Here is a 144,179-nt window from a genome sequence, read left to right as displayed (position 1 = left end):
GAAAGTTGTGTTTTTGTTTAGACGCGCGCTCGCACACACACACACACACACACACATACACACACACATATACAGGATACCTGTATATAACTGGGTGTGTGTGTGTGTGTTTGCGTGCGTATATAATACAGGTGTGTTTGTTAACAAATTTGGCAAACAACATCGATTGAAATGGACGTGATAGCTAAGAGAAAGTGAAAACGATTATCAAGATTTTACCCAGTGATTATCTTTATCATTTTATTCATTCGTGTCCATCCCCTTTTCTTTTTCTCCTTTCTCTGCGATTCTTATTTCACCACGCGCAACGTAGCTTGGAAGAGAAGAACAAGAAAGCCATTGGGGTGCATATCGCTCTTGAAATGGGCGGGAAGAGAGACCGGTGTTTTACCGCCAGAAGCCAAACCACTTTGGCTAATATTGCGCATCCACCGAGGACACAGAACTAAAAATAAAAAGAAAAAAAATAGAGAAAAAGACGAGCTCACCCTGATGCAAAACAACATATTCACCGTGGACATAATACACTGACATTACACCCCCTTTTCTGCCACATAAACATGCAATTTTTTTTTTTGGTCATTTCGGAATGGACGAAAACATAAAATCATGTTGCCATTTGCAGTTGTTTTGCATGTTTTCCTACAGGATCAACGTCACTAGTTTTTCACCGAATGTCCAAAGCCTCGTCATCATCGGATTCCTTTCCATAATGTACTGATAGTATCATTACCCTTAACAATGATTTTCTTTTATCACACAGTTGGTTCACCTCAACGAACTAATGTCAACTAGCCCTATATCTGATATTATCTCTAACACTCATAACATAATTATTTTCCATCACATGGTTTTAGTCTAGTTTCATAACTTTTTTATCCCTCACACAAGGGATGAAACGCTTTCCTTTCAAAGATAACTCATCAAAACCTGAGAAGATTTCACAGATAATAAAAGCAGATCAGCCTTAAACATTTCACAGAATATAAAAGAAGATCAGCCTTCAAGATTTCACAGAGATGAAAAAATGACCAAATGAAAAACGGGCTTTTCTTTTTCCACTGCAAGCCAGGATTACGTGCCTGATCGACACTGTATTATCCCTCACACTTACATGAATGAACTCTATCACCTTCCTAGGATCAAACCACAGTATTAAGAAACCGGAAGGACTTTCGAAAGGAGCGTTTATCTAATCCCGTAAACCAGTTTTATGGCTTAGTGCTTTGTCTTTTATGCACTGATTCTTACTATTCGTTGATAGCTTTTTACAAAGAAGAATAAAAAAAAAAACCACTATTTGACCCATTTGTTGCCAATCGGGCCAACACAATGTTATTGTTTTACTTACAGGATGTTCAAAGGGAAAGATTGCTAAATATATCACTTATTTTTATTTTGAATGCCAATCCACACTCAAATCACACAAAGGTTTAAAGCTTTTCTTTTGAGATCAGTTTCTGTAGATTTAGATCAGACAAACCAATTCTCCTTCGGTAAGGCTGAAATGTTTTTTTTTTTTTTTGCTTCTATGGCATCTCTGCCTAAGATTTACAGTTTGTATCTTCTTTTTCGCCATGACCCATGATAATGGTCAAGCAATTCATCTAGGTCATGATGCTAAACGGGTTGACTGCATTCTTTCCTGAATCGTTACTCTATCATCGAAAACTTCAAAAAAGAATAGAAAAGATAGATAATCAAACAACAAACAGTTTTGCAGAATGCATTCGAAAGAATATGAAAGGATAATGACAAGCATACATGAGCTCAGGACACTCTGCACACCACTTTGTACTATCAACTCTCAAATCCCAGTTATGAACGGCCGCTGCATTGCGTCTCATGACACCCTTCGTGTATCTATAGCAGTGCCCTTTTCTGCCAATAAATAAGGAGAAGAATCAACCGGATAAACCTTTGATGGATAATGTTACGAAAGCGAGAATGCGACTGGGCGAATAACAATGATGTTAATGATGAATGGTTTATGCATGGGAGGAAAATTAAATCGATTAAGCCGTAAGCTCTCCCATCCCCCACCCCCTTCCCAATATCATGATCATTCGGCTTTGGGTTGTGGTTCTGCAGAATAATACATGGTGTAAGGTTGATCGAACAGGTGATATTAGAGCACGCGCCAATGGACACCAAGGAAACATGATTAGAGCAAAAAGAGGAGTAAAATGTTTACTTGTTTCACCCATCGATACACATGCCACTTTCTAACAATGAACGCCATTTGAAGACTCAATCGCTCTCATCCTCTTGACGCAGCAGTGACGCAATAATGTGTGAGAAGGAAGCTGAAGTCGGCTGTATAAGATGAAGATGCGTCACCGCATTGAGAAATCCTTCCTTTTCCCTTGATGTTGATGTTGAGAATCAGTACAGTGTTTGAGATGGCGATTTTGATGTAATTACGAACTGAATGTTTCAGATCTGATGTAAACTATGAAAAAAGCAATCTTTACCAAAGTATTTTCCTCGGACTTTAAAGAGTGTTTTTTTTTCTGATACACAAAGTGTTCAGCGCCTGTCGGCTTCCATCACTCTGGCGCAGTCTTGATAATCTCACCATTCACGTTTTAATACACCTTACCATACTTACTGCAAGGAAACATAATGCAATAATAATCATAAACTAAGTCACATATTACAGAGGAGTCTCTTCGTTTCTAAAAACGGAACAAAAACAAATCAATAAAAGTTGAAACAAAGAAGAATGCCTAGAAATTAAAAGAAAATTTTAAAATCCTTAAAACAACGACATCGACCACGACAACAACAACAACAACAATAATAACAACATCAACAACAACAACAACAACGACGACAACAACAACACCAACAACAACGCAACAACACAAACAACACAAACAACCTAACACAAACAACACAAACAACCTAACAAAGCAACCAGACCACTAAGCGGTGTTTCAACTTGTTAGGGCGCAATGTCGCCAAACTTTGCTGAGCATCGGTTATCACTTAAAACCTTCTCACATCTCGACGATGGGGGCTCATCATTCGCATCTTCATGGCTAGGGAGTCACCAAGGGACTCAATTAAGTGCGTCCTTGTCTCTACAGGCCGCTGTTACTGCCTCTAATCGCTTCTGCCAGCCGGCGGACGGTGTCGATGATTGCCACGCTTAATTTAGCCCCACGAGGATGCAAACAGCGGACGATTTCGTCATATAGAAAAAAAAATGACGTTCTGTCCCTCGTTCCTGTATGTTTTGTAAATATTTTTAAGGGATGAATACGTCCATGGCAGAGAGAAAGAAAAGGGGCGCAATTATACCTTTTGAGAGATGCACCTATCAACGCGTGGGCCTAATGTCACGCATTGTCAAATTGTTTCAAGTGGACTCAATTAAAGCACAACCACCGGGATTATCGGCACACTTAACTCGCGGGAACCTGCGAACTCGCCGACACTGCGGGAAGCTCGTTACGACGCATTTCGTCAAATTGTCTTAAAGATTGTTCTCAGAACTCCCTTCATAAAAGACCTCCACAATCTTAATTCGGCAATTAATGAGGTGTTATCGCCTTCATCCGATCGTCAAGTATCGGAACTGTATTCCCAGTCTTTTACATATACTCCTTTAATTTTTTCAACCTTCCCTGCATATTCCCGTTCAATTATAAAGGACCATCTGCCGATCAATCCCCCTTAATCCCAGTCGTATTAGAGTGTGTGAGTAAGTCATCCAGCACATGGAACATTGAGCAGTTTTAACGCATTGCTGAAAATCTGCTTGTTGAAGCTCAGCACGTGGTAGCCTTGTTTGACTGAAAGAAAACACTTTCTTCTTCCTGTTAAAAAATACAAGCACACTTTTCTGTGCAGTAACTCTGTTCAAATAAACAAATCTATCAAATACATAAAATCGCTGATCGGCTTACTGAAGTCTATGTAACATTCATATGTAAAACTTTAGTTTCGATGTTCTCATATCATATCAAACAATGCCTTTAAATATCTTTATCTCTCATCTTTAGTGTACGATATTAGTAATAAGTTAGAAAAAATTAGCTTTTCTCGATAAGATCAGAAGACATCGAATCTTTACTTTGATTAAGAGCATTTTCAGGATTTTGTTCATATAATCACATTGATGTCGTTGTCATGTGCTCATAGAATCTTTGTAAGAATACAGCGTAATTTTGAATTTAAAAACTGATATAGTATTGAATATCTATGTAAGATTGCGTGAAATCGTGTATGTTTTCTGTATACTTTTGCTGTTTACTATCATAACTACCCTTTTTGATACTCCACCTTAGTAACTTTACGCTATTTTCCTAAAAAGGCAAAAAAACACAATCGCACAAAAACTTTAATGCGTGTACTTTTGCGGTGTAGTTAAACAATTAGATCGAGAGAAAACACACACACTCACACACATGCAAAGCAAAGAGAAAAGCGGGAAAAAGTGAGAGAGGAGCGAATGGCGAAATATTTAACCAGTATACTTATGATAGGCATATCTACTGTAAAATAGCACAATCCACGTTGTATGTACATTAATATTTTATTTCTTATTTTCACCTCATGCACTGTTTGTTGATACCGTGATAAACTGGAGATAGATGAACGTATTTTTTGTGTTTTAACCAGAAATCGAGATTTGTTGTTTGTTATGAAGCTAGATTTTATCTTTGATTTAAGATTTTTGTTTTCATTTTTATTCATCACTCCTTCTATATCTATCAATTATGTTTCTATTCTTTCTCTCTTTCTCACTTCTCTCTCTTCTCTATTCCTCTCACTCTTCCATTCTCTATTTATTTACTCTCCCTTCATCGTTCTCATTTTGTTTGATTTTTATTTGTTACACAACTAATGCAGAGTAGGAAGTATCAGTTAATGACACTTTCTTTTTAATTTTTTGGTCCATATCATAATGGGAATAAATATTTTTTTTGCTGTTGTTATACTTCAAAATGAAGTTAGAAACCAGACTCATTTTTCATTTTTATGTAAATCTTTATATTTTCACATACCAATTGATTTTTTTATAGTTTTTACATACTGTTCAGTTCATATTTACCAAGTGCTGTATATTTTAGTACCTCAGAGTTTTCAGTGTGTAATTCAGTGTAATTTTGAATCATTGTAAAGTATAAATAGCAATTCAGCCTGCTGGTCGCTATGTTTTACTGTATATTATGTTATATGCATGTTATGTTATATGTATATGTATTATATATATATATATATATATATATATATATATATATATATCAATTAAACACTTCTATTCCATTAAAAGATTAGTCCTTGGCAATATGATCACGTATCAAGCAAGTACTAATGCACAGCTCTTGTCTCTACGAAGCTCCACATTTTTTTTTCGGTACAACGTTTTGCCCTTGTCCTTACCTCGGTTTTTTATGTCTATTTACTACGATACTGCACATAATGGAATGTCATAATACTCATTTGTATTTAGGGCACACTCGTCACAATTTTTGTACTTCTAGAAATGTGCCCCCAGAATTTTCAAATTGATTGCCTGTTTTGTACTTGTATATATCAGTGGCGGATCTACAGGGGGGGGGTTTAGGGGGTTTAAACCCCCCTCTTGGGCTGCCAAGTAAAAAAAAAAATAAGAACATACAAACAAACAACAACTAATTAGTCAATTATTTGAAGACCAAAATCAACAATAAAGGCACTTTTCTTGCGTAAAAGCTGTCAATTTTAAAACTGAATATGCAAAATTTTCGCCCCTAACGGGGCGAAAATTATAATACACTATCAATATACATTATCATATCTTTATACACTAATATTTACTTTATGAGTAAATTTAGTGTATAGATGGTAGCCTCGCGTCCTCGAGTGTGCCCCGTGGAACATACCTTTAGTAAAGCCTACTTTTTTTCTTTTCTTCTATGCTTTCTTGTAATACAAGAATAATTTTTATTGCTCAAACAATGCGATTACGTTTTAGCTTTTAATGAATACATTTCAGACGAATGGCAAAGTGAGAGTGGCTCGCTCGCTCTGTCCATACTTATAATAGAATGAATAGTTTGCATAATTTATGATCATAATCCTTCGCGGGGATTTTTTTTAACTGTGTTTAGTTCCCTAGGAATTTGATTTAAATGCCCTAGAAACGCGACTTTTATACTCTGTTTTTACAAAAAGTCCCTATGCGTGGGACATGGGAAGAGGTATATCCCCCTCCCACACCCTCCCCCGCTCTGTCGCTTCGCTCTCGCCGCGGATCTCACACCGTCTCATGAAATAATGTTATACCCCCGTATAATCATAGTCATTTGCAAATGATTCTATCCACTTTTTAATTTCCTAGAAATTTGCTTTTAAATGCTCTATAAACGCGACTTTTGTACTCCCCCTCCCCCCGCTCGGTCGCTTCGCTCCCTCGCCGAGGATCTCAAACCATCACGTCAATGTGCCCATCCCCGTCGAAATTTTGCCCCCCCCCCAAACCAGACATGTTCCACCGCGCTTGGGGCGCGGGTGGGGCTGCACCAACCCCCCCCCCAAAAAAAAGAATATATATATATATATATATATATATAATATATACATTTATGTTTGGCAAAAAAAGAGAGAGAGAGAAAATAGAGCATGCGAAGTAATTAATATGCTTAAAATTGCAAGCTGGCAATCCTAAAAATTGAAAATCTCCCTACTGTGGGAGGGGGGATACCCCCCTCCCACACCCTCCCCCCCCCCACTCGTTTTGCTCTCACTCACTTTGCAATACCCAGCTCAACCCTTAAACCCCCTCCTTGGAAAAAAGCTAGATCCGCCCCTGTATATTCATATTTGCTGGAAATGAATGTCATTGAAACTGAAACCAGAAATCTGAAAAAGAAAACACAAAGACAAGAACATGAACATGGTGATGTTAACACTAATTTGTAGGCCTACTATCAACACACATGCACCTACCTGTTTCTTTCTGAAGTTAGATCGACGTACTGTCTTAATATATGAGATACCTTTTTCACTTTCTTCTTGACATCTTAAACCGGATAGTTGATGTGTATTGAGTCTGAGATACCGTAGAATAGACATCATAACATCTTATTAGGTTACTATTTACTACCTCACTGCTACTACTGCTATTACAGCTATTTCTAGTAAAGTTATCTTAATATTTTTAACGGGGGTGGGGGGGGGGGGCAAGGAAATTAATGTAGAACGAGAAATAGACAAAGCCGAACACGTAAGCAAAAATGTGGTCCTAATCACCAAGGCATAGTATGAATGATCTGATTTTCACGCGCTCTAATCTTAAATTTGATTTTAGTTGAATATTATTATCAAACCAATTCAAATGACTCTGTAAGAAGAGAAAATATTCCTTCAAAATATCTGCATCCAATAAAGTAATTCTTCAGTCTTCCAGTGACGTAAACGTTTAATGTGTGTACTGTGAGGTTCATGTTACTATAGTGTGGTAAGGCTTGCATGTTGGAAATAACTAGTGGCATGAGTAGCGGTTTACAAGTGAAATTAACCGGTGCTCCAGACAGTTGTGTTGTTCTGAAAAGAAATCTACCACTTTTGAAGAGGGGGAATGAACTAACAATTACTAGAATCAGCCGTTGAATGTCCTTTCCCTTTCATACCTGAGCAGAGAATCGGACATAGAATGGACGAGTGGGATCGGGGGCTTGAGGGGGCAGGACGGAGCGGCAGGGGGTGCCTAACGAGGTGTTTAACCCTCAATTGCATAACTAGAATCCTTTTCATGTCCGTTTCACACATTCGTCGACGATTCACAAATGAGTGACATTAAGATGTCAGCTTATTAGATTTGTCATTCTCGAGGGCTAGAATATGGTATGGTGTGTGTGTGTGGGGTGGGGGGGGTGGGTGACAGAGGAAATAACGGCACAAATAAAAGGATGGTTGGAGAGGGTCGAGAGACTTTTGAGGAAAGAAAAAAATTAACTAAACAGCTAGAGACAAAAGAAACTGCGAGAATGAGGACGAAGAGCAAAGAAAAGAGTATTCAGAAAAAAAAGAGAAAAAACCAAAGATACCAGAGAAAAGAAGAGAAACAGTAAAATTTATGTGTTGAAAATTAGTTTTGAAATGACTGAGATATTCACAACACAATAAAATAAAGCAATCCTAATAAAAGGGTGGCTCTACCTTTTATTGGGATCGCTTTGTTTTGGCTATCTCAGCCATTTCAAAACTAACTTTGTCAAACAAATCTTCATTTCTTCTTAGAATTACATGGTCTTAAATATTTTATAAAAGGCTTTCCATTATCTCATAAAAATCATCATTAAAACACGTTGGAAACGTGAAGCCCCATTTTAAGTGAAACCGTACCATCCCTTAAAGCGGTAGGTGTGGGGTAAATTGCTTTCAGCTTATCAAGTTTTTCATATCACTGGTAATGGATTGTTTGTCTAGTGAAGGCTTCTAGTGTGTGTGTATGTTTGTGTGTGTGTGCGTGTGTGTGTGTGTGTGTGTGTTTGTCATTCTTAATTCAATATAAAATGTGTATATATATATATATATATATATATACATATACATTCATAAACTACTTTGTTTGGCTCACAAGAATTGAAAACCCCAGTCATCTTAACATAGAGATCCTTGTTTTTGTGCCATTTCGTTTCTTCCTTGTAGACTGTTTGAGTGACATCCCGAATTATGCGTAAGACATCACGGGAACTTCATTCCCATTGTATGTCTTGACAATCAAATTAAAGAATTCTTCAGCGATCTTAATCCGTTAGGTCTGTATTGTGTGCGTCTTTAATTCTACTTCACTATATTCTGTCGTTTCCCCCTCTTTTTCTATTTCATTTATCCGGGCCAGACGCAACATCATCGTTTTCGCTGAATAGACTTCTAATAACCAAGCTGCACCTAATGTGTGAACAGTGTTGGGTTTATTAGCTAGTGCATTGAGTATCTAGCCGATCAAAATTGGGCTATAAGCAATATTGACAGACGAGCTCTCGTACCCCTGAAGCGTCAATCGTTTTTACCAGACCACTGCCATTGTTAACCTTACCTCTCAACCACACAGTCCCACAGGCAGTGAACTGTGCGGGATTGTCTCACTATTGTTTTCCTTCGGATCATTTAATGCCGCTAAGTCGAGCCGTAACAAAACCTAATTGCTCCCTTGTTATCACCGGATTCACCCCTGCCATTTCAGCTCTTCTGAGGTACTGACAAGAGAGTTCGCTTTCTAGGTGTTATGGCATTGTTCACCTGTGGAGCTCTCCTGACGAGTGAGTTGAATTCCGCCTTTCAAATGACGAGCATGAAAGAGAAAAGAGAGCTCTCATTCAAACTGGACATTCCTGTCGGCGATTCATGCGCCCACTTAAAAGGGGTCGACGTACCTTTGCTGCTAAACTGTTCTTGGGCATCTTTCGCCCCCCGTCTTTGTTCGATCGAAGACAGATCTTTTCACCTGTGAATCAGAACATCATTTAGCATGAGCAATTGTCAAATGTGGCGCACCTGGCTCTCACAACTGACCGCCCGACTGACCCACGTAATTGTTGCCATTGTCACACATTTTGTCAGTTTACGTTCTACTTTTTTCCGAGACATGTTTTGAATATGCATAATCATCGATTTGATAGAATGCTCTGACAAAAAAAAAAAATATCCCACATCCACAACTGATAGGCATAAGCTGGAATAAGTCCACAACAGACGGTGATGCATTCATTATTAAACAGAATAAATGTGCAATAACAAAATTATTCAGTAAAAGTAAAGAGCCAATTCTTGAGCAATACTTTTTCAATTAAAACAAATAAAATATGTATATATGTATATTACATATATGTATATATAATGCTTCGATTTCACCAAAATCACAACCAAAATTTGGAATTCGGAATTTTGAAACTCTTTAAGACGACAAATCTACTTGGCAATGGCGATCTCGTGATCGTAGGCATTATTCTACCTCTAGCTAAAGCAAATATTTTATCTCTGATGTTGCTAAAAAGACCGAAAGTTGAAAGAACAACATGTGTCATGTACATCGAAGTATGATGAATATTTGATAATTAGGGAGTTCTGATTAAATTAAGTATTTGAAATTACAGTTGCAAAGTTGCAATGATTAAACTGTATTTCTGAAAGCGAATTTGGAGAGAATTTTCAAATTTATGATTTGATTCATTTAGGTTATTAGGCATTCACTTGAGAGCAAAGAGAGAAATTCACATTTTCCCGTCATATTAAAAACACTCGTTTTTTAGGTTAAAATGAGAACTGTCATCATTGCAAGGTCATGTTGACGAATTTTCCATTTCTGAATATCTACCAATGAGTATAAATCAATATTGAGCGTATGCCTGTTTACGTCAAGTCAAAACCTAACTTCCCAAATGAAGAAGAGGAAGAGGAAAAAGAAGAGGAAGAAGAAGAAGAAGAAGAAGAAGAGAAGAAGAAGAAACAAAATTCGTCAAAGTTTGGTGAAAAAAACCCAAATTTGATGACAGTCAAATTGTTTGATGTGGGGTCACGGAGCAATCCCAAATTGCAAACAACGCAGAGCAAAGTGCTAGGCCATAAAAAATAAACAAACAAACAATGTCTTGTTAAAATGTATTAGTATGGCGATTGCTCGTCGTAACGTCAGCTTTTGGACATTTCGACGAATAACGTAATATTTTGGGCTGCCTCTCTCTATCCCTCTCTTTCTTACGTCTATTGTGCCACAAGAGATTAAAGTGCTGTGATGATAGTACAATTAATTTTGACCTTACTTTGTTAAGAGTTTTGTAGTTATCTCGTTGTAACGAAGTCAATGAGACCGCCAATTTTCTTTCGTTATATAGAAATTTTCTGATGGCTAAAAAAAAGAAATTACTTCGTTGTGCAAGAATTTCATTATTACCGTGTTCGTTATAATGGGAGTGCACAGTAACAATGTATGTAAGTTACATGAAAGAAAGGGAGAGAGAGAGAGAGAGAGAGAGAGAGGAGATGGCAGTAAAATAAAAGGCGCGCTCTAAATCTGGTAACATCGTTCTATTTCATATGATTACAGTTACATATAAGTGTTATTGCTGAAATTGATTTTTAGATGGGTATGCTGGTGATTTCTATGAGGATGTTTCACATTTGGTATTTTAGTAACCATTAAAGGGAGCTGGGTAGGCCATTTAGGTTGGATGTATCTCAAATAACAACAACAAAAAAGTAATTCGTGAAACTTGGTTTCAGTCCTTGTATTGCCTCTGCAAATTTTAGACGAAAGAGCTTGCGCTATATATCTTTCTGCATTTCCTCTCTTTTCAATGGACAGCGATGATTGGTTGAATGTGGGGCGCATTGATTTGCATACCATCTACGAGACATGCTCTCTCTTTCGCCTCGACGCGTGTACGCCCGCCCAGCTGCCGATCCGCCACGGACACAGCATCCGTCCCGCTCAATCTTCCTTGCATCAACCTCCAATCTACCTTCCCGGATATCCTCTGGAATGGGAAGTCCGTGGCGATTTCTTGCCGGAAAGGCTTTTATATAAAAGGAGCAGCTGAAATGGCCAATAGCCACTTGATGCGAGAATCCTCGTCGATCATCAATCGCAAAGATAACTTGTACATCATCTTCACGAAAGTAGAGGAGCAACAAGAACAATTTATTATCATTTGGTGGCAAATTTGCTGTTTTGAAACTGAGCGCAAATGCATGGCAGATGAGTGATTTTTCTTTCGTCCATCCCAGCCAAATCAGGAGCAAAGATCCGGAGAGTGACGGGGAGGCAGGCACTCTGCAACAGCTACTGATCTGATGCGCTCTTTGAGACGTGCGTGAGATAGCAACTACTTTAGACACAACAGGTAATATTCACTCTTTTAATCATACTCATGCGTAATTACTTGCTTGACTTCATCAGTTGTAATATTCTCCTATTCCACACAGAGTAGTAAGTCTAATAATTCTATTCTAATTACCTGTTTGCTCAGTTCATCACGAGGCCTCCCATCTCGTTGCATGTTTTAACGTTTTTTGTTTTTCTTTTTCTTTGGAATTTGAAGTGCAATCTCTACTTATTATCACTATACGTGTTCGTGTTACTACTGTGTTGTTACTTCTGTATGTTTACATAAACGATATTTTCCATTTTTTTTCTGTATATACTTGAGATCGCCTGGTTGTAATGTCAGATCTGAAAATTTCAAAGTAGCTGGTCGTATCATTTAGTGATACTTTGTATCACTTCATAATACGATCAACTTGTTTAAGACCTATAAAACATCGAATGTCCAATTTCATGAAACACGACAACTCGTCTGTCTCTTCCGGACATGATTTTTCTTTTTGATCAGTACTGTTGTTGGTCAACAAGAATAGATTTACAACTCGAGACATTTGTCTTTTAAAATAATATTTATTCATTCAGCCATTTTCCCATTCTTTCATCCATTTTTGTTTTCATTTCTAAACGCTAAACATGCATATTTCATTTTCCTTTTGCGGAATAGATGTTTCAGTGAGATATAATTTGATTTACCTTCATGAGAGCAGCTGTCTTGCAAATTAAGTATTCGATGGATTGATAAAAAAAGATTATAGGAAACCGTGAATTTCATTCTGATAGGAATTCCGTCAAACAAACAAACAAACAAACAAACAAGATTCCTGGCAACGTGAGACAGGCAGTTACCCTCTTGAATGCACAATTTTACACATTTATGTTCAGCATCTCAAAAACAAAACAACAACACATCTTTATTAACATGAGAAACATGGACATTCTGGTTAATGCATAAGATTTTAAAATGAAAGTAGTATTTGTAGCAATATTCTCCCTTCTATGTCATTGTTATGTGGCTTCTTCACTTTACTATGTGCTCACTGTACTGCGGTACATCAACTTGATTATGCAATATGTTTATCAAAAACGAAAGGATGGGCAAAATGATTTTTCATTTTTTATTTCATATTTTGATGAAACATCGAAGAATTAAACCGAAAAAGAAAATGGTAATTTGTAATGTTGTCACAAGGAATAATTTTAGATGAATGGAAATATTTACCAGATGCTATGAAACTCCATGCTTTGATATCAATTGATTCCCGTTCTTTGATGTTTATTAATAGCAAAAAAGGCAACGTAACTTATATGTCAAGAATCATGACTCCCTGACGAATAAACAGTTTGTCACTGCAGAACAAAAGTTAGAAATATGTCTATAACATTGATATCACTAATTGCAGGAAACCAGAGAACAAGGGTTGACTTTTAGATCTCGGTCTTTCACGTGCTGACAAACCCGAAAGAGAGGACGAGGACACCACATTTCAGAAATAAAAGGGTGTTCTCTAAACATGCACTATTCCTGTCCACAAACAGCAGACAAACAACTTTCTGTTTAGGCCTACCTGCTTACCTTTGAAAGAAAGCAATGTTTGTTGCCATCTTCAATTTGTATAAACTCGCTGTTTGTACCTGTCATTCGCTCTGAGAAAAAAAGCCTGTTCACTGGAGGTCGCTCTATGGGAGTCACTAACCTGTAGGCATTTTTGGAATCAGACGGAACAAATTTTAGCCCTTAATCTAGGAACAAAAACGCACGCACTACCATACCATCAGAGTACCTGTCTTATCTTATGTCAATCAAACTCGTGACAGGACGAGCCCCAATCAAGGCAAGAATAGAAGACAAGTATAGTGAGATGATAATTTGTCGCAACAGACATTCATTGAATCCCGCAAATTGCCGGAAATGCGCTCTCTCCTTCTTTCTTTCATTTTACTCTGCCCCTCAAAAACCTCAAAGGACGGTAAGAAGCTGGTTTGGTTAGCGATGACCCGCTATGCTTTTGTCCGTCGCGGAATCCACCGCTCACTCACGCTAACCCCTTTCTTTGCGTTGAACTTGCACCGCAGGAGCGGAGGATCGGGATGTATGAGGAGGCGGCGTGAATCTACACTGTATCACGGCTGATTCGGCAGCCACGGACGCCCGACGTGCTCCCGTAGGATAGCGCCAGTCACCGACGCCAGGCATCCTCGCTAAGCTCCCTGAAAAAATCCATCTCGGGGTCCTGAAAAGACGATCATTTTGGAAATGTGGAGAAGACATTAATGAGTGACGAATCTAATAACAGGTGTATTTACAACAAAATATAACATCACTGACAGGTAGAGAAGGCCAAACACCTCACGTTTTATCATTAAAGTTTAGAATTTACTAGTTGACACTAACAGGCAAGAAGCGGCGAGTGGCAAACCTTATTCTCAACATCTGTCTTCATATCTGTTCTGTATAGGCCGTGAACGATATAAAATAATAAAATGTCTGGTGGCACCATTATGCAAAATCGTACGACAGCTGTTGGCTCATCGCACTTGAAGTTTTCAATTGACAGCATACTGGGAGTTCAAAAGATCAGAAATGCAAAGACAATAGCTGTCAAAGAAAACGATCAAAAAATCCCTAGGAGATGTGAGAAAAATCGCAACCAGCCATGTAGCCAAAAGCAGCCAACGACAGCCCCAACTATCGGCGATGGTGGGTCGGCATCCCCCAACGGTGCCCTTGGTCAGTATGTTTGCGGTCCGTTCTTCCCCAGCAACTCGTCGAACTTTTATGAGCTGCAAGCTGGATACTACGCCCTGGAGTCTCTTCACAGAGTGGTGTACGCCCGAGAGCCATATTTCGGCATCGGCAGGAACCTCTGCTCTGGATGGCCCAATGTATTTCAGTTCGCGGACAGGCAGTATGGGATAGATGAGAAGGACAGTGCTCTCTTGAAATATTTCAAGGTACACAAAGCCAAGCAGGCAGATAAAGTTTTCACATTTGAAAAGACAGACAAAGAGAAACATGCCTCATTGTCATCATTCCCATTAGTGTCCTGTTCGACCTCGTCATCATCATCGCCACTGTCAAAATACCATCCCTTCCCGATGGACGTATGGTCTCCTCCTCTGAAGCTGAAAGCTAGGAAAGCACCTGCAATGTCGGAACTCCTGATTCCGTCCGCCTTTAAACCGGCACATCGGGGTGACGATGCAGTTAAGTTTGCAGTTGGTAACACTGCTCGCGGGAACAAGTCAACCCGGGGAGATGCCTCGTCAAATCGTCTTCGAACTAAGGTAAAGCAGCCGTTTGATTCTGCTCTCTCGAGTCCAACCTTGCCTCGCGAAGCGCGGAACGCGTCGGCGACGCTCACTCGCAGCACTCCGCCTCAAATTCCTCGTCGTCAGGAGGTAGCGAAGCCGAAGACTTTCGTGTGCCCAGAATGCGGGAAAGTGTTCAATGCACATTACAACCTAACCAGGCATATGCCAGTTCACACGGGAGCTCGTCCCTTCGTCTGTAAAGTATGTGGTAAAGGTTTCCGTCAGGCGAGCACTCTCTGCCGGCATAAGATCATACACACGGACGAAAAGCCCCATCGCTGCCATGAGTGCGGTAAGTGTTTCAACCGTAGCTCTACCCTGAACACACATCTCCGCATCCACGCCAATTTCAAACCGTTTGTCTGTGAGTTTTGCGGAAAGGGATTCCACCAGAAAGGTAACTACAAGAATCATCGCTTGACGCACAGCTCCGAGAAAGCATTCAAGTGCCATATCTGCCACAAGGCTTTCCATCAGGTTTACAATCTCACCTTTCATATGCACACACATCGCGAGCAGAAACCTTTCACTTGTAACATATGTGGGAAGGGTTTTTGTAGAAACTTTGATTTGAAGAAGCACACAAGAAAACTGCATGAAAATGCGTCATCCGAGCAGTCTAAAAGAGGAAATCAAAAGCTCACGAAGAAAGCAACACAGGTAATATTATCTCCCACACAGATATAGATCCCAAGTTGAATCAAAGCAAATGTTGTTTTCACAAACTCACCTGAGAGATGACAAGCAGGCATTGTTGTAAATTTTCTCCAACATGTTATGGAAATGTTGCCAAAGGTACAGGGGAAAATGCGATTTTGATGTTAGAATTAAACTTTCCCATTGTTTGTAGAATCAGCTTGGTATCTCCCAAGCCATGTCAAGAATCAAATTTCATATTCACAACTAAACTATGTATTGATTAATCAACTCTTCAAATATACATGCCATACAAGAAACAGGTATAGTTTTATCAGTATATGAGATATCAAAAAAAAAAGTAAAACAAGCTGGTTCTAGTACAAAGTGGGACTCACCTTTAATTAGGATCTCTTGGCATCTGGATATCTCAGCCCAAAACCAATTTTCAAAAAAAAACCCTAAAACAACAACAACAACAACTTTAAGTTCCTCTTGGAATTGTATGCTCTTTAATATGTCATATAAGAAGTTTCTAATTACCTCGTGCAAAGTTAAAACCTGAAAGCCCATGTAGGCTAAAACTACATCATTCCTTTAAACTTTATCTGTTAGAATCTGCTTTCATCATAAGAATTGAGCACCTGATGTGGGATGTTAATCTGAAGATGCTGATTAAAAATCGTACTTGATTTCGTTCATTAGTCTAAAGCTTTGCACTCTGGGAAAAACGGTGTATTTGAGTGTCTCAAACGAGTACCCCCCTTTTTTTTTTTAAGATTTGTAGCAAGACGTTGTTTCACTTATCTTATATACTGATGAAAATATGCATGCTTCTTCTATAAGGCAAGACATTCAATCGATCCAAATTATAAATGATTTTCTCCCTCCCTACTTTCCATCTTGACACAAACATATCTCCTTGTGATGAGATAACACATATTCTTCTGTCGGTTTCGATTTTAAAGGTAAAATAGATGTACCTCTCAGAAAAATGAAACTGTGGTACTGTCTGCAGCTCACAAGAGTGCATTTGATCGTGGTGTTTGTATGATTGGTTTACTGGTATGTCACCTGATACGTTTGATGTGCTCCATGTAATGTGATAGTTCTGCACTGGTTACCACAGTGAGAAAAAAAAACCACACCAAACAACACGCCAGCCTGAAGATGCTAAATTTCTCCTCACGTTTTGTTAATGAACTTATTTTCAATATGATTGTTTATTCATTGATTAATTTATCAATTATTCATTCATTTATCTACTTTACGTCTTTATTATTATTATCTTTATTATTATTCATTTATTTATCATTAATTGTTTTATTCATTTATTGCCTGATGTATCACGTGTTTACATCGTTTTTGTTTAAGGGTATATCTTTCCGTCATGAAACAAGGCTAACGATTTTCTGTGAGAGTTAATTTTTAGATAAGATAAATTTCACGTTGCGAGGTAAAGCTCTATTTAAGTCAAAGAGGTAATATTGGAGGAAGGAATTCTCCACCGCTATCTATAAAATCATTTCAGCGATGGCGGATTATATTGTAAATGGCGTGACAGTAACGTAGTCAAGGAGTCCGTTGAAATGGCAAACAGTAACATGGGCCAAATTCAGTTCACAGCACAAGTAAGCGTTCCTGGACTTACATAAAGTTATCTTGAGTCAAAAGGGCCAGAATTATCGATTTTAACGGAACAGAATCTTCGTCAGCTGGTCAGAGGCAAAATGACAAACATGTAAGGTAAGGCAAGGTTACCTTTCCAAAAGCAAGAACTAGACGTAGCGGGAAATATGTTCTTCGTCAGACTGAAGTGAAGTTTTAAGCGAAAAATATAAAAAGGTGTGCATGTATATAGATGATTATAGGTATAATTTTCTATTATGACTCCTCCAATTTGTATATGCTTGAGCACATGGTCTCTTTCGGTCTTTAAGTGTGAAACTTGAAAATTTCACAATTTTCTTACCCAAATCCTAATTTGGATGAAACCTCTGTTTATTTGATAAACAAAGTCAACTTCATTGAACGTGATGTGGAATTGTACTTTATAATGTAAAAGGAATATTTTCTGAACGCTCTTGAATTATTACATCCAAAGAATGAACAATTTTCCACTACTTTTAACGACAAAGAATGTTATTACAAAGCTTCTCATGTATACAAATTTAGGGTTCTCATGTCAAGGCATTGATCACTAACTACAAATTCCAAATCAGCTCAAAAAAGAACAAAATCATGATAACAGTACATGTTGCCATTTCTATCCGCATTTCTTATTTCGAGTGTGTCATAGTCATTTGAAAGATGTATGTCAAATGCTGTATAAAGTGTTCGATCGAGGCGGGAGCTCGCACGTATTGTCTACCGGTGTGGTATCGCCAAACATTGCATTGTATATGCGGCAATGCGAGCCCTGGCGGGCTTCTCTCGCACGCTGGTCACCGTGAAATGGGAGGAGGCGCCACGGGAGTTTCCTCGCGACCCAAATCGCTCTCGAGGGCTATTGATTTTTTTTCTCCCCTCCGATTTCCCTATGGCAGCGAGAAACAAACCATGGTTTAGCTCATCACACATTAGAGAGAGCTCAGCCTGTTTGAAGTGGTCCTTCAGTTCGCTGTAGATGCTTGTCTGTTAACTCCGCGAGAACAAATAAATGGTCATATAGCAGGCGGGGCATTGATTGCATGTGGTCATTGTTTTGTTCGTCCTCGTGTCTATGTCTATATCTATATTGGGATCCCTGCATGTATATTTCAGATTGCTTAAGTATTATGATAATATGTAAAGTGGTATGTGTTGACAAAGTCAGTATATTGCTTAATTGCAAGAAATTGAATATTACTTGATATGAATTTTAATAGTGGTGAAAGTATACCACACTGTATTTGTGACACTTTTCTCTCTCATCAGAAATGAATTAAGATATCCCACATGATGTTGGCTTACAAAAAAAGACAATTTGTGTAAACAATATATACATATCTATTTGTATACACACATATATCATATATATATATATATATATATATATATTTGTGTAAACAATATATACATATCTATTTGTATACACACATATATCATTTATATATATATATATATATATATATATATATATATATATTTTTTTTTAAACAAGGAAGGAAAAACTGACCAGAAACAATTGTAATAATAGATAGCGAAAACTTTGAGCAAAGAAAATGGGTTTTCATCGGGATTCGAACCCGAGACCTCCGGATTAAGGGTTTGGGACGAACACCGATCTAGGGCTTTCAATAGCTCAGTCGGTAGAGCACCGGTCTAGTGATCCGGAGGTCTCGGGTTCGAATCCCGATGAAAACCCATTTTCTTTGCTCAAAGTTTTCGCTATAGGCCTATATATATATATATATATATATATATATATATTCGCTATGCGTATGTGTGTGTGTGTGTGTGTGTGTGTGTGTGCGTGTGTGTGTGCATGTGAACGGATGTGTATATGTTTTCTTCGAGCCTGTGCTGTGTGTGATCTTTGGTAATGGTCTTCAAAATACAATATATGCTTGTGATGATATTATGGCATGTATACGCTGAACAAACTGAAAAGGAAATAGTCCCTGTAGTCATTTGTCATGACAAGTCACGCACACACAGACAAACAAACACACACACATACACACACACATACACACATGCACACATACAGTACATTATTAATATATACACACATTCATATAAATATATACTCAGTACATAATGTATACGTGTTGCCTGTTATCCAGGGCTCTCTTCACGTTAGAGAGCACATTAACAGCCTGCATTTTGGATGCATTAACAGCACCAATCACAGAAGCAATACATTGTACAAAGAAATGCATAATACCACACTTCAAAGTGACTTGAAAATCAAGCTTACATCTCAATAAAATCTAAGTCTGTTGCTGAAGACAAGACAAGATTGAATACAGAACCGAGAATTGCTCATCATCATCATCATTATCATCATCATCATCATCATTATCATTATTATCATCATTATCATCATCATTACCATCATCAATGTGCATAGTGTATCAATAACAATAAAGTGTGCACTCTCACATACTTGTATCATGTTCACTATTTCTGACGTCGATGCTCTCAAATAATAGGAAGATATTGCTATCTCGTTAATGACGGGGGGGGGGGGAGGGGAACAGAAAGAATGCAAAATGAAAACACACTATAACTTTGAAAAGACAAATAATAAGAACGCACACTTTACTTAGTTCTGAAGAGTCAATCAAAGTTCTTACTTATCAGTGATATGACAAAATTGTTAAATGTACGATATCAGAACAAGTGAGTAATTTTACTTTGAAATGACTTGCAAATACCATGGAGAGGTGGAGTTTAGAAATATCTACAATATATGATGGCGGATAAGTTAAAGGGGAAATGCCTTTTAGTTTTAGAGAACTCGTGTAAGCACAAGTGTTGCACACTTTACCATTCAAGCTCGAAGGCTCAATACATGTAATATAGAATTCCTAGGTAATAATTCTTTTTGGTATACGATGAGAAGATATCTCAAATCCTCCAGCACTCTTAATATCTTTTCTCCCTTCTTTCGAATTCAGGCATCTCCTTCTCTGTCCAACTTATTCGTCTCGTTATAGCTCTCTATTTTATGTATTTAACGTAATGTATTCTTTCCACTGCACAAGCAAAATTATAGGTTGAAGTGATTTTTTTTAGGGTCGTTCCTCCTTGAGTTCCAATTAGAACATTTTCTAATTAGAACTTTGATTTTTCTTATGCATTATGTAACTCGAGAACGTCGTCAAAGCCAAGTACACTGCTTATTGATCACTGTCCTCTCCAATTTGTACCTCGAAATATATTAACACGTATGTCATTTCCTTTTCTGTCTATATTATGTTACGAGTATATTAACATAAGATCACGAAGTCTCTGATCTTGTCATTTCATTGTGTGGAACTCTGTGTGTATTTATGTAGGGCCTATATGTATACAAGTGAATGAATAAAGTCAAACTGAAACTGAAACCTGAAACAAGAACAACGATGACGACGACGACCACGACCACGTAATACTCGTCATAAGTTACATAACCACATTATTCGCAATTAGGAGTCATTACTGTCCTTGAGGTCAGCCTGTAATAGAAAAGCGCAAACTGTGCCTTGCGTATCTCTCACAGCACACACTGGACATTATCATGTAGGGCAGCAATGATGTGATCACAGTTTACCACGGGAAAGAAGAAGGCAGGGCCCTGCAATATGTGCTCTGCAAATTAACCTCTGCCTGAAGGGGTTTTGGATGCTCCACAGTACTGTCTGACCATTGGGTTGACCACAGGATGACGATTTGTATGTTTTTTTAATGCTGTAGAGTTAGTTCGTGAGCTATTTCAGAAGGGAAATATCCTTAGGACTTTTCGAAGTCTTACTCAAGGACCATTGGGTAGCACAGTTTGCTGCTATGTGAGGTATCTGACAGTGTCAGAGGTCATGACTGCCCATGTGTTTGTCGCATGCTCTGACCACTGCCTGCTTCATGACTTCCCCATTTGCTTAATGAGAATGACGACTTCGGCTTCATGAACGTGCGAAAAACAGATCACCTGTTTCTTTTGTCTGTTTACGTTTCTTGATTGTCTGCAGCGAGTAATATTTTCTTGTGAGACTAAAATGGAATCTTTGAAGATTTCCGTAGACCGTCTATAGATCTCGACAACCCACTCCCGACGTATCGCCAAGCATGTTCTTATCATTTTCTTGCCGTTCTTACCGTTTTCTCTCGAAAACGACAAAAATATGCTTACCAAAAATGGGTTGGTCCTTTTCAGGGCCACATACATAGGCAAGAAAGAGATTCATACGTGGTGCACCGTGAAGTCTTGTATTACTCAACGGAAGCCTTCAAAGATTTCATTGTAGTCTTATAAGGAAATATATTATTACTCATGAACACAGATTAGCCGTGCGTTCTGCGTAGTCTCTCAAAGCTACTTCCTATAAGTGAATGCTCATTTAAGGTACAGTTGACCTTTGGGAGCAGTGATTTAAAAAATGTTCAAGTTACCACATTTGATGCATATTTGTTGGTCAGTTGTATCACAAAACATCCTATCGTATAAAAAATTGCAATAAAGCCTAAAATATACGGCGATACATCACTGTTTTTCTCACTAAACCATAACTGTCCGGTAGACGGCTTAGTCTAGAAGCAATTTTATTATAACTATTGTTCACATTTTGCGTATTCAACAATACTTAACATTGGTTATCCTGATTAGTTTTCTTTTTTTAACAATGGTTGTAAAGCACTAAAGGTGGATTTTTTTTTCATCTGCAAACGGTAAATAATGTCTTTAAACGTCCTCATTTTGTCTCCCTCTCTTTCTTTTTCTTTCTCTCTCCCTCTCTCTCTCACACTTTGCTTCACTGTATAGGCCTAACCAACAAATACTGTGGTATGGAGTTATTGCTGTGTTGTGCCTTTGAAGTTCCTTTAGTTATTGTCTTTCCTTCCGACGTTTCTTCCCATTCTTTTTTTTTTAATATCTTTTTCTTACTATATCTTCGCTGATATTTTTTGTCCGTCATTCAATACTTTATTTGGTAAGTTTGCGTACTTTAAACAACTTGTCAAGGAAAAGAGTCTGTCCACTCTCTTAGTACAGATTTCCATTACTCTAATATTTTATTGTTGCCTTTTGTCGAGCTTTTTGTCGTTCTCTCATATGTTCTCTCTTCTCTCTTTTGCTTCGTTCCTTTCCTATCATATCTCTTATTTTCTTTGTTATTTTGTGTAATGTTGTCGGATTATTACACACTTGTTTTAGACAAATTTTGCTTCCCTAAGTGTGTCGGGAAATCTTGTGTGTGTGTGTGTGTGTGTGTGTGTGTGACATCAGGCTTGCTTAGAACACCTCGTCCCCTCGGGGGGTTTAGTCTTGTGTCGGAGATCAATACACGAAGATCTGTCGAACACTCATCGCCCAAATCTCCCTCTTAGGGAAGACCAACGCTGACGAAACCCATCTTTCAAGTGGCACTCTCGTCGACTAAAAGAGCTGCTCCTGACGCCTTTTTGCGTCCTCCTTGAGATGGACAGACTGCAATCCCATGCCATGAAGTGATACAACTCAATCTAAGCCTAATTGACCATTCCACTCTTTACGTTGAGGAAGGTTGGGACGAGTAGATTGATATTTCTACCGCAATTACTATCATTACATGTTCTGAAAGAAAGGCAGAGGCTGGGACGCAAGAAGGTCGCGGGCATTCACGAATACTTACGTGAATGTTTATTTTGAAATTTCCATTACAATTCAAGTGCCACTGCAAGTAATGGAGAAACAGACGCTCAGTGCAGCTGGCCGACGGCGATGGGCGTGTCCTGCAACCAACGTCAGATAATAATGACTTCTTACAAGACGAGATCAAGAATTATCTGCTTCTTTACAAATCATTACAAGTCTTCACTTTACGGACGTTACGATGCTCTTGAAAGGAGACACGATGTGAAATTTTAGACAATAAAATATTGTTTCGAAACATTCAAAGTACTGTCTTTCGCCCTCAGGTGACATTTTGAGAGCAAATAGACTCTCATAAGGATGATTATTTCTCTTAAGCACTGTCAAGTGTGCAACTAATCACGGCAGCAACGACTCCACAAGATTCTTTGCCATTACACATTTTTATGTTGGCGTCATAAAGACGTCATTTCCTTCTTATATACAACTTGATATCACCTTCTGCAAGTAGTTATTGTCCTACGCCCTTTTCAAATATGTTCTCCTTTATGATACTGACGTTACTGAGGCCATTAGGAAAGAAACAATTTGTTTTAATATAGATATTATGGTTACAGATCAGTTATTTAATTCATGCATTAGATAAAATCTTCAACACCCATATTCTCGAGCTCGTGGACAAATTTTTAGGTAACGGGTCAGATGGGGTAATGCCTCGCCCTAAGTTTTGTTTATTCAAAATTACAGCAAAGAAACAACACACGTAGCCAAAGATTGCATGGTTAGCGGTTTAGTATTTCTTGTGCATTCATGAGAAATTGATGTGATACAGGACAAATGTGATTAACGAAAAAAAAAACCCTGTTTAATCGATGCTATGTTTAATTAATAATTAAAAACTATCACCAATGTATCAAATATAATGCGATCACAGACATCACTTGACATCTATAGCAATCTGGAGAAAAACCAAGATGCCGCCGATGTCACGAGGAGAAGATCGAAGCAGAGAGTTGCCCGACCCGACCCGGATGTCGTCAAAGGCATTGATGTGGGCGCCTCCGCCGGTAGCCAGGGGGAAAAGTTGAGCCACACATCGTTGTCCGTAGAGGACTCGATTAGCTGAGTGTAGACAAATACGAATAGAATAAAAGAACAAAGAAACAACTGATCAATTGATAAACAAAAGAATACATATACATAATAGGAGAAGTCAACATGCGTACATGCATGCATACGTATACATACACACATAGCACCTACTAATAATCAGACACACATTGACATCACACAAACACACATGCATATACCTACATGATATATAATTGACCTCCCTAATTCAAAAGGCATATCAATTCAAGACGGTGAAGGCGATCGAATGACTATGAATTGTGCCTTCTTTTTTTTTTTTTAACTGAAATGAAGGTATTCTTTTGTGTTTCATTTTCTTTTTGATTTTCGATCCAAGCTTTAGGCATGTTTTAAGCAACTGAAGTCAACAAATGAAAACGACACATCTCGTGATATTTCTACAAAAAAAAATCCTCAATAAAATTTAGGGAAACTCCACCCCATGATTATGTTCATTTCTTCATAGAAGCACGGAGTCAAACAGGACGAATAATTGTGCAACATGCACACTACATGCGCTACTATAATAGTGACAGTGAATGCCTAAGTTCCAGCTTGTCTGAAATTGAGGCAATTTGCTAGAGCTTTAACAGCCGACCTCGTATTTGATTCATCCAATTTGTAGTCTTGATACGCCAAATATTATAGGCTAAACAATGCTAAAGCCAATAAAAGCTGTTTGAATTTGTACTTAGGCTTTCTCTTTTAACTAGGCATATCAAATTTTCTTCAACATACGAGAAAATATCGAAATAGTCGGAACCTTCATTGTGATGCTGAACAGGGCAACAAGCAAGAGTCATTTTATTTGTAATAATTGTTCTCATAAGTCCTTATTTTCATCAAGATGTTGCATCTTCCTTCTTTAAAAAATCTATTTAGGAATCCATTTATTTCGTGTAGTTAGTATTGATATCTATGTTTGACAATGTACCATAGTAAAGATCACAAATGCAATTTTGTGGGCAATGTAGGACATAAGAATTGCCATTGCCATCAGTGGCAAATGGCTATGGCAAATGGCAAAAAAAAAATGGCTATTGCATGCAACAAAGGAATTACTACTAACTGATTTTTGTTTTTGCTCAATGCTCAACTCTTCCACCTCTAGTGGTAGACCTATATGAACAATATCCTTTGTATTACTTCGATGAGTACCTCTAACAATAAATTGAATCACCATACATTTTAGATATTTCTACATACTACAAAGCGGTATTTATCATAACAGTTTACCATTCATAATCTGGACTGAAATAAGTTTTAGCTTACGTGAAAATCGATTGTAATGTTTTACACAATATTTGGTGTTCTTTTTTTTCAATTCAATTCAATTCAATTCAGTTCATTTATTTTCATATGCAACTTTCATGCAACGACATTGGTTCTTCGTTTAAACTCTTCGTGACTTTATACAATATCAAAGGAATTTCCTTCTCTATGATCTTTTGAAAAAAAAAACATGACATGAAATGAAATTGACCTCATGTGACTTCGAATCCATCTACCTTCTGCTGCCGATAGCCATTATGGGGAACGCTGAAGGAGTAGCCCTCGGGACAGACGTTCTCAGTGGTCGTATAGGGGCCCGTCAAGTCGCTCATCCGCCAGTCCTCGGGGTCCACGTCGTTCTGGCAGCTGTAACGTCGGATCGTGGCGCAGTCTGAGGCAGCGTACCACCGATGGTCGACCCCACTATTAGACATTCACATAAAAATGGGGATGAAGATAAATCATGGTACAGTGCCCTCATGCAGTATACACACAAGATTTATTTGTCCCTAATGGCGCGAGTATATCCTTATCAGTTCATTTTCTATAAGTGAACAAAATCTATATATCTGCTCAGTCTGCAACAACGAGTCAGTCTATGAGAGCAGCATAATTCTGTTTTTACTAGAAGCAGGGGACCATGGTATGATATAATACATCACATTTTTATTTGAATAGGGTTGTCACTGCTGTAGGAAACGTGCTGTAGGAAAAGCACAAGGAAAGTTTTGAACATTTCACATATCCTGAACCATTTTGTTATGCAAGAACATGATCAAAAAATCTTATTCTGCGATGAAGTAAGATTATAGGAATACTTCAAACAGTACGTGCGTACAGACAGTGTTCATTTGACATGATTCAGAAACTTTCTAACTGTTCTTAACGTTACATTACCTCAACATTATGCAGGAATCATATGCCAGTTCTCCTTCCGGTTGACCTTCGGCCCATGTAAAGACCCCTGTCTTGAGGAGTTCCGGGTTAATCATATCCATGGTGGGATACTGGATTCGACACTGGACGTACTCGCTGAGGTTCTTTATTGATCCCACGGTCTCCTCTCCCTTGTAGTATCTGATCGAATAAAATGCACGCCAATTCTAATGATTTACTGAATTTTCTAGGTCTTTTATCTTTCAATAAGTAATAGTTGGTATCATGTAAGCTACTGATTATCGTATTTATGACTATATATACAGAAAGTACTTGAACTGGGCCATACTAGTATACACACATACACACACGCACACACAAATCTCTGACAGCAGTCATGGCAGTCTATGTTTCTACTTCCATGAATTTGTGGAAATCAGTCGCTACCCTGACATTTTTCCCTTGTGGATGATTCAAATGTATTCTATAATATCCAAACTTCCTTGTACAAATACCACATCAAAAAGAAAAAAATACTTCTGCCCATTAGAGAAAACATGTAACCAATATTGATTAACTAGAAATGTCAGGCATTTTTTAATGTATACTTTGATAACTTTACCGCCCACTGACATTGATATTAATCTTTAGATCATACCCAACCGGAAAGTATTTCAATATTGACCGTCACAGTTTATACGTCCATTTTGTCGAAATTCTATTCGTAATTGGAAAATTAACTTATGTCATCTTCTCTATCACTATCAGCATTCCACTGTTATGAAATTGGAACTTCACAAAAAAGAAGAAGAAGAATATGGTACGAAATAATTGTAATCTCAAAGGAAGATACTTGGTATTGGGTGAGATGCCTCAACACCTTCCAGTAGTGGTACAGAATGATCCCTCATACTTGTTTCAGTAAGAACAAGTAAATTACAATCACAAGCGCATCGAAATTTATCATCATTTTTGCCACCCCTTCCCCCCCAAAAAAGAACACACACACACACACACGCACACACACTCACACACATGAAACTTATCTCAACTATATTTTGCCCAACACTGTCTATGAATAATTACACGTTATGTACCGAATAGATAGTTGCAAAAGTAATAATGTGAACTCACTGAGCAACATAATATTCGTTGGAAGTTTTGAATCATATTGATATCTTACTATTAGTGCTCATAGTAGGCCCGGTGTCTAAACATAACGTTCATGTTAAACTGCCAGGAGTTTGATCACTATGCCTCGTTATTCAGATTTTTGCTTCTTCCTGTTACTTTCGTTTTTCGAATATTATTGTTTCAAATGCACTATTGCAATAAAGTTATTTTGCATCATGACCCAATCGTAAAATATATTTCAAGACAGGGCTTCAATCTATTTTGTTTTTTCATTCATATTGTAACATGACACTTTCCTTCTTTTTTTTATATCTGCTCTATTTTTTCCGAATTATTGTCACATTATCGTTGTAAGCAAGGACGCTACGCTTTCCTCAACTTCCCACTATGGTTACAAGATTTATTAAGAAAGTATTACTCCTCATGTCAGCATTTTCTAAGAATTGCTTTGAAACTGGCAAAATTACATTCTTAAGAGCAAACACTGGATTTGATATATCCCTCTACACTGTAAGTCTAAAAGTGAACAACAAAATCAATAAGTTCTAGGCTTACCCACTCGTTACTAGAGGAAATTGCAGACTGTCGCTGTAGACGCGCACAATGTTGGAGTTATTTCGTCCGCTGCACTCGGGATAGGATGTAAACTGGCAGGAATATTATTGGATTACATCAATTATATTTGTTCTTGCGAATCAAGAGATATTCACCTTCCTTTTATTTAATTATCGTCAAATACAGATTTCTCTGTGTCGGAATTAATGAAATACGATTGGCAATACTCGAAAAAGTCGGACCGTGAAGTAAACAGGTGACAGTAGGGGGCGCCAATGCGAAAGTATCTGAAAGCTCGCTTGCACAGACTACGGTATGAATTTAAATTGAAAGTTCTCCATCTAAAGTAGCTGGAAGAACATTGTGCGTGTTGCTCTTTGGGATCTCAAAGAGATCTTAATCAAACCATTCTCCAAATTCAATGGGATGATGAAGTAAACATATTAGCATTAAATATCATTGTAATAGCCATAAGCCCTGCAGATGTTAACATATCAAGTATGAGTGCAGTACATTACTTTAATTGTATTACACAGTACAATGACCCCTCAGAATATTTTCGAGACTTTGAACCCTCAAAAATATGCATTACTGGCTTGTTGTTGTTGTTGTTGTTGTTGTTGCTGCTGTTTTGTTCCCAGCTCACGAGCAATTAAATCTCGAAACCACATAATTATTACATGTACATTCATGGATACAGACAAAACACGAAAATCGTTTGGCGCCATCTTGTGATAGGATTTGGTGTAGCTTTCTAAAGCACGGCTGACAAAACGGTGGGGGCCTACCAGATTTGTCCTTAGGTCGGCGTCGAAGTACAGCGGGTGAATGTACACGTCCCCGTGGGTGAAGAACCCGTCTGTGCCCCCAGCTGCGAGTATTACGTTTTTCCCATCCTATATTAGGAGAATTGCCAAAAAAAATGAAATTATAAATTATTAGTTTATGAATATCATAAATTAATATAAATTATATATGTAGCTTAATCCTCTGATAATAAACAAATGCAACATTTGTAATGGAACGACATCTCATTTGGAATTTTACAACAGATCCTTCTAATTTTGACCGTTATAGAAAGAAAAGTCCTTCACTCTGTTTTTATATTAGATTTAAAAAAAGGTATTAATTTCCCACATACTAAAGAATGAGTACTAATATTTGTTGCATTTCACTTTAACAAAATATCGACGTTTCATCCGTCCAGTACCTCTCTCATCTGCTTAATGGTGGGCCAGTGTCCGCCGTACGTCCCCGAGAGGTCTGCAGGAGTAAGGACCCGGCTCCCAAACGCTGCCTGAATGATCGAATTCATCTCATCGTCGTGCTGCTGATCTTGCTTTTCCTGATGGATGTTTTACGTGAGGAAAGGAAACAGAGACCAGATTTCAGCCGATGTTTGAATTGACACTAAGACATCTCCATGACTGCAAAGTATTCGTCTGTGTGTTTATTTACCATGTTTGGTATATTTATATTAGCTCATCCTGCGTTGGGCATTCAGGTCAATCGTTTTCCATTTGGCCAAATTATGTAATCCATTTTTGATGAGAAATTGCAGTGCTACATATTAATATCATGACATCAAAAATAACACAGAACAAAACATTACAAAGCAGAGAAAAAATCAAAACAGCATGAACAATAAACATGCTGTGATAAAGTATAATATTTTCTAATAGGAAAGTTAGCATTGAATTGCACGATAAAAGTATTACTGTATCAATCAAAACTGCTTTGTTTAGGATCAAATAAATATGCACGTCATATATAGTAAATTGAAAATACCATTCAGCATGTTCAATGACACGAACTGCATAAAGATACAAAAATATTACGTTCCAACTATAATCTATAGTTTCAGGTGTGAGAGAGTGTATTCGAACTTGATCGTTAAGAAGCAATACAGTACGAAGAGTGAATAGAACAAAGCTCACGTTGAGATAGATACGAATGATTTCGTTCTGGTTCTCCGGTTGGTTTAGCCATGTCCCTATGTCATTGATGACGTCAGAGTATAACATGTGGTCCGCCTCGCAGTCCCCCAGGTATTCGTGTGTACCGAGATGGCAGAGACGAAACTGAAAGTAACAACAAACCAGTAACACGGATATGTGTTTAACAATTATGCGATCCCATTTAATGCATATTTTTTATTTAAGGGATGGTATACAGTTTCGTTTGAGATGGGGTTTCAGGTTTCCGACGTTTTTGATGAGAATTCTTTTTTTAAGATAATGAGAAACCTCTTATGAAATATGAATGAGCATTTAATGCTAAGACGAATTCAAAATTTATTTGATGAAAATGGATTTTGAAATGACAATGAATGACGGATATCCAAAACAAAGCGATCCTAAGAAAAATGTGGGAACCACGTAAATTTAATTAGGATTGCTTTGTTTTACCTTGCTTTTCTATTTTTCTATCTCAGCCATTTCAAAACCGATTCTCATTAAATAAACTTTGAATTCCTCTTAGAATATGCTCTTTAACATTTCATAAAGTGGTTTCTAAGTATCTCGAAGAAAAAGTTAAAAGTTGAATCGTCACCTCAACCAATAGTTTACCATCCCTTTAATTTCCTTTGGAGCTTGCATTAGTGCTCACCGCATTGTAACACCACCACACATCCATTTCGATTCCTCGGATCCCCATGTTGAGCTGGTCGAGTATCGTAAATTCATGGTTTCCGATGCTCGTGCAGTTCTCGGGGTACGGGGGCGGCCACACGCAGGTATCGTTCGCTGCAAACATGAAAGGCAAGAAAAAAAAAATGTGATTCGCAAGGCTGCCAGTATAGAGAGAATAATTTGAGGGACTTTGAGAACCTATGCCACGCTAAACACATAACCTTATAATGAAAGTCAGTGCATAAAATGATTTACAAATTTGAACTGCAAATTATTTTGTAGGTGCATGAAGATAAACAATGCCCTTCTTATAATAAAAAGAGATGATGACTGCGATAATGATGTCACAAAATACGTAAAACACCGAACAGGAATGTTATCTAAACAACATTATGTACAAAGAATTTAGCTTTATAAAGACTTGTTAACGTGTAGCTATAACAAAAGTGACATTTTTTTTCAAATCTCTGAAAGTTTCTGTGTGTGTGTGTGTTTTATATTGAAGTCACAAATATGTTGCACTTTTGAATTGCTGCTATTTTACGCCAGTCCAATTTATATCGGCAAAAGAATGTAACAACCACTTACCTCCGTATCTAAGTCCATATGCTCTGGCTTGAAAACTGTTGTGAGACTACACAAATTAGATGAGAGTAACAGAGACAAATATTATATCAGAACAGTGTTATACATTTCAATGTTTTCCGATTATGTTACAGGATATGACATTTGTGGACAAGTAAACCTAATAAACAAATCATAAAACTGATCTTAAACACTGGTACAATGGACATTAGTTTGAGATGTGGTGTTTATGTGGCAAAATGTTAGAATAATTAATCGAAACTAAAATCACAGACATACAGTTGCCGCACACTCGTGTTTGCAACGTGGAAAGAAAGAAAGAAAGAGACACACAGACAAATAAACAGACGGACATCCTTATTACTTCATGGTCTGTATCAAAACGACACATTTAACAAAATCAATTATAATTGTGTGATGATAAGATCCAGGCTAGGTGAATATCCTCATATTGTATAATTCTTATACAATCATATTGATAATTTGTAGTATTTGTAGTATATAAATAATCACTCTAATTTCATACTCCTCCTTGACTTACGTCAAGCACGATGAATTGGTCAAAGGTGAAGTCAATCTGTATATGAAGAAAGAGAGGGAGAGAGAGAGAGATCGGGTGAATGAGGGAAGACACGTTGACACTCGGTTTGCTTTTGAACACTGGTATCTCTCTGTATGTATACATCGGTAGGACTATCTTCGAGTGGAGTCGAATACGTCATGTTTACACAAGACGATACGTTATGTTTTTTTGTGGCCGATTGCATATCTTCCTTTCAGTTCAATTTTCCTGGCACACCTGGCCCCATAGTGTCTGTGCCACAAATGTGATATGTTGTATAGTTTATACGTTTGCATCCTAAAATCCTAGTAAGTATTGTTCATAGTATCAACATCATTATATCAATGAGTAAAATGTACAATAGTATGTAGAAGAATTTAAAATGAATATGTCTTATTGGTATAACAAATTGGTGCTGTTGTTGTTTTGTTCCAGTGTTCCACGTTTTACAAGCGTGGCTTTTTTAGTGGAACACTGTTTTCCATCATTGTGATTATTTACTATTTTTGTTGCCATGACAAAGTGCATTGTTTCTTTTTTACGACATCATTCGTGTATAATTTATATTGTATTGAAAAAAAAATCCTTTATCGGACGAGTGTAAGAGAAATGAAAAAAAAAATTGTATCACTTTGGATTATGTCAACTTTTTCTTTTCTTTTCTTTGTGATGATGGAAATGAATAAACTATTGAACTATTGAACTAAAGAACTCGTGGCATCTCCGTTGTATGTTCGTGCATCATTGAAATGGAAATAATCATAGTTGCAGAAATTGAAAAATTCAAACAATGAAAAATTCAAACAATTTTCAGTCAAAGATGTTACTGCTAACTATTATACGACAAACATTATGGTTCAGTGTGAGTAATACAAACGTTAACTCAATCTTTCCTATACGTATTCCCTACACTTCGATGTATGGTTTAACGCGGAAACGACAAGGGGTTCATTAATCCAAACATGTGTGAATTGATTCCACAGGCTCTTATCCTAAATTGAAATAAGGTTCAAAGGTGCGCCCAAAACAAACTTTTGGAATTACGAACTGTACAACGAACCTTTCATTGTTGGATTAAAGAACCTTAGAAATGACTAACTGTAGCCCAAAATAAACGTCAATTAAAAAAAAAATCAGAACACGTCGTAACGAAAATCATGCTGTATCCTTGACCAATGAACGCGTAAATGGCTTGGGTGGGATCCAACAGTTTTAATCCGTCCAATACGAGATACTGAAAGCATTGCCCAGCCCCCACCAGCTTTCCACAGGCAAAGGGTTAAGATAAGAATGCAGTATAGGCTACCTGTAGCTCCCGCTGTGTCTTCAGGGCGAATGTTAACCAGTCATCTACCGGTACGGATCCCTGCACGCACTGGCCCCATTCCGTGCACTGGCAAGATAACGAGAGAAATACTCCTATACAGAGCTTGATATAATTTGCTACACTTATGCCCATTTCTGCTGAGTTCATGTCCTTCCAAACTGCATTATTTTCCATCGTAAAATTTAGTACGATAAACACGATTATTGCCAACATGATAAATGATGAAAACAAATAATTATGAACACGACAATGATTTATACAAAAAACAAGTGAAAAAGGTGAAATGAAAGAATGAAATAAAGCATTGTTACAAAAATATCGTTTCTTCCATAAGGCAGAATAAGAATAGTATTTACTCAGTACCCCTGTGGAAACTTTTGTGATGTAGCAATTCTTTCGATGCTCACATTCAAAAAATTCACAGTTATATTTTCTAGCAACATTGCCATTCAGGTCAGTCAAAATTAAGGACAAAATTTTGTTTTGAACTTGATTATAAGAAACGATACTGTAGAGTCATTTGGAATTTTTAAGCTTGACTTAAAAAGCTTGACTTAAAAACAAAGACAAGGCACCACGAGCACCGAAAGGTGGACATGTGTGCGTTGTACAAAAAGCCACTATTATCGTTAATTATTACAAAGCCGAATCACATTCGGTTTGATGAACGAGGGGACCCAATAACACAAAGCTTAAGGTAAAACTACACTTCACAATCAAGCATTATAGAGTCTTTAAGAATGCTGAAAACAAAACAAAACAAAAATCAAATCAGGCAGGAGTGACAATAACATCAAACATAATTCAGAAAGTAATTGAATTTCAAATTGATATTAATCACAATCACATAAATTAAATGCAATGATGTGACAGCCTCACTAGCAGCCAACTGATATAAGCAAATATTTGTTTTGGATAAAATGAGCAAATTAAGACATGTTATTTATCATTAGATTATAATTTTGATCATCACCGGTGATTTGCAAGAGCACCTTTAGTTCCTGTAGTTTGGAGGAGACTGTGCTATTATAGTGCGATATATTTGTCTCGTAGAAATGTTTGGACTAGTTTTAGAAAGACAAATGCATTGTTTCGATTTTAAGTTGAATTAAAAAAAAGGAAAAAAAAACCAAAATCAAATAAACCCAACCTAAAAGTGTGGTTAGGAAGTTTTGTAGAGAAGAGGGAATTGTTCATTCATATTATCATTATTATTATCATTATCGTGATCATAACTAGGAATTCCATTATGATTTCAAAGCCACTGGAAGAGGTTCACAATGGTATTCTGATTTTCCAATTCATTCAATATAATTCATCATTTCTATAGCCTGCCGTAATGACAACATGTGAGGCATTGCGCTTTTTCTTTAACCGCCTTATTGTTGTGTGACCTTTTGTAATCATTCCTTTTCATTTCTGATTGGGTTATTTTATTCTTTTTACCCAAACCAACATGAACATACACAGAGTGGCATCTAACTCCGTCGTGCGTTGGACATGCGAACTGGTGAACTAAATGTTTCGCAATGTTCTTACCTCATCACATTCCACTTCAACACTCAGTTTAGACGTGCACTCATTGTCAGCATACACGGACATGGATACCTTGGAGCACAAAGAAAAACCGATGACCAGTGTATCACAAACTAGAATTTTAATTGTGAGGCTTATGTTTATCAAATCAGTCTTCACAAAATAAAATATGTTGTGTATGAAATGTTTTGACAGGTTTTATTGAGACTTCAACACTCTGTTTGATTGTACTCTTTGGGAGATAAAGTGGACATGCATGCATGGAAATGTGTTTTTTAGATGTACGATTGATTTGTTCTTCTGCAGGTACCAGTGGATCTTTTAGAGCCCTAAGCCTGCTCAGACAGCGAAATGTCGGTTATGAAATGGCTCCCTTCTTTAACGAAGACCTCTTGATTTTGATTGTCGGCAGCATTCTGTTTGTGCGTTATATACGAACAGTCGCTATCAATCTCAGGAAGAACTAACAACTCATCGTGTAATCATTCCTCAAAAGATTTAAAAGAGATTGAAGGAACAGACAAAACAATTTTGGTGAAATCACTAGTCTAATATATTGACTTACCAGGAGGAAAACTAGCGAAACGACGAGAAGTATTGACAAGATTGTGTTGTGGGCTGCCATTTTCGACTACTTCCTCAGCAGACTTGAGCCTCTTGTAACAATTAACATTTTGTTCAACCTGTTACTATTTAACTAATTCCCTTGCGCAAGCAATGTTTGGACTAGACTTTGTTTACATGTGACTGCTACATGATGATAGTATTGTGTAACACAAAAAAGAGGGCATTGAGAAGTTCACATAGGATAATCTACCAAACTTTGCACTCCATTGGAATAGTCAGAATATTTATGTCAAATATAGAGTTCTGTGTCCTTATTTAAAGTACATTATTTAAAGGTAAAATTGTAAAAAAGAAAATGCATAAAATGCTTCTGCATTTGGAAATGAGTTTTACTACGCGAATTAATGTTTACACCAGTACAAGCAGTTTTTTGTATCAAATATCAATGCGCGTTTTGGTAAACAATATATATACATACACACACACACACACACACACACACACATATATATATATATATATATATGGGCCTATAGGTTACAGATCCTTCAGTCAGGTAGTTCGACATTTTGTAATAATAGGTCACATAATAACTTTTCATTTCGATCGGAATATTAATCGGATTTTCACAAAAAAATGAATCCTTTGTGATATCCACACATATTTCCTTTCTCCATTGTGTGAGTGTTTGTATGTGCGAGTGTGTGTGCGTGTACGTATTTGTGTGTATGTGTGTGATATGGGGCACAAACAGCATCTATGTGAGCTGATAATGAATATAATAATGTTTTTTCCCTTATTCCACTGCTCACATCACACAATGAATAAAAGTTCAATCATTAATGTGATTACATTCTAATGGCAGTATTTTTTTTAGGCATAACAACATCGTCCATTAGCGCAAAATAAACAATTTATATTTTCTCACGTAATCTCGGGAAAATTGAATATTTTTCCCTTGGAGCTGGAACTACGCGATGCAAGCAGCTATACGCCTTTTGGTAGGTTACTCCATAAAAATCGGTTATCAAATTCTGAACAATTTCTTTCCGTTTACATCTACTTCATCGAAACGTGCCTTCCAAAAGGATCCATTTACATACGCGGGTGCCTCCTTTACAATTTCAACGGTACCATGAACTTCCGGCGAAGAAAAAACAAATACCCGTATCATTTGAAACACGTGATCTTCTTGAATTACCATTATAATTATTTACATGCGCCAGGCTTACACGTGCCTAGGTAATATGTGTTATGTTTTGCATATCAGAAATTACAAGAAAAATTATGGAACCAGCCTAAAAATATATAATATTCCATTATCAACATTTCGTCTTTGAAAACAGCAGCAGCAGCAACAACAACAATAGGAAAACGGGGGGGGGGGGAGGGGAGGGGGGGATGGGGTTAGACCCTGCCATCACCCCTACCCATCTATCTTGCGAGCGTTACCTTCGCATCGCCCATGTGAAGACCCACAACATTCAAGCTGTGTAACTATATAGCGCAATATCGTATTGACTCGGCGTTCTTATCTCTGCTCAATATTTGCCGACAATCCAACGATTTGTAAATAAGCCGAGTCCGTACTTTGTGACCTAATAAACCTTTCATCAATCCGATATTAGGCGTAGATTTCCTCAAAACACCAAACGCTGAAAAAAAAAAAGCCGAACCTTGCAAACAGGCTGTTTGAGGGAAGTCAGTTAAATTTAGAGAGTATGATGATTATAATTTTCTCTCACTCGAAAACATATTAATCATTTTGCGGTGTCATTCACTATTAGTATTTCATTTGTCGCTCCTGCTTCATCATCTTCAAAATTCCATATAGCTTAACCTTTGTGAGTTTTTGTGTTTTGAACAGATGGTAAAATGTCCAGGGACCGCAGAACTGCGTTTATGGTGGTGGGATGGAAAATCGTCTGTCATATGTCCTATGTTTTTTTTTTTTTTTTTGGGGGGGGGGGGGGGGGGGTGGGGGTGGGTGGGTAGGGGAGGGGTAGCTTAGTGTGTGTGCATATGTGTGTGTGTGTGTGTGTGTGGAGGGGGGGGGGTAAGCATACAGCCCCTGTCCCCTTTATAGACAAATGACTTTTGCCCAGCATTATCTGTTCAGTCAGCGACAAACTTCTTTGTTAAATTTAATTTATTTTAATCTATAGTTAAAAAACAAACAATAATTTACTTTTTCAAATTCATGAAATTCTTCCGTCGAGTTGTTTTCATTGCAACTGATTGACAAATTGCCCTACATCGACATATTTTAACACTGAATTGATCAGTGTTTTAGTAGTAGCCATGATAACAAATCACGGGCGTACATATTCGAGCAGAATTCGAACCTACGACCTCCTGATCACCGGACAGGCGTCATCTCCACTAGACCACCGAGCTCTCGCTCGACAGCAAGTGTTGGTTCTAAACCTTATAACATGCAGCGGATACTGCTGTATTATTCAAATTCATGAAATTCTTCCGTCGATAATTTCCTTTTATCAAGCTATGCAGGAGTGATCATTCAAACGACAGTGCCTCACTACAATTGTATTAATTACTTTCTGTCTTTCAAAAACAAATGTAATTGTAAAAAATTAATTATGGGAAAACATACTTAAATTGGAAGCTTATGGCATGACAATAATAATTCTGTAGTACATGTATTGTGAAAAAAAAATATTTTCACAGATACAAAACAACCTCTGCGACAGTTGGCTTATGAATTGATGATATTCCTTATCACACAGTGGAACTTCAACATACTGACGTAATCACTTTATTCTCCCTTTTCCTTTATTTGTGAACAAAAACCATCAAACTCCTACGTGATCAGAAATCATTCACAAACTTTAACAAATTTACAAGTACTCAAAGCCATGTATGTCCGAATGGTATATGAAGGTTAGACATGACATTGTACGTGACATTTATATACCTATACGTTCAATTTCAAAATGTAAAATATACATGAGTAACCAGTTATGTTTATAAACAGATAATCTGGAGAATACGTTCGAAACAACCTACTTGCTATGCAAAGATAACATGATTGTGCTTCATATGACACACATACACACACATACGTACCCTACATGCACACACACATACACGCACCCACACAATGGAGAAAGGAAATATGTGTGGATATCACAACAGATTCTTTCTCCACGGTGAATATCTGATTAATTCTGATCGGAATGAAAAGTTATTATGTGACCTGTTATTACAAAAAATCGATCTACTTGACTGAAGGATCATTAACTTTTAGACTCATGTATATGTATATGTATATGTATGTATATATATATATATATATATATATATATATATATATAAATAGTCTCGAAATATGAGGCGATGAAGAGGTTGAGACAAGACACACCGTTCAAGTTGACGTCATTTGGGAATCTTGATGTGATTTATCGGAACGTTAATTACAATATTCTATGTATTGTGCATCCTATGTTTATAGCTCGATATCATAATATATAATTTAATTTTGTTAAGAATTGAATTTCAATGAAAAAACTGAAATGGAGTTGAATTTGACGGCTATTAGAATGCAAAACTATGTCGGAAAGGAAGTCTTAAATTGGCATCATAACAGATCAGTTCAAATCGGCCAATCTGTAAATTCACCCTTAAAATGTGAACTAAATAGAATAATAATTATGCAACTTCACATGCTTTCTCGATCTGGATTTTGCCCTCTGTATCGATTCACACACACACACACACACACACACACACACACACACACTCGGATAGGACATAAAATGGAGGTCCCGTGTGTGAGAGAGTCACAGCTCATGAACGTAAAAGATCCCGCTTCATTCATTCATCGCAAAGAGCAGGGTGTCTAACCCGCTGAAGTGGTCGTACCCCACATCCAACTGGACCCCATGGAAGACCAGCTTAGTGTAGCTGAATATGGGCTATTCAGCCATCTTCATTCTTCACAGATGGAAAATGAACAACAACAACAACAACAACACACACACACACACACACACATGACTCTTCAGTGTTGTACTTTCCGTAAACCAGGAAAGGAGAGACTATATGTTATGACTATATGTCTAGAATAAAATGAAACAGAGCAAAGAGTCACGTTTTGTAAAGTACATACTTGGATTTTACTTTCTACTCAGCTACATCCCTTGACATCATAATTATGTAGAACCACGTTGCATCAATAACAGCGTGGTCTCTCTCAATTAACATTTACATTCTACTACTGTATTATAAGAATGATATATTCTTGCAACCGTTTGAAATATTAGAATGTTCAAATCTAAAACACAGTGGTTAAAGATAGTCATTCATTAAGACCAAACGACTTGGAATAGAAAAAACAATAACAAGACACGGTCTGCCTGTGTTCTGCATGTGAAAGATCATCGGTGCCGTTTTGTCTAATCAAGCACTTTCTACATCATCATCACAAGCGACACAAGGTATATAAGAACTCCTACTTAAAACTGCAGCCACCAAGCATATAAGAATTTGAGCAATGATTAACTACACGGTTACGATATAAGATGAATCTACCGGAACAGTCCATTTCTGGGACATCAACAAGAAGATTGATACACACTACACTAAGCACCAAGCACAAAATTACTATACAAACTCGACCTTTTTTTTTTCAAAAGTTTGATTTTTTTTTGTGTGTGTGAAATCCAACGTTTCATTTCAGTAATATACATAACGACTACGTCAATATTTTGCAACTCTCACGAGATCAGCGAACTCTGAATATACATTATACTGTGATGCAATGTACTATAACATTATTGTCGAGAAAACAATATTCATTTCCATGAACATACCAATAATACGTGGTAGCTCTGACTGTCTGCATAACCCATGTAGATATAGGCCAACGCAGAAAAATGCAAAGATAGAAAGGTATTTACCGTACTTTCTGCAGCTGGAGAGGAAGAACATGGTGTCACATCCTGCAGTTGTTGGTGCATACTATAGTTACACTTCTGTAATTTACAACAAACTCAATAACACCAATTGACGACTACCTCGAATCCTAGGTGAATTCAAATTTACAGCTCATTGATATAATTATCATATATCTTATCCATCCAGTAATATACGATAAAGAAATTACGAAGACCAAATGAAAGCATGGTCTAGTCACATCATGATTATACATATATATAGTTGCAAGACATTAGACTTAACGGAGAAAAAAAAAAATCGAAAATCGCAAGAAAACAAATGTTGAGCACCTATACCAGTATTGTGCATGCAAACAATTGGCACCTGGCTTTTTTTCTATTTCCAAAGCAAGTAAACCAACTGTTTACGTAGATTTCTAATTTCTTATGTTATTTCAATTATCCGATAATACATAATTACACGGGCCCACATTTCACTCATTGTTTTACAAAAAGGAATGACGTAGACGATGAATTTTAAGAAGAGTACGCAATATCAAATATGATAGCCGCATCATCAAAGTAAATAATACTTAATGTACGAAATTAATTCAAGCTTTTAGTGAGAGAATTTGTTTTTTACTATGATCTTCTACATGGCACATGATAATCAAATGGGGAAAGGCATGGGGATGAAAAAACAACCCAAACAAACACAAAAACCAAAAAACAAACACAGGGGTACAACAATGTATCGTCAACGCCTCGTAAAAAAGTTAAGGAAGCGAAGAACGCTCAAGTCATAATGTCGCCAGTACATACTGATAGTTGCTAATAGCATAACAGAAATGTTACAACCGCGTGAAGCCTGATTAGCAGATGATACAAATTATCAGTTTGATGACAACAAACACACAATCATGCAGATTTTGGGAGGTATCAAAGAAATGAACTCTCTCCTAAATATTTGCTTTAATCACTGTCCTCGCTCGATTTTATCCAGTAAAATCGCATACAGTAATATTACGCATTGCTTCATACTGTCATATAGTGACGATAACAAACCTATCATTGCGGTGGTCATAAATGACTATAATACGTGGCACTTGCGGAAAGGCGAGACAGATAGTTCAAACATACAAAAGAGTAGGAGAGAGAAAAACTGAAAACGCTTTGTGCAGAGTGAACATGGTGAAAGGGAAGGAGAGAGACACAGTCTGTTATAAGCATTACTTACACTACACCTAATATCAAACACATTATACAACCAAATGATATCTGTTGGAATTCGGACTTAGTGATAATTGAGTGATAATAACACGAATTCCATATCAACATATCCTTCAAAATCATGTTACTCTACAATATCAGACAACAAGCAACACACGATTGATTCTTTCATTATCATTCACACCAAATATAGTAGTAATGTATATAACATGAATGTGAACTGTTCACCCAGTAGTTTCTTTTTACATCGTATATATATGCAACTACTAAATTGCTGTAAGGCAAATAACACTTACACTGCACTTCCTGTCAAGCACATGATACATGTTATAGAACCAAGTGAAGTGTGTAACGATGAAATTCGAATTTACAATTGAATGTTAATTGTATGATATCCATCATGGGAAAATACCATTAAAAATATATTTCGCTGCCGACAAAAGAGAAAGACAATGGATTTATCAATTACGCTTTGTACAACGTGCAAGGGTATAGGACAGCTACATTCCAAATCATTACATAATACTAAAATGCACATATATTTCACTTACATTTACATCGACCAAACTGTACAACCGCATAGAGTTTGTTGTTACAGAGGAATGACAATTTACTACTGCCAAACTTAGGAGACTTGTGAGACGTTTTTCTTGACAAAACTTTGATCCGTACGAAAGAAACGCATGAAAAACTTTATTTACGCTATTCATTTACAAGGCATTTTGCGTTTCTTCAAGTTCAAGTTCAAGTTCAACTTTATTTTCATTTCCATTAAATAAACAGGAGAAATTATATTCAATGCATAAACAAAACAAATTTGTAGTAATTTCGATAAACGTACATCAACAAGATACATGTGATGATGAGTAACGACATATAATTGCATTTATAAGGTATATACATATGCATATTACACGAATGGTAATGGAAATGGAGGGTCCCACTAAAAAGCCAAGCTTGTACGATATGGGACCCTCAGAAATACATAAAAAGCCAATAATGGCTTTATGAAACTACAAAAAAAATATATGAAACAAAATCAAAGAAACCAATGTCAACTGACAAGAAATGAAATAACAGGAAAGAACGAAAAAAAAAAACCAAAATGGGGAAAAAATGAAACTGCAACACACGCCATCGTGGACACAAGCAAACATATTTCCAGGACGTATAGGAGTAGTAATACGCACCCTTGAATGATATTGTGAATATAAGGATTGGGTACATATACCAGAAAAACTACAAAAGCGCGGACATATTAAAAGCAAAGAATAGACACAATGATGCATTGTTCGATGACTGTCATATTTGAGGAGAACTTATATTCGACAGATTATTTTACTCTCATGATAGAAAATAATTGATGTGTAATGATTAATGCATAATAATAAGTGATAACTTAATTGAGTTAATGAAACAAAGCTAGTTCGGTAATATGTTATAAGATTTCAATAAAAATAATTTCAATTTATTCTTGAAAGAATTCAAAGTTCGTACTGTTACAATATCATTAGGAAGTGAGTTCCAAAACTTTGGCCCATCATAAATAAAGGTGTTCTGAGCCAGAAGAGTTCTGAAAAAGGGCAAATGAAACTCATTCGAACGCCTTGTTGGGTAATTGTGGACGGACTGATTTCTTGGAAACATTGTTTCAAATATATTTGGAAGGTTTTTTTTTATCATAATTAAACATAAATTGTCCTAGGTTATACAGATACAAATCCTTGATTTTCAATATTTTGTTTTCAAAAAATAACGGGTCAGTATGAGACAGAAATGCAGTATGACATATAATACGGAGTGACTTCTTTTGTAATAAAAGTAATTTATCTAAGAATGTTTGATATGTGTTTCCCCAAGCAAGAATACCATAATTTAAGTATGGCAATATGAGAGATGAATATAATGTAATAAGGGACGACAAAGGAAGACAAAATTTAACCTTGTTGATTATACCAATATTTCGTGAAATAATTTTACATATACTATCAATATGGAATTTCCATGAAAGCTTATTATCAACTGTTATTCCCAGGAATTTAATATGGGAAACAATTTCCAGTGGAGTTCCATCAAAAACAATGTCAACAGGTGGTTTCTCTATACAGTTGCTAAAAAACATATATTTTGTTTTTTGAAGATTGAGAGATAATTTATTTGCCTTTATCCATTCGGCGACATTTTCTAATTCAGAGTTTATTGTATTTACAAGAGTAAGAGGATTATTGTGCGAAAAAAATAAATTTGAGTCATCCGCAAAGAGAATAAAGGAAAGAACATCTGATGACCTACAAAAATCATTTATATAAACAAGAAACAAAAGCGGACCTAATAAACTTCCCTGTGGGACCCCACATTTGATATTCAACATTTGTGAATTATACCCATTCAAAGAGACATATTGCTTCCTGTTCATGAGGTAGCTCCTGAACCACTCCAAGGCCTTCCCACGCACTCCATAATGATGTAATTTATCAAGTAAAATATCATGATTAATGGTGTCGAAGGCCTTGGAAAAGTCCAGGAACAAACCTATTGGATGCGAAGATCTGTCAATAGCGTGTGCCACTTTTTCTACAAAAGTTAATAATGCATGTGTTGTGCTGTGTTTTTCTCTAAATCCGAACTGAGAATTTGAAAGTATATGATTGAATTTAAAAAAAGTAATAGTTCTTTTATGAACGATTTTTTCAAGAATTTTGGACAATGTACATAGCAAAGAAATCGGTCGGTAATTATTAACATCTAATTTGTCGCCTTTTTTAAACAAAGGAATAACTTTTGCTATTTTCATGCTCTCAGGGACAATGCCATTGGAAAGAGATAAATTGAATATGTGAGCTAAAGGATCCGCAATTGAAGATATTACCCCCTTCAAAAGAAAATTACTGATGTCATCATGTCCAGCACTTTTTTTAGAACTAAAATCTGAAACAATATTGATTATCTCCTGCTTATATGTTGGACTAAGAAACATTGAACTAGAATTTGGTGGACCTAAAAATTCTGTAAAATGTTTCGTTGAATGGGGTATATTGCTTGCAAGGTTTTCCCCGATTAAAGAAAAATGATTATTCAAAATATTACAAATCTGATGAGAATCTTCAATGATTTCATCTTCAAACCTAATTTTAGTAATATTACATTTGTCATTTGATATATTCATTGCTTGCTTTAAAACCTTCCATGTGTTTTGCATATCATGCCTATACAAATATAACTGCTTGGTATAATATTTTCTCTTTTCTATACGTATAATTTTCGTCAACGTATTTTTATAACTAGTATATTTAAGTTTCAATTGCTCAGTAGGTTTCATTTTAAATTTATAATATAAACTAGAGATTGTAATTTGTCATCACTGACAAATTAAGGTGATCCGATTTTTTTTTTTTATCAATGATTCGAGTCCTGATTGCAATAGGCATGACCATACAAGTTCCATCTGTGTTTAGAGACATTGGCCGTGTGATATTTGCATTCTCATTTAGCAAAGGGAGTCATATCTGCCATGTTTGGTACCAAATTCTGCATACACTATAACAAAGAAACAGCAACAAGTACATATGACTTTTGACCCACCTTTGCACTCCCAAGATTGCATCTGATGAAATAGTGGTTATTTTGTGAAATGATTCTCGCGACATCGTCTATACGTGTGAAAAATATGGGAAAGATATAAGGACAGGTATTCACCGAGATACAAGATGAAACATTTATGACCTTTGACCCTAATTTACATATCCAAGATGTCCGATCTAGTAGTTGTTATCTCATTAAATAATGTACGTGACATGAACTAAACATGTGGGGTGATAGGGCGTGTTTTTCTTGAGTTATTGCAAAGGAAGTTGCAGAAAGAAAGAAATATCTCAATACATAGAAGATAAGCTTTAATTTCGACCAAGTTTTTTTATCGTGATGCCGACAACGTATGAAAAAACGAAGGGCACAGTTATGGTAGCGTAAAGTCTCAGCTACAACATATTAAAATCTGGGAGAAATTCACCGAAGGGTAAGTGAGCTAGTGCTCGATAAAGACAATCATGTCAATTTTCACATTAAAAAAATTCCCTCCCATAGAGATAACACGTCATAACGAAGATACAAAAAGAAGTACATATGACCTTTGACCTCAATTTGCACAGACAAGATGGCATCTGAGTAAAAAGTAGTTATTTTGTGAAATGATCCTTGTAACATGGTCTTTGCGTGTGCAAAATATGGGAAAGATAGTACAGGTATTCACTAAGATACAGGATGAAACACTTATGACCTTTGACCCTAATTTACATACCCAAGATGGTGTCTGATCAAGTAGTTGTTTTTTTATGAAATAATTTACGTGACATGAACTTAACATGTGCAAAATATGGAAGTGATAGAGGCCGTTTTTCTTGAGTTATTGCAAAGAAAGTTGCAGAAAGAAAGAAATATCTCAATACATCGAAGATAAGCTTGAATTTCAACCAAAATCTTTGACGTGATCCCGACAGCGTATGAAAAAATGAAGGGCACATTCACGGTAGCGTAAAGTCTCAGCTACAACATATTAAAATCTGGGAGAAATTTACCGAAGGGTAAGTGAGCTAGTGCTCGATAAAGATAGTCATGTCAATTTTCATTTCCAGAAAAACTGCACTCCCGTAGAGATAACACGTAAACTGGTCAAATTTGACAAGATTACTTTCAATCCATTTTTACGAGGTGATACCGTTATCCAATCAAAACTTTGTAATTTTTTGTTTGTAAGAACATTAAATAAGCTACAATATACTGAAATCTGGGTGAAAATTGACAAAGGACTAGTGAGATATGCTCGAATAAACTTGAAATTTGATGACGTCATTTTGAAAATTCACTTTTTTTACTTTATTAAGAAATTTGATATCTTTTGATCATTTTGTCAGCATTACCACCCCATGAAATGACATGTACAACTCATCAGCTTTCAAAATATGTAAAGAAAATGGGGGGTCACCGTCCATCCTGACGAGTAAAATCGGATTTAAAATTGGCGGTTTTTTGGCATAGTTGCACTGTATATCGCCATTGACGCGCGCGCGGAATTTAAACTTTGATTGGCCCGTATGACGTCATATTGAGTCGGATCGACTTGAAACTTGGTAGAAATATTCCTTGACATTTCAGACATTCGATCCGTGCGATAAAACGGGAAATTTCTATTGCATATGAGCTGTGCGTGCGTATATGCGCGCGCGCGTACGCGTCCGTCGATTTTTTTTTTTGAAATGCTGTAAATGATCTAAAACGTGTGCAAAACAATTTTGAGGTTGATTAGAGCATGTTTAAATTTCAACGCGCGCGTACGCGCTAGTTTACTATGAACGTGACCAAATTTTATGAAATATATCAATAGACCTTGACTTGAACTATTTGATATCTTAATTTCATTCAAAAATTCCGTTCCATTAATGAGATATTGATGTAAACGTGATTTCAGATAATGACGTCATAATGACGTCACGGTCAACTGATCACATTGATACACTAGATCTGTCGTCCTTAGGACATGATACATACATGGTATAAGTTTGAAAGTGATAGGTGGGGGACTTTTTGAGTTAACCGCTGCACAAGATTTGAGGAGAAAGAAATGAAGAAGAAGAAAGAATCCGTACAGATACAATAGGTGATCCGAGAGGATACTCGGATCACCTAATTATTCTTTCTGTTTATTGAACGTAAAAGTGATTTAGAGATCCACGGGAGCCTAGGTATTTTTTTATAATCAGATTGTTTTTGTCTACGTTTTGGAATATGGATATCCAAGAGTCGAAGAAACTTCTGCATAAAATATTCAAAAGACAAATTTACATCATTTGTATCAAAGATACAAGACCAGTCTGTCATGTCTAAACTAGCACCTAGACTGGCTATGTTTTCATGAGTGATTCTTCGTCTCCATAAACAACCATATTTATTATCAATACTATCATTTAAAGAGAAACTAGTAGAGATGGGGAAATGGTCTGTTATGTCTGAAAGTAGTATAAGGGAATCGGGAGGAGGAAGAATATTACAAAAAAATATTATCAATAAGGGTGGCAGATTCATTAACTATTCGTGTGGGCTTAGATATCAAAGGCAAAAAAGAAGCAGATAAAAATATTTCCAAAAAATCTTGTGACATATTATTTTGTTTTATAAGTCTATATTAAAATCTCCCATTATGAAGCATTTTTTGTGAATAAAAATTGGGTTCTTCACCAAATCCGAAAAATAATCTAAAAATGATTTAGTGTTTGTATTAGGAGGTCTATATACTACACCTATGATAATATTCTTACTGCCAGGAACAGATATTTCAATAAAAAGAGATTCAATCGAATCAGTCATGCTGTTAAGCTCATCACGAACTACATAATCATACATTTGTGAAACGTATAACGCAACGCCCCCACCCACCCTATGTTGCCTGTTGTTAACGACAAAATCATATCCGTCGAGAGCGTATGGAAGACTTGAATCCTGGGAAAGCCAGGTTTCGGTCAAACCTATCACTGAGAATTTTTGCCTGATGGGTTTATTCAAAAACAACTGCAATTCTTCAAAATGTTTATTAATACTTCTAATGTTGAAATGTATAAGAGAAAAGGTGGTATCATCATACTCCTTAACAACATTATTAAACTGGTTGAGAGTGAGATATTCAGAAGATGGACTTTGTAACTGGTTTTCTACGTCAAAATCATATTCAAATTCTTGCGACAATGAATTAAAACTATCTGAAACATGATTATCAAAGAAAGTATCATTTTGAGTGACATTTGCTTCACATTCTGCCAAAGAAGGCCCGGTCGTATCAAAAAAGTCATCATCGTTAATTGAATTGAATGCTGTGTCTATTGTATTGTGGATCAAAGGGTGAACGTGATGTTCGTTGCTTGTGTCCACGAAGGCACCTGTAGAGGGCAGTACTGATGAGTTTGACATCTTAAATGTCTGTGATGTGCGAAACTAAAGAGAGAGAGAAAAAAAAATGCTGTGTCTACTGGGAACCAGAGTCAACGTATACTAGAGTCAACGTATACAAAACGAACTATGCAAGTATGTCAGGACATTTTCGGCAAGTGACATGAAAGGTGGCTCCAGATGGCCTGTGGGTACCAAGGAAATTACACAATGATAATAATTATAAAAAGAATAGAAGTGAGGAATTGACATAAGTTCCGGGAAAAAAGAGTTGCTTGGCAACCTCACACAGTGGTTTAAATGCGTTGGTAACACTCTCTTGTGTGATTTAGATAATCGTAAGCATCTTGGAAAGAGAACAAATTATTCACTGTGGTTACAAAACTTCGGCATTCTGCATTCCGAATGCCCACGTATGGACATAAGGCTAAAATAACATTTCTAAAACTACCAGTTGTTAACATTCATGTTGGAGGACGATGACTGGGGAGAATATCGTTGTGTACGCTGATTAGAGAGAGTACGAGTGCATCTGAATGAGGACTGTTACATAAGTGGCGTAATTACGGCTGACATGCTACATGTGTGAACGGAATGCAAGCCTATAATTCTAACATCTGTGTAGGAAGGTAAGTGGAGTTCAAACCGAAGCAGTGTAGGCCTACAATGTATAAGTAGATATTAAAGGGGCGTATTTGATGCTCACACTTCACCAGAAGTATTGTCCTCTCGAGCATACCACACACCTGCAAAGCTATACTCTCCCTTCCTCATCCCCACAGCACTCCACCCTTCAATGACACTCAACAAACCTTACCGCGATTAATGCTGGTGTGTGAAAATTGAAAGTATATATAGTTTTGAAAATAAGCAAACCTATGTATTGAATAAAAACGTCAGAATTTCGTTTCTCAATGTGTAAGAATCGGCTCTTTTCTTGAGTGCCAGTGAAGGTGGCCGTGTGAGGGTGAAAAGGATTGCAAAAATTCAAGGTGAATTAAAGTATAGTTTACACAAATACTTTAGCAATTTCATGGGTATTAAGAATACAAGAGTAATTGAAGGCACACTATAAAAGGGACCAAAGTTAGGTTCCAAAGCCCCATGAGGGTACAGTACCAGGCAAATACCAGAATTAAGTATAATAAACGGGAGTATGAAGATATTAAGAAAGATTACTTCTGCTCCTTACAATTCAATAATGTGAACAGCTACCTGGATTCAAATTTCACATGTTACAAATAGATTATGAGGGAAGTAGGTAAATACTCATTAATTGTTGCTGAGGTTTACATAATCACATAATTTTATATATAATGAAATATTTCGTCTATTACATGCATTTCGGAACTGATTTTCAAGTTGATGTTACTGGTACAAAAGTGCGAACAGATCACATCCCCCACCCCCACCCCCAAAAAAGCACTCATAGCTGTATACACATAAAGCCGCCATTACATTGGTGGCTTTCTATTCCTTTCACCATGGTGCCCAGCTTAAGAATAAAATACAATTCTGTAATAACATTGTGTACCGGAGAATGACATTGTGAACTGGAGAATAACATTGTGTACACTGATAAGTGTACGGGCGCATTTGAATGAGGACTGTCACATAAGTGGCGTAATACAGCTGACATGCCACATATTGTGTGTACAAAATGCCAACCTCTAATTCTAGCAACTGCGTAGGAAGGTGAGTGGAGTTCAAATCAAGAAAAAGAGTACGATGTATGTGGAAGAAAGAGATAAAGGCGTACTCGATGCTCACACTCAACCAAAACTATTGTCCTTCCGTACAGTACCACACATCTGCAAAGGGATTATAGAACTTCGAAATGAATTAAAATTTAGTGTACACAAATACTTTCACAGATTTATGGGTATCCAGAGTACAAAAATATATGAAGGCACATGAAAGAGATGCTGTGGACTAAAACCCTCGCGGTTTCAGTAAATAATACAGACTTCGTGTGAGTTTTTCTTAGAGGTGTTCTGTTGTTCAGAACGAAAGCAAATGCCAACGTCAAAACTTATCTTATCTCAAAAATACATTTCAGTGTCATCAGCATCCCAGGATAAGAATAAAATACAATTCTGCAATAACATTGTGTACGGGAGAATGACAGTGTGAACGGGAGAATAACATTGTATACGATGTTAGTGTATGAGCGCCTTTTTAGTGAGGACTGTTACATAAGTAATTCCGGCGTAATTACGGCTGACATGCTACATGTGTGTACAGAATGCCAACCTCTAGTTCAAGCAACTGTGCAGGAAGGTGAGTGGAGTTCAACCCCCCCCCCCCCTTAAAAAAAAGAAAGAAAACAATGTACAATGAAGAAAGTAGAGATAAGGCGTACTTGCTGGTCACACTCCCCAGAACTATTGTCCTCTCTTGCATACAACACACCTGACAAGCTATACTCTCCCTTCCTCATCCTCACAGCTGGTGTGCGAAGTTTGAGAATATTTACTTTAGAAAATAAACAATCTTATGTATCGAATAGAAAGGTCAGAAATGCGTTTCTCAATGTATAAGAATCAGATCTTATTTGGGGTGCTAGGGATGGAGGCCGTGTGAGGGTGAAAAGGAATTGCGGGACTTCGAGGTGTAAAGAAGGTAAAGGTGTAAAGATTGGTGTACACAAATACTTTGACAAATTTATCGGTACTAAGAGTACAAAAATAAGTAAAACCCAATATAAAAGAGCTATCAATTAGGTTTCATGGTTGCCCCATGAGGATAGTATCGGGCAAGTACCTGGATTAAATGTGATAAACTGGAATATACAGATGTGACAGAAAAATAACTTCTGTCCTTTACAATTCACGTTAGATGTGAGCAGTCTTCAAATTTCACACATTGCAAATGCATTCTAAGTTTCATACACACAGATTATGGGGGAAGTAAGTGAATACTCGTAAATTGTTACTGAAGTTTATATAATCTCATCTCGGGACTGTTTTGTAAACAGATCATTCACCTACCCCCCCCCCCCCAAGAAAAAAAAAGGAAAGAAAAAAGGAGAGAGGACAATCATAGCTGTAATGCGCATACAGCCGCCATTATATAGGAGGCTTTCACGTTCAATTTACCATGATGGTCTGTAGACTACAATTTAGATTCAATATTGTATGGTCGCTTTCGTGCTAGCTCAGCGAATTAAAACTCTTACGTTTTAGGTAGTAAATACAGACTTCATGTCTGTAAATACATACTTCACTTCGGTAGTAAATACAGACTTCATGTGACGGCTTATATGAGATGCTTTCTGTTGCTCAGACCAAAAACCAACAACAATACAAAAAAAAAACTTATTTCATCTTGCAAACACACTTTTATTATCAACATCCCATCCCCCCCCCAAAAAAAGGAAATATACTTCTGCATCTTTTGTCAATATGATATTTCTTTAAGACAAATATCGGAGGAAATGTGAAGAACATACATTTTGTTGAGAATTCGAACGCTAACAATGGATAAAGAGGAAAAACAATATGACCTTGACTGACTATGCTGAAAGCTGGGATTTATACGTTACATGGCAGGTAGATTACTCCGTGTATCTTGCCCAGCTCTCCATTTCTGACTTTTTTCCGAGTTTGGAGCTGGATTTGTGTGCCGGATATCTTGATTCTCGTAGAAAGGTTGTTGTTTCGTCGAAGATTAAAGGCTATTGATGCTAGTCTGCCCCTTTCGCGTTTCATCTTAGGTGGCAAATCTGTGCGGATCGACACTCTGCTATACGCGGTCGGGTCGATGGCTTGGTCGCTTCCTGGAGGGGCCGGTTGCTGGCGCGGTTGACGGGGTCGGTGCTCGAACGCGTTGAGGAGCCGGTCTCTGTCGATCATCCGAGCGAAACGTACAATGATGGCAGGCGGCTGGAGGTCCGAGGTGCTCCCGGCAGTGCCTCGCTTCGGTTGTTGCAGTCGATGGACGGCCACGAGCGGAATCCGTTTAGCATCCTGCTGGGAGATGTTCAGAAGATGGCAGAAGACGTCACTCACTGTTTCATGGATATCTTCGTTTGGTTTGCACGACACTCCGTAGATGAGTAAATTCTGCTTTCTGTCGTGTATCTCACTTAGGGTGAGTTTTTCGTCAAGCTCAGCAATTTTGCTGTCGATGTAGTTTCGCATGCTTGGAATGGCGTCATTTTCAACATCATGCAGTCGATTTGATGCATCTGTCAATCCAGTCTCCAATTCACAGACGGTTTGTTTCGTTCTTGCAAGTTCAGCCTTCATCACTGTAATTTCGTTGACAACAGAATCGAGTTTCGAGTTTACTTGCGTGGTGAAGTTCATGAACATGCTTCTCATTTCTTTCATGAACGAAGACAGCTCAGGGGGGACTTAGAGGGCAGCGACCGGCTGGCCACTGGCCTCTATCAGCGAAACATCGCTGGCACTGGACGTAGTGGAGACGTCGGCGAGATTACAGGCGCCTGTAGGTGCCTGTGTCAATGTGGCGCCATTTGTAGAAGCTTGCTTAGCCACACCTTGAGTTGCTTCCTTCCTCGAAATGGACGTATTTGACCCCTTTTTGGTGGCTGTGTGAGGTCGAAAATTTCCTTTTTTCTTTTTTCCTCACATCCATATTGCGGGTATTTCTGAAGAAATTTAGCGTAATTCCACCAAAATCTTGAGTATATTCGAGAGCTTCCTGAAATGCGTTGCCGCTACTCTGGCATCACGTGACAAAGCGATCACGAGAAAATGATGAAGCGGTTTATCTAACACTTCTGAAGGTGTTGCTGCGTTTCATTTCATCAAGTTTTTTTGTTTGTTTCTTTTCTGAGATAAACTGCTAACATTAAGACAGCAAGTGAACTAACTGTTAGAGTATTTCTATTTTCAGATTTCATTTCAATTAACCGATTACATATAACATATTTCAATCATTGTTTTACACAAAGGAAGAATATAGACGATGCATTTTAATATGAAGAGTACGAAACGAGAAAATAATTGTGATGGCCAAGATCATCAAAGTAAATAATACTTCATGTCCGATAGTGATTCTTGAGCCTTTGGTGAAAGAATCTGTTGTTAACTATGATATTCTGCATGGCCATGATAGCCACAATGTGGGGAACGGCCTGGATATAAAAATCAAAGAAAAATTAATATAACAAAATATCGACAACGCCTCGTATAAAAAGTGAAGGAAGCGAAGAACGCTCAAGTAATATTGTCGCCAATACATACAAGTACTTGATGATAGTATAACAGAAATGTTAACCGCTTGAAGTCTGATTAGCAGATAATAGGGCCCTACAGATTATCAGTTTGATGACAACAAACACACAGTTATGCAAGTTGTGGGAGGTGACAAAGAACTGAAGTCTCTCCTAAATATTTGCTTTAATCACTGTCCTCGCTCGAATTTTATCCAGGATATATCGCATACAATGATAATACGCATTGCTACATTTAGTGACTATAACAAACCTATCATGGCGTAGGTCATAAAATGACCATACTGTTATACGTGGTACATGCGGAAAGGCAAGACAGATAATTCAAACATATAAAAGAGTATAGGAGAGTTAAAACGCATTTCCAGAGTCAACATGATTGTGAATATGGTGAGAGGGAAGGAGAGACACAGACACACCTATAATATCAAACACATTATACAGCCAAAATAAAGTTTGTTGGAATTCGGACTTGAGTGATAACTCAGTGATAATAACACGAGTTACATATCAATATATCCTTCAAAATATTACTCTACAATTAAACAAGACACGACTGATTCTTTCATTGTCATTCACACCAAATATATACGTAATATATATATAACATGAAAGTGAAATATTTATTCATCCAGTAGTTTCTATTTACATGTACATTGTATATGCAACTGCTAAATTGCTATAAGACACATAACACTTACACTGCACATCCAAGCACAGTACACAACAAAGTGAAGTGTGTAACGATGAAATTCGAATTAACAATTAAGTGATGATTATTGTATGATATCCATCACATGAAAATATCAATAAAATAATATTTCGCTGGCGACAAAAGAGAAAGACAAGGGATTTATTATACGCTTTGTACAACGTGCAAAGGTAGGACAGGTACATTCAATGTCATAACATAATACTTCAATACTATACTTCACTTTATACATCTACAGCGAACAAACTGTACAACCTCATAAAGTTTGTTGTTATAAAGGAGCGACAATTTTCTACTGCCAAACCTGATACTCTTCTTGACACAGTTTTGATATGTACGAAAGAAAAACATGAGAAACTTTGTTTACGCTATTCATTTACCAGATATTTTGTGTTTCTTCGAGAAAATGATTAAGCGGTTTCTCTACCACTTCTAAAGTTATTGCTGCGTTTCATTTAATCAAGTTTTTTTTTTCCTTTTCTGAGATACACTGCTAACATTAAGGTAGAGAAATCGTAGAAATGTGGAATTTTTAATGTTTATGCCTTACTCTATGGCGGTAAAGGATAGGCATGTATAAACAGAGGGGTGAAAAAAAAAAGAGATACAAAATGAACTCCGATATCGACAAAGTGAAAAGGAGCAAGGAAGAGTCACGTGTTATCAGTGCCAACCTTCAATTTTCTTTCAACCTCGGTATGTACATTATCGAACAACATTTTATACAATCAGCGAAAACTGTTGGACGTCAAATGTTTAACTTTATAAACACAAGACACGGAAAGACGGAAGACAGAAATTCATTTATGTTAAATTGTGACGACCACAAAGCTTCTTTAAGGAACAAAGCACAAATGGTCGGAACACATTATGTTGGTAAAACACGGCTTTCATTATTTGTCTTATCTCTTCTTTTCAACGTGTTTGTTACACGTTACATTAAAGCCACAGACATGTCAGACATGTAAGTTTCAAGCACATAAGGTCATGTGAATTTGTGGCATTTTCAAGCAGGTAAACCTTGAAGACTATAAATAAATTAATTAGCCTTACACAAAATGAAAATTAAGGAGGAAAGAAAAGTTCTTGTTGTGGGTAGGACTGACCTCGCACGCTTAGTCCGGTGTACAAAATAACACATGAATATATGGCTAATCGCAATCTCTTCAAACTCATTTGAAAGGTGACTGATGATAACAACATTCTACATTTATATGACTGTAAGAAACAACAATAAACACGGATGTGTTCTTAAACAGTGACTGTTATACAGTTCAAAGTTTGATAACAACACTGTATGCATAAACCATAAAAATAAAACACGTATACAGGTTTTATTCACTAATCATCCTGGGCAAGCTTGGCATTTTGGAAGAGGGATGTGAACAAAAACATCATCCTATAATACACACAAACGCCAACTCATACTTGAAAATGTTGCGATGCTTGACTATTTCACTAATCCAAATTTAAAGAAAAATACACAAAATGATCGCTTTACAGGTTATAGATTGTGATTGTGATATACCAGTAAAACACTTCATTGTGATAACCTGGCTATACCATTTTGAGTACGAATGAATGATTACAATATCAAAGTTATAACGGTTTGTTCGAACGCATGCTTTCATCATCAATACGTAATAACCACATGATCAAACGATGCTGGTAATTACATTGCAGAACCAACTAGGTCCCGCAGCCGTACTACTCAGGCATCCATACAGTATAGAGCGCAATCTATCGCATTCCAAGGAGGCAAGAGAGGCAACCTATATCGTTAAAGCTGTTCAACTTCAAAATGGCGCCCACTCTCTACCCATCAGGGAACCTTTGCAAAGGCGTAGGGGAAGTCTCTCCAAAGAGGACTACAATAATACGCAAAATGTATGATTAAGTACGTGTTTCATATGGAACCCGTCTGTCATTATTAAGGTTGTGCAAAGTATTTTACCATACTTATATTGGCGAGATACTTGAAAGGTTTCCAAAACGCTGGAAAATTTTCAACATCGTGGTTTGATATATACCATAAAAAAGTTATATACCATATTAAAGAAATGAATGTTAATGCATAGTTGCAGTCTTGTTTACATTGGCTAAACCTCTAAAGAACATTGTTCAAAGTTATGAATATCAAAGCCACACACACATGTAGGGCCTAGACACATGCGTAGAGCTGCCGTAGGAGGTGTACGGTATACTTCTCGCAACCTTATCAGGCAACCTCACTCAGAATATTGGAAATTTCACTCCAACGTTGCTTATTTTTTTTTCCCCAATACAACTTTGATATGAGTTACTATCCGTTTGTGTGTGTGTGTGTGTGTGTGTGTGTGTGTGTGTGTGTGTGTGTGTGTGTGTTTGTGCGCGCGCGCGCGTCATTCAATTGTCATCAGTGTCCCTGCATATCCATCAGACGTCTTTTTATGTTCACATCCAATTAGTTGATGTTCTCTAAAACTCGTTGTAACATCGTCCATCAGATGGTGTCTTTATTTCACTGCCTTTTCTCATTTTAGTCCGCTTTTACTGTTCCTTCTCCCGCTTTTCCCCCGATTGAGTGTTAGTTTAATGTCCCATGAACCAGAATTATTTGATAACCGTCTGACGATTCTTCCATCGCATTGTTACTCTCTTCCAATGTCTCATCCCATCGCCTCTTTCTTCTTCACTACACCCTTTCCTTCACGGTTGTCTTTCCCCACCTTTGTCCCTGCTTCATCAAACTCCTAAACCAACTTTGTCACTCTATACACCATCACTCTATGTTATGCACTGATGGCTCGACTTCATTCTCTGGCCTGTCCTGCTCCTCTTCCCGATGTGTGACAGTTTGTCTTTCCTGGTCCTCTCGAGATGCCATTTCCTGTAAAACAGGTTCATCCCTCCCCATCTCAGGTTCATGCAGAGCTGGTGAACATGCTTGTCCAGAACCGTGGTCTGTTTCACGTCTTCTCTTACATTCCGGGCTGCCAGAATCACTGTGGCTCTGCGTTATAAATTTAGAATGAGGCTAGAGAATACAATGATGAATATACAACAAAAGCACTTCAACAGATCCTTAAGTTTGGAGGTAGAGATTCAAGGTTCTGGAGGCCAACACCTCTATATGAAGATGGCCTGTTAATGTCACCCTTTATATACAGCAATCTCCTTGTTTGTAATCTTAATAGATGTTCCATAACCGAGCATCCGGTGTATACATGTTTGGTATCAAGTTTGCGCAAAACTTACGAGGAAAAAAAAACTACAGTCACGATTGGATGTCTCATTCAATGATGAATATACAATGAAAGCACTTCAACAGATCCTTAAGTTTGCAGGTGGAGATTCAAGGTTCTAGATGCCAACACCTCTAAATGAAGATGGCCTGTTAATGACACCCTTGACATCAATCTCCTTGTTTGTAATCTTAATAGATGTTCCATAACCGAGCATCCGGTGTATACATGTTTGGTATCAAGTTTGCGCAAAACTTACGAGGAAAAAAAAACTACAGTCACGATTGGATGTCTCATTCAATGATGAATATACAATGAAAGCACTTCAACAGATCCTTAAGTTTGCAGGTGGAGATTCAAGGTTCTAGAGGCCAACACCTCTAAATGAAGATGGCCTGTTAATGACACCCTTTATATACATCAATCTCCTTGTTTGTAATCTTAATAGATGTTCCATAACCGAGCATCCGGTGTATACATGTTTGGTATCAAGTTTGCGCAAAACTTACGAGGAAAAAAACTACAGTCACGATTGGATGTCTCAACTGAGTTAGCTCCATTACCTTTCTGGCTCTGAAGATTTTTTTTTTTTTTTTTAAGATTCTTTAATTTTGGGGGTTTCAACAAATTCAAAAGCTTCCACAGCAGAGATGCTACATGCCAAGTTTAGTGAACATCCGTCTGGAGTTTTCAGGAGGACGGTGAAAGTGTATATAAAAAAAAATACACACGACGGACGCCATACAATAAATGGTCGCAATAGCTAACTACTAAATTGAGTTTTTAGCTCAGGTGAGCTAATAATGTTATGAGCTAAGATGATAATGAAAGGAGATGATCATGATAATAACAATAATGTGCACGGGATAAAATGAGGCTGAAATAACAGTAACTGGAAATAGAAAAGCTTTGCCCGTGGTATTAAACGTTATATAAACACAATTATGTATCAGCCTCTTTAATATTATGTCTTTCTTACTAACCTTTCAATTATTGTTTAACACAGGCTCACCATATATAGTTACGAATTAGTGTGACACAATCTACTTCCTCTATGTGTTACGAAAAAGACAGAGACACGAAACGGAAAAATAAAATGTTTACCCGTGTCGCGCTTTGTTGACTGTCAGTGAGAAACTCGTTTCTCGGCTTTCCATTGATAGTGATGCTCTTCAGCTGTAACATACAAACATGAAAATAGACGATTTAGAACCTAATTTACCCCGGTATATATACATGAATGTTTATGTTTCATTCATTTGTACTTGAATGTTTATATGTGCATGAAATTTCTTTGTGAAAATAACAAAGATCTTGCATTTTAGAATGAATTTTCTCATGTTTTTCTGTCACCAAATCGATTCGTTTTTCTCGAAAATAGATTAAATGGATTGATATACGTGTTGTGGCTAATAAAAACACTTCGATGCATTTTCATGTGATAGACTGAACCGATTGAGGAACAGAGTGTCAGGGAGACATTACTATACATAGGAAGTTGTTTGGTTAATGCTAAGAACAATGCGAGTCACTAGAGTGGAAGTATTATTCAAAATTTTCTTATTAACAATGCCAGAGGATATCTGAAGACCCTTTGCCCTCACATAGAGTGAACTTGTTCAATGTACTGACAGTGATATCGGTTTGTAGGCCTACCATTCTGAACATCTACAGTAAATATCTACATACTCATAGTAATACGTATATCAATTTGCCTTACATTTACACTGCAACTTGTGGCTAGTGATGCGAATGACCCTGGCAGGCTTTCAGGCCATGTGAGATTGGTACGTACAAGATGGCAGATGCGACTCAGGAATTGATATAAGTTTGCTTCTGCCGGCTCTGAAAATGAACTGCTGCCAAAGTCCAGAACACATTCACGGATCTGGAGAAGGAAAGCACATATCAAAATATATTATATGTCATTACTCTGTTCCCATATTACAATGTGAAATTATTCATGGTGGTAACTATACACATATAAAAGTTTCACCTAACTGCCTGAGGAAGTATAGTGCATCTTGTTAGATGGATCAAGGTTAAATGCCCCCCCCCCCCCTTCGAGGTTAAACCCTCCAAAGTTATGAGTATATTCTTGCGGGTTTTCTATCCCCGCTCCCTTTCTTCTTTTTCGTAGAGCCAAAAAGTGTGTGTATCCCACGCCTTCTGTCTATGACTGGCATGATATGACCTGTTAGTCATGATGTATGGAGAAAATGATAGTCTACGTGTAGTAACAGGGGAAAAAAACAATAGTAAGGGATTATTTTGCTATCTTGTACACGTTTTGGTATGATTCTATAATGCTGATACAATCCTCCTTGTTTCATTTCATTGGGCACCGAATTAAGGAAGATGTCCGGGGTAAAAAGGTCAATATTTTCTTTGACACTCATGAAAAGTGATAAACCAATTACTACCCAAAGAAGTATTCCATTTTGCAGGGAGAAAGAAAACCACCATCATAATATTACTGCATGTGATAGCTCTAACTTGTGTCGTGAAATTTCTATTCTTCAAATATGGTACTCAGTTACTTTACAACTGACCATTACCCAAGTAATTTCAATGAAACCTTCACCCATCAGAAGAGTGCACCTATCCTCTTCTCTGGGTAGCATTTATGTAAACTAGTCAGTGTTACAAGCAGCGTATGCAGAATAATGATGGCAATATTAATGATACCAGTGATATTAAAGAAAACTAACAAAACAACATTTAATGTTATGACAACAGTTCCAACAGAATAATGGTACAGTACATGTACTTAATGCTTATCAGTATTGACCTGAACAACAACGGTGTGTTGATTAGAATAACATGCATAATCACATTCTGAAAACATCTTCTTCTCTGTACATTCTGAGGGCTAATATTGGGAAAGACTATCGTCATACACAAGGAAATGCTCACAAAATGAGGTCAATGTGCACGTGGATACCTCAGACGAAGGTCTTAGATTTGGTAAATTCGTTTTTTGCTTGTTTATTCTTTACGGAAATTTGTCTATTTCCAGAAAATCAGTAGTCATATCAAAGAATCCAGAACAGCCGGAACTCACAGGTATAATTTGCACCGACAAATATGAATTTTGCGTACAAAGTCACAAATACAGTAACCTACCCGATAATGCCCCTCTGCCATGTCTGTGAAGTCGACTTTCAGGCTGAAGCGCGAAAGACGTGGCATTGTACAGACCCATCGAGCTAGGCCTTCTGTCGTACAGAATTCGAATTCGTAGAGATCTTCCTCTCTCCTTATCTTATAAGTCAACGTCAGGTCTCGAATCTATTTTTTAAACAAATACAACAAAAACCACAGAGTGAAAAAGGAATGGAATAGTTGACAAATAAAAACAAAAACAAAAACAGCATAAATAATTCAATGTAGGTACATATTGGAATGATCAATGCAAACTTAATGCAAAAGTCAGAATTCAAAGAATTTAGGCCCTATACCTACATATAAACTCAAGTAAAAGTTTCATTGAATGAGATTTGATAAAATATTTTACAGTAAGGCGTTATTCAGTACAGGGAACAGATTGGTACAATTCATCAGGCTAGGATTTTCTGATTAATGGTTCCTAGCACCAGAGTGTGAGGTTCAAGACGGAAAAGTTGCCATTGTCTCTGTTTTCAGGATGCTGAGCTTTGAACTCATGGACCTTCTGATACAGAAAGAAAATGACAGGCTGTTGGCTCTAAAGCAAGGGGAAATGTGTATGGCTATTTAAGTGAGTCAAAGGACCCATTACGATAGTCTCTCATTGGTCATCCGTCATCGAGCTCTTGATAATCGTAAATTGAGGGTAAAGTTTTGTACAGTTTTGTCTTTTGTCTTGATCGTGGTTATATTTCAATCAAATTCTGCCGTTAGTTCTTTATTCGTGCGACGTACATGAAAAGGAAAAAAACGTATAAAAGTGAAATTTGTCCTTTAAATTTTTGTTGTGTCAGAGTTCAATCAAAACCCTCTCTTTCATCTTAGATATAGACAACATGTTATGAAAAGCAATATGTACGAACGTATAGATTTCGTCAGCCAAGAGGCACAGGGGCAGTGCCGAATAGGAGTAAACTAGGTAACTTCATGTTACTCATAAAATCAGTATCATACTTGGAGTGGCACATTGTTTATCAACATAGTAATATTAGAAGAGATAAAATGCTGAAACAAATCAATTCGCTTTATCTCATGGGGTCATCGAGTTAAGGAGACGATTGCTTTTCAACTGGCAATTAGGCCTGTCACTTGAATACCAGTAAAATTTGCATAAAGAGTGCACTCGTCTTTATATTCTCTGAGAAGCATTGGAGATAACTTACTGTGAAATGCATGCAGCGGACAGAATGATGATAACTGAATATTACTCCGACTGAGGCGATCATTACAATAGCGTTACTAATAATGATAACAATAACAACAATAACGACCATACCAATGTTTGCTGATACTACTATATGAGTAACATAAATATAATAGCCACGCTTTGATTACTATTTTCCTTCATGATAGGGGCCAATGTCGGGAAGACCAGCTATATAAATACAGACGAGAAAAACGCTCACAGACTGAGGTCACCATGCAAGGAATTATTTGCCAGGACATAAGTCTTACCTGACAAGTGGTCTTTCAGGTTATGTTTATGGCAAAAAATGGTCTACCTCTAGGCAATCAGGGGGTGTTTCACAAAGCAGTACCTAGGCTAAGAAACGACTTTAAGAAAGACTCGTGATCAGTTCTTGTGCAGAATTATTGAAATTTTGATATTAAACTATAGCACATCAAAACGTGTTTCAGTCGTTCTCATCCTAAGAATGAAGACAAAATGGTTAGGGTCACAGGTATTTTCAATGTCAAAATAACATGTGAATTGTGCGTAGTTACTGGTGACATACCTGACAAGATTGAGCCATCTCGGTGGCTGCTGAGAGGAATTCACGGGTCAAGAAGCCGTCATTCACACTGAAGCGTGAAAGACGCGGTATACTATAGATCCATGTGGCCATATCTCTTCTCGTACAGAATTGGTATGGATTATAAAGATATAAGTCCCCTATACTCAACGTCAGATCTTCAATCTGTTTTTAAAACAAAACAAACAGAGAAGACAACGGGTATTAAAAAGAATAAAATCATTGTAAAAAGGTACATTGATGATTCAACATAGAATCGTCAGACAAATTTAATATAAGTACGGAAGCTTTGAACAGGGCTAAAAACATGAACGCACATTTACTAGGGCATGCATGAAACAACTACTGCTCAGATTGAGATATTTCTCAAGATAAAAATCGATCATGTATTTTTTTCTCACTCCAAGCTACAAGTCCAGTAAAAATAATGACAAAAGTTTGGTGCATTTATTCACGCGAGGATCTTCATGTAAATGATCAATGACAATAGAGCACGCAATTTTAGACTTGAATGTTAACACTGTGTGTTTTCGAGACTATAAACAGTGGACGCATGAACCCTCTAGTATTACTATATACAGCAAATAACAGTTTGCTTGACATAAAGTGCAAAAGAAAGGTGCTCCTGTTTTAAACACAGAGAAAAGAGTGTCATCACACAGACACTATACTTGAGCGTGAGTCAACTGAACGACCAAGATTTTAATTCGCTCGTCGTCCGTCACCCCCGTATACAATTAATGTTTTTGTTTTTATTAACTTGTGAACACTTCTATCTTCTGTTTTCGTTGTGGTCAAATTTCAATCAAATTCCTGTCTTACATCTTTAATGGGAAAGCATATGAAAGAAAATGATACAAAAGTAAAGAATTAGTCAGCTATGAGGCACAGGGGCAGTGCCAAATAGGTGCAAACTGTACAATTTGTAACGCATTAAACATGTTAAATGAACATCACGTTTGGATTGGCACATGTTTATCGAAATAATGACATACATTAAGATGATACTGAAACAAATCAATTCACTTTATTTCATGGGGAAATCGAATTAAGCAGAGCTGATTTTCAACCAACTATTAGTATAGTGTCACTTGAATACTAATTAAACTTGCACCCAGAGTGCATTCGTCCTATATCTCTGGAAAGCACGGGCTGGAGTTACATTATTGTCAAATGCATGCAGCAGACAGGATAATGATGAAAATGGAATATTACTCCTACGATTAATAATGTTGATAGTAATGATAATTACAATAGCAATATAGCAATAATGATACCAATAATAACAACAATAACCATACGAAAGATTATGCTTGAACTGATACTATCCTAAGAACAATAATTGCATGTTTGATGAAAAGAACAATAATCACCACTCATTTTGATAACTATTTTCCTCAAAATAACGCTCACAGATTGAGGCTTTGTGCAAAGCATTATTTGCCAGGACAAAGGACGTGACAAGTTGTCATTCAGGTTGTTTTTTAAAGTAACAAAAATGGTCTATTTCCAGATTGCCAGAAGTCATATCAATGAAGATGTAATGGTCTAAACTCACAGGTATTTTCACTGTCTTAATCTGTATTGTGCATAGTAACAGGTGGCATACCTGACAAGATTCCGCCATCTCGGTGGCTGCTGAGACGAATTCACGGGTCAAGAACCAGCCACTCACACTGAAGCGCGAAAGACGCGGTATACTATAGACCCATCTGGCCATGTCTCTTTTCGTAGATAATTCGTATGGATGACACATATCAAATTGCCTCACACTCAATGTCAGATCTTCAAGCTGTTTTAAAACGAAACAAACAGAGAAGACAACGAGTATTACAAAAAAAAAAATCATTGTAAAAAGGCACATTGATGATTCAACAGAGAAACGTCAGACAAATTTAATGTAAATACGGAAGCTTTGAACAGGGCTAAAAACATGAACGCACATTTACTAGGGCATGAAATAACTACTGCGCAGATTGAGATATTTCTCAAGATGAAAATCGACAATGTATTTTTCTTTCACTCCAAGCTACTATAGTGCAGTAAAAATAAAGGCAAAAGTTTGGTGCATTTATTCACGCGAGGATCTTCATGTAAATGATCAGGGGCAATAGAGCACGCAGTTTTAGACTTGAATGTTAACATTGTTTGTTTTCGAGACCACAAACAGTTGACGCATGAAACTTCTGGTATTATACAGCAAATAACAGGCTACTGGATATAAAGTGCATATCAAAGGTACTCCTGTTTTAAACACAGAGAAAAGAGTGTCCTGTCATCACACAGACTCTATACTTGAGCGAGTGAGTCAACTGAACGACTACGTTTTTAATTCGCTCGTCGTCCGTCATCTCAGTATACAATTAGTGTTGTTGTTTTTATTGATTTGTGAACACTTCCATCTTCTGTTTTCGTTGTGGTCAAATTTCAATCAAATATCTGTCTTACATCCTTGATGGGAAAGCATATAAAAAATAACAAAAAAGTAGAGAACTAGTTAGCTATGAGGGACAGGGGCAGTGCCAACTATGTGCAAACTGTACAATTTGTAACGCATTAAACATGTTAAATGAACATCACGTTTGGATTGACACATGTTTATCGAAATAATGACATACATTAAGATGATACTGAAACAAATCAATTCACTTTATTTCATGGGGACATCGAATTAAGCAGAGCTGATTTTCAACCAAATATTAGTATAGTGTCACTTGAATACTAATTAAACTTGCACCCAGAGTGCATTCGTCCTATATTTCTGGAAAGCACTGGCTGGAGTTACATTATTGTCAAATGCATGCAGCAGACACGATAATGATGAAAATGGAATATCACTCCTACGATTAATAATGTTGATAGTAATGATAATTACAATAGCAATAAAGCAATAATGATACCAATAATAACAACAATAACCACACGAAAGATTATGCTTGAACTGATACTATCCTAAGAACAATAATTGCATGTTTGATGAAAAGAACAATAATCACCACTCATTTTGATAACTATTTTCCTCAAAATAACACTCACAGATTGAGGCTTTGTGCAAAGAATTATTTGCCAGGACAAAGGACGTGACAAGTGGTCTTTCAGGTTATTTTTTAAAGTAAAAAAAATGGTCTATTTCCAGACTGCCAGAAGTCATATCAATGAAGAAAGAATGGTCTAAACTCACAGGCATTTTCACTGTCTTAATCTGCATTGTGCATAGTTACAGCTGACATACCTGACAAGATTGCGCCATCTCGGTGGCTGCTGAGAGGAATTCACGGGTTAAGAAGCTGCCAGTCACACTGAAGCGCGAAAGACGCGGTATACTATAGACCCATCTGGCCATGTCTCTTCCCGTAGAGAATCGGTACGGAAAATACTCCACAAATTTCCCCACACTCAATGTCAGTTCTGCAATCTGTTTTGAAACAAAACATACAGAGAAGACAAAGGGTACTATACGAAAAAAATGTAAAATCATTGTAAAAAAGGCATATTGATGATTCAACATAAGAACGTCAAACAAATGTAATGTAATAACGGAAGCTTTGAACATGGCTAAGTACATGAACGTACATTTACTAAGACATGAAATAACTACTGCTCAGATTGAGATACTTCTCAAGATAAAAATCAACAATGCATTTCTCTCTCACTCATAGTGTAGTAAACTAAAGGCAAAAGTTTTGGGCATTGATTCACGTGTGGATCTTCATGTAAATGATCAAGGGCAACAAAACACACAGTTTTAGACAAGAACGTTAACATTTTTTGTTTTGTTTTCGAGACTATACTAGTAAACAGTCACGACAGTTGACGCATGAAACTTCTGGTATTATACAGCAAATAATAGGCTACTGGATATAAAGTGCATATCAAAGGTGCTCCTGTTTAAAACACAGACAAAAGAGAGTCATTATACACAGACCTCCTTGAACGAGTGAGTCAACTGAACGCCTATGATTTTAATTCGCTCGTCGTCCGTCATCCCTGTATACAATTAATGTTGTTGTTTTTATTAATTTGTGAACACCTCATCTCATATTTTCGTTGTGGTCAAATTTCGATCAAATTCCAGTCTTACATCTTTAAAGCAAAAGTACAATACAAAAAAGAAATAATACAAAAGAATTAGACAGCTTTGAGGCTCGGGGCAGTGTCAAATCAGGTGCAAACTGTTAATTTCTAAGGCATTAAACATGTTAAATGAACATCACATTTGGATTGGCACATGTTTATCGAAATGATGACATACACTACGATGGTACAGAAACAAATCAATTCACTTTATTTCATGGGAACATCGAATTATGCAGAGGGGCTATTCGACCAATTATTAGTATAGTGTCACTTGAATACTAATTCAACTTGCACCCAGATAGTCAGGGAGCTAGCGACCACTCAATTTACCCCATCAAGCCCAAAAGGTTTGACCCCTCAGAGTTGTTGGGGCCACCCTCCTCATTCACAAAATGCGCGTCAGCCTGATCCCTGAGGGTGGGTTCGGCCCCCCAGGGACCCCCCTAAAAGGGCCCTTGGCGGGTGTAATTTACCCCATGGAGCCCATGGACCAAACTTGGTGTAAAAGAATGTCCTATGGGTGTACATCATAAAAATATAAAAACTGACAAAATATCTGGTTGGGAAAGGGGTTGCCAGACCGCTAGTTTGCAGGCACAAACCCTTGTTGATGGTGAATGAGTCTGCGCCAAGACTACACTTTCCCATAGGTCCTGTACTGTAGCGTCTCCCAACAGTCCGAGGGACAGTGCCAGTTTAGTGCATGTAGTAGTCTTGGCGCAGACCCCTATACTCCTAACAAGGGTTTGGCCTATATCCTGGGACCCAGGGTAGTTTGCAGGCACAAATTGACCAGGCACAATAGAACACACACACACACACACACACACACACACACACACACACACACACACACACACACACACACACACTCACATATATACACACACACACACACATACACACACACACACACACACACACGCACACACACACGCACATACGTTCACATATTTCTTCATGTACCTACATACCTTTACACAAAACACATCTCACAGGTTTCTACAGCCATGATACCTTGCACATGTATAATAAATGTCAGACCTATAGGAAATTCACTATTTTTGAATGTTTTACATGGATGCTATTAATGTACATTCAAGCAGGAACACTTAAGAGAATTTAGAATTTGTGTGAAGTTGTATTATGTTATACTGGCCCTACCATCTATTATGTATTCACCTCATGAGACACCATAGCTTTTCAGAAAATGCTGAAATGAACCCTGTGTTGTGAGTAGAGACTTCAGTTTCAGACCAACCACAGAAGCACTAAAGACCAGTTATATAGCACATTGAAGTAAACCATATTATCAACAGTGTTCAATATAACTTTTATAAAGTTCGTGTCAACAAAAGAAAGTCAGATACAGCTTGGAGTACTTCTTTTTTCTCATGATTTTATGTTTAAAATGCAAAAACCAACTCTCAATCCTTACATGATTTTTTTTTTGAAAACCTCAAAAAAATTTTTTTTGGAGGTTTTGGCTAATGGATATCACAAAAAATGGCAAGGATTACAACATTTATGCCAGTATTTCCTTTATTTGATTTTAATAAATTCCAAATCAGATGTATTCCTGAACTTCCTTGAAACATTGAATAACAAGGTTTACTATAGAACACTTATTTCAGCACTTTTGTCGACTTTTTGTTCCTGGAGATACTTTATAATGGAGATACATTATAACTTTATGATAATTCTGGAGATACATTATAACTTTATAATAATTCCCAGCCCCAACACAAATGAAACTCAATTGTATCACATACTGCAAACTGCACTGCCATTGACCCTGGCCAGTATTACACACCAAGTTGAAACACTGAATCATCACTTGAATGAAATGCTAAGCTCTATTACAATATAGCATGCAGGTTGAGAGTGTTAACTTGATGTGTTCTCTTTATATCAGCACTTTTGTCAACTCCTCATTTCTATAATCATCTTTAGTTTTCCATCCCCACACAAACAAAACTCAATCTATGGTGTCACATACTGCAACGATAGCATATGATTGTCATTAACCCTTGACATTACACACAAAATTGAAACATCAAATTACCAACTGAATGAAATGCTAGCTTGATTTCTTTAAACTATAGCATGCATGTTGAGAGCATCCACATGATTGTTCTTGTGTTCTCTTATTATATCAACATTTTTATCAACTCATTTGTGAGATACTTTGCCTACACCCCCCCCCCCAAAAAAAAAAAAAAAATCAACTTTCAGGGAGTCACGAATAGTTATGCAGTTATAATGCAGTTCATGCGTATAATTTAGTTGTCATTGACCCTGGCAATTACAAATCAAGTCATGCATCATATTATATAGGGTAGACAACAAAGGGCTTGTTTCAGCATTTCCAAAAACTATTTGTGACATACATACTATGGAAACATAATGAAGGATAAGCAGGCTGCGTGGCCAGTAAAACATAACAACTACATCTCGCTTGAGATCTTGCTTTCGAGTTCTTGCTTGAAGGTTCATTGATAGTATCCATGTAAAACATTCAAAAAGTATGAACATCTTTAATTAGGTCTGACCTGTATTATGTGCAGGTGCTGTGGCTGTAGAATTAGATTACCAATTCAAGTGACATGTTTTGTGTACTTGTACAATGTATACTTGGAGTCATGTGCGGAACATAAATGTGTGCGCGTGAGTTGTGTGTGTGTGTGTGTGTGTCATTCACCACCAACAAGGGTTTGTGCCTGCAAACTAGCGGTCTGGCAACCCCTTTCCCAACCAGATATTTTGTCAGTTTTTATATTTTTATGATGTACACCCATAGGACATTCTTTTACACCAAGTTTGGTCCATGGGCTCCATGGGGTAAATTACACCCGCCAAGGGCCCTTTTAGGGGGGTCCCTGGGGGCCGAACCCACCCTCAGGGATCAGGCTGACGCGCATTTTGTGAATGAGGAGGGTGGCCCCAACAACTCTGAGGGGTCAAACCTTTTGGGCTTGATGGGGTAAATTGAGTGGTCGCTAGCTCCCTGACTAAGAGTGCATTCGTCCTATATCTCTGGAAAGCACTGGCTGGAGTTACATTATTGTCAAATGCATGCAGCAGACAGGATAATGATGAAAATGGAATATCACTCCTACGATTAATAATGTTGATAGTAATGATAATTACAATAGCAATATAGCAATAATGATACCAATAATAACAACAATAACCACACGAAAGATTATGCTTGAACTGATACTATCCTAAGAACAATAATTGCATGTTTGATGAAAAGAACAATAATCACCACTCATTTTGATAACTATTTTCCTCAAAATAACGCTCACAGATTGAGGCTTTGTGCAAAGAATTATTTGCCAGGACAAAGGACGTGACAAGTGGTCATTCAGGTTGTTTTTTAAAGTTAAAAAAAAATGGTCTATTTCCAGACTGCCAGAAGTCATATCAATGAAGAAAGAATGGTCTAAACTCAGAGGTATTTTCATTGTCTTAATCTGCATTGTGCATAGTAACAGGTGGCATACCTGACAAGATTGCGCCATCTCGGTGGCTGCTGAGAGGAATTCACGGGTTAAGAAGCTGCCACTCACACTGAAGCGCGAAAGACGCGGTATACTATAGACCCATCTGGCCATGTCTCTTCCCGTAGAGAATTCGTATGGATGATACCCCACACTCAATGTCAGATCTTCAAGCTGTTTTAAAACGAAACAAACAGAGAAGACAATGAGTATTACATTGTAAAAAGGCACACTGATGATTAAACAGAGAAACGTCAGACAAATTTAATGTAAATACGGAAGCTTTGAAGGGTGCTGTTCGTTATTCCGAAGGTTCGATATTCCGAAGGTTCGTTATTCCGAAGGTTCGTTAATCCGAAACACACAAATTCCCTATACCTACAGGTTCGTTAATCCGAAAATGAAAAAGGGTTCGTTAATCCGAACATTTGTGGCGTTATTCTGAAGGTTCGTTATTCCGAAGATTTGTTCATCCGAAAATGAAATTCGGAAAAACGAACCTTCGGAATAACGAATCTTCGGACTGAAGAGCCTTCGGAATAACGAACCTTCGGAATAACGAGCTGTAACCGCTTTGAACAGGGCTAAAAACATGAAAGCACACTTACTAGGACATGAAATAACTACTGCTCAGATTGAGAAATTTCTCAAGATAAAAATCGACGATGCATTTCTCTCTCACTCCAAGCTACTAGTGCAGTAAAAAATAAAGGCAAAAGTTTGGTGCATTTATTCACGCGAGGATCTTCATGTAAATGATCAAGGGCAATAGAGCACGAATTTGTAGACTTGAATGTTAACATTGTTTGTTTTCGAGACTATAAACAGTGGACGCATGAACCTTCTGGTCTCATATACAACAAATAACAGGTTGCTGGATATAAAGTGCATATCAAAGGTGCTCCTGTTTTAAACACAGACAAAAGAGTGTCATCACACAGGCACTAATACTTGAACGAGTGAGTCAACTGAACGACTACGATTTTAACTCCCTCGTTATCCGTCATCCCCGTACAATGATAATGTTTTTATTGACTTTTGTACACTTCCATCTCTTGTTTTCGTTGTGGTCAAATTTCAATAAAATTCCTGTTTTACATTTTAAATGGAAAGCACAAACTGACAAAAGTAGAATTCAAACGGAAGCATGAAAACTGACCAGAAATTAATGCAATTTTCCACCAATAAAAAATAGAATTCTTCAGCTATGAGACACAGGCTGGCGCAGTGCCAAATAGGTGGAAACTATACAATTTGTACCGCACTAAATGAACATCATGTTTGGATTGGCATATTGTTTATCAAAATAGTGACATACATTACGATGATCATGATACTGAAATAAATCAAATCCTTTTATTTCATGGCGACATCGAATTAAGCCGAGTATACGCACTGAATTGCTTTTCAAGGACTATTAGCCCTACTACCAGAATACCAGCAAGACCTGCAACCAGAGTGCACTCGTCCTATATCTCTGGGAAGCACTGGAGTTAAGTTACTGTAATATGCATGCAGCAGAAAGGATAAAGATGACGATAGAATAATACTCCTACAATCAATAACGTTGATAGTACTATAGCAATATAGTAATAATGATAGTAATGGTGACAACAATAACGATACGAATGATGATGCTTTCACTAACATTATCATAAGAATAATAATTGTGCGTTCAATGAAAAGAACAATAATTACATTTGGTTAATTATTTTCCTCAATATACGTTCAGGGACTAATGTCGGGAAAGACCAGCTGTGTAAATACAGACGAGAAAATTATTGTAAAAAAGGGCACATGGATGATTCGATACAGATATTAGCCTAACATAAAGACACAAGCCTGGCGCATGTCTTATGTAAGTATATTCATTAAAGTAGTTTAAAAAGACAATGATTTCTCAGATTGAGATATTCTAAATCTAAATTGTATCTTTCTCTTGATACTCAAAGTTTTAGAGCAGAAAAGTATTGGCAGCTGGTTCGAACAATTCGTCTGGCGAGGATCTTCAGAAAAATGCAGTCTCAATAAGAATATTGACATCGTCTCTGTTTTGTAGATGTTGCTGGATAGTGCTGGATGTGAAGTGCAGAGAAAGGCGCTTCTCTTTTAAACAGACAAAAGAGTGTCATGACCAAATCGCCTGATCGAGTGTTTCAACTGAACGTTTACAATCATCTTTCGCGCGTGCATCGTTATAAGAGTTTTTTTTTTTTTTTTTTTTTTTACTTTTGAATAGTTTCATCTTCTGTTTTTGTTCAAATTAATTGTTTATACGGACAGTATATCTGAAAAGCAAAATGAACAAAAGTAGAATTTGTCTGCTTTGAAGCACAGGGGTCGCGCAAGTAGGAGCAAACTGTACAATTTATTGTTACGCAACTGAGTTTCATCTGGAGTGGCTTGTTTATCAAAATGATCATGCATTAAGATGATACTGAAAACAAATCAATTCATTCAATATCATGACAGGTCATCGAATTAAAAGTAGAGTCCGCGTTGAACTTCTTTTCAACCGACTATTAAGCAATGTCACTTGAATAAAATCTGCACCTTAATTGCAGACATCTTTTTCTCTGGGTAGCATTTAAGTCATGTTACTGACAATTTCAGCGCACAGAACAAAATAATAAAGGCTATCACTCCTATACGAGTAATAATGATAGAACATCATAACTATTACACATTTTACTACTACTGCTATACACTGCTACTAATGATAGTACGCTGTATAACGATAATAAAAGGATAATATTAAAAATTGCAGCAACAACAATGATAACGATGATGATGATGATGATGACGATGGTGCTAAAAATAATATCATTACTATCATATAACTTGTAGTGATACTGTCAACAGAATAATACTATCAAAGTTGATGAATCAAATTATATTTTGATACTTTTTTCTCTCAAACGTTCAAGGGCTAAAGTGTGGAGGTACAAGTGCTACAAACAAGGAATTGCTTTTTGACTGAGGTCAATGTATACAAGGTATATCCCATTGGTCTTAGTTTTCTTGAACACTGTTAAGGAAAAATTGTCTCTTTCCAAACGATGAGGTACGTTTATTGACATTAATACTAATATTTCTACTGTAAAATATGCATTGTGCGTAGTATACAGCTGACATACCTGACAAGATTGCACCATATCGGTGGCTGTTGAGAGGAATCTTGTGGTCAAGAGGTTGGAAGACACTGTGAAGCGTGAAAGACATGGCATACTACAGATCCATCGTGCCAGGTCCCCAGTCATGTTTTGATGTTGCAAATCGTCATTAATTCGAATATCAAGACATGTCACACCCTGAATCTGCTAACAAAGACATGAATAACAAAATAAAACATCAACCAATAACGATCTCTTATGTCAGGTTGTCCTGTAAAGATGACAACCTAGACCGATGTAATAACAGAATGTTTATTACTCGGGCACATCTAAAGTTTGATTATTTCTCAGATTAAGATAAGGTACAAATAAGCTTCATTTTTAAAAAAATAATCAAATCCCAAGATACTGAACGATAACGCGAAAGCAACTGTTGTGTTCAATTCATCAGTGGGGACCTTCAAATTACCGGTAGTGATTTTTACGCACCTGGGCCCCGTTCAATAAAACTTGTTTTCAATAACAAGTTACGGTAGTTGTTATCCTTGCATCTGACTGGCTGAAGCAAATTTGTCATAGACATGTACAGTTGTTACTGATAACAAGTTTTATAAAACGGGAGCCAGATCATGCAGTTTTAGTCAGGAATATATGTGTTGCTATTGACTCTGTTTTCGAGACGGTATAACCAAAGGACCCATTAAATTTATTTTAAGTATTTAATAAGTTTAATTCAAGTATTTAACCAGTTTGAGACCTACAACAGGCTGAAAGCTGTATTGCTTTGACATTCAGTGCCAAGACAATGTCATCTAATCTGCTGACTAATAGAATTAGCTTTTACGATCTCATTTTTGTGCTATATTTTATTCGTCATTCGTGCGTAAATTTCCATCGTAGGTCATTTTCTTTTGTCAAGTCTCTGCCTATCCTTAAAGGACAAGTTTATCTTCATAGACATGTGGGTTGAGTAAATGCAGCAATTTAGGAGAACATATCAGTTCGAGTGTGAGGAAAATCGGACAATCGATTCAAAAGTTATGCATTTTTTGAAGTTTCTGCTCAGTCACGGTTGGATGAAAAGATTACTATGGATTGTGATGTCACATGTGGATACCGGTATGAAGAAAGAATAAAGAAAATTCAACATATTTTCATTTTCTTGCATAACAAAAGAACACTCAACTCCTCTCTTTCAGAAGGCAGGGGGAATAATATTACCCTTAACAAAGTATTACGTCAGTAACATGTCGCAGAAGTGTGTACTTAATTTTTAAAAAAAAAGTTTTGTGAAATACTCTTTTTATTTTCCGTATATCGTCGTACGCACAATATGACATTATACACTGTAGTATAAGATAGTCTTCTCATCCAGCAGTGACTGCGCAGATACTTGCATCTGACTGGCTGAAGCAAATTTGATATAGACATGTACAGTTGTTACTGATAACAAGTTATATAAAACCGGAGCCAGATCATGCAGTTTTAGTCAGGTCTGTGTTGCCATTGACTCTGTTTTCGAGACGGTATAACCAAAGGACCATTACATTTATTCTAAGTATTTAATTAGTTTAATTTAAGTATTTAACCAGTTTGCGATCTACAGCAGCCTGAAAGCTGTATTGCTTTGACATTCAGTACAATACAATTCATAACTTTTGAACGGAATGTCCGATTTTCCTCAAACTTTCATTGATGTGTTCTACTAATATTGTTGCATTCTCTCAATTCTTATGTACTTGTCTTTTAACTTTCTGGAAAATTTTCGAACCACGTCGCTGCCACAAAGCGATCGCCTGTCTATAACGGTCACTTTTCCCGTCTCCCTTATTGATGGTCGCTGTAGACAGGTTTGACTTATATATAAATGGTCTGACAAGAAAAAAAAATGTTTAGCGAATCGCATGTAAGCACAAGGAAAACAATCATAAGCAAATGTTACTACGATTAAATGTCAGTGTTGCATAGTCGAAGCTGACATACCTTACAGCTTGAAGCTAAGGCTGCGGCTGTTGCAAAAAATTCCTCGCACATGATTTCACGATTCACCTTGAACTTGGACAGATGTGGCATAGTACAAACCCACAGAGCTAAAAGTACGAGAGCTGTTGGGCAGTGCTGACAACCAATGACAGGCATCGCCGATGAAAATTTATTCAGTTTAAGGTCTTTAATCTGTGAAACATCGAGAAAACATGGAAATGTTACTATTTCCATCAATTCAATTCAATTCAAATTTAATTTCACTTTTCGAAAAAAAAAACAACTAGACATTTCGTATTTCCCTAAACAAGTCAAGTATGAATTAAGAATACTGGGTGTTATCTGTTGCATATCGATCATTTCTATACACACAAGAAGTAAGCTGTACTCTGCATTCACATATCTGAATTGACCTTTCCTGTTAAGAATATTTTTTTGAAGAAATATCTAATGTAACCAAGGTCTGATTCAATATAGAATTGGCGAGAGGGCAGGAACAGCTTGGGTTAAAAAAACAACAACAAACAAACAAACATTATCGTCCAATTTCATTACCTATATCCTTTGAAGCTACGGATCAATGTATACACGTTGACAAGCATGACAAGGGACAAGTTGTTTGCTATGCTTACAATATAGAGTCAGTAGTAATTTCAAAGAAAATTTTGTTAGTTCATGTTTGTGACCATATAACTTTTCTGACTCAGTATGTAAAAAAGGAAAAACTGTGAAAATTTCGGCGGTAAAACATGCAGGATTCTCACAGTCATGGAAAATCCTGGAAAATCCTAGAAAAATGTGTGGTCATGGAAAGTCAGGGAAAAGTCAGGGAATTTGGAAAATTTGTGAAAAGTCATGGAATTGCATTTACCTCTTGGCTATGGCAGCACTCCAGTTTGTCGTGTCTCGCAACTCTCATACTCTGTGATCATACTCTGCGATTATAATTGGTGTTCATGATTTCCATTTTTCCCAGTTTTGTGACATCCAAAATTCTACATAACTCCCGGGACATATACTAATGATAATAGATGTACATGTCATGAGTAAGATAGTGGGTGGAACGGATGGCTGTGAGGGGAGGTGGAGGCCATCATAACGTGTCTGATTTTGGACACCGTGCCAGAAAGGAAGTCATGGAAAAGTCATGGAAAAGTCTTGGAATTCTGTTTTCAAATTTCTATGGGAACCCTGACATGCCGGAAAGAAACAAACTGTTCAGTAAATACTGAGATGGTTATAATGCAAAGATCAGTAACGAAATGCTTTAAAGCCATATGGCCTAGTATTACTCCTGTAAATGAAATCAAACCCTCATCAACAGTGTCTTCATTATTCTCCCTGGAAATATTTGACTATTCATAACTCACAAAATGTCTAACGCCAACTATATTTTCGTGTAAACAACGTGTACAATACGTGATTTACAACTGCATGTACGAGTTTAACTAAAGATAGGAAGATAGGGGTCCATTTCGAACATCGTAGGTAGAACACAGTATGCATGCACGAGGCAACTCCACACACATGGTTAAAGTGACGTTCCACACGCATACGTTTACCTTGATTAATTGAGATATAAAAGGGGATGGCTAGTAACTGATCATTGGGAATCAGAGGGAATGCTGGGGGATGATTGTTCCATTTCTTGTGGGATTACTTATATCTATTGTTGTGTGAAAATTATTTGCTTCAGAACGGTCTCATATTCAAGTAATGTGCAAATTCTTTTCACACAATGATAGATATATAATGTACTCTTAAATGAATCCCACAAGAATGGGAACAATCATCCCCCAGCATTCCCATTGATTCCCACTGATCAGTTGCTAGCCATCCCCTTTCAAGCCACAAACAAAAGCTATGGGACTTAAATTTGATTGCGTAAATTACACGAGGTATTTAATAATACCCCTCTCAAGTTTTCTCCTACTACAATCCATACTCGCACCTTCTTTATATTTTCTTATTATTAATGAAAATTGATGATAGAGAAAAACATGTGTCTGAAGTATTATTTTTGGGTACTGTTCGTTATTCCGAAGGTTTGTTATTCCGAAGGTTCGTTATTCCGAAGGTTCATTAATCCGAAGTGATAGGGTCCGTGACGAACCTTCGGAACAACGAGTTTTGTTTCATTTTCGGATTAACGAACCTTCGGAATAACGAATCTTATTTCATTTTTGGATTAATGAACCTTCGGAATAAGAAACCTCATCACAATATCATTTTCGGATTAACGAACCTTCGGAATAAGTAATCTTCGGAATAACGAACCTTCGGAATAACGAGCCGTAACCTTATTTTTATATTGTAAACAGCTAATAGGGAATATATATTTTGTTTATGGGAAGGTTTTACATCCAGATCTGATGAATTAGTGTTTCATCAAGTTCTTACAAGGGGGGAGGGGGGAGAGAGAACGCCAAAGGAGTATCTTGCTCTCATATCGCAATTTGTGACTGTAGTATTTTTCATGTAAGTTCATGTCTTTTGATCTTTTGACATATGACCGTGTCCAATTTACCAATATTCGAACTTAGTGCCATCATTTCTTAAATGTAACTACGATGTGAGTTTTCTGTTGTAGCTCAAAGCTGTGGAAAGTTATTGCTAGCACACAATATGGCGCTTATCAGGGAAAGTTAATTGAGCTTTTCACCGTTGACTTTGTCTAACTTCACCAATACTCAAACTTGACCGGCTTTTATAGGCTTTCTACATGTGGTGTGAATTTGGTGGTCATAGCTCAAATCTGTGGAAAGTTATGGAGAAAAGTGTGAGCACGGTGCCTATCTGGAAAAGTTCATTGACATCTTAACCTTTGACATTGTTGGACTTCATCCATACTCCAACTTGATTGGCATCTTAAGGTTATGTTCTGTGATGCGAGATGGGTGATCGTGGCTCAATTCTGTCCAAAGTTATTGAGAGAACACCATGATAATATCAGTACATCATGCTTACAAGGAAAAGTTCACAGACATGTGACATATTTAGTATGTTGATATTGTCGGACTTCACCTGTATATTCAAACTTGACCGGCGCGGCGTCTTAAGATTTTGTACATGTGGTGTGAGTTTGGTAATCATAGCCTACATCTGTGGAAAGTTATTGAGATTACACCAGAATAGTGTGAGCACAGTGCTCATCAGGACAAGTCTAATGATCTTGTTAGACTTCACCCATATTCAAACTTATACATATGTATATACATATATATATATATATATGCGGTGTTAATTTAACGGTCATAGCTCAAAGCTGTGGAAAGTTACTCTCTAAGAAAATCGAGTGAAAATATTCACTCTTGAAGGAGTGAATACAAAAAAAAATAGTGAATTTAGAGTTAAATAAGAGTGGATTTTGAATGTCTATTTTCACTCGTCTTGGAGTGACCTCGGGGATCACTCCAAAATCTTCCGAGTGATCCCTCAGGTCACTCCAAAACGAATGAAAATGGTCAGTTTCACTCGTATTCACTCCTTCAAGAGTGAATATCTTCATTCATTTTTTTTTTAGAGAGTAGAGAAAGTTCACCAAATCGTTGACATGGATGACGACGACGAAGACGTCGGAAAATAGCGCTATGGGGGACTACGACAGCTTTTAGGAGACCATTGTCTGAAATCAAAACTTTCTTTCACAAGAAAAGGTGATCAATGATGATTTTAGAGTCGATGCTAAAATTAGATAATCATTTTCTCCTTAAAATAGAAAAAATGTAATTTTAGTGTGGTCGGCTAAAAAGGGATTGTTACGCAAGTTTGAAAATGTGAAACTTTCCATTCAAGACGGCAAATTGCAAAGAGTTTCCCAGTGCAAATATCTTGGAGTTATCCTTGACAGTTTAACGTGGACACCCCAATGAGAAGAAGTGAAGAAAAAGACTCTGAGAACGTTTCACTCCGAAAACTAACGTGTCCGTCAGTATCTCGATAAGAGAAGCTCATTGATACTATACCAAACACTGATTCACCCACGACTGGACTATTGTAGTATGGTTTGGATGGATGGTCATACTTCCAAACTTGCAAAGCTTCAAACATTACAAAACAGGTGTCTCCGCTTAATCCTTGTTGGTTGCCGTTTCAATACAGAAGCTCTGTATAGTACCACCGATGTCAAACCATTGAAAAAACGACGGGAGATTCAGGCCTTGACAATCGTACTCCATAACCTCACTCCCCTGATTCGCTGTCTTCCAGGATTCAGTGTAGATCTGTCTTATAACAATCTCCGCAACGATAATACCACTGTTGTTCTTCCAAAACCACAAACCATTTTCTTATAACAAGTGTACTATACTCGGCTTCTATGCTCTATAATGACCTTTCCATACGTCTCAGGACAATCAATGATATCAAATTATTAATAACAAAAATAAAAAGAAGAGCTGTAAGATTGCAACGATTTATATTCAATTCATATCCAGGTGATAATTTTTTACATTCAAATATTTGCTCACAGGATAGATTTGTCACTTCATTTCGCCCCCTGTGTCTCCACCAGTTTGAAGCCTCTTAATTTGTTTGTATTGTGATATGATATAATGATTGTCCATTTTTCAAATCTTTGTGTATTTCTGTATAATTCTTTTCGTTAGTTCTCATCTAAGCTTCAAGCTCAAGTTCAAGTTGCTTTATTTCATTTCTAACAAACAAAATAATTGGAAGTACTATGAAACATTCGTATACACAGCTGTCAGAAAATCAGTACCACAATGCGATGAACAGAAATAACATTGTAAAAAAGATACAGGTAAATTATCAACAGTGCTACATAAAATAACTTATGTCACTGTGGTAAATGCATAAACAATATTGCTGGAAATGGATGGGACTGCCAAAAAGCAGAGCTTGTAGAATGCAGTCCCCTCATACAGAAAAAAACATATAGTGGCAAAAACAACAACAACAACAATTTTCCTAAGCGGCAGTAAAAAAAAAGACAGAGTAATACACACAAACATGCACACAAACCAACGCACATTGACAAACACAAGGCGGCTCTCTTGTAAGGAAAGATTGATGAGAGGATAGAAAGATAGTGAGGGAGGTAGTAAGTCCGAGGTGGAGGGGGGGGGGGGATAGGAGAGGAAAACGATGGGTCATAACCAGGGCACTGGAGGCACATAAGCTCGGGCTCACTGATAAACAAAGAGTAGTGAGATTACCGAGCAACAATAGTTTTGAAAATCAAAAGTAAAAAAAAAAAGAATTTATCATTATGCTGCATGCGAAGTTTTTAAATAATTCTTTAAAGAAAATGTATTAAAACTTAAAGCTTCTTTTATATTATTATCAAGAGAATTCAAGAATTTTGGTCCAGAAAAGGAGAATAAAGATTATGCAAAAACCGTCCTAGTCAAAGGCAAATGATACTCATGGGATTGACGGGTTGGATATGCATGAACAGTTTCATTCTTTAAAAACATAGAATCAAACACAAGGGGAGAGAATTGTTGGTGAGTTTATACATGAATTGTCCTAATTGCAAACGATAAAGATCATAAATTTTCAAAATATTATTTTCGTGAAATAAATTATTAGTATGACCTCTCCACGATTCGTGACAAATGATGCGAAGAGCTTTTTCTGTAATGATAATATTCTTTCTGTGTAAGTAGAAAAATTGTTTCCCCATGCGAGTATCCCATAGTTTAAGTAAGGTAGTATCAAAGTAGAATATAACATAAAAAAGTACATTTTGGGGAAGATAAAAGTTAACTTTGTTTATAATACCTATATTCCTTGAAATAACGCGACATACAGAATCAATATGCGATCCCCAGGTAAGTTTATTGTCCAGAATCAAACCTAAAAAAATTGATGGAAGAGACTTCTTCTATGACCGTGTCTTCCAGAAAAACAAAAATCGGTAAATTTTCCAGCGAATTACTGAACAGCATACATTTAGTTTTTTGCAAATTTATTGACAGTTTGTTCGCTCTTATCCAATGAAATAACTTCGTTAATTCACTGTTTAAAGTATCAATTAATCGATCAGAATCAGAGGATGTATGAAGAATTTGACATATCATTGACATAGAGAATAAAATTAATAAGAGGGGACCTAGTAAACTTCCTTGAGGAACGCCACAGTTAACATTTTGCATACTAGTAGTCGATGCGTGACCGTTGATAAATACAAATTGATTTCGATTAGTAAGGTAACTCTTGAACCACTCCAAGGCCTTTCCCCTGAGACCATAATGTGATAATTTGTGAAGCAGTATGTTGTGGTCTATGGTGTCAAAGGGCTTGGAGAGGTCCAGGAAGACTCCAATAGTATGATGAAATGTATCTATCGCTTTTGAAACCCTGTCAAGGACGGTAAGGATTGCATGAGATGTGCAATGCTTTTGCCGAAATCTGAATTGGTGATCAGAAATAATTTTATGAGTGTCTAAGAACTTCAAAAGCCTATAAGCCTGGTGTAAACAACCCTTTCTAATATTTTCGACACTGAGGTTAGCAGGGATATTGGTCTATAATTGGAGACATCTTCCCTTTCCCCTGTTTTATGGACAGGAATTACTTTCGAGACTTTCATAGCCTCAGGGACAATACCATTACTTATCGACAAATTAAATACATGTACAAGTGGATCAACGATATAATCAATAATACTCTTCAAAGGGACATTATCAATGCCGTCATAACCAGAGCTTTTTTTATTTTTAAAATTCTGAACTATATCTTATACAATGTAATTCATTTCTGTGCAAAGGCATGAAAAACAATGAGCTAGTAGAATTGGGGACTTCTAAATAATCTTGAAAATTCAGACGAGTATGTGGAATATTTTGGGCAAGATTACTCCCTATTTGTGAAAAATATTGATTAAAAATATCAACTATTGAGGAGACATCATCAACAAATAAATCACCGTATTTGATTGATGTAATACGGGATTTGTCCTTATTTTTATTGACAGCCATATTAATAACTTTCCAAGTATTTTGAATATCATGTTTAAGCAATCTTATCTGATTAGTAAAATATTTCCGTTTCTCATAACGTAATATTTGTGTGAGGACGTTTTTATATGAAGTGTATCTAGCATGAGATTGCTGGGTACGTTTAATTTTGTCAGCATAATACAAATTATTCTTTCGATTGATTGATCGCAGTAAAGACCTAGATATCCATGGAAGTCTAGGGGATCTTTCATAATTTCTAGATTTCTTTATCCATTAGCGAAATTAAAGTACTCATAAACGAATCATAAGCCTCATTTGTATTTTCGGTATGTATGTACAGAAGACCAATCCACATTACAGAGGTCATTGAGCAACCTCTCTATATTTCCAGGTGTAACTTTCCGGAAAGTTGACACCGGGTCATTCATGGTAATTTTTTTTTTTCTGAAGGGGTATGTGAGTGAAAATATGGTAATGGTCTGATAAATCTGAAAGAACAGTACCAGAGACCGGTAAGGGGTTTATATTACAAAATATATTATCAATAAGAGTTGCCGAGTGATTGGTTACTCGAGTTGGTTTGGTTATAAGGGGTAAAAAAGATGTGGACATCATAATATCAAGAAAAGATTGAGCAGTATTCATTGTTTGAAACTTAGATAAATCTATATTTTTGAAATCTCCCATAATATAACAGTCTTTATTATGAAATACTAGATTATGGAATAAAATTTGCAAATAATCCAAAAAATCTTGGGTGCTAGAATTAGGAGGTCTATACATCACAAATACTAGAAAAGCACTCCGAGAGCGCAGACCTCCGCCAAGCAGCTACTTTCCACTAATGAGCACTGAAAAGTGGACCTGTGCGCTATACAAGTAGCCACTATTATTATTATTATTATCTTGCTCTTCCATAGAGAGTAGTGATTTCCACCCACTGAAAAATCGCCCGATTTCCCAATATAGAAGTCTTTGTTACGTCATAAACCCTCAGATGCGCGGCACGCCTCTCCCCAGCAGAAACTACATTAGCCATGTCTACACCTATCCAAAAACTTGTAGTTATACTAACTAAGAGCGCAAAAATGCGTTCCCCTAACCACGACAAAACTTCGATGCCGTTCACACCTATACATGCAGTTAGCAAAACCTCGAGGTAAAGCTAACTACGATAGAAAATAAAGGGCGCCTAGTTCGCACATAGGGTTGCGCGCTATTGTGGAAAAAATTGAGCGTCGTGGTTAACAAAACTCCGTTGCGTTTATAAGATTTTGTGGGCCTAGAATCACTGTTTTGAATCACTGTTTTGAAACACTGTTTCAAATCACACTTCAAATCACAGCGTTTATAAGATTTTTTCTCCGAGCGTGTTGGGGCTCTCGCTCAGACTGTGCCATTGCGCAACTCACTCTGCGCAGTTTTTCCTCGGCAAATGGTCAAACAGGGTGCGCGCAAGGCATTGTGACGTCATTATAAACAGTGTTTGCGATCGCGGTTGCGTTTATAAGATTTTTGAAACACTGTTTCTACAGAAACACTGTTTGTAAACGCACTATTTTGTGCGTTTACAAACAGTGTTTCAAAACAGTGTTTCAAATCACGGTTAGCGTTTATAAGATTTTTTTCGAGCTAGAATCACTGTTTGGCCAGAAACAGTGTTTCAAAACACTGTTTCTGGCCAAGATTTTTCTGCTGGCCAGAAACAGTGTTTTGAAACACTGTTTATGGCCAAGCAGTGATTCTAGCTCGAAAAAAAATTCTTATAAACGCTCGCCGTGATTTGAAAGTGTTTTGAAACACTGTTTGTAAACGCACAAAATAGTGCGTCAGAATCAGTGTTTCAAAAATCTTATAAACGCAACCGCGATCGTAAACACTGTTTATGTGACGTCACAATGCCTTGCGCGCACCCTGTTTGACCTTTTGCCGAGGAAAAACTGCGCAGAGTGAGTTGCGCAATGGCACAGTCTGAGCGAGAGCCCTAACACGCTCGGAGAAAAAATCTTATAAACGCTCTCCTAACGAAACTGTGATTTGAAACAGTGTTTCAAAACAGTGATTCAAAACAGTGATTCTAGGCACGCAAAATCTTATAAACGCACCCGTAGTTTACAAAACCTCGAGGTTTAGAAAACCTTAAGGTAAAGGGACCTAGGTGTGAACCTCACTACTGTAGAGCACGCACTTTAGTTCGCGCATGCAAACCTCAAATACGCGCAGCCTGACATCTCAAGTTCATTGACCCTACCTGCCAAAATAATAATAATAATAATAATAATAATAATAATAATAATAATAATAATAATAATAGTGGCTACTTGTACAGCGCACAGGTCCACTTTTCAGTGCTCATGGCGCTTCAAAAATGAAAAGATATATATTTACATGCATATACATATTCAAACATTTCAACAAAGAAGAAAATGGTAAACAAAAAAACAAATATATACCAAATAAAGAATACAACATATACCAATTAAAAATACAATATTGATCCAATATTAATGACATACAGCAATTACAGTCTTCAATATGAAAGGAACAGATAAGTTCTAAGTTTGGATTTGAATGACTCTGTAGATGACAGTTCCCTTAACTGAAGAGGTAACTGATTCCACAATTTTTGTCCCATAACGGAAAAAGCACGATCACCATACCCATGTTTTACTCTGGGTGTTTGGAGTAAGAATGCATCTGATGATGAACGTAGCCTTCGTGTCGGATTGTATTTTTGAACAGAATTACTTATGTATATTGGGGAAAAAGAATGAACTGAATGATGTACAATAACAGAATCTTGAAAAGAATCTTTTTTTTTTCTACAGGTAACCAATGTTAGGAACGGAGAACTGGTGACATGGAATCAAACTTATTAGTAAAAGTTAACAATCGGGCAGCAGAATTTTGCAACCGTTGAAGTTTTGTGACATCTTTTTTTTGAAAGATTACACAACAATGAATTCGAAAAATCCAACCGAGAAGAAATCAAAGCATGAATAAGTATCTCAGCTGCAGATTTAGACAAATATTTCCTTATGAAACTTAAATTACGCAACTGATATCGAACATTCCGCTGAATATGAGTTACATGACTTCGAAATGACATTTCCTGATCAAATATGATACCTAAATTACGGGCTGTTTTCGACGGAGTAATGCAAGTGCTACCGATGTTGACATGACATGACTGATAATCAACTTTGTTTAACATATGCTTTGATCCCAATAACAGAAACTCAGATTAATCATCATTTAGTTTAAGGCCATTGGATGTAAGCCAGATTTTCAGCTCTTGCAAACATGCTTCGAGTTTTGCAATGGCGGATGACAATGAAGACACAGTGGGTTTAAAAGACAAATAAAGTTGTATATCATCCGCATAACAATGATAACTAATACAATGCTTGCGAAATACTTCACTAATTGGTTGCATATAGAAAAAAAAGCAGCGGGCCTCCAACAGAACCTTGAGGTACACCAAACTTTGTCATAGTTTTACAAGAGGTAGAATCACCAATTTTGACATAATGAGATCGATCACATAAGTAGGATATAAACCAATCAAGAACAGTTCCTTTGATGCCCAAATATCTCAATCGTTGAATCAGAATAGCATGATCGACTGTGTCAAAAGCTGAGCTCATATCAAGCATGATAAGAGCAGTGATGTTACCACTATCTAATTCTCTGAACACAATATCTGATAAGTTGACTAACAGTGTTTCTACACTATGACCAGGCTTGTGCGCAGATTGAAATGAATCAAGCAATTCATTATCTTGCAGATACATTGTCAGTTGTGAGAAAACAACCTTTTCAAGCAATTTACTTAAGGGGAAGGTAAACCCAAAGAGCAATGTGAATTGAGTGAAAGCAGCAACATTAGTAGAACACATCAGTGAAAGTTTGAGGAAAATCGGACAATCGATGCAAAAGTTATGAATTTTTAAAGTTTTGGAGTTGGAACCGCTGGATGGAGAGACTACTAGAGGTAATGACGTATGAGAGGACAACAATACAAAGAAAATATAAAGGAAATTCAACAAAAATCCATTTTTCTAGCATTATGAAAGAGCACTTGACTAACCGCTTTCAGAAAGCAGGGGAATTGCTACCCTTAACTATTATGTCAGTATCAAGTTGACGGAATTTGTAATTTTCATGAAAAATGGATTTTTGTAGAATTTTCTTTATATTTTCTTTGTATTGTTGTCCACTCATACGTAATAACTTCTAGAAGTCTCCTCATCCAGCGGTGCCAACACCAAAACTATAAAAATTCATACATTTGCATCGATTGTCAGATTTTCTTCAAACTTTCACTTCTACTAATGTTGCTGCTTTCACTCAATCCACATTGCTCTTAGGGTTTATCTTCCCTTTAAATAAGGTAAATTTGAAATTGGGCGGTCATTTTTTAGACACTCCTAATCTAAGCCTGCTTTTTTCAAAGTTGGATGAATAACTGCTTTTTTACACACCTGTGGAACTACACCTAATCCCAGGCTAGCATTTATGATTCTTGTGATAACGGGTGCTAAAACTCTGCCACACTTCTTAACCAAATCTGTTGGGATTGGATCAAGTTCACATAATTTGTTAGGTGAGTTCTTAATAAGCTTTTCTATCTCATTAACAGTGACAGACTGAAACTCACTCAATTCTGACTTGACTTCACATACAATGTCATTTGGCTGTTCACAACGAGTTGGGAAACTCCGTTGGATTGCCACAATTTTATCAATGAAATATTGATTAAAACAATTGGTTAACTCAACTTGATCACCATGAGTGAGGTGTTCTGGTAAAGGAGATCGCTGTTTTCGGTAAAGTAAAGCATTAACAACTTTGTACAACTTATTTGTATCTTTCCCACAATCCGTAACCTTTTATGAATGATAAATTGTAACTTAGCATCTTTAATCAAGGCATTTACACATCGCCTTTGTGCATGATACATCTGCTTGTGAATCTCTAGTTTCGTGGACCTTGACTTCCTTTCTGTCTACGAAGCAGTTTTGCTTGAGCTATTTCTGGGGTATACTATTCCGTATTGGGGTGTATTGTGACCTTGATTCGTTTCTCAGGTGCCAACTTATCAAGGGTGGCAGTGAGTAAGGTGTTATACAAATTGACTTCATCATCAACATTATTAACTTGAGATTCAGCTGATAAAAGAGACTTAACATGAGTATCAGCAACACACTCTTGTGGGTTTACAGATTTCAAATTCCGTGTCACAACAAATGTTTTTTTGATACAACGTTTAGGAAGGTTCAATTCACACATTATTGCTGAATGATCTGATATACCTTTCACAACACCGGTATTACAAAGTTGTACAGTGTTACATTTATGAGTTATAAGCAGATCTAATACATGGCCTCGATTATGAGTTGGCTCATTAATATGTTGAATCATATTAAAAGCTGACAATAATAATTCAGAGAACAACTTCGAATTCGAAGTTGATGAGTCCACAGGTATATTGAAATCACCTGCAATCAACAAGTCAGACGAGCAGAGAAGCTGTCTATCGAGAACATTAGAAAACTCATCCAAGAAAATCTGAAACTGTACTGAACTGGGTGGACGATATATATTGATGAAATGCAACGATTTCTGCATATAATTCAGAGTCATCTGAATCATTTAAAATGTTGTAACATTTGGGGAATCTACAATTCTGACATCTAATTGACTTTTAAACAACACAACTATTCCTCCTCCTCGTTTGCCAACTCTAGCAAAAATCCTTCATAAATTAAAAAAAAATTATCGGATCACTACCAAAAGTTAATAGTTTGTTACTTGAGTCATTCTCAACCTTTCCTGCAAGTTTCATCTCAATCCGTTGACTACGTTTTGAGTTATTTTGCACACGGACAAACTAACTAACGAACGAACGAACGAACACACAAACCAACGGTAACGAAAACATAACCTCCTCCCTTGGCGGAGGTAACAAGTATGTTTTTGGCATGGGCGACCTTGATTTCAACACATAGTGACTCAACGACTCTGTTCATGCATATTAAATCTTTGTTCATAACGTAATCAAGGTTTCGTTTGACGTATAAACCAACACCTAATAAACAACAAATAATCCAAAAAATCTTGGGTGTTAGAATTAGGAGGTCTATACATCATAAATACAAGTATGTTTTTGGCATGGGCGACCTTGATTTCAACACATAATGACTCAACGACTCCGTTCATGCACATTAAATCTTTGTGCATAACGTAATCAAGGTTTCGTTTGACGTATAAACCAACACCTCAACCATTCTATCGCGTCTACTATTTTCTATAAAACCATAGCCTGGAATAGAATATGCGGAAGCAGAATCATGAGTAATCCATGTTTCACTAAGACCTATTATACAAAAAGATATATCAGGAGTATTGTCCAGAAAACAACAAAAGTTATCAAGATTCTTATCAAAACTCCTTATGTTCAAATGCAATAATGAAAAACAATCTGTAAGTCCGGTTAAAAATTTGAACTGATTCATAGTATAACACTTGGAACTTAAATATTGTTCATGATTATCCTCATTAAATTCTACATCTGTTTAAAAAAAAAAATCGAAATCATAAACAGCAGGATACTCATCATTTTGGGGGTCATTAACTGTATATGATAATGGGTCTTGATGAAACATGTCAAAAAATTCGTCGTTACTTAGTGAATTCTCGTCATCTAAAATATAAAGGATGAATGGCAAGACCGAACTCGAGTTTAAGCGAGAACCATGCAGAGTGCGTTCGAGTGCACAAGGCGATGACCCAAAGAACAGAAGAAAAGGGATAGCGGAAGAATGCAAGCATCGCTGCGGAAAGAATGAAGTAGGAATAGTAGAAGGGGGAGAGGGAAGCAAGAGAAGACAAGATGCAAGGGTTACAAGAGAGCAGAGTACCGACAATAAACAAGGACAACGAATAAACAAGAAAAAAAAAAACGGCCTATTATACATAATTCTATAGCTCGTATTCATGAGTAGTGCACAACATGCAAGAAAGAGAGCCCTTCCCACCCCATCAAAGTTTGCCGAACCCAACTATATATTCAAGAAAAATCAAATTATTCGTCATCTCAGAGTCAGAATTAGAAATCTTGTAACAAAAGAGAAGGGACGAATTAAGCCAATCCTTGAGAGAAAAAAAAAAGAAGTCAAACATCCATTACATTATGATGTACCATGGAGCTACTATTAGTAGCTCCATGGGTGTACTTAACTGTGAAAATACATCATCTTAACATTTTTTCAAACAAATTATTCATATCACTTTGTTCATTGTATTATACTTTTCATGTTACACGTTTCTGATTATATTTCATTCATTGTAAATCTGTTTGTAAACACACACTTTGTATCAATGTTCACGGCCTTGCTGTAAACCAGATAACAGCTGAATGCAGGCAGGTGATGAAATAAATTCAACTGGTCGATCGATCAATCAATCAATCAATCAATCAATCAATCAATCAATCAATCAATCAATCAATCAATCAATCTATCAATCAATCGCACTAGAATCACAATGCGGAAGCCCATGTACCCAACAATATGCGAAAGAGCACAAAGACATTTGCCTCCGAAAACGTCAATCGCATGAAGCTCTAAACTGATGGACCTATTTGTGTTCATCATTTTCACGATTGATATTTGTGGATAGGACATTCATTCACAGTGATGGCTATCGACGACACACACTGTGCATTAATATAAGTCGAGGTCAGATCTGTATTCTGAAAGACATCTTTCGATAGTCTTTTTTTAACCTCGTTGCGAAGCCTGATGTGACGTACCTGACATGATGATGCTGAGGCGACGGCTGTTGAGAAGAATTCTTCGGGCAAGTATACGCTGTTCACACTGAAGAGCGAAAGACGTGGCATAGTGCATACCCATTGTGCCAAGTGTTTTCCCATTGAAGGTGGATTTTGACGATCTTCATATACCTTTACCTCAGACAACTTCAGATCTTGAATCTGCATTTAAATTCAGCAGGTGATTGTGTAAAATTTATGCAACTAGACTTGAAATTGCGATAAAAATGAAATGGAAGAAAACATAGAAATAGACGTTTGCAAATGAATGAAGTATTGATAATTGCATACGAAACGACAGTGACTTCCAGAATCTGTATTATAAAGAAACAAAAGTAGCATTTCAACATCAACAAATAAACAACACGCCTAATTATGGATAGCAAAAGAAGTCAAACATCCATTACATTATGATGTACCATGGAGCTACTATTAGTAGCTCCATGGGTGTACTAAACTCTGAAAATACATCATCTTAACATTTGTTTCAAACAAATTATTCATATCACTTTGTTCATTGTATTATACTTTTCATGTTACACGTTTCTGATTATATTTCATTCATTGTAAATCTGTTTGTAAACACACACTTTGTATCAATGTTCACGGCCTTGCTGTAAACCAGATAACAGCTGAATGCAGGCAGGTGATGAAATAAATTCAACTGGTCGATCGATCAATCGATCAATCAATCAATCAATCAATCAATCAATCTATCTATCTATCAATCAATCAATCAATCAATCTATCTATCTATCAATCTATCAATCAATCGCACTAGAATCACAATGCGGAAGCCCATGTACCCAACAATATGCGAAAGAGCACAAAGACATTTGCCTCCGAAAACGTCAATCGCATGAAGCTCTAAACTGATGGACCTATTTGTGTTCATCATTTTCACGATTGATATTTGTGGATAGGACATTCATTCACAGTGATGGCTATCGACGACACACACTGTGCATTAATATAAGGCGAGGTCAGATCTGTATTCTGAAAGACATCTTTCGATAGTCTTTTTTAAACCTCGTTGCGAAGCCTGATGTGACGTACCTGACATGATGATGCTGAGGCGACGGCTGTTGAGAAGAATTCTTCGGGCAAGTATACGTTGTTCACACTGAAGAGCGAAAGACGTGGCATAGTGCATAACCATTGTGCCAAGTATTTTCCCATTAAAGGTGGATTTTGACGATCGCCATATACCTTTACCTCAGACAACTTCAGATCTTGAATCTGCATTTAAATTCAGCAGGTGAGTGTGTAAAATTTATGCAACTAGACTTGAAATTGCGATAAAAATGAAATGGAAGAAAACATAGAAATTGACGTTTGCAAATGAATGAAGTATTGATAATTGCATACGAAACGACAGTGACTTCCAGAATCTGTATTATAAAGAAACAAAAGTAGCATTTCAACATGAACTAGAAATGTCGCTACAGCGACTGGTTATACCCCCGTCAAACAACATTTCATAAGCTTTGGTCAAAACAACATTTGATAAGCTTTGGTCAAAAAACTGAGGAAGTAGTTAAATCCGCAAGATCTTTCCTTGATCTTCTGCCATTAATATGCCGTTACCATGGCAACGTACTTTCGGGTACTGTCGAAAAATGCGTCTTGCACATCTACAATCAAAGGCACACGTCTGTACCAAGTTTCATGGAAATTGGGCAAAAACTGAGGAAGTAGTTTGCAACACAAAATTTTCCATCATTTTGGCTCATAATATGTGAGCTGTTACCATGGCAACATACTTTTTGTCACTGTCAAGAAATGTGTCATGCTGACCTATATCCTAAGACAAACATTCAATATGAATTCCATGAGAATTGGAAGAACACTGATGAAGCAGTTTTGCCATGAAGCATTTTGCCCTATATTTTACCAATAACATGCCGTTACCATGGCAACGCACTTTTTGCCACTGCGGAAATATGTGTCTTGCACATTAACATATTCAGATGAACATCTGTACCTAATTTCATAAAAATTGATCAAAAACTGTGGGAGGAGTTCGCGACGCAAGATTTGTACCCATTTTTGCCCATAATATGCCGTTACCATGGCAACGTACTTTTGGGTACTGTCAAAAAATACGTCTTGCACATCTACAACCCAAGGCACACATCTGTGCCAAGTTTTATGGGAATCGGTTGAAAACTGAGGAAGTAGTTCGCGACGCAAGATTTGTACCCATTTTTGCCCATAATATGCCGTTACCATGGCAACGTACTTTTGGGTACTGTCAAAAAATATGTCTTGCACATCTACAACCCAAGGCACACATCTGTGCCAAGTTTTATTGGAATCGGTTGAAAACTGAGGAAGTAGTTCGCGACGCAAGATTTGCAACGGACCGACCGCCCGACCGACCGACCGACCGCCCGACCGACCGCCCGTCCGCTGATTCCTATATACCCCCTTCAAACTTCGTTTGGCGGGGGTATAACAAATAAACAACACGCCTAATTATGGATAGCAAAAGAAGTCAAACATCCATTACATTATGATGTACCATGGAGCTACTATTAGTATCTCCATGGGTGTACTAAACTCTGAAAATACATCATCTTAACATTTTTTCAAACAAATTATTCATATCACTTTGTTCATTGTATTATACTTTTCATGTTACACGTTTCTGATTATATTTCATTCATTGTAAATCTATTTGTAAACACACACTTTGTATCAATGTTCACGGCCTTGCTGTAAACCAGATAACAGCTGAATGCAGGCAGGTGATGAAATAAATTCAACTGGTCGATCGATCAATCAATCAATCAATCAATCAATCAATCAATCAATCAATCAATCAATCAATCAATCTATCTATCTATCTATCTATCTATCAATCTATCAATCAATCGCACTAGAATCACAATGCGGAAGCCCATGTACCCAACAATATGCGAAAGAGCACAAAGACATTTGCCTCCGAAAACGTCAATCGCATGAAGCTCTAAACTGATGGACCTATTTGTGTTCATCATTTTTACGATTGATATTTGTGGATAGGACATTCATTCACAGTGATGGCTATCGACGACACACACTGTGCATTAATATAAGTCGAGGTCAGATCTGTATTCTGAAAGACATCTTTCGATAGTCTTTTTTTTAACCTCGTTGCGAAGCCTGATGTGACGTACCTGACATGATGATGCTGAGGCGACGGCTGTTGAAAAGAATTCTTCGGGCAAGTATACGTTGTTCACACTGAAGAGCGAAAGACGTGGCATAGTGCATACCCATTGAGCCAAGTTTTTTCCCACTGAAGGTGGATTTTGACGATCTCCATATACTTTTACCTCAGACAACTTCAGATCTTGAATCTGCATTTTAATTCAGCAGGTGAGTGTGTAAAATTTATGCAAGTGAACTTAAATTTGCGATAGTAATGAATTGGAAGGAAGAATAGAAATCGACGTTTGCAAATGAATAAAGTTGTGATAAATTGCATACGAAACGACAGTGACTTCCAGAATCTGTACTATAAAGAAACAAAAGTAGCATTTCAACATCAACAAACAAACAACACGCCTAATTATAGATAACAAAAGATTGTGCGAATGAAGAAGCCTGAAACACGGCTTGAAACATTTATAGGCACATGCAGGATCAAACAAATTTTCTCAGGTCCAAATATGGGAAAGCTGATATCTACTTGGGTGGAATACAGTAATCAATAGACAAAAAATTCATCTGCTTTCATTTATGTAAGATTATGAGTAGCATGGCCCCGAATACATGAAAGATATTTTTAGGAACAAGACATCACCATACTCTCTCCGTAATCAAAACGATTTACAGTTACTTCGGCCAAAAACTAATTATTGTAAGAGATATTTTTCATACAAAGGTGCATCAGCGTATGACTTACCCAATGATATGCGTCAAATTTCCTCTTTACCCGTTTTTAAGTTCAATTTAGTTGAAACCGAAATCCTTTTTATTTGATTTTTTTTTTGTACTTCAAACCTTTGAACAATGTGTGATAATATGGTATGTAGTTACAATGCAGTAATGTATGTACCGTTCTATTTGTGTTTGTGCATATTTTATTCTATCATCAGTCCCTGATTGTATGAAATCTTTGTGTACAGAGCCCCATGGAAGACCAGAAGTGACTGTCATTGTCACTACTGAAAATGGGCTACCCTCCGTATGTATTTTTTTCTTTACTGACCTTTATGTATGATATGTGTTGATTTTTTTTAGTACGGAAATAAAACAACATCAACAACTTGCTTTCTCCTCTAAACTCCAGGAAAATCTTACAGTGCAAAACAAGTAGAAGTCGATTATTTTGCGTGTGTGTGTGTGTGTGTGTGTGTGGACTCGTTGCCACAACAAGAAAGTTTTGCGTAAAAAGTGACAGCTCGTCACTTGTCGTACATACAAACACGTCTTTTTACAGGGAGCCATAAGATTAAATAATAAATAATAAAATGATGCGAACATTTAATATTCTTCACGATGAATATAGGGCTTTTTATTACACTTGTGTTTCTTAACCCCGGACTTTCTCTGACCCAGGACTATCGTTAGTCCCGTACCAATTTTTTCAGCTTTTTACACTGGCCAATTAGTCCCGTACTATCTCTTGTCCGGGGCTAAGGAGAAAACTGACCTTTTTACACTCGTATTTCTTAGCCCCGGACTTTCCAAACCACATGAATATTCATAATTACGCTGTGTACTGTACACGTACACGCACGCACCGGCAGCACTTGATTGCCTCGTTTCTGATTGGTCAGTGAGGGTCGGACTTCGTCTCCGTCGCTTAGCCCAGGATTATTTTTTCGTTCTGTTTACACTCACTTGCTTGGCACCGCAATTGCGGTGCTAGCACCGCAATTGCGGTGCTAACCCCTGCTATTTTGCAGGGCCAGATAGTACCGTACTATCGGTGGGGCTAGCCCACTTTGGCAAAAACGAGTGTAAACAGAAAGTGGGCTAAGGATAGTCCCGTACCAACGGTGGGGCTAAGGCCCCCCCCCCTTAGCCCCACCGATAGTCCGGGGCTAAGCAAAAATTTACAAGTGTAAAAAGCCCTTAAAAGTACCACATAGTTTGATGGACAAACCTGACATGATGACACTGACGTGGCGACTGATGAGAAGAATTCTTCGGGTAAGTATACTTCGCATACACTGAAGAGCGAAAGACGTGGCATAGTGCATACCCACTGGGCAAAGTTTCTTCCACTCGAAGGTGGATAGAGAAGATCTATATTATACAGACGGACTGAGGACATCTTCAGGCTTTGAATCTGTATGAAGATGAAACAAACATAAACATTTAAACAAACAAACAAACAAACAAAAGATATGATTTGTGTGGAAACCTATTGAATGAAGTGAAACGAAAATGAAAATGTGCGCTTTGTGGTCATAGCTCAAAGATGTGGAATGTTATTGAGAGCACACAATAAATGGCGCTTAAATCTGAGAAATGTCATTGACATTTTAACCTTTGCCCTTGACAGAATTCACAAACATTCAAACATGCCCGCAGCTTCAATGTGGTATCATCATCATTGTAAATATAGTGGTCATAGGCTGTAGCTCAAAGCTGTGGAGAGTTAGAGGGAGTACACCAAGTACACACACACACACACACACACACATACACACACACACACACACACACACACACACACACACACACACACACACACAAAACCCGCAGCCCCTGATGTAGATTGGAATAAATCGTTACTGTTTCCTTAATCACATCTCTCTCGAGGTATAAATCGAATACGTGCAAAATTATACAAGCAACAAATGTTTGTGCATAATCAATTTAATACAGCACAAATAGATTATTTCATGGCTGTAATACAGTTATTGTATTATCAGAATTATTCTAAAATTTCGTCAGATCCATTAGGTTGAGAAATTCCTCCTTCTATATTCCTGCATAATCATATTTGGATGCATTTCTTTATCACAGGAAAAGTGTTTCTGCTGATGCTGTGCTTCATGCATTGAAGGGTATAATTTTGCTGAATGCAAGCGATACAGACAATTGGGTATGCTTACATACAGAAGGCAATGTGCAAAAGAATAACTACGTTGTACGAAGAAAGAAGGTGGCCAGAAGACTCAATAATATCAACGATAAAATGATACGAACACTCAAGAATATTCTCGACAAATTTGATTTAATTCAGCACAAATGGATGATATCATGGCTGTAATTCCGCCATATTATCGGAATTATTCTAAAACTGTGTCAGATCCATTAGGTTGAGAAATTTCTACTTCTATATTTGTCAAAATAATATTTAGAGGCATTTCTTTATTACAACAGAAAGTGTTTCTGCTGATGCCTCACTTCATGCATTGAAAGGCTTTTGCTGAAAGCTAGCGATATACAAACCATGGGAAAATGCTAACATACAGAGGGCGATGTGCAAAAGAATAACTATAAAGAAAGAATACATGTCAATACAAAGCAAGAAATGTTTGCGTCAAAATTGAGAACACACAACTTGTTTCTCACATTCAGAGGTCTTTTCACAGGTGGCCATGCAGGAGACTCAATTGTCAACATAATGATACGAACACTCAAGCATGCATTCGACAAATCTAAATAACGTAAAGTTTGATGCATATAATAGGGAGCTTTAGATTTTAGACGCGCGGACGTTCAAAGGAAAAAAAAACATGTTCTGAGCTTGCGCAGTAGCGCGCGTAAAGTCAATCTATTTTTAGCTTGCGTCGCCTGAGTTGTTTACTACGCGTACTGGGCTATTTTCACGTCCGCACAGTTTGCGACGTAGAGAGCTTCTTCATGCACTGATCATAATTATGGGGGCGCGATTTCATTTTTTATACGTTGCGTCCCAGCGTAATCTAAAGCTACTTTTCCACACGACGCAGGGAGAGGAGAACGTCCAGCTCAAGCGTCGGCTCAAACGTCCGCGCGTCAAAATCTAAAGCTCCCTATTACCTGGCACGATGACGCTAAGTCAGCAGCTGTTGAGAAGAAATCTTCGTTCAAGTACACGACGCCCTCTATCTCAAAGTGCAAAAGGCGTGGCATGGTACATATCCATCGGGCAAAGTTTCCTCCAATCGTAGTTAGATTGTGACGATCTCGATACATGTCTAAAGACATGACCAGATTTTGAATCTGTATTGAAAAGAAAGAAAGAATGTACAATTCAACAACAAATAAACAAAATGTCCAGTAGATTAAAAAGAAATGATTAAAATAAAAAGTATAACTGGGTGAACGTATAAGAACAACATAATTTATATAAAGTGAGACGTGTAATACGGAAGTCATGTATCCTACTTATCCGTCATATTTAGTGATATCTAGTGTGTGTGTGTGTGTGTGTGTGTTTGTGTGTGCTGTGTGTGTCTGCGTTTCTGACCTGCCGCTGCCAGTTAACTTGTGGACCTTGCATTAAGAAAAAAAAAATAAAACGAATGACTAGGTATGGACATAAGCGAACTCAGTATATATTTGTCATGTTTTACTTAGCTACCATAGACCAACTGATAAATCACTTTAAATATGACCAAATCGTATTCGTTGATATTCCATAATTACGAAAAAGTTTAGCTGGAGACATCTTTGATGTATATTTCAATATATTTCAAACTGTTGCATAACCTTGCCCCATCAACTCTGTAACTGTAGCGGTCAATCCAGGCCAACTGATAATTGCACTCTACGAAACTGTAAACTCAAATTGTGATGCCAAAACCATATTATAATTCTATCCGAAATAATCCTTCTGAATTTGCATGCAAAAAAGAAAGCACACACGCTGGGAAAGTATGAACTGAGAAAAGAGGCTCTGAAGTATATGGTCTATTCAAGCGTTTAATCTTTCCCAAGCGGTTCTAGCTCTGCAATGAGAGGGACAAAACACAAGATGTAAACCACCTGAGCAACAACAATGAAGGGGTTATCAAATTAAGTTGAAATTGTGCCTGCTCAATTAACATATTCTGTCCCTAACTAGTGCCAACTTTCAAAGCAGTAACATTATCCTTTCAAAAGTTATTAGACTTGAATGTGAAGAGTATGTAAAGGATTTCAAGAAATGAAAAGGGACCTGTAAGACATAGCTGATCATTTTACTTCCCCCCCCCAAAAAAAAAGGGTTGTAGTAAAACTGTTTAAAACACACTTTCCCACTCATGTTACGATCCCAAATTAAGAATAATGTAAAAGAAGGATATCTCTTTCAGAAAATATGAAAAACTCAAGATTGACTTGCTTGACCCATTTCACCTTTTTTGAGTCCTCATGTAAAATCAAGGGGTGCAACATTTTGTTCGTTTGGTGATGTACTTAATGAAATGTTCCACTGTGTTGCCTAGTCAGGTAAAGTTTGGAGATCGTGTTGAAGGTTGGTGTGGCTGTCTCTCCTTCGAACCTATTGTACGATAACACAGAAATGCCCCCCCCCCCCATGACCTTTAGAACTATAGAATTATACAAATGAAAGTCTTTCCGCACGTGTACAAATGTAAAATTCGAAAAGATCATTGTAGAAGTAAAAGAGCGGATGTGGAGTAGATTTGTTTTGAATATCTTGAATACCACTTATAAAAATGCTAGCATGGCTGAGAGACGTGGGAGACGCATATTCCAAGATTCTTAGTGATACGCGTCCGGACTCGCCTATCTGTATGCTTTGTGCTGATCGATACAGGCATGATTATCGCAACAATTCATATCCTTTCACAAAATAATGGGAACTTGATGAAAGGGAAACGATGCAGTTTAGGGAGAAATCTTATCCCTTTTTGTCATACATTTTATCAAAGCTAATGTTGTCAACCTTATTGTGTAAGGGCTTCCTTTCTCGTATTACCATCATCTCTATATTCATTGTCAGCTATTAGGTCGGTAGGATTTCTTTCTGCAGTTTTTGCATGTTCCAGTTATACAAGGACACAATATTCATATCTGCGCTTGCAGGATTTATAGAGACCAAATGCCATTAACCAAGGAAATGCTAAAGATTGTTTCTTCTTTTCACTCAGAAGTTGTGTTTCACTAAGAACCCGCATTATTTTCCTAAATACTGAAATATTCAAAGCCGTTTCAAAATACTTTGGTGACCCAAAACCTTGAGAGCCTGTATCATACATCATCACATGGTATGGAACTATTATTAGGAGTTTACCTGGCACTTTCGTGCCTCTTCGGCGAGGATCTCGTAGAAGTCGTTATGCAATGTTGACTCCTTGATTGATACACAGCGCAGCACGGGGCTGGAACACATCCCCTCTGCCAATTGTCGAGACACAGTTCTTCCGCAGTCCACATAATTCATCTCTAACGTTTGCTATTTATGATTTGAAGTAGGGAACAGTGGTAGTGTCAACATGGAGACGGTTCATTAATATAAAAACAATTGCCTTGCAGGTGAAAATCGTAAATGAGACGTCATGCAGACGTGATGCATCTAAAACTCATACCATGCTGGATGGATGGTAGATAATGACGTCATTACAATCGTACCACGTGCATAACTGGACAATCACACCACGTGCATAACTGGAAGTACTACTTGAAGATTCAATGGGAGATAATAGGCATAGTCGGTGTAAACATCACATCGTGGTCAAACTTAAATTTGTCTCATAAGGACCTAGTAGCAGTTTAGCTGCTGTGACGTTTAAAGGGGCGATATAGAATTGGTTGAGGTGAGGATATCAGCTTTTGACTTTTTGCAAAATACCTAGAAACCACTTTATGAAATGTTAAAGAGCATACAATTCTAAGAGAAATTCAAAGTTTATTTGATGCAAATCGGATTTGAAATGGCAGAGAAATTCAAAAACAAAGTAAAACTAAGTGATGCTAATAAACGGTGGGTCCCATTTTTTATTAGGATTGCTTTCTTTCGGATACCTCAGCCATTTCTAACTCAATTTTCATCACATAAACTTTGAATTCTTCTTAGAATATTGTGCTCTTTTATGCAATGTATTTCACAAGAGGTTTTAAATTCCCCCCCCCCCCAAAAAAAGAATCAAAATCATCATCAGAAAAGTCCCATTTTAAAGGACAAGTTCACCTTCATAAACATAAGGATTGAGAGAATGTAGCAATATTAGTAGAACACATCATTGAAAGTTTGAGGAAAATCAGACGATCCGTTCAAAAGTTATGAATTTTTGAAGTTTTTGTGCAGTACCCGCTGGATGAGAAGACTACTGCAGTGTATGAATAACTTAGATGTCACATGCGTACAACAATATAAGGAAAATATAAAGAGAATTTCACAAAATTCCATCTTTTGAAAAAAGTACACATTCCCCTGACTCGTTACCGACAAATGTTATGGGTAATATTATTCCCCCTGCCTTTAGAAAGAGGCAAGTCAAGTGCTCTTTTATTATGCGAAAAAAGTGAAAATATGTTGAATTTTCTTTTACGTTTCCTTTATACTGTTGTACGCATATGACTCACAAGCTGTAGTAGTCTCCTCATCCAGCGGTTCCAACACAAAAATTAAAAAAATTCATAACTTTTGCATCGATTGTCCAATTTTCCTCAAACTTTCACTGATGTGTTCTACTAATATTGTTGCATTTTCTCAATCCCTATGTTTATGAAGGTGAACTTGTCCTTTAACCGATCCAAACTGTACAATCTCTTTAATCACCCGTTAATTGATTTGCCGACGTAACACAGCTTATTAAATTGATGCGCGTCTTTTTCGTTTTCTATTTTATCATATTATGCAGCAGTGAATGGGTCATTTCAAGTCCAGTGAATATGGTTTTATATTATCTTAAACAGGAACCTTTTATCGAGCTTTAGCACTGGCAGTCAAATGAATACAGTCGACACTGGTAATAATCATCTACCCCAATCTATAGATCAGTGGGACCCTCCGCAACAATAACTTAAAGAATAGTGAATTAATCTAAATACGATTTCAGGATATGATATTATAACTTATTATCCACATCTTACAGAAAACCCCATCGGCCGGATTTGCTTCAGTGGCCAAAGAGAAATGAAGATTTTTGTAAAGATCATTTCAGGTATCCCTTCCCTTCACGTTCTGTCCATTGTGTTCACATATCATCATCTAATGCAGTTCCAAGAGCATCCAAATGCTAAGCTTATAGAAATCAAACCCATGATATGCTTGACGACGATTTATATTTCTCTGTGACCACTTAACCAACTTTAATTTCAATTTATATGTCAATTTCAATTTCAATTTCAATTTATTTTCATATTTCTCGATGAAAAATTACATTAAATATAACAAAATTAAATGAAATACATGACATACATAGAATATTGCAAATATGTAAAACATAAAAGTGGTCGATCTATTAAGTTTGGAATCTGTGAATGAATGCTAAAGAAATATGAAGGAACCTACTTAAAAGCGAGCTTGTTGAGCGTACATGTAGGTCCCGGTTAAAAATGAGTTTAGGATTGAGAAGGGGAGCACGGGTACAACAATTACCGGAACATAAGAGAAAAACAAAATAAAAAAGTACACTTATACAGTCATACAGTGCGTATAAAAAAACGCAACAAGATTTGATTTCAAATTTGTGAAGATTGTGTTAACTTTACACCAAAGTGACTAGCATCATCTTAAAGCCACATATCTCCTCTTTCCAATGATATCTTATTTATTCTTACACGGTCATGGATGGCTGAGTAATCATTCTTTTTGTACAATGGGTCAAATTGGACTTGGGACAAAGTATAGGCACTGCAAGAATCAATGCACCTTATTAGAAATTAACTAACCAAATGGAATAATGAAATTGATTTAAATGAAATCAGTTATCGCTATTAATGAAATTGATGAAATTAATGATCACAACTTACCATTGTTTTCTTTCGGATACTAGTATTTCTTTTTAACATTACATTCCATGCCCCTCAACATGGCCACCATTCCTTTCCACACAGAGATTAGCTCTTTCCTCCATCTCACACACAGCCCTGCGAATCATTGGGGCTTGGTGGCGTAGACCTTCAAACTCATCAGTGATTCTTTGTCTCAAAGTTGCAATGTCAGGTGGAGGGGTAATGAACAGTTTGCTCTTGAGATAACCCCAAAGAAAAAAGTCACAAGATCCGGAGATCGTGATGGCCACTCCACATCATGATACAAGGCAATCACCCAATTTCCAAATACCTCAGCCAATCTGTTTCTTACTGCAACTAGTTGATGGGCTGGTGCGCCATCCTGTGCCCACCATAGACATCTGAACAAACTGCTTTGTTGCACAGAAAAATTTTCCATTAATTCAGGAATCACATTTTCATCTAAAATTTTTAAATATCCATTTCCGTTCATGTTGTTTTCAAAGAAGAAGGGCCCTAGGAGCGAACCGTTTCCACAAAGTCCAGCCCAGACATTCAGCTTTTCTCTATGAAAATCGACGTCATAGTTAAATGCAGAAACTGAAACTTGGTCCCAAGTCCAATTTGACTCATTGTCAAAAAAACAATGATAACTCAGCCATCCATGACCGTGTAAGAATAAATAAGATATCATTGGAAAGAGGAGACATGTGACTTTAAGATGTTGCTACTCACTTTGGTGTAAAGTTAACACAATCATCACAAATTTGAAATTAAATCTTGTTGCGTTTTTTTTTTTGATACGCACTGTATAGCAAATTCTTCTCTAGTGCAGGTTGGGGGTCGGAAAAGCCACATGCTGTATATAGGCGGATAAACCATTGTCGTTCTGGCAATACAAACCAACCTTAATGGGGGTTTCTGTAAAATATAGCTTAGATGTCATTATTTTAAACCCTGAAATAGCATTTAAAGGGGTAGTACAGTATTCGTGGAGATGAAAATTGGGCTTTTACTTATTTGCGAGATTCCAAGAAAACGGTTATAACATTGTATAGAGCATACCATTTTAAGAGGAATTCAAAGTTTGTTTGATGAAAATCGGGTTTGGAATAGCTGGAACATCTAAAAACAAAGTAAAACAAAACGATCGTAATGAAATGTGGGTCTCACATTTTATTAGGATCACTCTGTTTTGGATATCTCAGCCATTTCAAAATCAATTTTCATCAAACATGCTCTTTCATATTTTCACTAAGAAGGCTCACAAATTTCTCTCCCCCGTTAATGCCGAACCTGCCCGATTTTATCTCCTCCCCAAGATCCACAAACCTGGCAATCCCGGTCGTCCCATCCTCTATGGAAATGGTTCCCCAACAGAGAACATCTCCCTCTTTGTTGATCACCACATTAAACCTCTTGTCTCACTCGCACCCTCCTACATTCATGACACACCAGACTTTGTCAGGAAACTCGATGACATCAAGGATCAGATACCCGAGACAGCAATCATCGGTAGGCTACTTTCGACGTCTCCTCTCTCTACACCAATATTCCCCATGATGAAGGTATTCTAGCCTCCTGTGAGGCTTTGACATGCAGCGGCCATTTCACCCCCCCCCCCCATATCTGACATCAAATCCCTCATGTCACTTGTACTGAAGAAAAACAACTTCACATTCTTGTACAAGCACTACCTTCAGGTGTCTGGCACAGCTATGGGTACCCGGATGGCTCCTTCCTTCGCCTATCTCTTCATGACCAAGTTAGAGCAGCAGATGTTAGATTCAGCCCCATGTCGTCCATGGATTTGGTGGCGCTATACATCGATGACATTTTCTTCATCTGGACCAGGCAAGATGAAAGCCTCCATATTTTCATTGACCACATCAATTCTTTCCACAGAACCATCAAATTCACTTCCGATTTCTCCTAAGAAGAGACCAACTTCCTTGATGTCACCGTTAGGAAGGAGTCTAACCATGTCACCACCACCCACAGATACCCATCAGTACCTTCACTCAGCCACCTGCCATCCCCGCCGCTGCAAAACCAGTATCCCTTACAGTCAAGCCCTCAGACTTCGCCGTATCTGCTCTGAGGATTCTAAGTTTTCTTTCCAAGCCAGGAACCTGAAGAGACGTCTTGCAGCCAGGGGCTACGGTACGAGGAGAGTTCAACAAGACATCAACAAACTTCGTTCTCTCCCCAGATCTGAAGTTCTCAAACCGAAAACCAACAAGCAGGACATCACTGACAGAATACCCCTCGTGACCACTTCCCATCCTAATCTACCCTCTCTCCACAATATCCTTCGTGATAATCGCCATATCCTTCACACACCTCTGATCGTCTCTTACAGGCCGTTCCAGATACTCCCATCCTGGCATACCGACGCCCGCACAACTTCAAGGATCTCATCATCCGTGCTGAAGTACCCTCCCTCACTGACAATTCTTCTCCTTTACAGCATGGCACTTTCAAATGTTCAGCCAGTAGGTGCATCATTTGTAGTATACACATCAATGAGAGTGACTCTTTCAACAGCAACTCTACCGGCCTCTCTCACCACACAAAGGGAAACATCACTTCTACTACCACTAATGTCGTGTATCTCATCGCTTGCAATGTTTGTAGAATCCAGTTTGTCGGGGAAACCAAGACAACACTCAAAAGATGTTTCTATGGACACAGCTCTACTGTCAACACAGCCATGCTCGACACTCCAGCGGGCCACCATTTCAATCTACCCGATCATTCCATTACTGAGATGACTCTACAGGGCATTGAATCTTTAGGCACCCGTCCAGACACAGTCAGAACCAGCAGAGAGAAGCTCTGGATGAAACGACTTCACACCATCCAACCCCATGGCCTCAACATCCAGGAGGGAAATGACTAACCACCTTTATTTTTTTTTAATCATTATTACCATTATTATTCGCCTTTTCATTTTTCAATTTCATTTTGTTCTTTCTTTGTGCTTTTTTCCATTTGCAGACCCTTTTATTCCCAATTGATTCCTTCCTCTAGTCAGAGTCTCTTTTATACAGCCTTTTTCCACCCACACATACACGCACTTGGTTTTGTTTGTCTATACATACTTGTTATCTACATACAATGTATACAATTTTCTCTCCCCCAGTTTTTCATATGTGCTTTATTTTATTTCTTTTATCTATATCTTTTTCATTACTGTTATTTCATTGTCATTATTATTACTGTGTGTGTACATATACACTTTGATATGTTTGATTACTTCCTTTTCTTGCCTCCTCCTGGTACACCTTTCAGGGCTCACTGTTTGCTCAGCCCTCCCCCTCCCTTCCCTTTGCTGTTGCTTTTTTCACTCTTTCCCCTTTTTTATCCCTCTGGTTTTCCTTATCTTCTTTGATGTTGCCTCCCTATTCATCCTTTTCCTTCATTGGTTGCCCCCTTGATCCTCATGATCATCACTGACCCTCCTCTGCCTTTTGTCTGTCCACCCTCCTGCTCTAATCCCCCTCCTTTTACCTGTTGGGCTCCTTGCCTATGACCTCCCACCCTCTCCTTTGTTTTCTTTGTTCTGTGTACCCAGCCTGTCCTTGTCGGTTCTTGTTGTGTGAAGTCCTTATATTGCTTTCCCTGCTTGTTTGTCAATTTGCCTATGACGAAGATTCTGCTAGGATCGAAAGCTCAGGCCCCTTTTGACTCCATTTACTCCATTCTGCCATTGGCTTGCCTTTATTGGACAACTAAAGCAGTTTTCAGCAGTTTTTTTTTTTTTTTGCTACATTTCCTTTCATATTTCATATAAGAAGTTTCTCACTATCTCACCAAAAATGATGAAAACCTTAAGTTCAGTCTCAACCAAAACTATACGATCCCATTAAACAATTTAATCATATTGGAAGTTATCAACGCAATAATCCGGTTATATTTTTTCATATAATATACTGTATACTTTGCATAGTGTTGATTTTATACCACCAGGAAGTAGGAATCGAACATCGGAGGAAAATTGTGCTTAGTTCAAGTCAAATGAAAAAACAAACACAATGCTTTGAACTGAACAAGACAAAGTTAGCGATGTTAAAGAAAATTTAGAATGCCACACATTTCTTGACATGTTCAGAGTATAACGATCTTAAATTTTGCTCCAAAGCATTGATTTATGTTGCCAGGTATAGAATGTTTGCCTTTGGTGGTTATGCTGTGTGGGATTATAGAATCTGAACTAAATCAGAGTGAGTGAGGACGACGCGCATCCATGGACGTGAATGTGGGTCTCGCATGTACAAGGTAACCCTTACATCAAATACCGAACTTGTATCAATGATGAAGTTGATCATCCTCTTACAAGTGTACATAAGGGCTTTTGTTACCACCGCCAAGGATGTTTTGTTTTGACAGCTTTAGTTTGTTTGTCAGTTTGTTTGTATGTCCGTATTCTACAATATATATATATATATATATATATATATATATATATATATCACAGGTTCTTTGACATTGGTACAACAAATAAGAATATTGAGATCAATGTGTTTGGTCTACATATGACAAAATAAGGATTATACTGAACGCGAATGTTAATGGTCATGTTGTAACAACATTTGTGTCTCTAAAGGCCCTAAATGTAGCAAAAAAAGCTGCTGAAAACTGCTTATCCAATAAAGGCGAGCCAATGGAGTAAAATGGAGTCAAAAGGGGCCTGAGCTTTCGATCCTAGCAGAATCTTCGTCAGAGGCAAAATGACAAACAAGCCTTTTCTAAAGGCCCTGTCACTCCTTCCGGGCATGCTACGTACGCGGGCTTCTTGCCTGTGGGGATTTTCCAGTATACAGGACAATTTCTGAGGACGGACAAAGATTTGGGCGAGTCAGAGCATGTGTCTTGCTAGCTGGACGCGTTCTACTTAAATTCTACTTGCGGGTATACTTGTACTGTGTGACCTGTGTACCAGCCGCGTGGGTGCTGACAACTCGGGGAAGGAATTCCTCTGAAGGAATGACAAAAATCCCACAGAATGCCATTATCTTGGCTGCATACGGAGACTGCGAGGTACCTGCGTGGGAGTTGCCTGCGACATGCTGCCGCTATTAAAGGGCCTTCTACTAGCGTTCTGCGTGGACCTCTCCGGGCATCCCCGCGGCTCACCCGAAAAAAGTTTTGGTCATGCTCAAAACTTGGCTGCGGTTATATCGGACTTGCGTGAGCACCTCCAGGCAGCTACAGGCGAGATACGCGCTCGGAAATGTCAGGTACGGACCAACTGCGGAGAGCTCCCGATAGCAAATTTGTTTCCCCGCAAGTCAAGCCGCAAAACATCCCCACGTACGGTACGACAAGGCCTTGAGCATGCTCAAAACTTGTTCCGAACACCAGCAGAACATCAGTAGGAGACCCTTACCAGCAGCAGTGCACCTCTCAGGCAACTCCAACGCAGGTACTTCTCAGCACCTGTAAATCGCTCGTAACAGAAAGCGGATCGGTTTCAAAGCTCTCAGGCAGGTCACAGGGAATACACGCAAGTAGAAGCTAAGTAGCACGCGTCTTGTAGGTAAGAAACAAGTGCGAAACACGCAAACATTCTTGTCCGCCCGGGGAAATTCTCTCGAAACTTGATCACACACACACACACACACACACACACACACAAACCCACACATACACGCACAAAATAGAGTCGAGACGCATGCACACAAATTACAATACATTACTGACAACATAACCTTCGCATGGATATTTAAATCTTATAAAATCTGTTTCACTAACCACTTGGTCACTCTGAATCATAAATACCATTCCTGATATTGTGTGGTCTGACATTTCTTCATGTAGTACGTTTTCCGGCCATCGTCTTTCCACTCTTCTGGCGGCCTCCACAGCATGACATTCAAAAGCAACATCAACGCAGAAATACTGGTCATCATACTGTACCAAGCCATCGATGATATCAAGGCCAAGTTCTTCCCTAAAAGATGAGGAGAAGTAGAGTACATAACGGAATTCCTCATAATTATCGAGGAGTGTACATTTTATCCTTTCGTACCCTGAATGATTATCTGCAAATAATGTATTGAGATATACCCCCGCAATATATTCCTGGAACAATTTGTGGGGGAATGTAACCGTTGACTTAACGAAGGACGGAATGTTGACTTCGCGCCGACGCTTCCTACTGATGGTATTTGTCTCTATTGTTAAAACCCCGACTCGGCAGCATATGTCCATGGATTTTTTACAGGTATTGAATCGTTCCTCAGGAAATGATAGAGTCGTGTCCAATAGACCTTCAAGTGCTATCTCACCTATGTCTTGAATTGCCTTACCAGCTTCTCTTAAATTTTCACCTAGGTTCTGAGCCGGAAGATGTTTACTCTTTTTTGAGGCGTAGTGCTCCTTCAGAAAAGAGATCATGTTTTCGAAAATCTGAGAGAAAGTTTGTAATTTCAGCAGTTCTCTTCGTCTCTCTTCACTAATATCTTTCCACATGAGGCAAAGCATTGCGCAATAGATAGGAAACGGGGCCATATTAGATCGGATGACATCATTCTCTTCCATGAAACTGATGAGGTCTTCTGCCACACTGTCGTTCCCTCCTATTCGAAAGTATCTCCTGATGTAATTTTGTAAATTATTTTTGTTGAACCCTTCGATGCTAATGAAAGTGTAAGCTTTGGCAAGACTTTCTTCCGTCGTGAATTCACGTATTTTCCATGGTCTCGTGGTCACAATCACCTTGCATGGATTGTACTGCTCTAACCCTAGAATGCGAATGACCTCACTGCTGCTTTGTTTCTCCATTTTCCGGCTAAACTCGTCGAATCCATCCAAAACAAGGAGAACTTTATCTAGATTTCTTGCTATGTAGGAATCTATCTGGTTTGTCGTTGCTATAGATGAATTAGAGAGATATCTTTGCACAATGCCACCAATGGTTGTGCCGTCACTGACATCCCGAAGAGGAATTACAAGCACCATGTTCAGATCCTGGAGAATTTCATCGTTGCACCAGTCCCAGGCGATCTTACTGCACAGTGTTGTCTTTCCAACACCTCCCTCACCCCGAATAAGGATACGTTTTGAAAGTCTTCTATCGTCATCTCTTGTCAAAATATTCTCGTACGTTATTGGTGTTTTACGCTGGCCACTTCGGTCTATTAGACTCAAATTGGTGTAAATTTCATCCAAGTTTACACTTTCCATGAAGTTGAGTGGATCTACACTGACCCTGCGTCTTGACAACCGGTAATACACCTTTAGCTCTTTTTTTATTTGCTCTACCTGTTCATTTGTAAGCAAAGATGCGCTAGTCGATGATCCTGCATGGGAAGAGCAAAATCAAAAATTATTTATGATTATGCGTATGAGTATTTTTTTTCTAAATAACACAATTAAATATATATATATATATATATATATATATATATATATATGTGTGTGTGTGTGTGTGTGTGTGTGTGTGATGTATAATGCTATTTCGAGCCATAAGGGGAAGTGGGGTAGAAAAGGTATTCTGGGGAGAATCTTTATAAAAAGGATGAAAATTTGCAGAAAAATGCAAAAAATTACCCTTTTTGAAAAATTATGCATTAATTTGGGCTCAATGCAGAATTGAACTGACAAGAGCACAAAATGCATCTCATACCGTTAAATTCTGTATGCCAATGAAAAAAAAAAACTTTTTTTTTTAGAATAAGCAGATATACCTAAATTTCCCCTATGACACGTTTTCTATGCACATCCAGTATAAACACCCATTTTTTTTTTCATTGCTACCAATCTCCTCTAAAGTTGTGTTGATGGTACAGTCCTCAATCTCCACATCACACTGCGACATAATTATGTGCCATACCTGCCACTGTGTCATGACTGTGGAGTAGTCCTGACGCCCCAGTTCAATGATAAGGCTTTTAAAAACATTGTCAAAACCTTAAGGCGAATCAAATATGTACTAATAAGATGATAATAAAAAATAAAACAAAAACAAAAACCACAATACACAGTAATGAGGATCATCAAGATTGAATTTGAATATATATGGAAACTTTCTTTGCTAAGATGCGATAGACGTTTTATGTTAATGATTCACTAATCACGATTTCTAATTCTCCTCCGACGCACATAGAATCGTTCCGTTTTCTGTGGTTTGCACATCAGGAATTCCAGGTATCCTTGTGCAACAAACAAGATTGACAATTTATTACAACATTATCGGCAGTTGTGATCATTGTCTTTATACAAAAATCAGATAATTAGGAAGTATAGTTGTTATTGTATGTGAGCTATATACATTATTTTGTATACTATGAATTGTATACCATTATTCTACTGGCATACAATCAGAATCAGGTTCTTTGCAGTTCACATGATGGCAATAGCTGCGTGACAAATATATATATATATATATATATATATATATATATATATATATATATATTTTTTTTTTTTTGTCATAAAGATGTGGCACAGTTAGGACAAAAGTAAAGAATCCCCCTTCCGGAAAAAAGAAAGATTTAGCATAACCTGGCAGTTGGGAGTAACATGCGACTTTGTCAGCCAAGGAGCCCAGATTGCATTCTCGAAGTTTCTCTCCGAGAAGACTGATGATATCGGTACCAGGAGGCTGTTCATCTCTCCACGTACACAGTACATCTATAAGTGCGTCCTTGGTGTCCAACTGAAATCTTCGTTTGGCATTGTCTAGCTGGGAATATGCAATTCCAAGGGTGATTCCGAAGTCCGTGTAGGATGAGGGAGGTATGTTTCGACCTAACTCGAGGAACATCTTTTCGTATCTGTTTCTGTATAAAACAAGTTGTGGGCTTGTAAATGTTATGTGTTTGGTATGTTTTAACGTACAGCATAGGTTTATTCTACGAGAAATAGAGTTTGTCTCATATCTAAAGAGGAGAAATACTGGTTCGCTATGGCATTGTGTATGGGCTAAAACATTCCTTTTGCGACATAGAAAGGGCGTCCGCAACCAAGCAGTTATCAAGCAAGTATGATGACAAGAACCAGTATAGGATTAGAGGATGCAAAATATATCACAATGATTTTCATAACAATAAATACAAAATAGGAATTCTTGTTTTTGTTGCGCAATACCTGTCAGATGAATCGTCATTTGGACCTGGGTTAGATTCAATGTCGCCCGCCCTCATCAGGTGAATAAGTGGTATGTAGAGTCCACACAGCAGCGTACTCAGTGTGAATGTGAAGTAAACCTGATGCCGGATTATTCCCTGGGACAGTGCGCAAATTACACAGTAGAGGAATGAGGACTTTAAAGGGATCGTATAGTTTTGGTTGAGACCTATAATTTCAAGTTTCTAACATTTTTTTTTTGTGTGTGTGTGTGAGATAATGAGAAGCCTCTTATGAAATATGAAAGGGCATGTAATTCTATGAGGAATCCAACGTTTACTATTGATGGAAATTGGCTATGAAATGGCTGAGATATTCAAAAAGAAGCAATTCTAGTAGAGTGTGGGACCCACACTTTATGACGATCGCTTTTTTTACTTTTTTTTTTGATGTTTCAGTCATTCCTAACCCGATGTTCATCAAATAAACTTTGATTTCCTCTTAAAATGGTATGCTCTTTTATATATATCATAAGTGTTTTCTTGGTATATCTCGCAAAAAGTTAAAAGCCCAATTCCCATATCCACCAATACTGTACTACTAGTATCCCGTTAAAGAGGAGAAAGAGAGGGAAAGAAAGAGTTGATATCCGTAATAGGTAAAAAATTTTATATAGGCCTATCTACAATATGTAAATTCGCTTATGCCTTTCTATCATTGGTGGGATTGTAAAGAGAAGGGTATTTCATGTGATCCTATACAGCGATGAGAACCTAACGCTGTATACGAATAGGACCTATATACTGTACGTATATTTAGGCCTATACAATTTCACTTCCAGCTTGTCCTATATGTGTGTAACAACAAAATAATTTTCAACATAAATAAAATCGCTAGGTAGACCATAAGTGACTGTGTAGGGGCTTCATTTATTTAAAGTTTTAAACATATCGTCATGGCATTGTTTATGAGCAGCCCACTGCCATATTTCTCCTGACATTTTTACCCTTTACACTATATCCCTTGACAATTGCACCCATGAAATTGTTATTCCTGATATTTTTGCCCCACGACATTGGATTATCTTACCGTGATCTGTGAAAGATGCTGACCTAGATAATTCATCATCTCTCCTGCGGCACAGCGTGGATCCATCAAGAGGTTTCTCCACGTGCACCTCTGATGAACTGACACTGAGGGTTGAATCGTCGAATCACGACAGGAACAAACAAGATCTTTCGTGCATCCTTTTGAACAGGGAGAATCCCTAGTTGTAAACCTAGGCAAGAGACTCGACAGTATGGTTACACGGCATGATGAACCACGTGGAATAGGTAGCATCCTAATGGGGGTACAAGGGTATCGTATAAAGTCATCTGCTGCGCTTGGAGGAAGTCCTGTAAGATGTTGAAAATACGACTCCGAGATTCGTCTCCCGCTTACACTCAACCAGCACTTGATGTGGTTGGAGAAAGTGCCGAGGAGACCTGACTGAATTGTCATATTATGACAAGCTTGGTGTTGTGGAAGCGGTTTCGCCAGAAGAGGAAAGTTTTCCCTACAATCAGGATTCGTGTCATGGCATGTGAGCTTTGAATCATATGAGTTAGGTTTCCCATAATCCTCAACCTCTGGAGAGTCACTTTTGTCACTTGATTGTCGTGAGCCGCCGGTGCAATGAGGGCAGTGAAGTTTTCCATGTTTAAGACCGAGCTGCAAGTTCCGAGAACGGTGGACGAATCGCCCAATCCTTACTCGCCACAGACTCAGGCAGATAGTCATGGTTGTAGAATTTCTCCTAGAAACAGATAAATATGATTCATAGCGACTTAAGTACGCACATTGGAGGAATATTGAATGGAATATTACATGTACTAGTACATCGGTACAGAGTTGTGGGGAAGAAATGAAAACTGAATGCAACAGAGGCACTCCAATCAAACAATAACCAGACTGTAAAACGTTTCTTCCATAATGGCTATACTACAAGGGAAGGCGACAAATAATGTGCATGATTATATTTTTCAATATGTTTACGGGAAAGTGTCTGTCTTGGTGTGTGGGAAAGATGAGGTCACTGTATCACAGAATTTGGTTACTTTTCCGAAGGTTTGTTATTTCGAGTCCAAAAATCAGTTAGGCCTAATCTGAAAATTCGTTAATCCGTTAATCCCGAAAATCCGAAAACCTGAAAATCGGGGTTTTTTTTCTCAGAAGATTCGTGAATCCGAAAAAGAAGCCCTTCTGCATCATTTATTGTATCGCTTACATTTTTATGCTCATACCCATTGAATTGGATTGAATTGAATTGAATTGTAAATCCGATAGAGCGGACATTATTCTGGTAGCAACTTATAAACGCTTGCATGTGTGTACATTTACAATTATATCAATGCAGAACCCCCCCCCAAAAAAAAAAAAAAAAATCAAATCAAATAAGTTTTATAATTCCAAAGGTTTGATGGCACACATCTTCAAGGCGATCAAATTTCGTTGTACACCGATTTACTTATATGCCGACAAACTGATGTTCTTGTATAACCTCAGGCAAACCTAAATATTCCCCCTTATTATAACATCTTTGTTAACATAATATCAATAGGTAAATTAGCATGCATGGCCTTCGAACACAATATACGAGGCCTTCTTTTCAAAGGTCCCTTTTCCAACGACCTAATTAATTTGTTATTGTATCATGTCAAATTCCATCCATTATAGTGTTACGTTTGCAACTACATAATCACAGTATATTGTGCATGACCATTTCCAAGAAATCAATTGATCATTATGCCGTTCCTATATTATGTTGTTTGCATTTTTGCGAATATGACGAGCTCTAATCAAAGTTCACGTGAAATTTTCCATTGTTTACCCTTTACGTGTATATAGTGTTGTTTGAGTGTACGTATGCCATATATACGTAGCGTGGTACGAAATCACTCCACTGTACACCATGCTTTCACGCAAGTTTTCTGTTTAAAACAATTGCAGATTTTTCTCAAATGCAGATCGACATTTATTAAGCAAGGATGTTTTGCATCAAGGGAATTACTGTTATATAATTTCAATTGCAGTGCCTAACATTATGTAATATTTTGTAATAAAGCTTTATTGAATTACACAAGTCACAACAGAGTTGATTATTTATTTAGAGGACACATTTCAAAAAAAAATTGTTTCCATTTTCAAGAAAGTTCGTTTTCGTTTTAGGAGTTATAGCAACAGAGAGTAATAACCAATAACTTTAATCCGTCCGAAGTAATGTAAAAATACCAACAGAATATTCCGAATTAGGGCATCCTCAAACCGGGAGCTATAAAGGCTCTATATATGCTAAGGCCTGTAAGGGAAAGTATATGGGAAAGAAAATTTTCTGTATCCTTTGTGTATAGAAGAAAGGACTACTATAAAGCATCTATACCTTCATTTGAAATCAGCTTTCAGAAACCAGTCACATCTGCGTTGTGATCATTGTTACTCATTGACTGATACATAATTATATAAACTTGTCTTTCCTGGTCTGGAGTTTAGTTTATTCCTTTCCCAGTCATGTCAGCAAATTGGTGATGCCACTGTAAGATTTGTAAGATTTTGAAGATTTTATTGAATCTATCGACCCCCCTCTCAGGGTATGAGAGTACAAACATATTTAGATTATTTGTATACAAAAATATAAGTGATAATGTACATGTACATGTGAAAATAACAGATACATTAAAATAAACATGTTTAAAAGTCAAGGCGTAAAGGACGTTCAACTTCTCTACCACTACGTGTACACACATTACTCTCTTTCTTCTATGGTTTTGAAGAAAAAATGTAACAATTATTCTGACAAAGTTGGCTAGTTTATTTTTTAAATGGTAATCAGGTGAATATGAACTGCTTTCACTATGACTAAAACATATTCAATATAATGCATGCAAAGTGTCAACGTTTCATGTTACTCAGGTGTATGAAATTAATATGAACATGTGAACATGTGCAAGTATATTATCATCTTCATCCACCTTCGTATATCTTATATATACATATAAATATATATAAATATATATACACTTGGTGATTCTATCCTTCTATGAAGAGTGCTCGATGTCCTCAAAGGAAGAGCTTTAGACAGAAGAATTGGAACAAGTTCACTCGGTTGACGGATGAACCTGCTGTCAACTGAGTGAACTTGTTCCAATACTTCTATTATTATATGGGACTATATCACAATTATGCCTGTATATCAGACTACCAACTTGCTATTCAAAGCGAGTTGAGTGAATTCACACAAAGAAAATGTCTCTTTCGAATTTCATCACTCACCTGTATGGACAATTTTATTCAGCTTGCCAGTGGCTGGAACATACCATAGAGAACATGAGAAAATGGAACGCCCCGTGTTTGACATTCGAAGCATGTAACCCTTGTTTGATGCAACTGTCAGTCCATTTGCATTCCGAGTGTTCTTAGAGGTACATCATTGTCACCACTCCCTGAAGCAATAATGTGACTACGCTAGATGTAACTTTGATATGGCATAAGCCCATGGCGTGATTTTACAGTTCGCTGAGAGAGAAAAAAAGACATGACGAATGTGAAGCCAATCCTTCGGAATGATTACCTGCATTCACCCGCTTCAGTAACCGTTGCCGATAGACTGAACCAGTTTGCACTGGGTTATGAGCCAAAGTTCCAACAGAAGTAGTGAGAAATGGCGTCTTCTGGTCCACTGTTCCTCCAGTAAAATAATTGCCATTATGAGACAGTGTTTAGGCCTACGTGCCATCGTAATGCTTCCGATATGGCGCATAGTATCTTACGTAGTAAACCACGTGAACTCACTCATCCTATCAAAGTAAACATTGCATTAGCGGGGAATACTAGTACCATATTGCGTGCGCTTCTATTCTCTTTGGTGGGAACAGAGCGTTTAGGGCTAACACGGGTAAATGTTTCCTAATAGAGACGTTTGTTAAAATTCAAAATTCAAAACAAAAAATTTATAAAATAACTGGGAGATATGAGGTATTTTATCTTCATTTATATGTACCTGGATAAGTGAGATACAACTGTATATCCTATCATCCGTCAAATTTTCAAGGCGGGTTCTTCAGCTCAAACTCTGTCCAAGGGTCCGCAAAATCAGACTACGAGTTCTCTTCACTAAAAAAAAAAAAAAAAAAAAAAAAAAAAGCTTTCGCCTTCCAACCAAAATGCAGTTTGTAAAGGATTTCATACTCAATACCCGCGGCTATTCATTTTTTTTTTTTGCCAAACTGCATTTCTGACTTTTAATTAGACTGGCACAAGTCGTTCAACGAAGCTCTGAAAAAAAAACACCAAAAAAAAAAAAAACAAGGAAAAGTAGAAATTACGCGGTGCGTAATATATGTCCCCGCCGGAAGTAGCATTTAGTAGCAAAATGTACAATATAGGTAAAAAGATGAAGGTCAAAGGTCAAAGAAGTCAAAGGTCAAAATTCTATGTAGAAGTTTTGAAGCCCTCACCTAGTGCCATCACATAAAGCAAACGGAATCGAAATCGGGTTAGAAATGGCGAATGAGTAGCATTTTGTAGCCAATGTACAATATAGGTAAAAAAATCAAGGTCAAAGGTCAAAGAAGTCAAAGGTCAAAATTCTGTGTAGAAGTTTTGAAGCCCTCACCTAGTGCCATCACATAAAGCAAACGGAATCGAAATCGGGTTAGAAATGGCGAAGGAGTAGCATTTGGTAGCAAAATGTACAATACAGGTCAAAAATCAAGGTCAAAGGTCAAAGAAGTCAAAGGTCAAAATTCTGTGTAGAAGTTTTGAAGCCCTCACCTAGTGCCATCACTTAAAGCAAACGGAATTGAAATCGGGTTACAAATGGCGAAGGAGTAGCATTTTGTAGCAAAATGTACAATATAGGTCAAAAATCAAGGTCAAAGGTCAAAGAAGTCAAAGGTCAAAATTCTGTGTAGAAGTTTTGAAGCCCTCACCTAGTGCCATCACATAAAGCAAACGGAATCAAAATCGGGTAAGAAATGGCGAAGGAGTAGCATTTTGTAGGCAATGTACAATGTAGGTCAAAAATCAAGGTCAAAGGTCAAAGAAGTCAAAGGTCAAAATTCTGTGTAGAAGTTTTGAAGCCCTCACCTAGTGTCATCATATAAAGCAAACGGAATCAAAATCGGGTTAGAAATGGCGAAGGAGTAGCATTTTGAAGCAAAATGTACAATATAGGTCAAAGGTCAAGGTCAAAGGTCACAACTGAAATTCTGTACAGAAGTTTCAAAGCTCCCATGTAGTGCTATCATATAAAGCAAACAGAATCAAAATCGGGTTAGAAATGGCGAAGGAGTAGCATTTTGAACATTTTGATCACACACGGACGCACACACGGACGGACACACGGACGGACGGACACACGGACACACGGACACACACACGTACGGAGCCCGTTTCATAGTCCCCTGCTCGAACTCGTTCGGCGGGGACAAAAACAACACCAAAACAAAAACACCAAAAAAAAAAAAAAAAGATGAAATACTGGTACCATGTGAGGTCGTTAATGGTATGTGCATGAACCACAGAGTTCCGAAAATGAGATGTTTATGTCCAAACAGACGATTACTTGTACATCCAAATCCGGATATCATCGTCGTAGACAAGGCTCGACAAATGTGCACGATCGTCGATGTCGCTGTTAAAGCAGAGTTACCGTACGGAAGAGATGAAAAAGTACCTGGACCTGTCCTGAGAACTTCGCCACCTTTAAATCTAACAACAGAAGTGGTCTTTGTTAGGATATTGTATTCGGCAGCACTCGGAACAATGCCGAAGCAGCGTTATTTGAGCGATGTGGGTGTACCCGACCGAGTGCAAACGCTCCCAAAAGCAGCATTGCTCGGCCCGAGGGGAAAAAAAAAATCATCAAAAACGTATCAGAACAGAAGTCTAAGGTTCCGGGATGCAATTTGACGTGATATTAATCTAATTATTCGTAATCTCCAAAAGACATCATGTGATGATACAGACAGTAATGATAATACAATAGATGATAATAATCATAATATGACGCATGTACATTAACTACGCCATGTATATCTACACCAATAGGTAAGGACTAAACATGTGCAAAATATGGGGGTGATAGGGTCTGCAAAAGGCTCATTTTACAATTTATGATACACGACACCTAAAAACTATACTTTCATGAACAAACCAATTTCCAGGATACTTGTAGTTGTGAAGAGACATCATAGATTCATCTAATTTCCTTACATGATTGTGACAGATAGTATACTGTTTCATGAAAATACATAATGCCAATAATGTTCTTTGACCTCAGTTTTAGATATACAGCCAACTTGAACATGGCTGCCCTCTTAATACACACATACACACACACACACTACAAGCAATTTTTATGTAAATTTTGTACAATACATTATTCAATACACCGTGTATTTTTTTTTTCAACTTGTCTCTGCTGCAATACTGCTGCACCAGTTTAACAAACGGTAAATCTATTTCAAGCCGACTGCACAAATCCAAATTCTGTCAGTCCACGCATTGTGACACACGCAGATGTCAATACTTTGTATAATGCAAGTACCAGAGAAGAACAAAATCACTGCAAAATTCAAACTGGGCACTGATTATAAAAGTTGCTGCTTATGCACTGCTGACGAAACACGTGTATTGCACAATTCTGACCATCAGACAAAGGACACATAACTGAACGACAAATCTTTCACTAATACATCATTTTATTCAATCCAGATTTATACATCATCCCTGTGTATACAAAGTAACATGTTCATCATCACCCATACATCATTTCTTCTTTCCTTTTATACGTTTCTATTAGTTTGAGAGAATAACAATGGGAAATATAAGTAGCTTTATCCACTTTCTGACCGCTGCTTGCAATCACCTGTTAATGCCATGCCAAGATAAATGTCATATTTACTGCCTGACCAATGTGCTGACAATGTGCTGCTCACCCAAGCTAACCCCAAACCCCGTCCTTTTCTTCACTTAACAATACATCACTTGGACAGCAGCAAACGGTCTACTTGGATGTCTTGCATTATAATGCAATCAATGTATCTGTTATGATGACATGGATGAATCTCACTGATCTTGACCACAGACCCAACAACTGATCTTTACACAAGGCCAAGGAGTGACCTTTAACCCTCTCTGCACAAGGAAAGCACATTCAATTTCCATCCATTACACAAATGAACCTTATCACTGGACTTACATTGTACCTGGTGGAATTGGCTAGAAGACAGCATCTTAGGTTAAGTTTGGTGACCTTCAACCTTGACCATTGACTTTTCAGTCATGTAATTTTATTTACTCAACTAACCATTGATTCAGTTTTATCCTACTTTTGTAATATTTTGACTGGACATTCCTAGCTGTAGTAATGGCAGCAACTGATATATAAATGTATTCTTTAAAAGAAATGCATAAATTATGACGTTCGCCTTTGACCGATGTCATCCCATGTAAAGATTTGTTGTGACTATTCATTTCTACCCTTTCTGCCAAATTAAACTGCAAATGGAGAGTTGCGGCCGAAGTTTTCATCAATGTTCAGAAAACTTTGACATCTGACCTTGGGGGATTTTGCCAAGTCTCTAATTAGGGCATCTCCATATTCATAGCATACACATGTACCTCGGTCAGGCAAGAAAGTACAAGTAACATTTATTATTTCTTCTTTTTTTTCAAATCAGGATGAGACAATGGATGAGCACATAATGCCTCTGGCACCCTTCAGGGTGGAGGCATAAAGATAACACGGAGCTCCTATAAAAGTGCCACTTTTTCTGAGCTCCTGTGATAGTATATCCAAGACAAGTCACTATTTTGGGGAAAATAATGATAATAATAATAACAATATTGCTTGCAAAGCCACTGCAATAACCTTACACTCCCAGTACATATGCTGTCTGATTTGAGTGGCATACCGTCAACACCCATGCAGAGCTAGTTATAATACACATCATTAACCTCTTGTATGCGTATCACCTTGCTGTTTATTAAACATCACATGACGAGAGTGTTACAGCTGATAAGTCTTTCCACATGCTATCCAAACAATACATTGAGAGTCTGGGCACGGGAACGACGCTACTGAAACAAAATAGATATGAGGACCCCTGAAACAAAAACAAAATAAAAAACAAAAAAAAAATGTTTTTGTCCTCTCTCTTTTTATTTAAACTACAGGTAAGAAATATCTATACAGCATTACATTATTATTACCAAATAAAATGGGTAAGTAAATATCTTATTCTTTACCACAAAAAAAAAAGTCTTCTAATGCAAGCCATTACATCACTGAACTTGTTTTTTTTAAAAAGTAACACTAGAAGAAACTATCAATCAAGAAATTTCTGGAAAGAAAAAATAAATAAATGGAATTTTGTCACTAATTTTATTTCCAATTGCAATATTCACTATGTAACCTTTAATGAGAGCTTACTGAAAGGTGAACTTGCTGAGAACTTTGCTCTCACTGGGTATCTAAAAAAGATACATTTCTTCATAGTGCATTACACTGCATTTGTTTCAGTATGCCTAGATTGTAGTACCACACAACACCTATACCACATCAATATAGTGTAAAGGTATATAGTGCTACCAAAGCTGCTGGGGGAGTATCTGTCTTCCCTATTAAAACATGGAATGTTTATGATATAATATTTGAAGGCTTTAAGTCAAATGAGGGAACTCAAACTCTATTCCCAACAAGAATGAAAATCAGATTCAGATCACTCGTATCTTACTGAAATACAGAATAGATGAGACCAACATTTACAAGGTCTTTACATTACCCCCCTCTTCCTTGTATACATACTTACATCTGTACTCTATTGTTACAGGTTTGTACCTCTTTTGAAAATACATGTTTGCATATTCTGTATCTTAACTACTCCAATGACAATGCTTTGGTTGCCCTGATGTATATGATTTCTCATAAATTGGCTAATCTTTCCCCCCCCCCCCAAAAAAAAGAAGAAAAAAATCATGTACACCGAACATTGTAGCTTCTTTAATCATTAAAAAAGGGGACTTAACTTTTCTTTTCATCAGGCTGGATCATGGTGAGCGATCACTTGATCACTTTTCTGTCATTTTTCTTCCACGAGGTTCAGACTAAACTATGTTGGGTGTCTCCTCACATGTTAATGATGCATGCGCACTTTCGTATGAACAACATTAAGTGCACATGATTCTGCTCTCCATAAATCCTGCACACAACCATGATAATCAACTTTAATGTGACTTGACCATTCAATCCCTGCTTGACAGTCCTCCTACAAAACCCTTCAATCAGTTATAAACAGCACAGAATGGTCCTAAAGATCAGATGAATTCATCAAGCCATGAGGCATCAAAGCAGATAAAATTCAAATAGTTTACATGTATAAGTACATATTTGCACAATATGGCATAAACAGGGCACTATCAACCCACTTTATGACAAGTGGAAATATCTTTGCCATCTACATTGACTATTCTCATTTTTTACCCAAACTGCTAAATAGAATAGAATGACAAAACAAGATTTGTAGTATTTAGATCTTGTTCTTTCAGTCACCTGCCTTGTGTTAGGGTATATTCTACCATTTGCTTTCTGCCTCTTCCCTTTTCCCTTATCCTCACCCCCCCCCCCCTCAAAAAAAGAGAAGAAAATAGAGGGGGAAATATGTCCCAAAGCAAACAAAAACAAAGCAAGAATGTGCTTTGGCTTATCATCATCTCAAAGTTTGAACAGCATGATATGAGCTGACATCACACTAAAACTTCTTGCATTCTTACCAGAGTTGGCTAAAATGTGTCAGTTAGGGCTCATTGCCTTTCAACATCATTCATCTCATAAAGTCAGCAGATTTATGACTTTCCTTCAACTGGGAAAACAATTTCCGCATGTGGCAAAGCATTTTTGTTTTCTATGCAAATGAATTTGTGTCTTTCATTTCCTTCAATATTCCATACATTCATCTCCTCATAGACACAAGGTATGCATAATTAGAGATTCATAACAAAGTTATCTACAACTTAATTTAAAGTGTTTCCTGCGATAGCAAAAATTCTTTGGATAGCATACATCAGATGTTACATTATCTAATAACGATATACATTTTACACAAGACATAAGATTCTGTCTTCTCATTTTGAATGTGAAGTACCAACTGACGATACTTGATATAAATCATTACTTCTGCAGTTTTTAAACAAATATTTTTTTCCCAATGTACACGACCTCAATGCGCACCACTATATCATTACAATATAACACATAACCATGATTTTTTTTTCTTCACTTCCAAAAACAATGGTAGCTGGTCTTTGTAAGTGTCCCATCTTGTTATAATTTGACTCAGAGGAAATGAAATAGTCGACAATGACCTCTTACATGGAACACCAGAACTACAAGACTAGCATAAATGAACATCAGACATGCAAGAGTACAATTAAATGTTGACTACTACCCATATGATAAACACCCTTCCCCTAACAACGACGAAAAAAGGGGAAAAATCAAGAAAAACATATATTCTGTGAGTAGCAGGAAATCTCTATAGATATGAAAACCACTTCAGTCTATGTCTCTCACTATTAAATCTTGGAACAAGGGATTGCAGTTAATAGGTATAAACAGAACTCTAATTACATGTATTTTCACAAAATAAGGCCCCCCAAAACAACACTTGATTCCTAATCTACATTTCCAGAGCATCTTTCTGAAATTTAAAGAAAAAAAGGCATATGATTCTAGCATATGGTAGTTTTCTCCATGAGAATTAAATCAAAATATTTACGTATGCACATGTTTAAACAGAGCTGACATTACAGTGTCACCTCAAATGTTTATAGTGGAAAAGCCAATTTTATACAGCTTAAATAAATCAAGAAAAATATCAGAAGCATAGAACAGAAATATGTGACATCCAATAAAGCAATAAAATTGAAATAAAAAATACAGGAAATAAAAAGACAGAGGGTGGCACCATAACAGAAAATTAGATAGCTAGAGAGAGAGAGAGAGAGAGAGAGAGAGAGACTGAAAAAAAGAACATAAGAGGAGGATTAGAGAACGAGACAGCTAGAAGCTTTTTCTTTCACACTTGTCTCAAAATAGGGATGCTATTCTTATTGTCACACCAGCTTTGGGATCTCTTCGGAGAGACCCGAGTTTGTACAATAAAATGGGGGAACAAAATACATGAATTACTCAGTTTCTGCAAGTGTTTCTAACGGTGAGTGCTTACCTCACCTTGGCACTCAATGGATTAAACCAGAACTTCTTGCCCCTATCACTGGTATCAAGTCAGATTAAACCCGAACTTCTTGCCCCTACCACTGGAATCAAATCAGCATTTATAACAATCTTACTCCATCCTTTGGAGGCTATTCATACGGTTCCATGACATTATTTTGCTCCTGTAGCAATTACTCCCACGAAATATCTGCAAGCTAAGCCACACAAAAACTATGACCCCAAAACATAACTCTTACTGTAGTCCTAATCCTCACATCAAATTAAACATATAGTCATATATCACAACATCCAACGCTATATCCTTGGAGAAATAAGACCTGACAATTGTCACATAACAGGGGCAAATATCGTGTCACCATTCAAACCAGGCTGCAATTCTATGGCATACACACGATAAATCCATACCATTCAGGTTCCTTACTTCTCAACTTCTTATCTGTTTTACCGTTAGGTTGAAAGGAGTGTGATGGATATTGTCTCCCTCAAAGACAAAGTGCTTAGAAAGCGCTTGAACCACAAACTTTTCACTGTAAGCAGAGTGGGCAAACTTCTAGATCACAACATCTCCACTTACAGTAAGGGACATAGTTTCTGAACAAATATGAGTAAAGCAGATACTGCTAGATCTCATGGCAATTTATACAGGTATGGATGTTCTCTTTCCACGCAAGACTTGACATCATTTTGCCCGTGAAGGGAACCATCTCACCCAACCTGACTTAATGGCAAGAACATGACACAACCAGAGCAAATCAACTGTTATGGGCAGTCGACTCAGATGTCTCCACCCTTGTGCCCAAATTTTGCCAAAAGGTCGGACTTAATTTGAATTCAAATGAAGTTCATGGACCTTCTCCATTGAAGTTGAGGATTTATTATATTAACTCCTTTCGCACAAAGAAATAATTCCACTTTATTCGTAATACCACATAGCAGTATCACCTTGTTTTTGTTTTTGTTTTTGTTTTTTTTTGGGGGGGGGGGTGGGGAGGACGTTGAATTTAAACTAAATTTTAATAACCTTTAATACCCCTGTAGATTTATGGAAAATGATCTTTTTGTTCAAACAGACTAAGGTGATTTTGTTTTTTCTTGCACTCTGTTCGGTTTGATGCGGTATGCTTTCTGATCATTTCTTAAAAGCCAGTTTACTCCTTCATTTGTATCAATTGATGATGTATTTTGCACAAAATAGGGGTAAACAGAAGTAAACTGGCAAAGAATTTCAAGTGCTTTGGCTTGTTAATCATAGGCCTGTACTTCTCACTAATATTCATTTTGTCCCACTATAGATGCCCCTCGCAGCATCCGATTGGCAACGAGCTCCAAAGTATGGGACTGCATGTGACCATCATGAAGTGAAGGGGTTTATTCCGTTTTTGATGCATTACATCTTTACACTTTTGCTTCTGAACTGCATTCGACTTCTTCCATGGTTGTCATTGTGTGTGTGTGTGTGTGAGTAATTGGAGAATCGCAAAGTGTGTTTTTTTCCTTTAATACTAAACAATATGTTCTACAACCCAAGCAGAATTGTCTGTAATTTGTAACTTCAGCATGTGAATCCAGTATACTGCAAAGAAAAAATGCAGAAAATTAAAAACATGATAAAAACAACAGCTGTATGTATCCATGGGTCAAAACATAGAATTCTGGCCCTTAACACTATAGCCATCACTGGGTCCATACCCAAAGAAGTACAGACAACTTTCGGTTTGTTTGCTTGTTTGTTTGTTTGCTTTGTTTGTACACTCAGCAAACAAAAAAAGAAAAGAAAGTAAACATCTTTTGAAGTTTATCTTTCTCATAGACTACATTGTATCTGGCTAAAAATGGTGTTTAATATACCATGTTAAAGGTAATCTGATTATCTTTCAGCCTAGCAGGTCAATGAAAATGTTAACCTCTACGCATGAGTGAACACACTCGTTTTTTTCTATTCCAAAGCACAAAAGTAAAAATCGCGAAATGGACAAGTTGTTATTCAAGCGTATTTGCTCTTCCTAATGAGAACAAAAGACAAATTCAACACAATAGAAATGCAAATCAATTTGCAAAAATCAACCTATGATCTAAATAATGTCTCTCTTACCCTCCAAAGATAAAGAAAGACAAAAATAATGGACAAAAATGAAGAATCTTCTGTCAAATCCGCAGTCAAAAGACATGAGAAAAAACATGGTAACAAAGAAAGTTAAATTTGAAACGTTATTCCAAATCAAGAAAATTTGAAATAATACTTGTTTCTTGAATTTGTCTCGTGCATTCTTAAATTCCTTAATCAAAAGGTAAATTGAAGAAATTCTGTCGATTTTATCACCTTTACGGCTTACTCCCTATGTAATTTAAAGTTTGAATTGATGGGAAATGCTTATGTTTCACCTTCAGTTTCCCCACTATACTTTTGTATTGAATATAAAGGGAAACAAGGGAACGGAAACTTATTTCTGCTGTTTCATTCATGTCTCTCATCGCCTTATATTTGTCTTTTGTTATCATTTGGTATCTTGGAGGGCATTTGCAAATGAATTTCAAAATGTCCAATGCTGCAATTTTAACTTTTCTGCTTTGGATGACAAAAATTAATGTGTTCATTCATGCGTTAAATTTCCCTTTGTATAAACCTACCAGGTTCATAGGCAATTAAATAATCTTTGATATGGTATATGACACATTGATTTTGTTTTCAAAATCTTCCTCGAAAAATATCAGGTAGAAAGAGTGTTTTTGTTTTGTTTTGTGTTTTGCTGAGCTGCATAATAGTGCACTCTAACCATACAAAGTCTCAACCCTCTCAATTCAACGCATTGCATACCTATCGCACACCTATCGCACAAAAAGGTGATGATTATAAGTAGTGTGCAAGCAAATAGGATATTTGTGATGTCATGACATCATTGCCAGGCCTGGGTCGGCGGATCATTTTCAAAAGTGTGTGTGTGGGGGGGGGGGGGGGGGGCACTTCTGCGCAAAAAAAAAAAAGGTCCTCAGCGCAAACATAACATTACCACGCCCACACTTAATTCAAGGTCTCTATCCTCCCCCTCCCCTCCCCCGGTTTCGCCGGCCATGATTGCCTAATCTTTTGATGATGTGACAAAAATCAATTTTCTTGGAAAGCATGTGAGCCGACCTTCAAATTTCAATATCTGTTAGATTATTGTTTCAGGAAACTTACGACCGTCTGTGTGGTGTTCATTATAATTATTCGCAACTTATCTTGAAAAGGGAGGACATTATTTATTCGGGTTTTTTATAACAAAAGGTAGTGCTGTGTAAAAGATAAGTGCTGAGCCATCGCTAAAGTAAAGCTAATTGATATGTACTGATACGTGATTTGCATCAGTTAGTGGAAATGCAAATGTGCAAAGGCAAATGTACTCTAAAAGGCATAATTCATCATTTGCAGATGAAACAAAAAATCCAGTACCAGCGCTACAAAATAGTTCTAAAATGTGAGTTAGGGATAGAAACAATCAACCGGAAAATTCGAACCAGTGTACTTGCTGTTAGGTATTGTTAAATATATACAGAATGTGAACAAAAGTTATAACAAAATTTTTTCAGAGTACACCGTCTACAGTTATGGTTAATAGAGAAAAATAATGATATCTCCCTGCATCTCAGGCTTTGTTGCGAAAATTTTGTATAGTAGGATGTTTTGTGATACAACTGAACTACAGATATGCATTACATGTGATATCTTATACATTTTTTTTAATCACTGCAAACAAAGGTAACCAAGACCTTTAAGTAGATAAGGAAATTAGCATATCATGTACTGACTATTAAATGCCATAACCACTATTTCCGGAGTTCTTAGCTGACCTTTCACAGGTAAAATTGTTATTGTGCCAACTTAAGTTCATAGATGAAATAACTTTGTTTTAGGACTACGGATAAACAACGTGACCCTCAGCTCTGCTGCACAAACACATCTACAAAAAAAAAAAAAACAGTTTTGTTTTTCTGAACATGGCTAATGATATACCGTTCCATTCAACTACGATCAAACAGCTTATGATAGGTATAGGCCTACACATATTTACATGCACAGCCTAGCTATCATGGGCCAGCAAGTCTAGCTGTTGCTTTTTTCTAAATCACAATAATAAACCCACAGGTACAACTACAACATGCCCAACACATACTTGATGTTACCTTCCACGCCTCACATGAATCTGTTGCACAGATTTGCTTATTGCACTTCCTCCTTGTGAAACGTGTGAACGGAAAAGGAAGAAACCACAGGCCTTAGAGTTTCCTGTTTAGAGCAGTTACTGTAACACAATGTGATCATACACACGTATTCATACACGCACAAACCGAACATCGACAACAACCGTTGTTCTTTTTTTAATCCTGTCAAAATACGAAAAAACAACAACAACCAAATCTAAAACAAATTGCGACAGAAACCATTTGCATTTAACCTGGAAGAGCCAACAAAATAACATATTAAAAGTTCCCTGAAATTCCACTGGTGGATCAATCCCTAATTTGCATAAATTCAAAATGGCCACCATGAAACCTATTTATGCTTATATATCGGGTTCAAAAACGCATTAAAAAGTCAGTTCTGGTGTCTAAACCTATGTTGTTTTTTATTATGAATACAAGAATACAATTATGACATCAGTAGTAACTTCGAAGTATTCCCATAAGTTGCATAAATTTGCATATAGAATTAATAAATCAAAAATGGCCGCCATAATGGCCTTTTAATATCTCTGGGCATGCCTTTAACCTGAAGAAGGTAAATTCTGATTTCCACACCTGTGCTTTTTAGGTCGAGGAATATAATTTATATGATATCAGTTGTATACTTAAAACTACTAGCATTCCTAAAAATACAGTATGCACATTTATGCATAATGATTATATTATCATGCAAAATGGCTACGCTATATGGCTTGTGCATGCCCATATCTCTGAATATAACATTCTGTAAGAGGGTCACAATAGGCGTTTTCACATCAGCCCGATAAAAATCCAAGCTCGAGATATTTTTTAATTTCCCAAGTCAGAAAATAGCGCGCTATTTCGAAACTTCGGGCTGATGTGAAAACGCCTTTGGTGTCTCTCATCTACACTGCCTGGAATAATTGATGCAATATCTACATTCAGGAATAAGTGACTGAACATCTACATAAACATAGATACAATTATTCAAATTACTAATATGAATAAACTTATAATTTTAGTATACACATAGATTTTACATACAACCTGGAGAATGTTAATTGTGATGTCTGCATACATTAATTCAAGGCAAAAAAAAAAATGTTAATATTACCTAACCTTCATAATTATCTTTACACCTACTTCCATGAATTTGAATGAATTTGCAAGTACTGTCCCTCATAAAATTTCCTCAAATGAAGCCTGGTTCAACAGTAATGGATGCAAACAGTATCGCACAGAACCGGTTTTCATCTAACGTCAACTCCAAATTAGCTTCCATGTGTGCTCAATAGGTACAACAAATTGAAATCTTTGAATTGTTTAAAACATTTCATACTTGCATACAATGTGATAATTTGTCTTTATGTTCAAAACATTCTTTTATCTATGTTGCAATACTTTTTTTTCTTTGCAAGAGGGAGGGAACATCAATAATTCATTGCGAACATGTATATGAATGAGTTGATATACAAAGTTACATGAGTTTGGTATAAAAGTTGTTTTTGTCACCATTTTGATACCTTGAGAGCTCACCTGAGTATCTCAAGTTCACCTTCCAGTGCAGTCTTGCAGGCTGTTACAAGGCCGAACTCACAAAAGTTGGAAGCCTTTGGAGACCTCTAGATCCCAGGGAGACAATGATGATATCCATATATGTATATTTTCTGACATTGGCGAAAACACCTGCCAAGTTTGTAAAAAAGTGTGATCACGTGTTTCATAAAAAAAAAATAAAACTGGTCCCCAATCAATTAGTCGTGACGGCAACCAAAGTGGACACCCCTGGATCTGCCATAAAACACCTGAAAGTACCCTCAACAGTGCATGTAGACCAAAAAACAAAACAAAAAACAAAAAACAAAAAACAAAACAAAACACAAATGAATGAAATAAAAAAGCCACACTCTTTTTTTTTTAAGATAACGAAAGTGTGAAAATTGGTATCTAATTTGGTACGGGCCCGAAGGGGATCACCCCTGGATCTGTTCCGCTTTGAACATTAAATTTTGTGGTCATCCCTCAAGACTGGCACCCACGAGTCAATGAGGTCAACCTTAAAAAAGGGGGGAACGTTAGTCTTCTTTGCTTTAATCTGTGTCAAGCATATGAGCCTTGTTTGCCGGACTCGTGGGCTATGTTGGGCTAGTGTCAGACTCATGGACCTTATTTGTCTAGTGTTGAGCTCATGTACTGCATGACTTGTGAACTGTATAATCGACTCACATGGGCTGTATAACTCGTGGGTGTGAACTAGTGACATGCGCCTGAAATATCTTAAGAGACACACACACAGCCTCCGGAGGGAGGACCGGAAATTTTGAGAAAACGACCGCAAAGCGGTCCCCCCCCCCCGTTTCGCCGGCCATGATTGCCTAATCTCTTGATGATGTGACAAAAATCAATTTTCTTGGAAAGCATGTGAGCCGACATTCAAATTTCAATATCTGTTAGATTATTGTTTCAGGAAACTTACGACCGTCTGTGTGGTTTTCATTATACTGTAATTATTCGCAACTTATCTTGAAAAGGGAGGACATTATTTATTCGGGTTTTTTTTAACAAAAGGTAGTGCTGTGTAAAAGATAAGTGCTGAGCCATCGCTAAAGTAAAGCTAATGATATGTACTGATACGTGATTTGCATCAGTTAGTGGAAATGCAAATGTGCAAAGGCAAATGTACTCTAAAAGGCATAATTCATCATTTGCAGATGAAACAAAAAATCCAGTACCAGCGCTTCAAAATAGTTCTAAAATGTGAGTTAGGGATAGAAACAATCAACTGGAAAATTCGAGCCAGTGTACTTGCTGTTAAGTATTGTTAAATATACAGAATGTAAACAAAAGTTATAACAATTTTTTTTTTCATAGTACACCGTCTACAGTTATGGTTAATAGAGAAAAATAATGATATCTCCCTGCATCTCAGGCTTTGTTGCGAAAATTTTGTATAGTAGGATGTTTTGTGATACAACTGAACTACGGATATGCATTACATGTGATATCTTATACATTTTTTTTAATCACTGCAAACAAAGGTAACCAAGACCTTTAAGTAGATAAGGAAATTAGCATATCATGTACTGACTATTAAATGCCATAACCACTATTTCCGGAGTTCTTAGCTGACCTTTCACAGGTAAAATTGTTATTGTGCCAACTTAAGTTCATAGATGAAATAACTTTGTTTTAGGACTACGGATAAACAACGTGACCCTCAGCTCTGCTGCACAAACACATCTATAAAAAAAACAGTTTTGTTTTTCTGAACATGGCTAATGATACGCTCCATTCAACTACGATCAAACAGCTTATGATAGGTATAGGCCTACACATGTTTACATGCACAGCCTAGCTATCATGGGCCAGCAAGTCTAGCTGTAGCTTTCTCCTAAATCACAATAGTAAAGCCACAGGTACAACTACAACATGCCCAACACATACTTGATGTTACCTTCCACGCCTCACATGAATCTGTTGCACAGATTTGCTTATTGCACTTCCTCCTTGTGAAACGTGTGAACGGAAAAGGAAGAAACCACAGGCCTTAGAGTTTCCTGTTTAGAGCAGTTACTGTAACACAATGTGATCATACACACGTATTCATACACGCACAAACCGAACATCGACAACAACGGTTGTTCTTTTTTTAATCCGGTCAAAATACGAAAAAAAAAACCCCAAACAAACAACCAAATCTAAAACAAATTGCGACAGAAACCATTTGCATTTGACCTGGAAGAGCCAACAAAATAACATATTAAAAGTTACCTGAAATTCCACTGGTGGATCAATCCCTTATTTGCATAAACTCAAAATGGCCACCATGAAACCTATTTATGCTTATATATCGAGTTAAAAAACGCATTAAAAAGTCAATTCTGGTGTCTAAACCTCTGGGGTTTTTTTTTAAATTATGAATACAAGAATACAATTATGACATCAGTAGTAACTTCGAAGTATTCCCATAAGTTGCAAAAATTTGCATATAGAATTAATAAATCAAAAATGGCCGCCATAATGGCCTTTTAATATCTCTGGGCATGTAACCTGAAGAAGGTAAATTCTGATATCCACACCTGTGCTTTTTAGGTCGAGGAACATAATTTATATATCAGTTGTTACTTAAAACTACTAGCATTCCTAAATATACAGTATGCACATTTATACATAATGATTATATTATCATGCAAAATGGCTACGCTATATGGCGTGTGCATGCCCATATCTCTGAATATTACATTCTGTAAGAGGGTCACAATAGGCGTTTTCACATCAGCCCGATAAAAATCCAAGCTCGAGATATTTTTTAATACAATCCGTGTAGGGGGCTGGCGGCACGGATTGTCGCCCGCCCTCGAAGCACATTTTGCTGGGTAATATCGTTCTGGACATAATCATTGAAATACTAACACATAACTTACATGGCTACATCCATGCAAACATGCCATGTAAAAAGTCATGGTGAGGTTTCAAGGAAGTGTGTATGTGCGCGTGCACATGATAATTTAGTGTCCGTTTGTGCGTGTGTGTGTGTGTGTGTGTGTGTGATGGAAGAATGTGTTTATATGTCAGTTTTTTGCGTATGTGTTTTTTAGCTGCGCGTGGGGAGGGATACCTAGTAAGCTGTTGCTGGCATAAACATTGATATTGATTTTATCAGCAGCTTTGAATTTGATGAGTTTGTTTGGCAGATTTGTATATGAATTCGGAGTGAAGCTTGCGTGCGGGCGGATGCTGCTTTTCTGCATACGGTCCATTATGTCTTATTTATCAACATTGGGAAATCGTTTCATCAGGAAGGATGTGGTATCGGTTCGGGTGTGCGTCGGTATGTGGGAAGGGGGTTACATTTCGTTATTGCAAAAGTTTGTTATTCTGAAGGCTCATTCGTCCGAAGGCTCATTCGTCCGAAGGGTCATTATTCCGAAGTTTCGTTATTCCGGATTTCATTTTTGGATCAACGAACCACTAGGTATAGGGAATTGTGTGTTTCGGATAAATGAAGCCTCGGAAAAAACGAAACTTCGGAATAACGAACCTTCGTGTGTGTGTGTGTGTGTGTGTGTGTGTGTGTGCGCGCGCGCGCGCGCGTGTGTGTGTGTGTATGTATGTATTTGGGTCGGTGAATGTGGGTGTGGGATGATTTAGGTTTTGTTTAATCAGGGGTTGGTGGGTTGGGGATTGGATTTGAAGAAGGATAGTTATAAATGGTATGACGGATGTTGGTAGGATTTAATATTTAGGATATTATAGATGTAGGCCCTAGACATACTCATCGTTTGGTGACAGAATGAAGATATTCACTGGCCAACTCGTTTCACTCCTGTTATTATTGTGCATTCTATCGGGGGGAGAGCCTACTGAGACATTAGCCACGTTCTACATGTTATCTGTTCATTGTTTCTTATATCTTTTTATTCTCTCTGACACTATCAGCACTTCATTTCTCGTTAACAGCCAACTAGCCTTGTTATACAGCTCGCATGAATACAAAGAGCACGTACCTTTCACAGTCACGCATGTTCGCTGCCTACTATTCTACCTTGCACTTGCTTTTATTCCACAGTATCCCGTTTGGTTTCGGTCGTGCCAATTCCTATATTGTGCCAACGTTAATCACGATTGCCTTTTCTCATCAGTGGCGCGGATAATACACCTAGTCAGTAATGTCTCAATCCAGAATGGATGACGGAATATATGTACGTTTTCACTCTATGTTAGACGATGATTTCTTTGATTTATTCAGACCAACTACGCCTGAATCTGATTCCTTAGAAAAAGAAGTTTCTAACAATCGTGCATTTCTTTATGAGGACTTAGTCGCTGACAACATTAATTCAGCAGCGGAAGAAATACAGTATGATTTTAACGACTTGACTCAAGCTCCATTGTGTAATTATGTCACTTTGAATCAATTTCAAGATATTAATAAGGGTTTTATGAAAGATACATTTTCTTTGGTACATTTGAATATAAGAAGTATTAATAAGCATTTTGAAGAATTACAGTTATTGTTAGACAATCCAAACAAATCTTTATTTTCAGTGATCGGACTCACCGAAACATGGTTATCCTCATGTCCAAAACAATCTTTTTCGCTTGATGGATATAATATATGCACTGTTCATGAAGAGCTTAGCAAAATGAATGACATTGTTGAGTCACTTTTCATTGAGATCACTGTTCCTGGTAGTAAAAAAAATTGTGATAGGTATTATTTACAGACCTCCTAATTCCGACAACAAAGATTTTTTATCGTATCTCACTGATCTGCTTACCAACCCTTTATTTATAAACTCTGATTCCTTCATATTCGGTGATTTCAATATTGATTTGTTAAAACACACAACGGATAATATCTCGGGAGAATTTCTTGAGACATTCTTATCCTCTTCCTTCTTACCTCTTATTTCGAAACCGACTCGCGTTTCCCGTCAGTCGGCCACTTTGATTGACAACATATTTAGTAATGTTATAACCCTTCCAGATTCGTCGATAATTTTATCAGATATCACTGATCATTTTCCAATAATGACGCATTTTAAATTTAACCATATTAGCAAAAGTTCATCCCAGCCATCTTTTGTCTTCATTTTGTGCTTCTTTAGATGATCTCAGTTGGGATAGTGTGTTTGATACTGATGACATCAATTTGGCTATGAATAATTTTTTGGATATTTTCAATAATCATTTGAATATTTGTATCCCTAAAAGAAAGGATAAACGGGGGAATTATAAAACAACACCAAAGCTTCCTTGGATTTCGAAGTCCATTTTGCGTTCGATAAATAGAAAAAATTAATTGTTTTATGTATTTAAAATGAAAAAAACTGAACAAGCACGATTGAAATATACCTCGTATAAGAATACCCTTATTAAGATAATACGTATTGAAAAGAAAAAATATCATAAGCAATTAGAAAGATATAGATGTGATATAAAAAGTACATGGAATGTATTAAAACAAGCAATGAACGTATCAAATGAAAAGTCTGGTATATCGAAAATAAGATATAATGATGAAATTATTGATAATTCTGTGGATATAGCAAATATTTTCAACACATATTTTACAACAATTGGAGAAAACATTGCTCAAGAAATTCCTCATACTAATAAACATTTTTCTGATTTTTTAAATCAGTATAATATGCATTCAATATTTTTTACTCCTACCACTAGATATGAGGTTATTGATATTGTATCTGGTTTGAAAAACAAAAAAAGTTCAGGTTATGATGACATAAGCAATATGATTTTGAAAGGTGTTATATCTTCTGTTGCGGATCCTCTGGCACATATCTTTAATTTGTCAATGTCAACGGGTGTGTTTCCAGAACAAATGAAAGCAGCTAAAGTTATTCCTATAATAAGAATGGAGATAAGTTAGATATAAGTAATTATAGGCCTATTTCTTTATTATCTTGTTTGTCCAAGATTTTAGAGAAAATTATATATAAAAGAACGTTGAATTTTTTGAATATGTATGGTGTTTTTACGAATTCGCAGTTTGGGTTCCGAGAAAAGCATATCACCTGTCACGCTTTGTCAAATTTTGTTGATAAAGTAGCACATGCTTTAGATAATCACTCTCATATGATTGGTATCTTCCTGGACTTCTCCAAGGTCTTCGACACTATAAATCATGATATTTTACTATACAAGTTGTCTCATTATGGTATACGTGGGAAGGCCTTGGAGTGGTTCAGGAGTTATTTAACTGATCGCAAACAATGTTTTTTTTTGAATAATCATAACTCTGATATGAGAGAATTTAAGTGTGGCGTCCCACAAGGTAGTTTGTTGGGCCCGCTGTTGTTTATTGTTTACATTAATGATTTTTGTGTTTCTTCCGATGTTTTATCTTTCATACTTTTTGCCGACGATTCAAATGTATTTTATTCGCATGAAGACCCAAACACCCTTGTGCAGACAGTTAATTCTGAGTTAAAAAAAGTATGTGAGTGGATACGAGCAAATAAGTTGTCTTTAAATATCCAAAAAAAAAACTATATATATGCTTTTCAGTAATACTTTAGATAATTTGAATATGGATATTTGTTTTGGTGATGCTGTTTTAGAAAGTGTTTCCCATATTAAGTTTCTCGGAATTACAGTCGATAATAAACTCTCCTGGAAATTTCATATTGATAATGTCTGTAAGAAAATTTCACGTAACATAGGTGTTATTAATAGACTAAAATTTTCTATTCCTCAACATTCGTCGTTTATATTGTATTCATCCTTGATATTACCCTATTTAAATTATGGAATTTTAGTATGGGGAAACACTCATCAAATATTATTGGATAGGGTTTTACTGCTACAAAAGAAGGCTCTTCGCATTATTTGTAACACCGTTCCGTATTCTCATACAGATCCTTTGTTTTTTCATAATAAGATTCTGAAAATTAAAGATTTGTTTTTGTTTCAACTCGGGCAATTTATGTACACTTATAATAATAACTGTCTTCCGTCTATTTTTAACTCCATGTTCATGCGCAACCGGACATATCATGGATATCCAACCAGACAGTCAAATGAATTTCATTTACCTTTATTAAGAACCGTGCTTGCTCAACAGACTTTCATTTATGTAGGTCCAAGATTCTGGAACTCCCTTCCCATGGACATAAAAAATGCACCATCATTGTTTTCTTTTAAAAAGAGATTGAAGAGTTTTCTTTTGAAGTTTTATAATGCAACCGAATAAATATAATTCTGTAATGTATCTTCTTTTACTATAGGCAGCGTTCTCTTGAGGCATCGACCATTTTTTACCGCGTTTTGTATTTTTGTATTCCCCACGTGCCCTCACGGTTACAGTCTGTTCCGCTGGAAAGCAGCTCAACACTGTTTCACTCTCGAAAACGCGTGGCTATTTGTCTCTGTGGGCTTCGCCCCGTGGTGTATGCATCAAAATAAGTTAGGTTTTCTCTCTCTCTTTCTCTTCCTCTTCTCCCCATTTTCTGTTCCCTATTTTCACACTTTTGCTTTCTTTTTCTTCTTTCTCTCTTTCTTTTTTTTTATTCCCGACTTTCCCAGTTTCCCGCACTCTTTGTAGTTGTAAGTTTTTCACCCCCTTTACTTCCCCTCTTTCCCGCTTTTTCCTCAGAGGTACCCACATGTTACAAGCATAGTCTTTTGAGTGGGTACCTCCACTTTTTTTCACAGAGTGTATAAATGTTTCTTTTTGTACTAAACATAAAGACATGAACATGTTGTTATCCCTGTCTGATCATGTATATTATCAAAGACTCGCATGCCAAATGTATCATATTGTTTTTTGTACATTCTGTTGGAAAAAGAGTGAAAATAAAGTTTTGAATTTGAATTTGAATTTGTTTCAGGTTGGGAGGGGAAGGGGTGGTGGGGTTTTTTATGACTGATTTCATTCTAGATTTGTGTAATATATTTGTGTGTGTTTTTTATGTATATGCCCTTGTAAGTAAGAAGGTGTTACATGATCCAAACCAATATATTCAAGGAATATAGGTTTGGTAGGGCCCTATACATGTCAAAACTTTCTCGTAAAGAAATTATTAGTAGGGTTGGTCTATAATCGAGTTATCTATGTTGAAGTGAGATTATTTGTGGTATAAATTGACAAATGGATTTGCTTTTGTTTCGAATTGCCATTTGTAACTTTTTTTGTTCATGTTGCCCACAGAATGGGTCGATTTATGAATGACTTGAATGAAATCAATAAATATCAAGGAAAAAAGTGTTGAGTTGGTTTGTTTGCATTATGAGGTTTGTTTGAGTGTTTGTTGGTGTTTGTTTGTATTACGCATGTATTAGCGGTGTGCAATGGCAGTTCGTTTGTGCTAAAATCAAGTAACGATTGACAATTTTTTTACGGCGTGTGGAAATTATTCGCTCATGCATAAAGCATGCCAAACCTATTCTGGGACAAAGAATAGTGGTATGGACGTTCTAGTTTATAAGACTGATGGAAGAAAATTACTGCAGGGAAAAATGAACAAAGACAAATAACATTTGGGGAGGGTACCTCCCTCGTATGTATTTTCTCTCGGTCTCTCTCTCGCCTAGCCCGCCTCACCGCTGATATTTGGTTGACACACCCATACTATTTTTAGATCAACGCTGGTGTGAATTCTTTAAACACGTGCTCATACACTCTGAAGGCGTTTGTATTGCCACAGTAGCGCCACTATATTCCACATACACACGTAAGCATACAGGCACACGTATACACACAGACAAACAAACCACTACCACTATGTAACCACCACACATGCACAATTTCTATATTTTATTATTGTATTATTATACTCCAAACACACACACAAACACACACACACACACACACAACAAATCATACACATCACATATCATGCAGCTCACAATACACACACACACACACACACACACACACACACACACACATACGCATAACTTACCAGTCATACCCATCCCACCAAAGCTTAACACCGGAGGAACCACCCCGAGCCCGGGGCGGCAATCCGTGACGGGGCGACAATCCGTGTCGCAACAAATTTTTTGCCAACACGGATTGTCGCCTTCGAGGTCAAAAACTGGGAACTGCACAAGCGTCACGGATTGTCGCCAGGCGACAATCCGTGCCGCCAGCGCCCGTCACGGATTGTCGCCCCGAGCAGGAGGCGACAATCCGTGTAGGGGCGACAATCCGTGTCGCAACATTAGCACTTCCGAGCTAGCTGACGGGGCTACCCTGGTAAAAGAAATCGAAATACAGCTGTAGATAGAACAATGAATATAAAATTATATTTGAATGAATAAAACATTGCTGCAATTATTCAATCCACATTATATATAAGGGTTACACTTCACTTCAAGGCGAAGATAGGAACACATGTTCTCAGTTAGAGGCCCCTTAATATCGATCATCCGCCAGTCTTCGGGTCAAGTGCTTCTGGCAGCTGTAATGTCGGATCGCATAAGGTAGTCTGAGGCAGCGTACCAGAGATCGTTAACCCTTCATTTGGTGCATTTTGCAAGAAAAATCATGCCAGTTTAATTTTTTTTCTAACAAGTGAATATTATTCGTTTTAAAAAGTTTGTTGTATTTGATTTTAGGAGAACCCTTGCAATTTTCAAAATGTTATTATTTTGCACTCTCAGAGATACCGAAACCAGCGAGAATTCGGCTTGCCATAGAACCAGTAGGTTTCACAATGTGTGAAATGTGGGGCGGACAGTGTGATTGCCATTTTCCGCTATCATTTGGAATGAGACGAATGGCTACTGAACTATTGTTCACATTTTTGTATACTTAATACTTAACATCGATTTTGCTGATTAATTGTTTTACACTGGTTGTTTCTATCCCTATCTCACATTTCAGAACTATTTCAAAGCAATAATGCTGGGTATTTGTTTCATCTGCAAATGGTAAATAATGCTTTTAATCTGCCTCATTTAATTCTGGATCCTTCTGTCGGCCAAACGAAGATTACTGAGTTGGCTCCTTTTTTTCATGAAAATATATGCTAGATCCGTGCTATGTATGTTCTACGTCCATTCCATGTGACCTGCGTGTCAGGCGCATAGGTGGCAAGTGAGGGCTGACAACTTGGTGACGGAATTCCTCTGAAGGAAACTGATATGGAAGAACTCCTACAGAATGCCATTATCTTGCATAGATGCATAGATTCATAGATCCACGGCCAACACACGCACTTCAAGCGGGTCAAATGCTTGTGATTTGCGGCAGCTACGGGCATCCTACTGGTTTTCTGCGTGGGCCTCTGCGGAAATCCCTGCGACTAGCTCACACGGAAAAAAAAAAAGTTTTGGTCATGCTCAAAACTTGGCTGCGGGTAAAACGGACTAGCTAGCGCATCTCCCGGTAACTACGGGTGAGATACGTGCTAGGTATTGCCAGGTGCGGCCCAACTACAGAGAGCTCCGCTTAGCAAATTTGTTTCCCCGCAAGTCAAGCCGCAAAACTTCCCAAAATACGGTATGACAAGGCCTTGGGCATGCTCAAAACTTGTTCCGGGTCAGTCGCTGGGGTTTGCCAGCAGACATACACGCAGAACACCAGTAGGAGACCCTTACCGTCGCAGGCAACTCCAACACAGGTACTTCGCAGTACCCGTAAGTCGCTCGTAACAGAAAATGGATCGGTTTCAGAGCTCTCATGCAGGTCACACGGAATACACGCAAGTACAAGGTAAGTAGTATGCGTCTAGCAGGTATGACATAAGTGCGAAACTTGCAAACATTCTTGTCCACTCCCGGAAAACTGCGTGCTGGAAAAATCCCTAATCGCAAGAAAGCCCGCGTAGCTTGCCCGGAAAGGTGTGACACGGTCTTAGTTAATCATCGACAGTTAAATATGTCGACCTAAACTATATTATAGAACATTACGTCATACAAACAGTGAAAATGTTTGCATTGAAATCCACATTCTAGAACAGTCATTAAGACTATCCTACTTATCATAATACTTAATATACAAAACAAAACAGAATGGGATACATATCTATAATATGTCATCGTGGTCAAGCTTACTTGAGGAATAAATAACAGCAACAAACGATTGGCCTATATTTTCTGGTTGAAACAGTGTACAGCAGTTTTTTTTTCAAATCAAGTCAGTTAATATTCTTTTTAAAATGATCATTATAGATACAAAATGTAACTCTAGACGTGAATCAATCAGCACATTGTTAGTGAATTTGTGTCATGATTCACTCCATGAACCTGGAGGGTAAAAACGTGCAAGCAAGCGAAACTGCAAAAAAAAAAAAAAAAAAAGAACCTGACTACTCTTTGCACAACGTGAATGAGAGCAGTGGAAAAGTATACATACAGTATATGTGACAATGCATCAAGAAAAACACCAGAAAGTCGCCAGACAAAGCAACGCCGAATGTAATAACAAAAAAAAAAAGAAAGAAAAAAGGTTAAACTCTATGCCAAAAGATTCATTGTGTAAAAACCATACAATAATGAAAAAAAAATCACCCCCGGGACTTTCGCGGCTATACATGTAAAAGTTCCACGCTATTTTAGTAGGAATATGTGATAATGTAAAATCCTCCGACTCTTTTTTTTCTATTTTCTTTTTTATTTCCGTGGGACTTGCGCACCGTGTGCGATTTGCGTGAGTTGCGGTGCAGATGGCGTTGTTCTCCTTTGGTCACTGTTATGTTGGTGCGATGTCCACGCATGGGAGAAGATAGAAAAGTGAAATAATGTCTGCAAGCAGCTATAGGGCCTACTGTCTCATATCCGAAATCATGTTCCCTATGTAATTTGATGTGGATGGCTTCCCTTATCCATATATAGACATAGTTACCTCTTGACAAAATTTTACTCTTATCCTAGTCAATGTGTTGATTCTTTTTGCACACCATGGTCACTGATGGCTGACTTGAAGGCATAGTCTGCTGCTCCTTTCCTTCCCTCTCGTGTGATGTAATTCAACTAACATCTCTGATGTTCTTTCTTCCCTACTTCGAATTCCCACCAGTGCCATCTGCGTAGCAACTCACACAAGTCACACACGGTGCGCAATTCTGAGTAGTAGAAATCATTTCATGTATTCTTTATACTGATGAAGTATCTTGCTCAGCTGCGAAAGTTTCTGGAGTTAATCTTTTTCCATCATTACAATAAATAAATGAATGTAAAACAATGAATCTTTTATAATATTCATGCTACAAGCCAGATGAATCTTTTTTCGCATATAAAACTTTATAGCAACCACAACCACAGACTAAAGTGAAATTTTGCACTCTTTTGGTACATTCTATTCATGACTGTATATTAATACATACAAACTTTCAAGTCAGTGGCACCATCCTTTCAAGAGATATTAGAGTTGAAACTGATTAGTGTGTAAAGGGTTTTATAAAATGAAAAGGGGCATCAAAACAATCATTACAATCACACTAAGCGAAAAAAGAGTGTTCTAACAGAAACCCTGCAGTATGCATGTGCATATAAACATCTTTTATAAGAGGGAACTTGGGATTTTCCAAAACTATTCTTATTTCCATTTGCGATCACACGCTAAACTGCTACATTTGCTATTTCCGACTAGTAATACAAAGAAACAAAGAATAGTCACGTTTTGTCAAGTAGCCTAAATACTCGCACTTACTTTCGACTTTAATATCTACCTCATAGAACATAACATCGTGCAAACAGTGAAATCTGTTTGAATTTAAATTCACAGTTCAGAAGTGAGATAAAGACCATTGTCCTAATTATCAAATAATTTAACTCTATAAAACAAAACAGAGTGTGACACATTAAAGTCATCCTCTTATGTGTTACAGTGAACAAGGATATTTGAGGAAACAATTCGTGTTTTTTTTTCTTTTTTGTATCACCATTGGATACAAATACTCATGTGATTCTAACATGTAACGATCAGCACATAATTTGTGCCATGTATGTTGAAAACCCTACGTCCGAAGAGGATAAGCTTGCCCACACAGACAAGACTTAATAAATACAAGAAAATTTTACTAATCTGCGTATAAAGTGACAGTTATCAAAGGAGATATATGTTGTCAGTAAACATAATAGTCTTATGTACGATACCATGCAAATTGCATAGTCAATAGCGTCTGTCTCAATTTGGATTTACAAGTGAGTGGCAAAAGTAATCCTTTATGTCATATATTTGATAAGAAACAAAGGAAGAGAAATAGAAACAGGGCTGTAACGTATATGTTTGTTTTGTTTGTTTATTCTGTTTCTCTGTTACAGTGCACTCCCGTTATAACGAAATGCTCGGGACCGGCCGTTTTCTTTCGTTATAACGAAATTTCGTTATAACCGAACAAATACAATATATAACGAAAGCAAGGAAACCACGTACATATATCATATTCTGTTTGCTGAATACTCATCATACACTGAAAAGCTATGTGAAATGTGATCGGATAACTGTATTACAATAATAACGCAAGTTCCCCTCAGAAACTGTGCGTGACACAAGGAGCAAACACACACAGTGATGTGAAGCGTTCATATGATGCAGAGACGCTATAAATGCTTGTTTCGCTACGTATTTTCGAAAGCAAGTCGCATTTCGTTATAACGGAGCACATTTCTTTTGTTTTTCCTTGTCTGTGGCGCTCGGAAAAGACTTCGTTATAACGGAAATTTTGCTATAACCGTGTTCGTTATAAGCGAATTTTGTACCATAGACTTGAATGGTGATAATTTTGGGACCAGAAGATTTACTTCGTTATAACGAAATTTCGTTATAACCGTGTTCGTTGTAACGGGAGTGCACTGTATCACTTGTATTGTTTTGCAAATGCCGAATAAATAATAATAATAATAATAATAATGTCACCCACTTATTCACGCCATCGTTAAATAGTTATTTGATATTCTTATAATTTATATGATGATAATGAACTGCTGGTTTTCCACCACTATTTTTGTTCGAAATAGCGTGTTGGACTGATTGATATCTATACAATGCATTCCAGTGTGAAAACAGATTGTTATAGCCATAGTGCACTACTGGTCAATAATCGAAGGTCAGTGCATCCACCAAGCGGTAAAGAAAACGCAAATAAGGCTGGAGAATGCACACATTATTATCAGTACATAATCACAGTTCACTTACATAAAACATCGAGCACAATTAATGTACAACCACGCATTTACCTTTAGTTATTTACTACTGCCATGCTGATGAAAAATAAATATTTGCCAAAATGTTGCATCCTGCAAAACGAACGCATGACACTCTTATTTCATGGTTATTTATTTGCAAGACCTCTGGTGCTTCTCCTCCTATAGAAAAAAACTACTGAAAGGCTCTCACTTCCACCTTTAATGAATTGTAGGGCATTATTTCATCAAGTTTTTTCTCCGTTTCCCAAAAGACACTATTATCTTTCAAGCAGCTACATAGCGTATATATAATTGCTCTAAAGCCTATTTAGTCATGGTTGACTACATGAATATGACTGCGCAGATAGACAAAGATTAAAATGATATTCACACTTGTACAAAGTGAAAAGAGTATAAAGAAGGGTCATATTTTGTCATGTATATTTGTTTTTCACTTTTCACTTGCCTTTATCATCATACGGAACAGTGCTTTGAAGGAAAATTTACAGCTACTGGTATAAATCATAACGATATATCCTACATATCAAGCATTTCATTCCATACAAAAAGGGGTGATGACGAAATAGTTCTTCAATTACGCTCGCTGAGGGAACAACGATAACAAACGGTTAGCCTATGTTCTGTAGGTGAAAAGTTGCTGCCGTTTTGTCAATCAATCAAGCATTTCTTTTTTTTTTGTATCATTACAAGCTAAAACTGATATTTCAAACATTCAGTTATCAAGCTCATCATTTCATAATGTGTGCCTCTCTTAACTATACGTATATAGCCTATAGGGAAAAGGCATCCTCTGACAAGCAAAACTGAAACATGAAATGACACGCCCATTTTGTTTTATAAGTGAAAGGGGACAAGAAGAGTCACATTCTGTCAACAGAATCAACTCTTGTACAGTTGTTCATATTACAGCCAATCAAAATGTGTGTGAATTCAAATTTACAGTTACTTTTTAGAATAACGAGGTGCATCATTATTCCTTGGGATTGTGATTTTAACGTTTACTGAGCACATTAAACACCCCCTTCACAATCAGAATGTGAAAGGCTGTATATATGGGGAAAGAAAATGATACAATATCATACCTTTTTACATTCATAACGTTGAGTTTCATGTCAGGAAACTGAAAATCACACAGGTTTGATTCACACCTGGAAACTTATAATCATTCTTTTATACAGGCAAGATAGACACCTTGAAAGAGGTATGTAGAGCAGAAAAACATCATCTTAATCATTAATACACACAACACTACGTCATATTCGTAAATGTTGAAAATACAATGAAAAACAAAACAAGAGACCCGGGGGTCTTACGCTCACCTGACAGCCTGATTATTCGCTAGTTCACCTTTCATGCATTCTTGCAGACTATTACCTATGAGAACATAGCAAACTTCAGGGGAAGGGGTATGGCACCTTTA

General features: G+C 37.2%; 3 protein-coding genes and 1 long non-coding RNA gene across 4 annotated transcripts; 1 reads left to right on the top strand and 3 right to left on the bottom strand.

Annotated features, from left to right (window-relative positions):
- Positions 1–14,302: 14,302 nt before the first annotated feature.
- Positions 14,303–15,820, top strand: LOC139719345 (uncharacterized). The gene has a single exon (XM_071630760.1). It carries the CDS (start codon positions 14,303–14,305, stop codon positions 15,818–15,820), a length of 1,518 nt encoding a protein of 505 aa, XP_071486861.1.
- Positions 15,821–23,972: 8,152 nt separating this feature from the next.
- On the bottom strand, positions 23,973–52,579 carry LOC139719344 (uncharacterized). The gene is made up of 15 exons (XM_071630759.1): positions 51,808–52,579; positions 50,626–50,711; positions 39,187–39,234; positions 34,639–34,707; positions 33,079–33,165; positions 31,752–31,787; positions 31,214–31,259; positions 30,603–30,739; positions 29,930–30,073; positions 29,203–29,337; positions 28,781–28,888; positions 27,993–28,084; positions 26,325–26,504; positions 25,664–25,850; positions 23,973–24,146 (listed from the first exon to the last, which is right to left on the bottom strand). The coding sequence occupies exons 1-15, from the start codon at positions 52,577–52,579 to the stop codon at positions 23,973–23,975; spliced, it is 2,301 nt and encodes a 766-aa protein (XP_071486860.1).
- A 4,494-nt stretch (positions 52,580–57,073) lies between these two features.
- LOC139719323 (uncharacterized) lies at positions 57,074–59,285 on the bottom strand. The gene is made up of 3 exons (XR_011710097.1): positions 59,123–59,285; positions 58,507–58,578; positions 57,074–57,170 (listed from the first exon to the last, which is right to left on the bottom strand). It is a non-coding gene; the product is annotated as an uncharacterized lncRNA (long non-coding RNA).
- A 3,857-nt stretch (positions 59,286–63,142) lies between these two features.
- On the bottom strand, positions 63,143–112,037 carry LOC139719343 (uncharacterized). Its single transcript, XM_071630758.1, has 11 exons — positions 111,766–112,037; positions 110,698–110,834; positions 110,113–110,390; positions 107,359–108,908; positions 98,936–99,097; positions 96,736–96,918; positions 73,045–73,224; positions 69,911–70,081; positions 65,557–65,739; positions 63,934–64,116; positions 63,143–63,148 (listed from the first exon to the last, which is right to left on the bottom strand). The coding sequence occupies exons 1-11, from the start codon at positions 112,015–112,017 to the stop codon at positions 63,143–63,145; spliced, it is 3,285 nt and encodes a 1,094-aa protein (XP_071486859.1). The 5' UTR covers positions 112,018–112,037.
- Positions 112,038–144,179: the final 32,142 nt, after the last annotated feature.

Source organism: Diadema antillarum, unplaced genomic scaffold (assembly GCF_040938485.1).
Source record: "Diadema antillarum isolate AM-2024a unplaced genomic scaffold, OU_Dant_1.0 scf00000109, whole genome shotgun sequence".
Lineage (NCBI taxonomy): Eukaryota > Metazoa > Echinodermata > Echinoidea > Diadematoida > Diadematidae > Diadema > Diadema antillarum.
The sequence above is the reverse complement of the archived record's forward strand: the minus strand, read 5'-3'. Positions and strand labels throughout refer to the sequence as shown.

Coding starts and splice junctions, on each gene's coding strand:
- LOC139719345 (XM_071630760.1), top strand. CDS start 14,303: ATGTCTGGTGGCACCATTATGCAAAATCGTACGACAGCTGTTGGCTCA.
- LOC139719344 (XM_071630759.1), bottom strand. CDS start 52,579: ATGTTCATGAACTTCACCACGCAAGTAAACTCGAAACTCGATTCTGTT. Junction 33,166..34,638: donor TTGAAGTGGAATGTGATGAG/GTAAGAACATTG, acceptor TTATCTTGCCAG/TGCACGGAATGGGGCCAGTG. Junction 26,505..27,992: donor TTTCCTCTAGTAACGAGTGG/GTAAGCCTAGAA, acceptor TTATTCGATCAG/ATACTACAAGGGAGAGGAGA.
- LOC139719343 (XM_071630758.1), bottom strand. CDS start 112,017: ATGCTACCTATTCCACGTGGTTCATCATGCCGTGTAACCATACTGTCG. Junction 108,909..110,112: donor ATGTTACTCCCAACTGCCAG/GTTATGCTAAAT, acceptor CTTCCCATGCAG/GATCATCGACTAGCGCATCT. Junction 64,117..65,556: donor AGATGGCGCAATCTTGTCAG/GTATGTCAGCTG, acceptor GTTTTAAAACAG/CTTGAAGATCTGACATTGAG.